The 122315-nt window shown below is 37.4% G+C and overlaps 3 protein-coding genes across 6 annotated transcripts; all 3 read right to left on the bottom strand.

Annotated features, from left to right (window-relative positions):
* Positions 1-26250: 26250 nt before the first annotated feature.
* Positions 26251-30116, bottom strand: LOC306885001 (DNA-directed RNA polymerase III subunit RPC7-like). The gene is made up of 8 exons (XM_079441307.1): positions 29659-30116; positions 29463-29587; positions 28525-28654; positions 28227-28295; positions 28057-28113; positions 27877-27947; positions 27486-27611; positions 26251-27154 (listed from the first exon to the last, which is right to left on the bottom strand). The coding sequence occupies exons 2-8, from the start codon at positions 29577-29579 to the stop codon at positions 27068-27070; spliced, it is 657 nt and encodes a 218-aa protein (XP_079297433.1). The 5' UTR covers positions 29580-29587; positions 29659-30116; the 3' UTR covers positions 26251-27067.
* Positions 30117-61604: 31488 nt separating this feature from the next.
* LOC306885321 (uncharacterized protein) lies at positions 61605-62361 on the bottom strand (the record flags this gene model as incomplete). The annotated part of the gene is made up of 3 exons (XM_079441773.1): positions 61605-61760; positions 61859-61975; positions 62266-62361. 3 exons carry the CDS (start codon positions 62359-62361, stop codon positions 61605-61607), a joined length of 369 nt encoding a protein of 122 aa, XP_079297899.1.
* Positions 62362-69449: 7088 nt separating this feature from the next.
* LOC306885401 (semaphorin-4A-like) lies at positions 69450-119503 on the bottom strand. 4 transcript variants are annotated; one of them, XM_079441879.1, is made up of 15 exons: positions 119090-119503; positions 102913-103144; positions 89779-89939; positions 89181-89240; positions 88960-89058; positions 80357-80462; positions 78492-78614; positions 78258-78385; positions 77940-78121; positions 77666-77810; positions 76387-76576; positions 74741-74856; positions 73067-73227; positions 72796-72884; positions 69450-71854 (listed from the first exon to the last, which is right to left on the bottom strand). In XM_079441879.1, the coding sequence occupies exons 2-15, from the start codon at positions 103004-103006 to the stop codon at positions 71001-71003; spliced, it is 2508 nt and encodes an 835-aa protein (XP_079298005.1). In that variant the 5' UTR covers positions 103007-103144; positions 119090-119503; the 3' UTR covers positions 69450-71000. The 4 variants fall into 4 exon arrangements, with proteins under 4 accessions (XP_079298005.1, XP_079298004.1, XP_079298003.1 ...); XM_079441878.1 differs by lacking the exon at positions 119090-119503 and adding an exon at positions 117383-117559; XM_079441877.1 differs by having other exon boundaries at positions 69456-71869.
* Between the last annotated feature and the right edge of the window lie 2812 nt (positions 119504-122315).

The following is a 122315-nucleotide window of genomic DNA, read 5'->3' as shown; positions in this document are numbered from 1 at the left end:
TAACTCGACCATCCAAATATCCTCTTGGCATTGGAATTAACATCATGTTTTGCACATGCAAGCATCCTCATATTTTCTTTAGAAAATGCAAAAATCCATTTTATACAGTAAGAACAGATTACAAAGTCCCTTTAAAGTTCTCTTTCTCCAATACTACAAAGTTGTTTGGAAAAATCTGATGGAAAATCCATAGTTTCAGCTATTTCACAAGTTAAGTGTTTATTTTCAGTCGTTGGCTAAAGATAAGATTTAAATGTGGAAACTGGAGACCAAAAGTGAGCTGAGAATCAATGCAATATAAACAGGATGTTCATATTTGCTCAAGGCAAACACAATGATCTGTTCACTGGCATAAAAAAGGCTCTGTCAATAAAAGCAGGGTTGTTGTTAGCGTTCCAGGGTCCTGTTACAGGTAAAGCAGTTTTGAATTATTTTTTGGTCCAAATATGAGAAATTTAGAATTTGATTCCAAATAGACATCCTATTCAAACTTTATCACATGAATCAGACCCACCCTTAATCGCTTTTATCCACTTAAGCAGTTTTCCCAACATAAGTCTTGTGGAGTTGGATGGGTAAAGACATTTATGTCATTTTTGTGCTGCTCACTTTCTCATGCGCATGAAGCATCTGTTGAGACGTGACCTTTTCCTGCAGAGCAATTACTGATAAGGGCAAAACTGTTTATCTTGTCCAAAGCACTTGTTTCATGAGCCCCTCTCTCTTCAGTCTGCCTTGCCCTCTCACTCAAGCTCTTTCTGGTTTCCTGCCTCAGGAGACCCTCCCATATTTAAAGCTCTAGCCCATTCTCTTCCTCTCTTTTATATCTGTATGTAATATGTGATTCCCAAGAGACCAATCCAGCTCACATTGCACATTGTTTATGATTAGACAAGAGAAAACTCTAGACATGGTTAGATTCACAAACCCAATGTTTCTTGTTTTGGTACACTCCAGAATGCACGCAATGGTGTGTTTTCTCCAGACTGTGTAACTGACAAAACTACATGTGCTATTTTCTTCAGAGATGTATAATTGTTATTTTCTTAAATGCATAAAATAATATTGTATATTGTAGTGTTATGTGAGTGAATGTTCCCAGTAGTCTTTTCACAGAAGTGGTTGTCTTGTTGGTTAATCTATAGTTAATGTGGGGAAACCAGCATAAGAGCATTCAGAACACATCATATAAGCAGATGTCTTTGATATGTATATTTCTGATATCATAACGAATCAGAATCAAGAGCCTAATGGGATTAATAGTAGCCTATACTAATAATTTGCCCAGTTTTTATTCTCTGTTTGAAAAACATTTTAGAATATAGTTATGCAAGTATAGCATATGTCAATTAGCAATCCTGCTGGGCCTTTATGAGCTCAGATATTGTACAGTTAAGCAGTTTCTAAATTATTTTTAGAAAATTGAAGAACACTATGTCGCTTGCACTGCTTCACCACTGATGTGCAGAGGAGAACAAGTTGCTACGTGCTCTCTGAAGTTAACAGTCAAATTCCTTGTGTGGCAGATGTTAAAAGAGCAGTTGTAGTCATAAAACTAGGCCTTGTGTTCAAGCAGTCATATCATCGCAGCTGATGAGTCCTTGAACTGCAACATCAGCAGTCTTAATGATGTGATTGTCTTTATGTTTGCCAGCACAGTCATAGGTCAGGATTTATGGCAGCGGGCTCAGTACAAAGCCCTGCAGTACACCATGATGTCAAAAAAAGTTCAGGGGTAGATTTGACTGTTTTTGCTCAGGAAGTCCAGAAACAAGTCGCAGAGAGGTGGTGGACATCCTTTGTGCAATGGTTATAGTAATCATAATATTGGTTCAAACTACCCTTGTGAAAAATAAATGTGCTTAATTGTATTGAATGTGCACTTGTAGCAAACTTCAAATCTTAACAGTATATTATAAAAAAAACTCAGTTTGCAGATAATATAATATTAACAATATAAAAGGTAACTTACGTGTACAAAGAGAGCACACACAGTGTTAAGTACAATTTTTCAACCTAAGTGGGTCAAAAAGTAGACTAAATTTATTTGTATATTAATTTAAACTCTAATACTTAATTTTCATTTAATTGCATTTAAGTGTTGGAAAACATTATTTTAAGTATTTTAAGAGGGAGGGTGGTGATGGCGCAGTGGATAAGACACATGCCTTTGGTGTGAGAGACCCGGGTTCGAATCCACTGTGAGACACCAATGTGTTCCTGAGCAAGACACTTAACCCCTAGTTGCTCCAGAGGCGTGCGACCTCTGACATATATAGCAATTGTAAGTCGCTTTGGATAAAAGCGTCAGCTAAATGAATAAATGTAAAGTTCTCACATGTTCTCTTTAAGTATATTATTTCCATAATATGTACAGTTAAAGTGTAATTATTTTTCACAAGGGTAGCTGTGATAGTGGTCTTGTTATGTACTATAATCAGCAGCCCATAGCACTTCACAGAAGCGAGTGCCATGTGACGGTAGCACTGTCACTGGAGACTTGATAATTGTTGTTTGAATGATAAGTATGTTCCTTCCGCACATGTACAGGGATGCCATTCAGGCTTCACAAAGATTTATTTTTAGTGGGATTCTCCACACATAAACAGTTAGTGACAACACCTGATCTGGAAGCAGATCAGATTTTGTAGCTTGTGTGGTATTGCATTTCTCCAAATGTGCGTAAACACACAGGTAGGTAGGAGTCATTGACCATTGCCCAGGCAGCGTGACCAGGTGACCATCAGGCAGATCAGACAAGGCACGTCTTGTGGTCAATTATATGCTAGATGCTTTTCACCTGCCTAGTGAGAAATGCATTATTTCCTTAAATTACAACTTTGAAACCGCTTCAGGAGCACAGAGGTGCATGTGCTATGTACAGCCTACATTAAACACACTCAAAGAAATGCCTTTCTGACATTGAAGATTCATTGTTTCTACATATAGACTTGCATGTAACTATCATGGAGTCTTGTTAGTGGCTTTATCTTCTTTTTCAGATGTCAAGGCAACTGCAACATTTAATTGTGATTAACAATTCAAAACTTTGCAGTTACACTTTGATCATGTTATGTAACTTATGCTTTATCCCCGATGGCCCTTGTCAAAAAGAAGTACATTTAAAAAAATATTTTTAGGGACATAATATACTTTAAAATAGAATTTTAAATAGATAAAATAGATACTAAAGTGGGTTGTTTTTGGGCACTCAACTGCATCTTATTTGCAATTAAGTTATAATGTATTATTGTTTAAATTTAAATTAAATGGAATTAGCTGAATTTTAGAGTGTTTTTTTTTTGTCTCAATTAAGTAGGGCATATGTATGTATTTAATTATTGGTATGATGAAGTTGAAATGTCTTGAAACGTGATATTGAATAACATACTATAGTTACAATGATAATCAAGTACATTTCATGTGCTTTAGTATGTTAGTCAACATCAAAATAAGTGTACTTTTTTTAAAAAGCATGACGGTAGATTATTAAAGCATAACAATATAAATTGTACTTTAAATTAAAACTGAAGTTCAATAAAAAGTGCACAGTTTTAGTTTATCACCTGCAAGTACACTTAACAGGTACACAAACAAGTACACAAACACTCTCACAAGTACACAAGACTGACACTCAGTCAGACACTCTTGACCTTTGACTTCAAACAAATATTTTCTTGACCACTGAGAGGAAACAAGCCCTTTCTTGCCATTTAAGGCTCTTTTAAAGCTCCATTTAAAGCTATTTTCAGAATGGTTTAAATAGCATTTGTTTTGGTTTTTACACTAACATTATCTTGTACAGTATGGATGAGTGAATTTCACTTCTAAACTGAGTTTAATGAAATTGTTGTGCCGTGAGACAATTTCAGAACAGGTTTACAGGTGTGTTTATTATGTGGAATAATATATTACACACTGCCTGAAGCAACTGCACTGCCTCAACCAGACATGTTAAACCCATACCACAACACTGGTATTCAGCCTAAGGTTATAAATATTATCAGTGGGGCACACAGGCTGTCAGAGATTAGACTCCCCGAGAAATGTAAATCACAACTCACTTTGGCCTCAAGCTGTAGCAATAATACACTAGATCATTTTTATGCTATTTATTGCACTATGGACTGATATAAAAACTACCATTAACAAAGTTTAATAAATGCTATGAAAAATATATTGCTCATTATTAGTTCATAGTAGTTAATGCATTAATTAATTTCAACAAATGAGACCTTACTGTAAAGTGTGAAATGTGAGTAGTGCTGTCCCTTTACTAGCGTGTTGTATGTGGTCATCGGTGCAACATTCCTCATGTAATAATTGTAAATCCTTTGGCTTAGAAAAATAATAGCACACCTCTCCTCAGTAAGCCCTATGATTTGAAGTTTCATTCATGTATTTAACATAGTTGAAATATGTTTGTTCAAATCCCTAATCCTGTGAGCAATAGTGATTCTTGCCTTAGCAAACACCATTAATCAATAAATTATATAAGACTAAATAAATAGATCATTTTTATTCTGTATATATAAAAGTTATTCATTTGAATGTATTCCATGAATGTAAATGAATTTATATTCATACATTAAATAAAATAATTATTATCATTAAAATTATTTTGAAATTATTGTATGCATAAACTGTATCAATACATCTGAGAGAAATTTGAACATTGTCATTTGGGCAGCTAGTTTACTTATTTCTCTCGATTAGCACCGCTTGGGTAAATGTTGTTTAGTCAGGAGGAGTAAACATCAAAGATATCCACATGGACATACCTTCTCTTCATTGTCAATTCTTGGAAATGCAGCACTGAGTGGCAGGCAATTGGTGACGATTTGTTACCACCAAAGTTTTTTCTAACTTTATGACTGTGAAATGAGCTGGAGATTCAAGGGACTATCTTTGTTATGTGATATTTTGAATGTTTTGGGAACACACATTCTCCCTTCATTCGTTTTCTTTTTACCAACAGCACTCTTGCTCCATCCATTTCCCAGCATGGAAATGCTATTCATGGAATTATTAAACCAAACTGGGTGTGGAAACTTAGATCTGCCCTTCCTGGAACCTCCAGGGCCAGCCCACACACACACACACACACACACACACACACACACACACACACACATGTTTGTTTTTGTGAATTGTGGGGACATTCCATAGGAGTAATGGTTTTTATACTGTACAAGTATAATCGCCCTACACCAACCCTACACCTAAACCTACCCCTTATAGGAAACTTTGTACATTTTTACTTTCTCAAAAAAACTCATTCTGTATGATTTATAAGCCTTTTGAAATATGGGGACATGGAGTAATGTTCTCATAATTCACCGTCTGCTTGTAATACCTATGTCAAACCCATGTCATTATACAAATTTGTGTCCTCGTATGTCACAAAAACGCACGTGCGCACACACAAAAGAGAGTCTAATCTGTACTAGTTTGAGCTGCAGAAATAATTAATAAATCATGCAAATTGTTGAGGAGAGGTTTACATGATTGGACTCATGATTTCCACATGAAAAACAGGGAATGGGCTCAAATGATTGATTAATAACTACAGATAATACACTAGCAATGCACTCATCCTAGCAACTGCATGGCTTGGCAACCACCCTTAAGATCATGTCACTCTAGAGTTGCACAGGCAGATATCACTCTATTAAAATCATCATAAACCTCAAATTACTCCAGTCTGTCCATCATGAGAAACCCAAGCTTGCTGTGTATATAGCTGCCAGCTGCTTCGTGTGTGACAACCTCAAAAGCTCTCTTCCTGTGAACTTTCCCCTCAGTCTTACAGCCTCTTAGCCAGTCCTCTGCCTCTGCCGTTTACAGATGAGTGGAAAAATCAAGATGAGGCCAAGTCATTCTCTTCACAGTCCTGTAACAGCATCACACTTGACTTCATGTCTTTATGAGAGTTTTCAGAGTTTGCACCTGTTTGAAGTTCAAAAACAAATTGTGCAATAAACAACTTATGAGATTTGTCAGGTATTGTTCAGGACGTCTTGCTGATACACCATGGGTACAGTGTTTGTTTCGTTTGTTTCCGTCATTATTCTCTGAGTCATCCCAGTCAATCTAGAAACAGTACAAGTGCTATATATATACTGCATGTTCTCTCTATATTGATCATTTTTCTAATTATGACAGCACCTCTTTTCACCCACTGCCTTAAACGCTCTGTTTTAGATCCTGTCTTTACGAAAACCCCAGCGTGCTCTGATCGGACAACCATTTAGAGCATGTGTTGAAAAATGTAACACCCCTTACCATAATCGATTTCAGCTCCTGAGGTTTTATGAGCTGCTATAAACTCTACTATATGGTAACTGGTACCATTTTTTTAGGATGGTGTCTAATGGCAGGAGTATAAAATTAAAGCATTAAAGTGTTTTTCTGTTGGAGACTTTGGTGTGAGATTTTGTGCTTTGTTATGTTGCAGATCATTTACATAAAGTTGTATTATCCACTAAAGGATTGGGGAAAATAGGCATAATAGGTGCCCTTTAACATTAGTGTTTTTTTTCCCATCAGAATATCAGGCAATTCGTCCCTTTTCATCACAATTAAATGATTTTTAAATTTGTTAATTTCAAAATGTTTTTTTTTATATATCTGGTCAAACAATAGTGTAGAGGTTAGCTGATGTGATTACGTTCAACATTGAAAGGCCTGTGAGGTGTCTATTAAAAAATAACAACAAAAAAAAATGCTCCATAAAAATAAAGTATCAAAGTATTAGATGTAGAGGCAGATGCTCAGCGGTAGCGACAGTCCTGGGTCGGCATCTCTGTCTTGATGTCACATTATGCAAGGTTGGCATCAAGCCATGTGGTGGTGCAAAGGTGACTCTCCATTGTCCCACTGTAATGGAAACTCATCTCATATTTCAGTTCAGTAATGCTGCATCAGCTGTTGTTTTTCCCTTTGCTTGTTTGTCCGGCTCCTCACGATAGCATATATTTTGTTTTGGAACTTCTGTATGCAAGCATGTGATACACATCATCTGAGGAGCAAATAACGCTGACCTTGCTGTGTGAATACTGCCACCATTTCCATGCAAGGTAGACCATCACAAATACTGTCCAGGTCACATAAAGACAGTACAACAAAAACTACCAATAAAATACCAATTTCTCACACAATGGCTTCAGATTAGTACTTATATGTTGCATTTGTGACTGTTCTAAAGCTTTAAAAATTAAGCCGCAGTTCAATTGCCTGAAACTACGGCTGATTTTTCCAAAAAAATCAATTAGTCAAAAAAAGAAAAAACTTTATTAGGTACAACTGTTCAACTGCTTGTTAAGACAAATATTATATAACTCAATGCATTTAGGTATGTAGACATGCTGAAGATGATCTGCTGATGTTCAAAGTGAGTGTTCAATTGCCTTTGAACATGGCACAGGCTAGTCTGATTATTTCATAAACTGCCGATCTACTAGGATTTCCATACTATAAAAAAATGGTTTCAAAAAGTTGTTTCAATTTAAAATTATTTGTTACCCCACTGACTTAAAATTTTTAGTTTAAGATCAGAGGAGAATGGCCAGATTGGTTCGAGATGATAGAAAGGCAACAGTAATTACAACCAAGGTATGCAGAAGAGCATTTCTGAATGCACATCACACCTTGAAGCAGATGGGCTACAGCAGCTGAAGACCACACCAGGTGCCACTCCTGTCAGCTAAGAACTGGAAACTGAGGCTATAATATGCTCACCAAAATTGAATAGAAGACTGTAAAAGGCTGTCTGGTCTGATGAGTCTCAATTTCTGCTGTGACATTCTGATGGAAGGGTCAGAATTTGGCATAAACAAAATGAAAGCATAGTTCCATCTTTCCTTGTATCAATGGCTCAGGCTGGTGATGGTGGTGCAGTGATGTAGGAGATATTTTGGGACACTTTGGACCCCTTTGTACCAATTGAGCATTGTTTAAACTCCACAGCTGAGTATCATTGCTGAGTCCATACCATACCATCCCTTTATGACCACAGAGTAGCAGTCATAAAATTTACACTCTTCACTTTTTGTCACTAGGTCTATGTTGTTACATTTTCTTTTATACTTTCCGTGTTACGGGGAAAAATACTATAGTTCGCCCAAAAAATAGATTTCTGTTATGTAAAATACTTGTAATGTATTCTTGACTGGAGGCAACTTACATGACTAGTTTTACTGCTGTTGGTTCTTTTTGGATCACTGAAGGTGAAACATCAAGTTCAGTGAGTGTTCAACCTGTTTCTGCAGCTCGACTGGTAGAGCATGACACTATAAACTAAAGTTCATGGATTCAGAAACACAAAAACACACACGTACACATAATCTGTTTAGATGTATGCCTTAAAATGCACTGTAAAATGTTTTGGATAAATGAATTTGGCAAGAACATAACACAGCAAGTCAGAAACTACCTAACATGTTAGAAACACATTTACATGCTTTTGTGATTGTGCAAGTTTATGCAATCTATGCAAGCTTAGGAAGTTTCTATCTGATACTGCCCACATACAAGCTAACACTTTAGTATAGGGACCAATTCAAATGCTTATTAGCATGCCTATTAATAACATATTGTCTGTTTATTAGCATTTATAAAGCACATATTCTACATCCCTAATCCTACAATACCTAAACTTAAACTACCTTACTATTAATAAGCAGCAAAAGGAGTTTGCTGAAGCAAAAGTCGTAGTTAAAGGTTTGTTAATAGCGAGAATTGGACCGTAAAATAAAGTGTGACCATAATAAATGGTAACTCTAGCTATATTTATTAACGTCTTTCTAAATACTGCTCACAAGTGCTGTGGTTTTTAACTAGCATTGGTATTATTTGCTTAGCCAATAAAGGGATGGCTCGTACACTACAGTTTTGCCATGTTTTAAAATTTTCAGAGATGATTTCTGTTTGATAAAGTTTAGCTTCTAAAAATGACTAATATTGACATTTTAGTAATACAGTTCTGATGAAAGCCTCTCAGACTAATTAATTTGTCTAATAATTAGGTGAAGAGATGTTAGAGTCTTCAGTTCCAATCAGTAAATTATATGTAAAGCTATACCTTTATACCTGCTTCTTATAGCTTTGCGTCATAATGTAACGTCACACTCCTGAGAGAGTGTCCTCTTGCCTGAGCTTCTGACTAAACCGAACCACGTGTTAATAATTCATTACCGGTAAGTGTGAACTGGAACTAAATATGCAAGTAGAGAGCGACCAGCCATGTGCAAACTGACTGATGAGTATATGCATGCTTGAGCTCTCCAGCCAATCAGGAAGAAATTAGTCAGCCCACTATGTGAGAACCACTCAGTTCATAACTAAACGAAATGGGTAGTTGAGTAGTCATGAATTCCTCCGACACAATAAAAACGTTATTACATTAGTCATTCTTAAATTGAGAACAATAACAGAGCAGGTATTCACTGAGCTGATAGTTTAACACATTACACATTAGTTTTATATTAAGACAGACCCTAGTATACACTAAAATGTTTTTGAAAAGTTTTATATGGTTTAATCTAGAAGAGGTAATTGTAATAAAGTTCAATTCACAGGTATTTAGGAAATAAGGCAAGGCAAGGCAAGGCAAGTTTATTTATATAGCACATTTCATACACAGTGGTAATTCAAAGTGCTTTACATAAAAGAAAGTGAAATAGACATTAAAATCAATAAAAACATGGAAATAAGAATAATAAAAACAAGGAATTTTAAAATGATATAGAAAATGATTTAAAATAAATTTAAAGAAAATGATTATACATAAAATTAATTGCAGTCAGTTCGGACATATAGCACAGTGCTCATTCAACAAATGCACAGTTAAACAGATGAGTTTTGAGTCTTGATTTAAATGTGGCTAATGTTTTAGCACATCTGATCTCTTCTGGAAGCTGGTTCCAGCTGCGGGCCGCATAATAGCTAAACGCAGACTCCCCTTGTTTTGTGTGAACTCTTGGTATTTCTAACTGACTCGATCCTAATGATCTGAGTGGTCTGTTTGGTTTATATTCAGTGAGCATATCAGCAATATATTTAGGTCCAATAGCAATATATAATAAGGGAGAAATTTAGTAGTTATTTTCATAATCTAAGCATTAGGTGCATTATGTAGTCCAAATGGCAAACAGCGAACTGAAAATCTTTCCTAAAACAATCAGTGTTCGTTTTGGCAGCCTAGCCAGGCCAAATATGGCTTTCCCAGCCTCCTGACTCTGGTATGCCTGAACCCTGGCCGTACTTGGCAGTATTACAGGCAGAAAAAATAAAACAAAGTCCACTGTTCAAACACAAGGAAGATTTTGAGGAACAGTTTTAGTGTCAACTCACAGAGTCAGAATCTGAGGTCAATATGTGCTACTAGGGTTAATAGACAGGATAAGCCATTTCAACCACAATTTTATTTTCATCTGCTGGCTCCGGTCTGTCTCAGTGAATGACTGAACTTGAGTGGGAATTCTAAGTAGTCTTCAAAGACAACTCATTTTCACTTTACGTTTGGTCTGACCAAAAAGTCCCACTCTATTTAACGTTGCATGTATTCAGCTTCAAAATTCCCACATAGTAAGCTCCTGACGGCAGCTTTCTTGGCAGGCTGCCTAGCATAACTGTGCCTTCCTTTGATTGGCTAAAGCACATAATCATGCATGTTCTCATTGGTTGAGCCCAGTGTTCAGCGAGCTTTCATTCACCTGATGCATGCTCATGATTTTCCTTCATTTCTCTTCCTTCTTTCTCTTTTAGTTTCTCTCACACCACCTTTTTTCATTTGGTTATCTAACTGTTTGTTCTATCAAATATAGTAGAACAGTTAAGTCCGATTTTAATATGAATCTCATTGTAAAGAAGGAATCCCTTGGAAGGAATGTTTTCAACACCATTTTGTGTGAGAAAATGATAAGGATTTCGGATTTAGTAGGTTTTCTGAGGTTTAGTCATCTGAAATATCAGACTTTATTGGCATTTATAGTTCCATGAAGAACATTAATGGAATCTTTCCATTCCACAAAAGGTTCTTTATATTATTAAAGCATTCTTCAAACTAAGACAAATTGGTTCTTTTAAGAACTGTTTAATAAAAGCTTCTTTGGGGAACCAATAACACTTCTTTTATCATTATTATTATTATATTTACATTTTATAACATATTTTAGTGTATTAAGGTTGACTAAACATATTTTTAATTTCATTGTGCTTCGCCGATTACAACATAGATTTAGCATATATTTAAAATATATTTTGGCAGGAAAAAGTATATATCTTTGCGGTGTGAGTATTGTGATAGTTGTCGTTGTCTATTAATGGATCATAGTTCATTTTTGAGAAACTTGAGGAAAACTGACTTCATACATCCACTAAACATCACTACATGCCTTGCCTGCATGAAATAAAAAATATATAAATGAAAATATATTAAATAAATTAATTTAATACAATATATTAATTGAAAATATTATATTAAATATTATAATAATATTACACGTTACTTTTATTTTAATAAAAAAAAATCTAAATTATTAAACATCAGCGATTTTATAGGAAAACATTATTCCTGGCATACCATAATTCCAGAAATGAACAGATCAGGCATAATTTATGAGGCCACACTTCTGACACACTGCACATTTGGACAAACCCACAGATTCCACTAAATGTTCCATTTCCCCGCTCGCATACTTCCTGTGTTCTGCCAAATGGTAGATTTTTCCCCCGCCCACGTCATCCTTCCCTGGCTTGAGGCTGAGAACATTATTTCCCCTGCATTTGTGTACACTCAGTCACAACAGCAGCCCAACTGTCTCTGGCGTCTGATTGGTGGCTGGCTCTGATCACACTCCTGCTGATTGGCCAAATGCTTTGAGCATGCTGTGATCACGCTGTGAGCGTGTGCCAGCATCTCCTGTCTGACTCTCTCCTGTTCTGTGTAAAATGCGGATGTCAACCTTTTAAGGAGCATCACACTATCTTGGCATAATGAAGTTTGGATCAGACATAAACATGGAAAGATTCTTTCATTTTTTTAGAAGATGCTTTAAATTGATGAAAAGTGACATTAAATACTTTTATAATGTTACAAAATTTTCCAATTTCAGTTTAATGCTGTTCTTTCTAATTTGATGAAAGAATCCTGAAAAAAAATGTATTAGGTTTTTCACAAAAATATTAAAAATATTATTTTTTATAGGATCATGTGATACTGAAGACTTGAGTAGTGGCTGCAGAAATATATTTCATCTTAAATTATATTAAAATAGAACATAATATTTCAAATTAATAATAATATTTCCCAATTATTGTTTTTGCTGTATTTTTGATCAAATAAATGCAGCCTTGTTGACTTCTCTTATAAATCTTACCGACTCCAAACTTATGAATGGAAATGTATGCGTGTTTTAACTTTTATATTTGTAGCGTTGTGTTTTATTCTGTATACAATCTTTAAAATGGTTTCAATTCTCTGTTAAAACCAACATGTCAAAATCTATCCTGTACAGCAACCTTAAGTACTTGTTGAATGTTTTAAATGGGGAAGTGAAGGTCACATTACATGTTGTTAAATATAAATAGCTGTTTCAACAAATTCAGGAACAGAGAACTGAAACAACGGCAGAGAAACTGATGAAATATAGGGAAATGGGATTTGTCCAGATCAGCACAGTTAGTGTTGTTTTATTTTGTTTTTTTCAAAACACTGTATTCTGACAGAAGACATTGTATCCTAACGTACTTGTTACATAAAACCTACTAAGGTTCCAAAAAGTCACAAAAAAACGTACAAAATGTTGTAAACAACTAGACAAACTTTGACCGTTGCACAGTCGCTCATTATTGCATCATTACAGGCCTGTGTTATTTAATGCGTGAAATGATCAAAACAGCATGAGCTGCAGAAATGCACACAGACACGTTTTGCGACTGCCTGTGTTGCTGTGCAGGAGCGTCTCTGGGCCACAGACACACTCCTCCCATGAGATCGGAATGTTCTGTTTACAGTCAGTTGAGCAACAACACTTTGAGAAAGAGGAAATGTCATCCTTTCAGCTAACCTTGACCTGTGCTGTACTGCCTATGCACTGAGATACAACCATGCACAGGAGGTAGGCTATAACACTGTTCACAAACTTCAAAGTGAGCCCATCATCCTAGTTTATGTATGTTTATAACTTTTTTGAAAGCATGCACAAACTATTCAAATCAGTTTAGACTGGAACAGTAACAGCTTTTTTTTTTTAAAGTAACTCACAATTGCAAAGACACTCTTCTTTGGAAAATATAGACCAGGGATTCTCAGCCGAAGGTTTGTGAACCCCTAGAGGTTTGTGATGGAACTGCAGGGCGTTTGTGGAATTTTGATAGCAAGCCATTTCCATTTTCAACCTTCCCCTTACAGAAAACCTGATTGCATTGTTACACTTTTAGATAAATATCATTTGCTATTTTTTGCCGGTCCCCACAATGTCAAAAATTTCAGGATTTACTATCCTTGTGGGGACATTTGGTCCCCACAATATAGCATAAACAAGTACACACACACACACACACACACACAAGGCAAGCATTAAAAAGAACACTAGTCTTCACTCTTAGAAAAGTCTGCAAAAAAGTAAATGTCTGCTAACTTAATGGAAAATGACCAGTAGCCTACCTTTTTTTTTTTTTTTTTTACAGTTTTCAAAACTTTTTAGCTGTTCAAAAGTGTTAGTCAAACATGGAAATGCCTAACCTTTATTATCATGATTATTTTGGACATTTCAGTAGAATTATAAAGATCATGACATAACACAAAGGGAAGCATGGGAATTGTGTGATAATACCACAAATATGTTAAACAAAAATAAACTTCCTTATATTTTATCTTTTAAGTCGTTACCCTTTCAGACTATAGTTTGTCTCACTCAGCCAAGTTCAGGTGTATCCTGGGACGCTTTTAAACAGCACCAGAGTTATGAAACGTAAATTATTTTTCAGTGTATCTTTTGAAAGGTCAGGACATTAGGCTGCTTGAGATCCCACGGCCTACATCTGTCACGTGTCACAGGGGTTCAGCAGATGCTGGGGAAATCCTTGGCACAGAGTGTGTGGCTGAAGTGAGCAATGATGAGACAGCAAGAGTGTGATATCACATAACTCAGCAGTTTCTGGGTCACTCTGCCAAAGACTAAAGCACAAACTTTCTATTAGTAGCACATAACCGTATCCAGAAAGGCTGGGTTGCAGGATCTGGAGTGAAACAGTCACATCAAGTACCTGTTTTACCCTGCAATTCACTGACATGACTCCACTCTTAAAGGAACAGTTCACACAAAAATGAAAATTGCTGAAACTGTAATCGCCCTCAGGTCATCAAAGATGTAGATGAGTTTGTACAGATCTGAACAGATTTGGAGAAATTTAGCATAACATCACTTGCTCACCAATGGATCCTCTGCAGTGAATGGGTGCTGTCAGAATGAGAGTCAAAACAGCCGATAAACACATCTCAATAATCCACAAGTAATCCACACCACTCCAGTACATCAATTAACATCTTATTAAGAAAAAAAGTGCATGTTCATAATAAAATTTGTTTGCTTCCGGCTAAAATATGAATCCTCTGTTTATAATATTACTTCCTTTAATGAAAAGTAATTTGGCCTTTGTCAATACACATTGACAGAAATATGCATTAATCAATCACCGTTTACAAGCCAAAAGAGTCCAAAACACTCCTAAACTAATATATTACTGGATTTTTGATGTGAGATGACAACAGGAGATGGACTTTTACAATGAAATAAGCATCATTATGGATTATGGACTCATATTTTGTCCAGAAACAACAGTTTGAAGTTAAGACGACTTCAATGATGAATTTGTTTCTTACAAACATGCAGATTTTCACTTCGCAAGGCATTCATTTATGGACTGGAGTGGTGTGGATTACTGTGATGTTTTTATCAGCTGTTTGGACTCTCATTCTGACGGCACCCATTTACTGCAGAGGATCCACTGGTGAGAAAGTGATGTAATGTTACATTTCTCCAAATCTGTTCTGATGAAAAAACAAACTCATCTACATCTTGAATGGCCTGAGGCTGACAATATTTTCAGCCAGTGCTCATTCCTCAACCCGGTCTCATCCCAAGTCGTCACATATTGACGCTTTGGATTTGGCGTCGCTTTTTGACGCTCAAGGTACCCCTTTAGCGTCATTTTTCGACGTGAAGGGAAGCGTAATTTTTCGGCGTCGATATGCTAACGCGCTATTGGGAATTTTATCTTCATAATAAGGTTGCCATTATTGCATATATGTAGAGGTGTGATTTTTGAATGTAAACAGTCAAAATAATGACTTACCCAACCCTGCCCCTAAACCTACCATCAGTGAAGAAAACGCAAGATATAGGAGGCAGATGCAAGTACTGGCATATTTTTTAAAAAAATTATTAATATACGCTAAGTGTTTCCTATTTAAAAAAATTACCTTCCCTTCACGTCGAAAAGTGACGCGAAAGGGGTACCTTGAGCGTCAAAAAGCGACGCAAAAACCAAGCGTCAATATGTGACGAGTTGGGATGAGACTATGTTACATTCCTTTAGACATTGTATCAAACCAGACCTGAGACCCATATTTGGGCAACAATGCACCAGTTTAGAAACCGTGTCATTGGATAACTGCATTCATTTCCATGCATTCATTTCCTGCATTAATTTCCACGTCAGATCACAGGTCACACAGTCACCTCAGCTGCTGAATAAGCCATGACTCAGTCCTTCAAGCCAATATTAGAAACAGTGGCAAAAAATGCCAACACTTGTGGCTTCATTTAGGGATTATGCCACAGACTGATGAGCTGCTGACAAGCCCATGGTGTGAGGACAGGGTCATGATATATCACAACGCTACTGTCAGCAGGAACTAAGCTGACAGTGACACAACCAGGAAGTGAAAGCATTGAACATGTCTCCGTTTTTTGGGGTTTTACTGAATACATTGGTTTGGTACTATATTTGGCACTGTGATTATGGGCAGTGTGTCATTTTCTCCTGAAGTCAGCCTCTACATATGTCAGCATTTCAGCAGTACAGCTTTAATTAGGATTCTGGAAGGTCAAAGACATGAGTGAGAAAGCTTGAGATAATGTGCCGCATAATGCCCTTGATTACGTCTGTCTCCTGCTATGTGTTTAGTCTAAAGTCTGCTGATTCCACTCCAGTGCCCTAATCAGAGAGCTCCACGCAAACAATCACCACATCTCCATGCTTTCACGTGCTTTCCCCTAACTAGTATTATTGTTGTGCTTTTCGAACACGAGAATTTTGAGATATGAGGATCGTGCTGCATAACTGTGATGTTATGAGTCTGATAATGCACTCAGTGATCATTACCGAAGTCCCTTCATCCAGGGTTCATAACAGTATGGGTCAAAGCAACTAAACAGTGCTACACTGAAAACCTGCAATTATCTTAGCGAGCATACATTTCAGTAATGTTAAATAACATTTTTGATTGTAATAAAATCAATTTAATCAAGTGTTACAAAATGAAGCACATCTTTAATAAAAAGTCACACTTTCATGACTGTTTCTAAACACACGTAAGTACACTTTAACGTTCACTTTGAAATTATACCTTTAAAATTAAAGGTACTTAAAGGTTTACTTTAAATATTTAAATCATTGTCTTAATAATCACTTGTTTTGATGTTTTGACGAAGAAGGTTAATATATTTTAAATGCACTGAATTGCAACTTCATCATTACAAATGCGTAATTTCAGAAATATTTCAATAAATGACATTCAAGGTTTAGTAGAAATGACATTAAAGCTTATTTTAGTTCATTATAAATGCTTGCCAGTACATTAAGCGGCAACATTGTATATTTCAAAAATAATAGAAGTAATTATGAAATTACATATAAAGATGTTCTTAAGTCCTACTTAAGTGGGTCAAAAACCGCTCTTAAATTCAGCTAACTGCGTTTGATATTTAAACTATAATATTTAATTATTGCATATTTATTTAGTGCACTCAAAAAAATTATTCATTCTATGAACTCAATTTAATTGAGGGCAGGATTTCCATCCAATAAATATGTGTAGCCCCAACTCATAAAAAACTAATTAATGCGATGGGCCAACTCAATTTTATCAAATATAGTGTAAATGAAATTGATACATTGAAGTGATTTTTTTTTATTTTATTTTTTTTATTCTTGTTGAACTAAAACGTTTAACTGGAAAATAAATTATCAGGCAGACATCCTTCTACACTCAAAAAAAAAAAGAAAGATTTGTTGGATTTACTTAACTTTAGGCATTAGCATAAGCTGGTATTGTTTCATCCATGGCATGCCCATAGTTGTTTTTATTATTATTAAAACAACTTTGCTTCATGTTAGGAGGTCCTCCACTCAAGCACATGCTCTACACTTTACTACAATGGTAACCCCTCAAAACAATAACATACCAGAAACTCTTTTAAATACAAACATAAAAGAGCATTAAACATTAACAAGTCTCCCAATTTTATCATCTGAATAAAAAAATGCCTAAAATAACATTTTATTTCAAGATTTACTCTGCTTATCCAGCCCTGTGCAAAGCATGATGGGGAGGGGAAATCCACTTCCTAGTTACACAAGTAAAATCATTTGTTATTTCAAAATGAAAATATTGAGTTGAGCCAAAACGTAACTGTTTCAAGTCAGTTTAACACAATGCAATTGTATAAATGGGAAACTTAACATATTGGTGTTAAATGAAAATTATTTTTTAAAATAAACTGAACAGTGTTGGATAATCATTTTTTTGAGTGTGCTTGCAATTAAATCTCCAGAAACATTACATTTAATTTACACTTATATTCTTTATTTTAAAGTATAATGTTTCCATAAGTACTTTTTTTAATAAGGGATGCTCTATGTGGAAATTGAATCTTATTGCAACTGTAAGCAGATTTTGAGTTATCATTTGTGTTCATAGTACAAATGGTGCAGGACAACTCGTGCACTGAAGTTCAATACTTGGGAAGGGGAGTTGATTCAAATCACTATCCTCAAGTATGAGCAATAGCAATTATAATACTTGTCCAAACATATATTACTTCTCCTTATTAGTGGTGCTTTCAGAGTTTCTGTTACTAATTGATATGTCATGACTAAATTACCTGTTAACACTGCCAACAAGTAATGAAAGAAACAGTGCTGGCAAAGCTTTCCTCACACTGTGACTGTTTATTGCTTTACTTCAGTTTCATTAACTGGACTGTTTATTGCAGTAACAAGAACATTATGTCACTGAATAGAATCAATATCAGATCCCTAGTGAGGAGGAAGTGAGAGCTGTTAACTATGCAAACAGGAAGCACACTGCAGTACTTCACCTTTCCTCTGAGCACAATAGAAGGGCTGATCCTGCATCTTAGGAAGCAGGAAAAGGGTGGCACTGACTCAGCGCTCCCATGGGAGTCAGGAGTTACAGCCGCTTTCTGAGAATCAGCAAATAAATGTAGATAAGCGATTGCTGTACAAAAACATACAACTTGTGTGGTTTGGTGGAGTCCTTGGAATGTAGGTTTGCTTGTTTCTGGTTAAGGTACTTGTTTCTGCTAAAGCAAATTCAGATGATTATGGTAATGAAATGATGCAGCACATGACTAACATGTGATCAGAGTCAGAGTTAGAAGAAGGGAGGATTTGATAGCTGTGAGAGCTTTGCAAAACCTGTGACACACAACATTGTCCATAAATACCCTTGTGAAAAAGAAGTGCACTTAACTGTATTGAATGTGCACTTGCAGTGCCACTTATGTGTACTTAAAGAGATACTTAAGTATAGGTTTTTTAACACTCATAAGTACATTTTACAAAACTGATTTATTTATTGTCGTGCTTTAAAGCAGTGCTTTTATTTTGATGTAATGACTAACGGAAAGTACTTGATTAGAATTTAAACTGTAGTGTGTTTTTCAATATTACATTTAAAATAAATATATTTTAAATGTTCTAACTTGCAGCTTCATTACAAATGTGTAATTACAAATAAATTTAAATACTTGACATACAAGTTGCAATAGGAATTACATTTAGTACATTAATTATATTTTATCATAAATGATTGTCAGTGCATTCAGCAGTACATATTAACCAACAGAAATAATTATGAAATTACATATAAAGATGTAGGCTACTTAAGTCTACTTATGAGTCAAAAACACTCAATTGCATTTAATATAAATTTATACTATAATTAATTTTCTTTTAATTGTAAATAACATGCAATTAAATGTCTGAAAACATTATATGTATTGTTTTAAAGTATATTTTTTACGTAACAAATGCTGTTTTTTTAAACGTATGCTAAGTTTACTTAAACTTACATAATTATTATATAAATTAAATTATAAAATGAAATAATGTAGAGTAGATTTAATTTAACTAAAATTGTATATTAGTTAGATATTCCATTTATACACTGTAAAAAAAAAAAAGAAAAGTTGAGCCAACTTAAAAGTTTAAGGCAACCAGCTTCAGCAGATTTGTGAGTTTTCTCAACTTATTTTTTAGGAAATTTCTCAACTTTTTGTTGCATAAACTTAAAACAAGAAGTTGAGAAAACTCAAAATCTGCTGAAGCTGGTTGTCTTAAAGTTTGGGCTGGTTTGCCCAACTTTCTTTTTTTTTTTTTTTTACAGTGTATACTTATTTCTTACATACTTGTGTTGTGTATCAGATTCCAAATTCCTAATGCAACACAAGTATGCTTTGCATTTTTATCGTTACCCATACAGCGCTCATTAACATAAACTGTGTTCTTCTACAGTCAAAATTATACTGTTTTGTCTATTAGAAACTACCTGAACAAAATCTGCAAGCACGCTTCTCTCTTTGGTCTTTACAGGGTCAAATTCAGACCAGACGTAGCAACAGACGAGGAGATCTGATCTTGTCCCTTGCCTTAAAGTACATTTAAAGTATATTAAAGTGCATTAAAGTTTAATCTGAGCATAAGCTTGTGCAGGCGTTCACACTACTGTGTTGGCCATACCACACATGAGAGGCCTGTTTCCCAGGCTTTTCACTTTCTCACCGCAGAAGAATCCTCTCTCTTAGTTTAGCTAATGGGATTGATGCAGCACAGCATGATGGTCTAAATCCGCTCGTCCTGACCTCATTTTGGCATTCTGCCATGAAGCTCACTTGTGTGTGTAATAGAAGTTCACCAAAAGTGGCCTCGGGGCGAGAACGTCAGGTGATGACAAGAGTGACAAAGCAAACATCCAAACGACTAATTTTTCTCTTCACTTACCTTTTCAACAAGATTAACTGCGAGAGCAAACATGACTGCTGTACTGTAGTGTACATCAGACAAAATAATGCGAGAAAAGAAAATCTGACTATCAAACAGACTACAGTGCATTTTATGCTGTGAAATATTAGCCATTGTGAGCATGAGATTCGAAACCATGCCATTCCTTGGGAAGTAGTACACTTAAGCATACTTTTAAAAAGAGTAAAAGAAAAACAAAATCTTATACTTAACTGTTTTCAGCCACTTTATTGCATGCTAATTTCAATTCATTTAAATGCATTATAGTTTAAATTCATATTTAAACTTAAACTTATATTTATTTTTGACCCACTTAAGTAGGACTTAAGAACATCTTTATATGCTATTTCATAATTACTTCTATTGTCTTTGAAATATGACTGAATGTACTGACAAGCATGTATGATCAACTTAAATATACTTAATGTCATTTCTATTGAAACTTGTGTCATTTATTCAAATATATTTGTAATTACACATTTGTAATGATGATGTTGCAATTTAGAACATTTAAAATATGCTAAATTAATTAAATATCTTAATAAAAACGCTAAATGTAATATCAAGTAACACACTGCAGTTTAATTTATAATCAAGTGATTTACATGTGTTTAGGATGTTAGTCAACACATCAAACAAGCGTACTTTAAATCACTACAAAAGATTATTAATGCATGATGATTTACAATGTACAGTAAAGTAAATCTATTAATTTGAGATTATTATAAAATGCATTTTGTGTATTTAACCCCCGGTTTCACAGACAAGGCTTAAGCCTAGTCCTAGACTAAAATGTAAATCTGAGCTGTTTCAACTGAAAGAAACTTGCACTGACTGATCTTAAAACATGTCAGTGGTTTTGTTTTGTCTTAAGATGCACACCTAATGCCGTTTTTTAAGGCATGTTATAAAAATGACTTATATGTCCTAATTAAACTATGGCCTAATCCTGGTTTAGGCTAAACCCTGTCTGTGAAACCGGGTCTAAGAAACAGTCATGAAAGTGAACTCTCTTTATGTGCACTTAAGTGGTCTTTTATTTCAAGTGCACATTGAATACAATTAAGTGCACTTCTTTTTTCACAAGGTGTTATTCATCTAGCATATTATATTTTGTGCCTTCATTGATGCATAAATTACAATGATTGATTTTAATTTTCACGTCTAACAATTTTGGTAGTGTCGCCATAATTTACATTCATGCAAATTAGCAGCAATGTGATGTGCTGACAACCAATGGGAGAGCAGACAGTGTCTGGCCATAACAAATCATTCAATTATACACCTATAATAACAAAAGAAAGTTACATAATGCTGTTACAGTACCGCCCTGGGAACTTGATCCAAGTTTTGGCAGTGACGCTGACACTGCATGGCTGTTAAGTGAACTGGGAGGTTAAGCAGGGCAGATCACATATATGAGGGGTTTGTTATCTTTAGCATTAGCATCTAGCTTGATACTGATCTACAGAACATGTTGTGTGAGTTTCCTTTTATTTGTATCCTGCTTGTCATTTCTGACATTCAAAGCACTTGGTTTTATGTACCAAACAAATAGCAGTCAACATCTGGTCAGCTGACCTCAGATAGGTGAGATGAACACAGCAAAAATGACGTGTTCAAATGTGAAACACTTACGTTTTGTGGGAGTACACCGTGTTCTCTCTGTCTCACCACAAAAGCACACTGAGTACGCAGCAAGGCTTCTGAGGAGGAGGAAGTCACACAAACACACGTACACGTTCACACATGTTGTCAACAGGCAGTTTCACCTATTTACGTAACCAGATAGCCAAGAAACATCATTTAGTACCATGAGAAATGGAGAAACTCTACAATTCTTCCTTGTCAAAGCCGCCTGCAGTACATGTGCTTAAGAAATGCCATGCATGGCATACCGAGACATATTTTTGGGATCCTCCACGTTAAGCTTGCTGACAGGGTGAATGGTTTTGAAATATATGGGGGCCTTTGGAAGCGATAAATTCCCAGATCCCTGCCTCACTCCAATACAGTTTGGTCCTGCTCTCATTTGTAGACTTTATCAGCTATCATTTGGGCCTAAAAATGAGTCAGCCAAACAACTTTCATTGATAAAAAGATGAAGGGTATATTTAATGCATAACCTTGTGATTGTCAGTCCTCTGTCGTGTGTGTCATGTGTTTGTGTCCATGTTTGGTTTGTTTCCTGTCCTTGTTAAATGTAATCATTAGTTAATTCTTGTCCAGCCGTGTTTGTCTCATTATCTATGATTATCCTGTGTATTTATAGTCCTGTCTGTTCAGTTTGATTTCGTCTGGTCTACTCGTTACCCCCAGTGTTTCCTGTCTGTAAGCCTTGCCTTGTCCTGTCCTGATGTCTCCATTAAAGACTATTATTTGAGTTTATGTCCTCATCTACGTGTTCCTGTGTCCTCCTCGTGTGTGCACCGTGACAGTGGTTTAATATTTTATGACAAAGACATTATGTAGGAGTTTTAACATGGAAAACAACCAATCAGATGCAAAGCTTAACCATATAAAGCCTACTGTGCCATATTTAATATGCAAAAAACTCGGAATTATTAATAGGATCAAAACATTCCTGAAAAACTTGTTAATATCTACTGCCTTCTTTTGTCTGACTGATAATTTATACTTAATGAACAAGTAAAAGGCGGCTAGAGTTCTTACCAGGTCAAGAAAATATGATCATATTACCCCAATTTTACAGTCTCTGTACTGGCTACCTATTCAGTTCCGTATCATTTACAAAATATTATTACTTGCCTATAAGGCCCTAAATGGTTTAGCACCTGCGTACCTAACTTGTCTTCTACCACGCTATAATCCAACCCGCTCCCTAAGGTCGCAAAACTCTGGACTTTTGGCAGTACCTAGGATAGCAAAGTCCACTAAAGGAGGTAGAGCTTTTTCACATTTGGCTCCCAAACTCTGGAATGGCCTTCCTGATAACGTTCAGGGTTCAGACACACTCTCTCTGTTTAAATCTAGATTAAAGACACATCTCTTTAGCCAAGCATTCACATAATGCATCTTATAATCTTGTACTGCCGTTATATCTGATCAAATGTACATTATTATTATTCTTTAGCTTGGGTTGAACAAATCATTTTTGCTTAGATGGAACAGCAGCTACGCTAATTATGCCTCTATTTGTTTCTCTGTTTCTGATTAACAGTCGGTGGTAACTAGGAATGACAGAAGCTTCAGTCTGGATCCAACCCTTAAATGATCTGAGATGACCGAACACCTGAGAAAAGATAATGCCAACCCCTCAGAGGACCTCAGAGGATGCCAAAGCTCAGACAACATACAGAATTACCAAATTTTGCCATAAGTTAACTATATTAAGGTTCTGCAATCTATAAATATATTGTGGAAACTTAATTTCCTGTAGAGCTGCTTTGCAACGATTTGTATCGTAAAAAGCGCTATACAAATAAATTTGAACTTAAAAGGCCTTTTAGTATAATTGTCGTGATTCATGTGTTTTTTTCTGTGAAATCTACACAGATTTTAGAATGTAAATGTAAGAATATCTTTTAGATATTTATTAATATTTCAAGATGAACATTTACTGGACTGAAGGAACTTAATTATCCATATTGTGCAACTAAAGAGCTTTGATCATAAAACTAAGCATATAAATATCTTAAGACATATAACTGGGACAATTAGAGTGACAACTTACATTGATTTACAGTACAAGCTATGAGAAAGTCATCTTACTTTTTGGCCATATTAATATTAGCATCTGCACCAAATTGCATATTTTGCTCTGTTTGGGCCGTTGAATAAAACTGACTTGTTTTTTCCTCCTCGAATATAAGCTCTATATTGTCATTATCATACGTATCACACATATGCAGAATCTTTCTTAGATTTTTAAAAAGATTTTGTCCAAAAGTTAAAAAAACTGTTCCAATTAAAAATACAGTATTTGTACAATAATACAGTTTATGTTAAATGTGCATTTATCACCTTCAGGGCTGCAGGCATTTATCTTTGCTATAAGCAGTGCTCCATATCTGTTTATTCAACACAGTCACATGCTGGTACGAAGGCATTCAACTAGTAAACTAGATTGCCGTTTGTTTATGTCTCAGTTGTGCTATAGATCAGGGCACCGGGGGAGGGGGTGCACAGGTGACACATCTGAGTTTGCTTCCGTTTGTTGACTTACATTTCCCACCCCTGTCCTTCACAGTGTGTGGTATACATTGAATAACATGTTTTTGGAAGGCCCTGACGGAAAATGCTGCATGCATATTTTGCACGCTGTAGGTGTGTGTATATACAACTGTGTGCAGGGGTCAATGTACATGATGCAATGCATGCACAGCCTATAAGAGCTAAAGAGGTCAGTTCATTGAGAAATGGATCAGTTTGAGTCAGAGGTTTCTAACAAATGCATGTGCATCAGTTTCTATGATTATAGCCCCAGTTGTTTTTCTTTTACTTTTCACTGATTTCAGTCCACCACATTGGAGCACATCTGATTTAACACTTTATAAAACCTCAGACCTCAAAGACCATCACTGTACATACATTCCAGTTTTTTTTCTTCATTTTGTCTTGACAAGTGTCTGCTATATAGATTTATATAAGTGCATATACATAAACCTTATTTTTATTATTATTCCATTACTAGTTTGCAGCTTTTGTCATTTCCTTTTTTCTTGCCATTACTTACATAATATACTTGTATAATGCTTTGGCAGAATAGAATGTGAATACAGTCGTGCCAATAAAGTACATCAAAATGATTTGAAATTAATTAAGTTTAATATTAAAGGGGAGCGGATATTTTTTAGCTGAACTTTTAGCTCCGCAGAATGTTGCTGCACAAACAGCATAAATCTGTCACTGAGGAATGATGCAGTAAAATAAGATGAATATCATTGCACTAAACACACCCCATAGCATGCATTTCAACTGAATAATGAAAAAAAGTCTGCCTTACAGACAAATATTTTATAAAATCAAATAGCATACAAAGACGTAACAAGTTGACGTTTTGTAAAGTCCAGCATGTGCAGTTCTGAAATGAAAGCACTAAAGCTTATGTTATTTTGATATTGCTTTGTAAAATCTTGCCTGCACTGTAAAACACTGGTTAGTTAAAGCTCTAATCAGCTCATACAGTACATACACTGAAGAATACACTATATTGCCAAAAGTATTGGGTCACCCCCTTCTAATGAACATGTTTGACTACTTTAGTAATTTCTATGAATACAATGTTTAATGTTAAAGCATATAATGATATTCTAGGGAATTGTGTGCTTCTAATTTTATAGCAACAGTTTGGACAGAACCCTTTTCTATTCTAACATGACAGTGTCTCTGTGTATAAGACACGGTTCAAAAAGACATGATTGATTGAGTCAGTGTGGAAGAACTTGACTGGTCTGCAGAAAGCCAAGTCCTGATCCCAGCTGAACACCTCTGGTGTGACTTTAAATGCAGACCTTGAGCCGAAAACTCATCACCAAACACCAATGACTTGTATAGACACTATATGGGCAAAAGTATTGTGACACCCCCTTCTTTAGAGCAGAAAAAGGCACTAACAAAACTGTGGCAACAAAGATGGAAACATAATTCATTTATTTAAAAATTGTATTTCAATCTCTGTTGCAACAGTTTTGAAAGTGTCTAAAATGACAGTACCCTTATGTACAAGTCATTGGTGTTTGGTGAGGAGTTTTTGGCTCAAGGTCTGCATATAAAGTCACACCAGAGGTGTTCAGCTGGGATCAGGACTTGGCTTTCTGCAGACCAGTCAAGTTCTTCCACACTGACCGAATCAATCATGTCTTTTTGAACCGTGTCTTATACAGAGACACTGTCATGTTAGAATAGAAAAGGGTCCTGTCCAAACTGTTGCTATAAAATTAGAAGCACGCAATCCCATAGAATATCTTTATATGCTTAAACATTAAACATTGTACTCATGGAAATGACTAAAGTAGTCAAACCTGTTCATTAGAAGGGGGTGACCCAATACTTTTGGCAATATAGTGTAGCTACAGGTCATACACTGAAGAGAAATATCGCCACCTGCCGACTGCCTGATGATACATAAGAAGAACTCTTAAAGAAATAGCTCACATGAAAATGTCCGCATTTACTCACATTCATTACAAACACATGACTTTCACAAAAAACTCATTTTATAAGAACGTCCACTCTAAACTGTTATTTTTCATATAATAGAAGTGAATAACACACACACACACACACACAAAAAGCTTAAAACAGATGAAGTCACTCTTTTACAGGTGTAATTCACAATTCCAGCCATTACCAGGTGTACACATGAGATGCATTAAATATACAGGTCTGTAGTGGCCTCCCTGTCTGACAAAAAGGAATGATGGCTTCTGTGCACTGCCTTTTTAAACAGAGCTTTCCAATTCCAGTAATAAAACAGAAATTAAAAGCAGGCTGTCTCTGAGCAACATCCCCTAGCACTGTTGAAATAGCAGTAGTATCTGTATCGATCATGATCTGTTTATGTGAAGCAGCTTAGAAATCCCAGAACAGCTTCTTTAGTAGCAGCACTGCCTCTCTGGATCTTAACAATATTGGTCAGTCACAATCAGATTTAGTATGTCAAGATAGCACATGAATTAAAAACACTTCTTGTTGAAATATATATACCTTCAGCGTCACTCATAGAAATATTCAGTGAGAAGAACTTTAAATAAAATGCCTCTTAAATACATTAGTAGACAGCTTCATCCATATTGTCATCACTATCTGCTCCGAAATCCTCTCCGTTGTCAAAGTAAGATATGATGTAGTCTGTCTCCTGAAACACAGCACACATATTCTGCTTTTATTTTAGTTGCTAGGATATTTAAAGAAGGACAATTATCAAATTATGCCACCCTACACCCTCATTTCAAACTATTTTACTTTATTTGCTCTGAGGAGCACACAAAAAAAGATATATTTTGCAATAAGGCTAAGACACTTTTTCCATGCAGTGAAAAGTAATAGTGATTTATACTGCCAAAGAACTAAAGCAGCATACAACAAAAATCGGTTTTAGTGTATGAAAAAAGGAGAAGGAAATAAAGAAATATATCATTAACACATGACAACACCACAAAGAATGTGTTTTCTATTTTTTCCCTTACATCTTCAAGCTCCTCTTCGTCATAGTCTTCCTCTGCATCTGGCTCCTCCTCTTCATCATTCTGTTTCTTCTTCTCTTCACCCTCCTCTTCCTCAGAATGCTGCTCTTCTTCTCTTTTCTCAAGTGTCTAAATGTCATTCCACAATATTAGCATTTCTAATGTGCTGCATAGACATTAAACAGCAAGAAAACAGGAAATAAGGAGACGGCAGAAAAAGCAAATGTGCAATTAGCTTCAATTTGTTAATATCAATTCCAGTATTTTTTGTTTTTGTTTCTATTTACGCTTCAGTCTTTCAGATATCTTAGCCTTAATCTGCTTTATTATACTTTTTCCGATTTATTTGAATGTCAAATCATGACAAAACATTATGTTTTCTGTGAACTTATACCTCTAGTTTTTGGAGAACCTCTTCTTTACCAGCAGCTACTTTTGGTTTTCGTGAGAGTTGTGGCTTGGCACCTAAATGGAACAGAACAGAAGTATTGAAAAATGTGGTTTACTCATATTATAACATGTATTAGCATTAGTATCAAGACTGTAATGATAATAATAATAGAGTTTCTTTCACCTGTTTTGTGGGGTTTCTGTACTTTAATACAAAGCTCTTTTGGCATTCGGCTCCAGTCTGGAATGAAATTGAATATTTTTAATATAGAGAACTGACTTTTAAAACCATTTGACTATGAAAATAAGTCAGCTGTAGCACAATAACTAAAGAATGGTACTGATAGCACTCACCTGGACTCCATAAAATGCAGTTGTTCTTCGACTCTCTGTTTTGATATTTATCAGAGTAACGAGCCACATCTAAAAAAGAAAACAATAAAGAGAGCCGTTCAAACCTGATCTTCAACAATCAATGCCTGATGGGTCGTTGGCTTTGAATGTTTCAGTGACTGCCGACAGTTCAAATGCAAATGCAGGAGACTGCAGGACCTCGTTCTCCAATCATGCTGGATCTTCATGCTTTGTGCTCAGAATTGGCTACTCTTTATACACCAATGTATCACCCAGACGTAGCCTCTACCAGTCTTACCTGTCTTTGCTCTGGCTGCTTTTATGTGGAACGGCAGGTTCTTGCTGGAGGCTCTCAGCTCCTGCTTAAGAGCGAGCATATAGTCCACCTCTTCTCCTGTATGCAGAGGTACTGGTTTAAACTGCATAGGCTGAATGAAAAATAATATGATTATTTATAGTAAATCATTATTTTTTAAAGAAAGAAATTAAGTCATAAGGGTAAATGAAAATAAATAAATAAAAACTAATCAAAATTATTCTAAAAATAATAAATAAAAATAGTTCAATAATAAAAAATATATTTTTTTTAAAAAAGAAACAAAGCAGCAAACCCCTTTTGTGTTTAAAAGAAAAAAGAAAGTAAATAAAAGTAAAAGTAAATAAAAAATATTAATTTTAAAATAAAAAGTAATTAGATAACAATTAAAATATATTAAATTATTACTGCCAAACTCAAAAAAGGACCAAAGCAGCATACACCAAATATCTCTTTTTGTGAAAGAAAGAAAGAAAGATAGATAGAAAGAAAGGTAAAATGGCATGAAATGATTGTCCTAATTGTCTGAGATAGTCACCACTGATAAGCTACTAAATATAATGTAGAAACTTTCATTTTCTGTAAAGCAGCTTTGCAACAATTTGCATCATGAAAAGTGCTGTACAAATAAATTTGAATTGAATGGAATTGAATTAAAGAAAAACACATTTTTAAAATGTAAAGAATAACAAGAAATTTAAAATAAAATGATAAAAAATGTTACATACAGCAAACCCCAAGCTGTTTTTTTATTGGACAGTTAAAGCACTTTCAAAAAAGAAAAAAAACTCAAACAAAACCAAAGCTTTTCTCAGAAGAATTAAGTTTTTACAAACCAACAATAAGACATTTATAGCATAATATATGTGTAATAGCAACCAATGGAGTTATATTACAATGTAAAGACACTAAACACTCACAGGAAAAAGAGGAGAAGGTGTATGTGCAGTATTGGGTAAGGAATCACCCCTCCCAAACCCCAGCGCGTCCACATTGAAGGTAAACTGGCTCCTGCCTCGACCTCTGCTGCCTGCCATGACTGCACCTGTACAACCAATCAGTGAGGATATCACTAGCCATTCAAAATAAAACACCCCAGTTCAAAATGTGTCTTACCTCAAACCGTGTCTCGGGTTCAGTGGATCGCATTCATGGACTTGTCCTCTTATGAGCCCAATAAACACGCGCACAGATCCCCCGCTGCCGGCTGAGAGTGAGGCCATGTGTCAGGCACAGGCACTCGAGCACGTGGTAGTGTTTACATCCGGCACATGCACACGTGTCTTCCGCCTCAGTTTACAGTCCAGGCAGAAACACTGCTCGCTACGACGTTCCTAGTGTTACAAATTATTACATTGCTACTACAAGTGTTATTAAGAGGGTATTAACAATTGATCAAAGGATTTAATAATAAAAAGGATTAATCTTATAATGCTGTAAACGTTTTTTTTTGGGGATGCAGCATATAAACTATCCCTTCCTGAGATATATCACTGAAATAAGTCTTGTGAGCAATATCGAGTATATCTGTTACTGTACGAGACTCCTCTCATGTGTTTCAAACCTTGCGTGTCATCGGGGGCGGGGTTTGCACGGGGGGCGTGGTCTAATTTAGTAGGCGAAACTTAGAAAATGGTAAATATTTATTATAACAGTCTTATTAACCGATACATATAGATATACGATGCTGAATATCAAATGTTAACATATATACAGTACAGTTATGCCATTTTAAAAGTGTTGTCACACAGTACATTTTACCCAAGTGCTCAACACTGTATAAGACCATTATAAAATTTAAAAGATTCACTTAATCATTTTTATAGAGATTGTGTGGATTTTTATAAATGAGTCAAGTACTAATCCTGAAACAATTGGGTCATAATATATTTAAACGATTTGAAGGCGTCTTTCTGAGTATCAAGCGCCCCCTGGAGGAGAAGAGCTATATATGTTTATAGGATGAATTCAGGTTGGCTAAAGTAGGACACTTAAAGGGATAGTTCACCCAAAAATGAAAATTCTGTCATCATTTACTCCCCCTCGTGTAGTTCCAAACCTGTATGAATGTCTTTGTTCTGCTGAACACAAAGGAAGATATTCTGAAGAATGTGGGAAACAGAGCAGTTCTGGGGCACCATTGACTTCCAGAGTATTTTTTTTTACTACTATGGAAGTCAATGGTGCCCCAAAACAGCCTGGTTACAAACTTTCTTCAGAATATCTTCCTTTGTGTTCAGCAGAACAAAGACATTCATACAGGTTTGGAACTACACGAGGGGGAGTAAATGATGACAGAATTTAAATTTTTGGGTGAACTATCCCTTTAAACGTAATTTAGATACCTATTCTTTTCTTTATTCTTTATTATTATTATTATTATTAACAATTATTCAGCAACATATTTAACAAACCCAAAAACATATACGAGTAAAGTTCATAAGTTCACTCGATTAATGTGTTAAATGTCATAGCAACTCAGAATATTTACTAAAATAAACTCTACAACATATTAAAAATCTTATAAATAAAAATAAAACTGAAGAGGAACAATTAATATGTAACCTAACATTTTTTTCCTATCTACATTGTCTCTAAACACTTAAAATGAACTTTAATAGCAAGTAACAATATTTAAAAGCTGTTTACTCTACATCTACATTTTCTGAAAACTTAAAAAATAAAAATAATAAAATAATGCCTTCAATTTCATGCTTCTCCTTCAATCCTTTTTGCTCTTTCTTTCTAACCTTCCATCTCTACCTTGAATTTCTGACTTGAAATAATACAAGTACTGTTACAATAATATTTGTTTACATTTAGTTAACAACCAAGAAAATCTTAATGTGAAAGTGTGTACTATAATAAGTAAGTCCTCCTTTGTAGCCATAATTACCAGTGTCATATTGCACTGGCCAAACTGTTTTATTGTGTAAAGAAATAGTGTCCCTTTAATTAAAGACCATTATTATGCTCTGAAAGGGAAAACAAAGAAGCTTTAAAGACCCACTTTATCTGAATTCACCCTAATGTTTTTCAAGCAGGTGGCACAATGGTGGCATGTACTGTACTCATATATTTGCCATCAGTGAAACTGTGGAGGGATCTGGCGTGACCGGCATATGCCCTTTTTCTCTGCAAACCCTTTGTTATAGCTGTGTGGGAGAAATGTATTTTGCCTATTGCTTAAGTCAAATATTAGGGTGGAAACCCGAGTCACGGAATGTAAATTCAGTCTGACATGGGAGTAATATTTAATGAACCGTTGAATAAAGAAAGACAATTAAATAACCATTAAACATCCTTCATCAAGCCATGTACAGTATACAGCTGTGGATTCAATTCAATAAAACTACACTAACAAGACAAGACTCATAAATGTCACACTTTTTTATTAATAGTTTTTTTTTTTTTTCTCTGTTAACTTTAGTTAAGGTTGTAGTACTTCTGTTTTTTGTGTTTTTTTTTTTTTTTTTTACCATTTCTTCATATATATATATATATATATATATGTATACACACACACACACACACACACACACACACACACACATACATATATATATATATATATATATATATATAATTTTTATATAATATATAATTTTAGTTATGTAAGTACATCAAGTTAAACTAAATGAAAACTCAAGGTTGCACTTTATTTTAGGTGTCCTTGTTACAGTGTAATAATACATTTAATTACTGAGTAAATAAAGTGTTACCAAATTGGCGTCCAGCTGAAACAAAGAAAGGTTAAGGTTTTTATGTCAATTAAAAAAAAAAAATTGTGCAGTTTTTAATGTTTACTTTATTTGCAATGGCTTATTAATTTATTTCAAATTAGTTTATTTCATTTTAGTTAACTACAGTAACCCTCATACACAAATTTTCAGTAAAAACTCATATGTCTCCCCACCAGATTTTTATTATGCCAGAAATGTGATTTGTATCATAAGGAGGTCATAAAAAGCCCCTAAAAGCAATTTCTCATTGTTGGCTGTATGTTTCCATGGCAACACATCCTGTGCAGTGAGGTAACCTGTGTCCCTCTGGTGAGGGTGCAGCAGACCATTGTCAGTCACATTAACCCCTGGTTAAACACAGCCAACTTACAGCGTTTTGACGCAAACACATTTCACAGCAGCGCAGTGCGTGCAGCTCAAACAGAACAGTCCACGGGTCTCACTGAAGAACAATGAAAAAGAGCATAGAGTAAAACAAAGGGGTTAGTATGATTCATCATCCGCTACTAACTTTAGGTCCATAAAGCCACACCTCCATCCATGACTGATTGACAGCTGACACTCTGTCTCTGGATAAAAGCTGTGCAAATACATGATCACGCTTCATTTACCATCAGCACCTCTCTAGAGACTATTACAGAAGCTCTTCAGCCAGAGGAATATCATTCAGTCAATTTAATTCCCAGATTTAATTTCACTTTCTTCAGGATGAGGCACATTAGATTAGATTATACCGGGGCTGCATTCTTCTGCTTGCTGTTCTCTGCAACAGGTAAGTTATATGACTTTTGCATTTAATCAAGCACCCTGAGGATTTCACTATAGAAATAACAAACTGAGTTCTTATAACTCATGCTCTCTTTTTTGCCATTTCATCCAGTAACTCTCATAATCATGTAGTTTGTAGAAATGCATTTTAGTTTAATACTTGAAACCTTCACATCTGTTCTTTTTGTAAATGATAATATAGGCTATATGCTTTAATACTTATACTATGACATAAAAAAGTGTTTGTAACAAACACAGATCGTACTCGGACAAATAAATTAATCAAGAACTCAAATCAAGAAAAAAGTGAGAAAAATGTGCTAAAATGGCAATACTTTACAATAAGGGGCCATTGGTTAACATTAGTTAACTACAGTAACATAAACGAACAATAAAAATAATTCTAAAGCATTTATTAATCTTACTTAATGTTGATTCCAACATTTATGATCTATTATCAAAAGTTGCATGAATGTTAGTTAACAATGAACAGTTGCATTTTTATTAAGTAACGTTAACAAAGATATAATAAATACTGTAACAAATGTATTTTGTATCAGATTCACTGTAACAAATACATGTTTAGTTAATGTTAATGCATTAAATAATGGAACCTTATTGTAAAGTGTTTTGTGTGCCAGCAAAGAATAATGTGAGTATTATAAAATAACATAAGAGTAAAACAGCTTTGAGTTTTTGTAAAAAAAAAAAAAACATTATAACATTATATGCTATGTGTATTTACAAAATATCTGATATCAATACATTTTAGATACATTTATAAATAAATAAAATTCATCATTATACTGTAGGTACTCATTTTGTATCAAATTTGAAACTAGTGTCAGTAGTCTTGAATAGTTAAAAAAAAAAACTTATTTTGATTAAAAACATTTTTGAATTTAGATGTCAAAGGTCATGATCTGACACCAACATGAGCTGAATTATGGGGAAAATGTCCACAAAATGTCAAAATTTACTGGTATTACTATCCTTGTGGGGACATTGGTCCCCGTAATGTAGGTAATGCCAGGACACACACACACACACGCCAATGAACAATCATTTTACGTTTCTAGGTGCTGAGCCCTACAGTCTTTTAAAAATTCTGGAGGGCCTCCAGGCAGAGCCACAGATCTACCCTTCACCCTTGTACTCATTCTCCCTCTGCATGGAGGTCAACAACCGCGTCTTCAGCGACGCTCTCCTCAACACAACCTCACAGCAGTACAAGCGCATGTCTGCTGAGGTTGCTGGAGTTGTAAGTGCTTCCCGTGATTTATGAATGAATAAATGTCAGTGCCAGTTTTATTGACTAGAGTAGCCTTTTTATACATAATACCAGCAACAACATATTCAGTACATGTAAGTTGTTGACCCTAAGGGAGATCCTGTGAACATGATCTCGTTTAATTTTCGCAGCTGGACATCGCCTTCAACTGCTCTGACTGTGACACAAGAGAAACCTATAGAGGAGTGACAAATATACAGTTCAGGTAAATCTCATCTCAAGGTGTATTAGTCCTAAATGACTGTGGAAAATAAATGAATAATAATAAATTGTGATAAAGAAGTGTACTTAGTACTTAAAAGGTCAGTTAAGTATCCTTAGAGTTCACTTTTATGACTGTTTCTAAACACACTTAAGTAGACTTTTTGTTTTTAAAAAGTACACTTTGAAATACAAATTAAAATTTTACTTTAATTAAAGAGCATTTAAAATCATTGTTTTAATATTTTTTCTTGGTGTGCTTTAATGAAGTACACTTATTTTGAGATGTTGACTAACATACTATAGCACATTTAAAGTACTTGATTATAATTTTAACTGTAGTGTGTTGTTTTATATTAAATTTAATATCATTCATCTTTACAAATTTGCAATTACAAATATATTTATACATGATCTACAGGTTTTTAATAGAAATTATATTAAAGTATTACCATAGTTTAGTTTATCATGTCAGTATTCAGCAATACACTTTAATCTTTATCTCAAAGGCAACAGAAGTCATTTCAATTATATGTAAAGATATACTTAAGCCCTACTTAAGTTAGTCAAAAAAGATTGTTTTTGATATAAATATAAATTATAACACATTTTCATTTACTTGCAAGTGTCAGAAAACATTAAATTCACTTCAAAAATATATTCTTTTAAACTAAATTATTTTTGTAATAAGTACTTTTTTAAAGCATGCTTAAATGTACTTAAGTGTTACTGCATTAAATATTGAAATCAACCAAAATTTTGCTTCTCATTTGATTACAGTAACGGGTCTGTGATCGCAAATTGTACCATCCAGTTCCAGACCATTTTTATCAACAATGTTGTGATCAAGCATTTGTTCCTGAGGGCCATAGATAATAACACTCAAGTGAACGGTCTTGCAGTCAACAGACAGTACACAGCTGGTGAGTATTCATCCTCAGACTCGTGCAGAATGTATGAATTTGCTCCCATCAGATTCATCGATGTAAATTTGAATTATATTGGCCACACCAACATTCAACAAACACAGGTACATGGGGAATTTTATTAGTCCGACACATTTAGGTTTGTGTCTTATAAGTTTACTTCAAACCTAATTTAAAATGTCTATATTTTTCCATGCAGAAACAGTCACACCGGCCTGGCTTTTTCCAAAGTCAACAACTCCAGTGGTTACAGCAATGCCTTTTGCAGAATCTAGTCTCGAGGGTCTTCCTGGTTGGGCCATCGCATTGCTAGTGCTAGCATGCATCATTATACTGCTTCTCTTCATCATCTTACTACTGGTAAATACTTTACATTTACATTTTATAAACTCACAGGTTTCCCAAAGTGACAGAAAAAATATTCAACACATACAGTGCTGTGTAATCTCATTTCGATCTCTCCAGATATGCTTTTGGTGCTGTAGGAGAAAAGAAAAAAAGGAAGAAACACAAACCGTAGCACCGTATGAGAGAACGTCCTTCAAAGAACATCTTGCCAATCCTACATATATGTCACACACACCTGAGAGGAGCCCCAACTACCGGAGCTTGGTAAGAACAACTTCATTTCTGACTGTGATCACTGAAAAAAATGATTCATTGAATTTACAGTAAGTGGTTGCATTCAATTTATTGTAGCTACATTTAAATAAACAAATGTAGTTGACTAACTTTCAACATATGTTTAAAAAATTAAATGTAGCTAAAATAATTTTTTTGCAACCACTTACTTTAAAAAAAAAAAAAAAATCATAATTAAAGATCTTTTGAGAAATGCCACTAGCCCAAAAAAAAAAATTATTTCTTGTCAGCATAAGACATCGTGATTTTGATTATTATACATAAATTAATGGACCCTGTTCACAGACATTAACGATGCATTTCCAAAGTTATTAACATTGTAAATCTTGCAATGCTTTTTATGTGTTCATTTTTATATTTTTTTGTAATGTACATTTATAACTTTATACTTTTTGTTATGTTACCTTGGCATTATGTTTCAGAAAACTACTTAAAGGAATAGTTCACCAAAAAATTAAAATGAGCTGAAAACATAATCCCCCTCAGGCCATCCCAGATATAGATGAGTTTGTTTCTTCATGGGAACAGATTTGGAGAAATGTAGCATTACATCACTTGTTCATCAGTGGATCCTCTGCAGTGAATGGGTGCCGTCAGAATGAGAATCCAAACAGCTGATAAATACATCACAATAATCCACACCACTCCAATCTATCAATTAAAATCTTTTTTTATAAAGACACAAACCCATTATTAAGATGTTTTTATCTTCAAACTGTTGCTAAAACACGAGTCATCTATCCATAATACTGCTTTTTCAAGTCTCATCTAAATCAGGGGAGAAATATTCACAGATCAAACACAGTTTACCATTGAAAACAGTTCAAAACAAACATGTTGGTGGATATTGATGTGAGAGGACAACAGAGGATGGATTTTTCACTACAAGAATCTGTATGGATTTTGGCCAGAAGTGACGGTTTAAAGTTAAAAACACCTTAAAGATGGATTTGTTTCTTAAACACATGTAGCTTTTCACTTACAAGGACTGGAGTAATTGTTGGACTGGAGTGGTTTAGATTAGTTGGGGATTATTGTGATGTTTTTATCAGCTGTTTGGATTCTCGTTCTGACGGCACCCATTCACTGCAGAGGATCCATCCATTGGTTAGCAAGTGATGTAATGCTACATTTCTAACTTCATCTCCATCTTGGATGGCATGAGGGTAAGTATATTTTAAGCAAAATTTTAATTTTGGTGTAAACTATTCCTTTAAGGCTGCTGTGTGAGTGTTTCTAATACAATGGCTGAGGGAGTGATGCCAGTTCTCTTTTCTGACCATCTTAATTATTATGTCTTTTTTATTGTTTGTTTTGCTATTGGAGCAAATTCCAGAAATGTGAAGAGGGTCCATTTTTGTCTTCAACTTGTGCAATTTAAAATCTTGAAACTGTAGCAAATGTTTTGAGCAGATTATCAGAACATTATCAGTGCTTATTACTCTTGTGAAGTGTATCTTTTATGCTTATATTGGTACAATATACAATAACTCGTGTTTAGACCTTATTCATCCATTATTCATATATTCATAATTACATAAGATGTTTGTCTAATGATTGTATTATTACAGCTGACAGATACGACCTCTAATAAATCGCTTCTTCTACAGGGAGAACCGGAAGCACAACATGGCAACCGATCCGGGATGTACATGATGAATCCTCAGAGATGAAAACCACAACACCACTATAAGAGAGGTAGAAATAAATCAATAAAAACGTCTACAGACAACCATTGTAGTTATAGGTTTATAGGCATCTATATACATAATTGCTGCATTTATCAACAAAACAAGAATTGTTATTGTTATTATTATTATTATTTAAAATGACAATGTAATTAAATTAATATTTTCTCAAGAAACCAAAGGATAGGTCTGGATTAACAGGTTTGCCTATGATGGAGGTTTACAGGTAAAAGAGTAGTTGCTGGCGGAGCAGATCTATTCAACATGAACAAAGCATGAACACAATGCAGATTAAATACATAAACTGGGTTAGTTAACATGAGGCGAAGCCCTTCATTCAATGAACTGTTTAACATGGTGACCGCAATGCTTGCTCAATTTGGCAACACAAAGATGGGATTTAATGCTAGTAAATACATTTCATAAAGCTCCCATTGAATTAGGATCAAACACAATACGTTCAGTTCTTTTACACACGACTGATATGTTACTGCGCTGTTAAATAATGATGATTTATCGCTGGGAAAGGCTTCATGCTGGCTTCATTACAGATTGCTTTAAACTGTATAACTACTTTAAGTGATGAGTGGAAGTAATTCAAGAGTTTTTTTTATTGTTTGAGATTACTTAGCTTTAATTAAAAATAGCCATACTGATTATGAAACAGTTTTAACATTATGTGTCAACTATTTAAACAAAAAATCCATCCATGTATTCTCCAGATTAGTGACCAGTAAATGGTCTGAATGAGTCAGAGTTATGTGCATTAAAAGTTCAGTTAGAGGTTATTAAAGCTCACCCTTCACATGTCATATAGCTATATTTCACACATAGTTTACAATACAAAACTTACTGCATGCGTAGTGCTTCTCTGACATTATTAATCATCTTGTTAACATTAAACACTGCAAACTGACGTCACTGGCAAATTTGCAAAAGTGACATTGCATTCATCAATATCTGTCTGGTATAATGTATAGTAATGTAAATAATATGGTCTTTTTTTCAGAGGCATGGAGTTAACTGACGCTGTGAAGGTCAGGATGGTTTCTCTCATAGAAGATGCTGGTTTCTTCAGCAAGTTTCTAAAAACGTGGACTTGTCATCATTACCATGTGTAACCTAAGTATTATACTCAACTGGACAGACCATTATTTATTTCTGTACTATTTATGAAGCACAGATATGGGGATTTGGGTCTGTGAACTTTTTCATCTCTGATTCTATTTCAGTGTAACGTAAGTAAGACCGGGGCTAGTTGTCACACTTAATACTCCACTGAATATTTACCAGGTTAGGTTTATTCTTAAGAAAGCCTTTGAATATTTTTGTGGCAAGTCTGTGATATTCCGAAAAGTAAAACAATTATAAAACAGAAACAAAGATCAAAGAATCAATATATATCAAACATTAAAACAATGTTTTGACCAACAAGATTTGCATATGTTACAATGCGTCCCTGTGTGACATCTTGCCCCGGTCTCTTTTACAGAATATCTTTTAGGCTACAGAAGATTTTATTTTTGATACTGTATGTGGGGGTTTGGTATCTCCAGATTACAAGTTTATCAATTCATATATGTCTTTTCATTTGTAATTTCGTGTTTATGGTCATTTACACTTATTTACACACTTTCTGTGGGTAGAGCTGTTGTATTCGATGCACAATACTTCAGCAAAACAATATATTACCAGGTACATTATAATAAATAAACTGCATGCAATGTTTTATGTATTTGTATATTTGTTTATTTTTGTTATTTTAATTTTAATTTTGTGTCTCTGGAAAATTGTGATTTGTGATGTCAATCAATCAATAATTCATGGACACATTGATGTTTTTAGATTTATGGAGCAAAAATGAAGATAAAATAAAGTACTTCAAAGAATAATAAGCATACACTAATAAAGTACTTACACTTAATTAATAAACAAGTAGTTTATAGTTTATAGATTTTATTATTAATGTAATTACAGAAATTAATTACAGATGTAATTACATGCAGACATCTATTTTAAATATAAGTACAAGATAAAAACATGTATGTACGCAATAAGTGCATTGTGTCAAATGATTAATTTAAATGTAAGTACATAGTAGTTAAGGCCACCTAATATAAAGTGGGATTTAAGTTAGTAAGGTGGTTGTTAAGTTTAGGTATGGGGTAGGATTATGGTATATGGTCATGCAGAATAAGGCATTAGTATGTGCTTTATAAGCACTATCAAACTACCAATCAGGGGCGGATCTAGAAAATACTTTTTTAGGGTGGCAAAGGGGTGGCATGGGGTCTATGAAGGGTGGCAACACCAAAGCAAGCCCCCATGCATAGTTTTGGGGGAGTTATTGTCTGACATGCACAGTTGTGTTCTAAAATATCGCATTACCATTAAGTAAAATTAAATGAAATTTTTAAACATTTCAATATCCATCATGGCATCAAGTCATATAAAAAACTTCAACAGGTTATAAATGTATCATTAGCCTGTATCATTAAAGAAAACATGCAATTCTATTAATATTACATAGGCTACTTAGATGGTATAAATCACGTTTTAGTGCAAGTTTAAGAGTAACACTTGAATGTCCTAACATTAGAAAGAAATACAATAATATCAGAGCATTGAAACTGGATCAGTTTTGAAAACAATGTTTGATTTTCTGTTATTACCAGAGGCGGGAATGTCTGTATCACCCAGAACACACTATCAATAGTCTAGCAACACCCCAGCAACTGCATAGCAAGAGCCTAGCAACCACCCAGAATATTGAATATATAGCAACACATTAGCAAACATCTAGAACAGGCTCTAATCAAACACACCTGAACCAGTAAGCTACAGGCAGGTGAGTTTGATCAAGGTTGGAGTAAAACTCTGCAGGACAGTGGCCCTCCAGTACCAGAGTTGAGAACCCCTGATCTAGAACATCTAACTGGCCAATCTATTTATGTTTCTTAAACAAGACTTTAAGACAAGCCAGCATAAATTTGTCTTTCAAGCTTTTCAATCTAGTTATTACAGGTATTCTTAAGTGCTTACACTCAATTCAAATACACAGATGACTTTCCTGCCCAGTGAACACTCATGAGATCAATAACACTTAACAAAAAACTATTATTAGGATTCAGGAATTATTTTTGCAGCTCAATGTCTATAACATAAATTACATTTCAGATAATAATAATAATAATTCAGCAATGAACTTTTGGGAACAGATCATTTTCATTTTACTACTGTAAATAATCTTGACTTGGCAGTATATGAAAAACACTAGAAAAGTCCAAATACCAAAGAATTGTATATGAACTTGGTATGCACCACAATACAGTACAGTAAAAAAAAAAAAAAGTAAATTCAGCATCCTCTGTACATTTGGTCAAATTTCTTTACAGTATACAGTACTATAGCAGTTCCCTGCTCTCCTGACACAAGACAAGCTATCTAGGCAGTCATTTCTCAGTTCTGCAAACATGCAGTAGCTACAAATAAAAAATGGTTCCAAATAAACTTTGACAGTCACACGTTGATGTTTGAAGGTGTACTGTACTGTAATTATACTGAATGTGTAAGTATAAAACCCATGTATTCGTTCAGCTCTCTCCATTGTTAGGATGCAGAGATTCTGATTGGTGTGTCAACAGTTTTGCTACCTAATGTTAAACTTTTTTGAGAATCGTGTCTTTGTTTTGAGAACTGAATTAATAGTTTGGGAAAATGGGCCAACTAAAATTAGTTATGTTAACAATCGAGAAAACTGCAGTACAAGATTCTTACCTAACTCTGCTATTAGTTTTCGTGATCGGTGTCTTCTTACTGATTTCATGTTATTGTTTCGTCCGATATGAACAACCGGTTAATAAGAGTCATTTGTTAATGAAGCCAACTACACTGGGCGTGCTGCGTGCGCGTGCAACCATCGTGCACAGTTTAGATAAAGACTTGTTTTTTTGTTGGTTTTTTTTCCCATTATTTTCCGTTACGCTGTCATTGCCGCGGCTGAAGAGTAGCACATGAAACACTGCTTACATTTATATTTTATTCTGTGATAATTCTAGGGTGGCACAGCTTTTTCTTAGGGTAGCAGTAGTCTCAGCCTCAGATGTCACGCCCACTGACCGTTGGCTAAACGTCTGATGCATATGGCACACTTTTCTGGAAACACTTCAGGAATGCCAAAGTCGTAACCTGACTGGTTGAATTAAACCGGATTTCCGGGAGACGTTAGTGTCGCGTTTATTTTCGGTCTCCCGGGAAACAAAGATGCCGTGGAACCAAACCCTCTCACAAAAGAAGAAAGCTGTCGTGTTTACAACTGTGACGATGAACGCTTAGCAGGGTGAACTAAAGTTTGCGGCATAGAATCTTTAAAATACATCCAAGAGTTTCACACACCGGTTTGTTATTGTGGCGCCATTTCCATGCCCCGAAACGTGACGCTAAATGAAACGAACTATGATTGGTTGTTTGACATGTCTGTCAAGCGGCCTCATGGGCGGGCCTTGGCCAATGAACGCGGCCATCTATTCCAGACCTTCAGATGTCAGTCTGAAGCAGTTGCCACCCCGGTAGATCCGTAGATATAATATGCTTGATAAAAAGCAACTATACTTAATAGTAAGAATTGGTCCCTAAACTACAGTGTTACCAAAGTAAATGCATGTTGGTCTTAATCTTCCTCCGTCTTACCCTTTATAGTTTTATTGTGTTGTTGTTGTTGCTTAAGAAACTAGGTTTTAGACACGAAAGTTCATGAAATGTGTAGGTCTACTTGAGAATTAGAAAATCACAGAATTCATATTCAATTAAGTCCCGCTTAACTACATATTTCACCTCAGGTTACTCCAAAGCAGGGGTGCCAAACTCAGTTCCTGGAGGGCCACAGCCCGGCAGAGTTTAGTTCCAACCCTGCTCCAACACACAAACCATGTAGTTTCCAAATAAGCCTAAATGACATGATTAGCTGGATCAGGTGTGTTTAATTAGGGTTGCATCTAAACTCTGCTGGGCTCCAGCCCTCCAGGAACTGAGTTTGACACCCCTGCTCCAAAGGCACTATGTCTTTATGTTGTGTAATTTTATTTCAGATGAAGAGTCTGGTGATTTGCTTAAAGTGCTATAAAGGGTTACTCCACCCCAAAATGAAAATTTTGTCATTAATTACTCACCCTCATGTCGTTCCAAACCTGTAAGACCTTCGATCATCTTCGAAACACAAATTAAGATATTTCAGATGTATTCCGAGAGCTCTCTGACCCTCCCATAGACAGCAATGGAATTAACACAATCAGCGTCCAGAACTGTAGCAAGGAGATTGGTCAAATAATCCATGTGACATCAGGGGTTCAACCGTAATTTTACAAAGCTACAAGAATACTTTTTGTGCACAAATAAAACAAAAATAACGACTTAATTCAATAATTCCTCTCCTCTGCATCACCGTAGCGCCATTTTGGAGAGTATCACATACTAAAAACATCGTATGCTGCTCTCTGTCAGCTGCACAACAGATACGTTTTCTAAGTTTATTTACGCTTTTGATTTGAATGAAAACAGTGTATCCGCGTGGTGCTGCTGACACAGAACAGCATACATTGTTTATGTATGATATTCTACAAAATGGCGCTATAGGATGACACGGAGGAGACGAATTGTTGAATAAAGTCATTATTTTTGTTTTCTTTGCGCACAAAAAGTATTCTTGTAACTTCTAAAATTACGGTTGAACCCCTGATGTCACATGGATTATTTTAATGATGTCCTTACTACGTTTCTGGACATTGATCGTGTAAGGATCCTTGCTGGGTCAGAAAGCTCTCGGAATTCATCAAAAATATCTTAATTTGTGTTCCGAAGATGAACGAAGATCTTATGGGTTTGGAACGACATGAGGGTGAGTAATTAATGACAGAATGTTCATTTTGGGGTGGAGTAACACTTTACGTGATAAAATACTTCTTTATTGTACAACATCAAACTTAGCTTAAATGCTAGAATTAGTAATCATTTCAAATTACATAGATGATTAAAAATAACACCTCTCCCAACTCTTCCTCATTTTCCTCTACAATGTTACCATTCCTTCACAAGTTTAAGGTAATATAATTAAGAAATGATAGCCTAATGAAATTAGTGAAGGATCAGTAAAGAGCTTCATGTAAGTTGCGCTCAGATACATTTTAAATGTAATGGTAGAGTTTGTTTCTAGCACAGGCATTTAGATATGCTAAGCATACTTTTAGGGCTATGGTATCATATATCAAATAATATTTACACATTTTAAGTGGTTCACCAGCAAATAAAGAATGAATTTGACATAGAGATTGTGTAAAATCTAATTTAAACCTGGTTATCGGTGTAATCATGTGGAAGCAGAAATAAAACGACATCTCTGACAAAGCCCTTGATATACACTGCTTTCGATGGAATGTCAGTTGTTTTATATACAGTGTATTTTATAACTTGTCAACTATTGTTTGTGTTTGATTTCCTGGCTGAATGTCAGAGGTGCTGCACCTATTCTATCTTTAGTAACAGTTTTGCGTCACAAGGTGATCAGAAAGAGTAAAGTCATTATTTGTGGATTATTAATCAGAGAGGATTTTAAACAGTCATATTTATTAAGTCTATTTATAAAACACTTATGAGAGCATGGAATTTTTATACATTTCCAATTCACACCCTTGTGAAAAAGAAGTGTCCTTAATTTTATTAAATATACACTCATTTATTTTTTTTAACTGTACATGCATATAACATAATAAAATGAAGGGCCACTAAAGTGTACTTAAAGCAAGCTCACTTTCATGACTGTTTCTTAACACTTTGTAATAATGTCAAATTAAAGGTTTTACTTTTTTCAGTACATTTTAAATCCTTATGTTTTAATAATCTTTTGTCGTGCTTGAAAGTATTTAATTATAATTTGATGAAACATTCAATAAAAGTTACTGTATTTGTTTTATTTTTATTTGCAACTTCATTGCAAATGTGTACTTACATATATTTTTAAATACATGACACATTTCAGATGAAATGACATTAAAGTATATTTTAGTTTATCATAAATGTCAGTACATTCAGCAGTAAACTACACAAGGCAGTACTTTAGTACAGAACAGTTGCATATAAACTATAATATAATATCATTTAATTGTAATTAACTCAAAAGTATGGAAAAGTGTATTTCTATTTTTCACAAGGGCAATATATATGACAATAGACAAATCACCTGCATGTGGCATGTTTGTTTGCACATTTCTTCTGTGGCTTTATAGGCAATATTTTTGTTGGCAAAACTGAGCAAAAACAGACAATATTGTATTTAAAATATAACACAATATTAACTTAAGTGTTGTATAAAATCACATTTGCACTCACTGCTCGTGTGATATTGCTTATCATATGATATAAATATGAGACAAAACCTCATGCAGGAGCATTTTTACCCCAATATCTTGAATTTTATGGCATAACTGCATTTATGGAGTTGTTGCCCTGCATACTATTTGTCGACAGTCAACTGTATGAAATGTAAGATGACGTACAGTGGGGCCAGTGCGTTAAAATATTTTAATTGCGTTATTTTTCATAATTAATTAACGTGTTAAACTGACAGTCCTAGTTATTAGTATTATGTAATAATTAGTATTATACATATAATTATCATGATAATGTTAACTTGCTAAAAGCATCCTGTAGGACAAAAGTGTAAAATTAGCAATAGAATAGAATAGAATTGTGTATGTGCTTTACACCAGCATGAAAAACACAAATTAGTTTTTACACTAAAAATATGAAAATGTGAAATAAGAAATGATAATATCACATTTTTGGTGCAAAAATGTGCTTTAATACATCCATTCAGCACCTAAAATACACAGCACTTCAAACACTATGAGAATGTGCTACAATGTCACGCCGATTCCTTTGATCCCTGTCTAGTGGAAACTCACAGCAGCATGCTCAAAATCACAATTAAAGAGAGGCGACGTGTGAACAGGGCAGAAAATATATAGATGTTGTGTAAAAGAGATACAGAAGTAAATAAGCAGTAGTGATACAGAAGAGAAAATAAATGCTTTGGTTTGTTAGATCTGTAATAAAAACAGTAGTTCCTTGGATTATGACTATGTAACAAATTCAGATACAAAAATGACATTCCGTGAGTGAGTAACTATTAGCGGAACTATTAAGCTTTGCGAAACAACAATGGCAAGCAAACAAATGACAAAAGATGACTCATAAAAGCTCTATTCTAGCTCTCCCCATTTAAACCTGGTTGTCCTCCCTCTCTCACTCATCTATTGGTAATTGAAGGATACAGAATGATTATATGAAAGATGAAAACATGGTTTCTCACACACAAAACCTCATCCTGCACTCAAATGTATTTTCTAGATGTACTAGTGTACTAGCAACAATGACATTAATCAGGAATATACATCATATCTACAGGGAACTCATGCCACTGTTGGATATTAACAGTGGAGAACTTTATTTTCTTTAATAGAGTCTTAGAGATCAAGCCCAACTTGTATACATATTATTCTGTTAAGATATTATGTTTTTCATTCTCTTGTGAGCATATACTGTAAGTATAGACATTGTGTCATCAGATTTTCCACACGTTACTAACACTCAAGAGGCCAAATGAAGTGCGGGGAGTATTTTACAATATGTAACATACATTAACATATCATACAGAGCATTTTTTGTTTGTTAGTAGATTAGCTCAATGGAAGTATTCATTGTTGCAGATCAGTGGTGGGTTTGATGATATGAACACGATATTACCCGCAATATAGTTTCTTGTAGTTGTAGATGACAGTTGACAATGATTTAAAGCTGGTGTGATATACAATACATCTAAAATTAGCTTCCTGCTAAACAAATACCTGATCACAATGTCTTGCATTAAGTGGATCCAATTGTACATGCATGCATTGTTTACATACATTTTTCCCTGCAAGATATGCAACATTTAGTTTCTCTGAGCTATGACTACATTTACACCAATCATGCTGTGATCTCTCTGCATTGGTAATGTTATTTTTTCACCATCTAGTACTTTATTCTGATAGACACTGCAAAAACGTCAGCGTTTGCAAGGCAGCCAAAAAACTGTCACGCTTCCCACATTCTTTGATCAATACATTTCAATGATTCCAGTTGTATTACATACAGAATAAAAAATATAGAGAGATTGCACCTAGAATTATTCCAGCTAAATAAATATTCTAAATCTATGCATATTTAGAACAAAAAAAATCTATATTCACTAATTTCTACGACTTTGCCAGACCTGGAAATCACAATGTTCAATTTCCCTGAATTTCCAGGTTTTCCATGTCTGTGGGAACTCCAAATAGTTAAATTTTTTAGTCAAATTTAATTCACACAGAACCAAATCCTAAAACCTAAACCTAGGATTGATTCAGAGTAAATGAAATGCTACAATAGAGCTGCTTTGCTTTTGCAAGAATCAATCTACACGGCACAGTGTAAATGCTCTGAGTGATTAAATAATGCAAGCATGCACCAATCACACTTCATTATGAAAACAGATGCAAGAAAGAAGACCAATCACCATTCAGTACACAAATACCACGATGATGCCATTTAACGTTTGAGTGATTTTATCATGGCATCAAAGGAAAATTATGTTATTTGGTAACACTTTATTTTAAGGTGTCCTTGTTGCATGTACTTACTGTTATAATAACAATAAATTATGCATAATTACATGCAAGTAACCCTAAGCCAAACTCAAATCTTAACCCTAACCATATAGTAAGTACATGTAGTTAATTAATATTACTCAGTGCTTAAATGTATAATTACACTGTAACAAGGACACCTTAATAAAGTGCAACCTCTTAATGATGAACGTTAACAATAATAGATAAAACAAGCAAGGTGAAATTAGTGGTTTAGGCTAAATGAATTGCAGAAATGTAATATTTAGGGTTAAGGTTTGACCCTGAATATTTGAAGAACATCAGTCTGCGCTGCTTTGCAAACACTATAAGTCATCAGCTGACAACTCTGCTGTCATTTATAGCAGGTAATACAATGTTAAAGCAATAGTTCACCTCAAAATGAAAATTCACCCTCATGTCTTTCGAAACCCACAACATTTAAAAATGTTTTTCTTATGCTCTTTTCGTAACATGAGCAGTGATCGCAGTAGTCAAGCAATATTTTTAAAGGACAACATAAATGTATGACTTCAAAAGACTTGGAGTATAGTGCACAAGTTATACAAACCTCTTGTTTTTGCTTTTATGGTGATTTTTTTGTTCTTTTTGGAGCTTGACAAGCTCTGGTCCCCACCCATTTTCATTGAACCAAAGAAAGTCATGGGTTTTAATCAACATGAGGGAGCAAATTAATTTACACTTTTGGTTGAACCATCCCTTTAAGTATGATGATAATGGCCTATATTACAAAGCCCTATCATGTTGATTTCATACATCACTAAAATACAAAAACCCTTGCTGCTAAAACCTCACTCATCTCTACAATATACATACAGATCAGATGAGCATGAAGCATCAAACGTCTGTTAAAGAGTCAATGGGCGCCACTTGAGGTTCAGTGGGAGGGCTTGGGATTTCTTCTATCGGCTCAGATTTGGGTTCAGGTTCACGCTCAGGCATTGGCTCCACCTCTGACACCAACACCTCCACCTGCAGGGTTGGAATGAGTGGGAAGAAACAGACTTTTGATTGGTTGGCAGGTTCAAGAACTAGCAAAGAGTTAAAGATGAGAAAGCAATGCATTGACTATAGTTCTAGCTTCACATTAGATGTTTTCCAAAAACCAAACAAGGTTGAATCCCAACTGGTTAAAAGTGCAGGTGCTCTTCGTGTACCTGAGGTTGGCTAGGGGTGACAGCCTCAGGCTGAGATGGGGCAGCACGCTGTCTAAAACTAGGAAGCTGCGGAAAAACATAGGGATCACTCAAAGAAAATTTAGAAGAGGAGATCGTAAAATACAAATAAAAAATATTACTGAACACCACTCTACATGCTGAGTTATTTTAGGAAAAAGAATCACATTTATACTAGAAGTTTACCAATCTGTTACACTAATTATCATGTATTAAATACCAAGCAGGGTTGGAAATTAACGGGGCCTTGGGGTAAAAATGCCACCAAAATAAACAAAAATGCCCCATATATTTAACAAAAAGTGTCTCTGCAGAATTAAACCAAACCTTATGATTGCTGTGATTAAAGTCAAATGTGAAATGACATGGAAAGTGTTGATTTCAGCATTACATTTAGATCTTGCATCAAAGATTTCTTTTTACGTGTTGTTTTTCTGCAGCATTATGGCCAGTCATTGATGTTTCTGTTGAGTGAAAAAATGGCCAAATAAAAACATTATAATTAGTTAACGGCGGAATCTGAGTTTTGTTGAGTGTGCACACTCACCAACTGAGTTCTGCACTCTTGTGAATTCTCTCATCATAAACAACAAAGTGCAGATACTATGCAAAAAGAGATTCATTTTGAACTGTGACAGCTTCATTTATTATAACAAGAGTTTTAGCGCAAATACATAAGTCATGCTACACTCTTAAAATAAAGGTTTCAAAATGGGGTCATTGCAGTGATACCACTGAAGAACCATTTTAGGTTCCCCAAAGAAAATCGTGAAGTCGTGGCCTAATGGTTAGAGAGTCGGACTCGTAATCGAAAGGTTGCGGGTTCGAGTCTCGGGCCGGCAGGGATTGTAGGGGGGGGGGAGTGAATGTACAGCGCTCTCTCCACCCTCAATACCACGACTGAGGTGCCCTTGAGCAAGGCACCGAACCCCCAATTGCTCCCTGGGCGCCGCAGCATGGCTGCCCACTGCTCCGGGTGTGTGTTCACGGTTTGTGTGTGTGTGTGTGTGTGTGTGCATTTGTTCACTACTCACTGCTGTGTGTGTGCACTTGGATGGGTTAAACGCAGAGCACCAATTTCGAGTATGGGTCACCATACTTGACAATACGTCACGACTTTAATTTTACTTTTACTTTTACTTTTAAAATGAAAGGTTCTTAAAATCTAAAGAACCTCAACTGTCAAGAACCTTTTGTGTAATATAATGTTACTGAAACATAAAGAAGAATGTAGACTGTCATGATCCACTTCAGCTACGAGTAAAGGTAAAAATGTCACTGTATATTGCCCCTTGGAAAAGTTCATTTCTGACCCTGCCAAACAATCGCCAAAATCAACATACTTTCTCAGTCCTACTACAACCCAAATGTTGGGACGTTTTTTTAAATTTTAATAAAATGAAAACTGAAAAGACTTTCAAATCACATGAGCCAATATTTTATTCATAATAGAACATAGAGAACATAACAAATGTTTAAACTGAGAAATGCTTACAATTTTATGCACAAAATGAGCTCATTTCAAATTTGATGCCTGCTACAGGTCTCAAAATAGTTGGGACGGAGGCGTGTTTACCATGGTGTAGTTGGCTTCTGCAGATGGCACGGCGGATTGTGTTTACCGACAGTGGTTTCTGGAAGTATTCCTGGGCCCATTTAGTAATGTCAATGACAGAATCATGACGATGAATGATGCAGTGTTGTCTGAGGGCCCAAAGACCACGGGCATCCAACAAAGGTTTTCAGCCTTGTCCCGTACTCACAGAGATTTCTCCAGTTTCTCTGAATCTTTTGATGATGTTATACACTGTAGATGATGAGATTTGCAAAGCCTTTGCAATTTGACGTTGAGGAACGTTGTTTTTAAAGTATTCCACAATCTTTTTACGCACTCTTTCACAGAATGGAGAGCCTCTGCCCATCTTTACTTCTGAGAGACTCTCCCTCTTTAAGACACCCATTTTATGTTACAGGCCTGATGCCAATTAACTTAAGTAGTTGCTAGATGTTCTCCCGGCTGAATCTTTTCAACATTTCTTGCTTTTTCGGCCCTTTGTTGCCCCCGTGCCAACTTTTTTGAGACCTGTAGCAGGCATCAAATTTGAAATGAGCTCATTTAATGGTAAAAGTGTAAAATTTCTGTTTAAACATTTGTTGTATTATCTATGTTCTAATGTGAAAAAAATGGCTCATGCGAATTTGAAAGTCTTTTAGTTTTAATTTTATTCAAATTTTAAAAAACATCCCTACATTCAGGTTGTATTTCATTGTGCATGTGTTTAACTGACCTGCACACCACCTTTAGCCAGAGCATTTAGTCCAAACAAGATGGTTATAATGCAGATCGCCAACTCCACCACCAGAAAAAGAACCAGTGTGGCCAAGAAGCCATTGATCAAGAGCTGAGAGCAGGCGAAAGAGACAGAAAAACAACAATCTAAGGCACATGCTCGTCCACATGTTTGTAAGTTGACAGAGATTTCCTCTTTCAGTTAGTTACAAACATGGACAAGCACATCAGTAGGTTAAAGCAGATATTGTTGAAATATTAAGAAAGATTAGCAAGAGTGACCAACAGTTTTCATAACACATCTGCAAATAATTAAAGGTATCTTTCATTCTGAAGCATTTTCAGACAACTGGCCCAAAGTGCAAAACTGACAACACAATCTTCAAAATAACCCACACCCTGCTACCACATGCATTCACTCTCCTTCAAATATACACAAAGCTACTGGTCATTTTTTTGAGAAAGATAAGAAAAATAAGCAGATCCTGAACTGTAGAGTGAATTCAGGCAAATTGGACCACTTTCTGAGATGGTGTCACACTGGTGATGACCCAGTTTACCTGAATTAACTTACTATGTTTTATACTTGAATTGCCTTAAAAACAACAAAAATGTTACTTTCAATTTACCTGTTTTTTTTCTCATATTATCATAGCATATAATTAAGCACATTCCTGTAAACAAAGGCAAACATAAAGGTAAGAATTACTTACTTTACAATTTCTCTCGACAGTATAAGTGCACTTCCTGAAACAATATTGTTGCTTTGGAAAAGCAGACACAAAAGACAAAATTATGTTGAATTTTATAAATGCAGCTATAAAGCTATTATTTATATACAAATGTAGCTGCAAGCACACCCAATTAGCCAATTTAGAAAAAAAAAACTGTTACAGTTTTTTGGCTTCCTTGACAAACGACAGTGCCCTCAGAAAGGTTTTGGACTTCTGAGATTGGGACAAGCCCCATAGGACATAGACATAAGACAGATAATATTAAAGATGTTTCTTACTGAAAGAAATTATTTACTTTTTTCCAGATACCTTTTGAGTTTAGTTGGTGTCAGACCAAGGACCAGATTTACTAAACAGTGCAAATTAGTACGAGAGTGCAATCCAATAAAAGTGCTAATGGGAGTGGGAAGTTAATATATGCTGTTTTTGGACGTTAAATAATGGTGGAAATACTAGTAGACTGACTAGCGCATACATTAGTAAATCACCTTCCATGATTCATTTAAATTCACTGCGTTTTTAATGTTCCCTTTCAGTCGCTCACGTTCGACGTAACGTCGACGTGACGACGTAATTGGGATCACTTCAGAGAGCCCTATCAACTTCGAGTATCTACAGAACAAGCCAATGAACGTTGGCGTGCGTGAACAAGTCACGCGCCCCCGCCCCGCCGCGCGGGTATAAACAGGAAGCGGGCGCACGCACACATTGTCTTTCGCTTCGGAGCCGAGCTTTCACTTCCGAACTCTACAGTAAGACTGCCTTGAGAACAAGAAGAGGACTCTCCTTGTGTTGGTGTGACGGCGCGATCAGCGGTGGCCGCGAGCATTGCAGCTCACAACTGCTGTTTTCACAGCACTATTGTGCTGTGTGTGTGTGTCGGTCCGGTGGGCGTTTCCCCGTGTGTTCATTCACACTGCGGCTACCCCTGGGTGCCTCAGCACTAGAGAGTTATTTTCTATTTTTTGTTTTCACTAAAAGAGCAACACAAGCGTGACCCTGCGTCTTTTTCAAGATGTCATTCCGCTTGTGCGTTTCTGGATGCCATCGTTCCCTGGCGCCAGCAGATGGCCACAGTAGTTGCCTCTCCTGTTTGGGCCTTCAACACGCTGAGGCAGCTTTTGTGGATAGTTCGTGTTCCCATTGCGGGAATATGACTATCTCAGCGCTTAGATCGAGACTCGCTTACCTCAAGGGAGGTGCAGTCCCCTCGCCTATGCCCCAATCTAGTGTTTATTCTGCCCCGCAGTATAGACCTACTTCGGTGCATGACCAGGGTGATCTGAGGATTACCGTGAGGGCTTCCCCGTTGAGTCAACCTCCGCGGGCCCCTCATGCCTCACAAGCGCTGCTGCCATTGGAGTCCCTTGGCGAACGTCTTGGTCCTTCTCCGGAATGACCAGCCGTTTCCTTTGGGGCTCCTCCTGACGACCAGATGTCGATCGCAGCATCGGAGGGGGAGCTTCAGTCCTCTGGAGATGATGACTCGGCTGCGTTACCCCCCTCGGGGCGTGTGGCGTCCGAGCCGGATCCAGAATGGGCGGCTATGCTTTTCCGGGCCGCCGAGAAGGTTGGGCTTGTGTGGAACCCTCCACCACGTCCCGAACCTTCTCGGTTGGACGATTGGTTTCTCGGGGCGGGCCGTGCTGGTTCTCAGTGCGCCGCCCCGGTACCTTTCTTTCCGGAGGTGCATAAGGAGCTTTCTAGGACGTGGAAGGCACCGTATAGTGCCCGAAGCCGTTCTAGTGGCTCCTCCCCCCTCGCCACCCTCGACGGCCAGTGGAGCGGGCCGTCGCGATGCAACTGTGTCCGGCGTCCGCTTCCTCTTGGCGGGGTAATCCGCGCCTCCCGTCCAGGGCCTGTAGGTTCTTGTCCGGTCTAACGGCAAGGGCTTACAAGGCCTGTGGACAGGCTGCTTCCGCCCTCCATGCCATGGCGCTCTTGCAGGTCCACCAGGCCCAGGCGCTCATGGACATGAACGAGGGTGGTTCTGACCCAGAGCTCCTTCGGGAGCTCCGTGTGGCAACCGACCTCGCCCTCCGGGCGACGAAGGAAACTGCACGTTCAGTCGGTCAGGCGATGTCCACCTTGGTGGTCCAGGAGCGCCACCTTTGGCTCAACCTGGCGGATATGAGGGACGCCAATAAATATCGGTTCCTGGATGCCCCTCTTTCCCAGGTTGGGTTGTTCGGCGACGCGGTCGAGAGCTTTGCCCAGCAGTTCTCGGCCGCACAGAAGCAGACGGAGGCCATCCGGCATCCTGCCCTGGCGGACCGCTGCTGCTTCCTCCCGTCCGCCGGCCGCAGATCCTCCGTCTACTCGTTGCCGAGGTCGGCCTTCTGCGGTGTCCTCCGCTCCCGCTAAGCCCAAGCAGGAGCAACCATCCAGGCCTCAGCGCGGAGCAAGCCGTAGGAAGCCGACCCCGCCCGTCCAGGCCGCTGCCAAACCAGGGGGCAAGCGACGGTGCAAACGACCCTGAGACGGGCGGCCCAGAGGAGGATCAAGTTGCTCTTCAGGAGATGGCGAAGGCGCCACTCCTTCCCCCGGTGGAGGGCCGGGTGGAGAATCTTTTGTTTCCTTTTCCTTTTGTTCCGCCACTGACCCACGGGGCAGTCGACGACGCCACCATGCCTTGTCACTCCCGAGCCCCTCTTTCAACGCCAGCGGGCAGCAGTGGCCATGTCCTGGACGCACTGACGCCTCCGCACACTCTCTCTGCCCTTCGACGGAAGCAGGTATGTGCTGCACCACACACTCAGACCCCACTTCGGGCCGCTGTGCCGTCCGAGTCGGGTCCCTGCATTCCGCCGTGCTGCCCCACCCCGGGTACGTCTGTGGTGCCCTTGGTCCCGCTTGCTCGGTCCCTGGGAGCGTGGGTAGCGCTTCCCAGCCCGTCTCGCTGGCTCATCCGTACCATCAGACTCGGCTATGCAATTCAGTTCGCCCGGCGCCCCCCTGCTTTCAGGGGCATTCTGTTCACCCGTGTTCTGGCAGACAGTTCCCCTGTGCTCAGGGCAGAGATCGCAGTCCTACTGGCGAAGGACGTGGTCGAGCCGGTCCCTCCAGCCGATATGAAGACCGGCTTCTAGAGCCCGTACTTCATTGTACCCAAGAAAGGTGGTGGGTTATGGCCAATCTTGGACCTGCGCGTCCTGAACCGGTCCCTTCACAGGCTACCATTCAAGATGCTTACGCAGAAACGCATTTTCAAATGCATCCGTCCCCAGGATTGGTTTGCAGCGATCGACCTGAAGGATGCGTACTTTCATGTCTCGATTCTCCCTCGACACAGACCGTTTCTTCGTTTTGCGTTCGAGGGGCGGGCATATCAGTACAAGGTCTTACCCTTCGGGCTGGCCCTGTCGCCCCGCGTCTTCACGAAAGTCGCGGAGGCGGCCATTGCTCCCATGTGCGAGCGGGGTGTTCGCATTCTCAACTACCTCGACGACTGGCTTATTCTAGCCCAGTCGAGAGAGCAGTTGTGCGAACACAGGGACATGGTGCTCAGCCACCTCAGCCACCTAGGGCTTCGGGTCAACTGGGAAAAGAGCAAACTCACCCCCGGGCAGAGGATCTCTTTTCTCGGTATGGAGTTGGACTCGGTCAACATGACAGCGCACCTCACCGAGGCCCGTGTCCAGTCAGTGTTGAGCTGCGTGAGCACGCTCAGACGCAGAACAGCGGCACCACTGAAACTCTTTCAGAGGCTCCTGGGGCATATGGCATCTGTAGCCACGGTTACGCCGCTCGGATTGCTTCATATGAGGCCGCTCCAACACTGGCTCCACGATCGAGTCCCGAGATGGGCGTGGCAGAGCGGCTCGTGCCGGGTTCAAGTGACTCCGCACTGTCGCCAAACTCTCAGCTTGTGGTCGGACCCTTCGTTCCTGCGGGTAGGTGTTCCCCTGGAACAAGTGTCCAGGCACTCTGTGGTCTCCACGGATGCCTCTGCCACCGGCTGGGGGGCCACGTTCGAAGGGCATGCAGCTTCAGGTCTGTGGACGGGACCTCAACTGCATTGGCACATCAACTGCCTCGAGTTGTTAGCAGTACGTCTTGCGCTGAGCCGCTTCAAACCGCTGCTACTAGGCAAGCACGTACTAGTCCGTTCGGACAGCACTGCGACCGTTGCGTACATCAACCGCCAAGGTGGTCTACGCTCCCGCCGCATGTCACAACTCGCCCGCCATCTCCTCCTCTGGAGTCAGAAGCATCTGAGGTCGCTTCGTGCCATTTTTATTCCGGGCCTGCTCAACCGTGCAGCCGACGAGCTCTCACGGCAGCAGGTGCTACCGGGGGAATGGCGACTCCATCCCCAGGTGGTCCAGCTGATGTTCAGGCGCTTCGGGACCGCACAGGTACATCTGTTTGCCACCCCGGAAACGTCTCATTGCCAGTTGTTCTATTCTCTGACCGAGGGGACCCTCGGCACGGATGCTCTGGCACACAGCTGGCCCCGGGGCCTACGCAAGTATGCGTTCCCCCCAGTGAGCCTTCTTGCACAGGCCTTGTGCAAAGTCAGGGAGGACGAGGAGCAGGTCTTGCTAGTTGCGCCGTATTGGCCCAACCGGACCTGGTTCCCGGAACTAGTGCTCCGCGCGACAGCCCCTCCCTGGCCCATTCCTCTGAGAGAAGACCTGCTCTCTCAGAGACGGGGCACCCTGTGGCACCCGCGCCCAGACCTCTGGAAACTCCATGTCTGGTCCCTGGACGGGACGTGGAGGTTCTATGTAACCTACCCCCTGCGGTAGTTGACACCATCACTTCCACTAGAGCCCCCTCTATGAGGCGCCTCTATGCGTTGAAGTGGAACCTGTACGTTGACTGGTGCTCCTCTCACGAGGAGAACCCCCGATCTTGCTCCATCAGAGCCGTGCTTTCCTTCCTGCAAGATGGGCTGGAGCGAAGGCTGTCTCCCTCCACCCTTAAAGTGTATGTTGCCGCCATTGCTGCACATCACGATGCGGTTGATGGTAAGTCTCTTGGGAAGCATGACCTGATCGTCAGGTTCCTGAGGGGAGCGAGGAGACTGAATCCTCCTCGCCCACTCTCTATACCCTCTTGGGATTTGTCTCTGGTCATTTCGGCACTTCAGAGACCACCCTTTGAGCCTCTGCAGTCAGCTGAGTTAAAAATTCTGTCCTGTAAGACAGTACTCCTGGTTGCATTGGCCTCTATCAAGAGGGTAGGGGACCTGCATGCATTTCCGGTCGACGAATCGTGCCTAGAATTCGGCCCGGGTAACTCTCACGTCATCCTGAGACCCCGGCCCGGATACGTGCCCAAGGTTCCTACCACTCCCTTCCGGGACCAGGTAGTGAACCTGCAAGCGCTGCCTTCGGAGGAGGCAGACCCAGCCCTGGCTTTTCTCTGTCCCGTTCGCGCTCTGCGTCTGTACGTGGACAGAACGCAAAGCCTCAGGACCTCAGATCAGCTCTTCATCTGTTACGGAGGCCAGCAGAAAGGGAAGGCTGTCTCCAAGCAGAGGATGGCCCACTGGATAGTGGATGCCATCGCCTTGGCTTACGAAGTCCAAGGCGTGCCCTACCCGCCTGGGTTGAAAGCCCACTCCACTAGGGGTGTCGCTTCTTCCTGGGCGCTGGCACACGGCGCCTCGCTGACAGACATCTGTAGAGCTGCGGGCTGGGCGACACCTAACACGTTCGCTAGGTTTTATAGCTTACGTGTTGAGCCGGTTTCTTCCTGTGTACTCGCTTCTTCTAGCCGGTAACATCGAAGCTCCCGCCTTAGTGTCGGCTTGCTGCGCCACTCCCTTGCTAGGAACGGATACGTGCGCTTTTTACTCCAGTCGAGTTCCCTACTTGGCGAACCCTGTGAGTTCCTCCGCACCCCTTCGGCAGTCGGACGTTGTGGAGCGTCCGACGCCAGGCCTAGTGCTCGTATGCTTGTGTAACTTGTGCTAGGCTGGGTTCCATATGTGCGTTCCCTGCGGCGATCCCATATGTGTATTCTTCCACGACCAGCTCCCTGCAGTGAGCCCGTGTCTTCCCTTGGCAGAGTCTACTCTGCCGTTACTGTCCAGTGTGTCTCCCCCTTCGGGTGGAGCCACCCCAGTGACATTCCATATGTTGCACTGCCCCCTCGGCCAGTCCATATGTGTATTCTCCACATGTTACCTCCCTTCGGGCAGGATGTGGCTCCGCAGCGTCCTTTCCCCTGGGAAGGTACGCTTTCCCAGTGTTATTAAGAGTTCACTGTGTGGGGTGTAATGGAACAGCAGTTGAACTCCCTCTACGCAGGTCTTCCGCCCCAGCAGTTGGGGGGCTGAAAGTCTTGCGTAGGGCGCTGGAAGTGGCAGCAACCATGGCGTTTTCCATGGGATCCCAATTACGTCGTCACGTCGACGTTACGTCGAACGTGAGCGACTGAAAGGGAACGTCTCAGTTACTAATGTAACCCTCGTTCCCTGAAGGAGGGAACGGGAGACGTAACGTCCCGTCGCCACTGTTGCTGACCATCGCTGCATGGCCGTCACAAATCTCGGCTCCTCAGTGAAAAACAATGTGTGCGTGCGCCCGCTTCCTGTTTATACCCGCGCGGCGGGGCGGGGGCGCGTGACGCGTTCACGCACGCCAACGTTCATTGGCTTGTTCTGTAGATACTCGAAGTTGATAGGGCTCTCTGAAGTGATCCCAATTACGTCGTCACGTCGACGTTACGTCTCCCGTTCCCTCCTTCAGGGAACGAGGGTTACATTAGTAACCGAGACGTTTTTCATGCCAAAAGAGGGTTAGTGCTGGTGAAAGCTGTTAGTAAATCTTGCCCAAAAATGTAAATGTGGCTGGCTATCACTGGGATAAAAACATAAAAAAAGCAATTAGAAACATGAGCATCAGTCAAAAATGTACAGCACCAAAAAATTTAAAACAATTAAACACGACCAAAGAAATAACTTCAAACCAAGAGAACAGTAATATTCCATCTTAATATCCCATTTTAAAATTTTATATTTTAGCTTTCGAGACTATTACAGAAATTCTTTGCATTTTCCATTTTAGATATAAAATAATTTGTGTTTAAAAACATTTAATTTTACTGTCCAAATACCTTGAAAGGGCACTGATTTTATTCATTTTCTCCTTCATTGGAAAAAAGTCTGTACCAAGTGCAAAGGGTCTGTATCCTTATGGTTATTAATCTACTCTCTTATAAATATATAATAAGACAAAATATACATATACAAATTAATAGGAGAGATGCGAAACTATCATTGTGATTATGCCAACAACTCATCTATATACAGTATCTCAACAATTAAAAATTATGATAAACCAATTCCAATTATACATTTCAATCAAATTGCTTAAATTGATTTCCAATTTAAAGCAATTTAATAAAGTAGAAGTTCCATATACACAATCCCACATCAAATCAGAAGTCAGTACCCCAAGTAACAACATTACCTGTCTTTTTTCTTTGTATATTTCACTCAAAAAACTTTAAAATCATTCCAACGTAATCCTTCAATTCATTAAGCTCCTACACAGGCTAAAAATTAAACAGAAGGTCTAATCAAATGGTACATATTATTTTAAGGTAAGGTTTAAGCAAACCAAAATTATACTATAAAACAGCTTCCAGTTTTGAAAGCACTAATTTGACTTTATATTAAAAAGCAGACAAACAGGTCTTTACTAAAGATTGACAAAAATTCTTCAACCATGTGAAGTACACAAACCTGACTTTTCACAGACACACATTATTATTGAAACTTTTGAAGATGCTATGTTTTGCACTTCGGTACAGTCCTTTGAAAAGGCATCAAGGAAATTGCTTAAAGAAAAAACTGTAACAAGAAGGTTGATGTGGCCAGTTCATCACATCATCACCCACTTACAGTGTTGTATCCTTCCCACTGCACCCAAAACTCACCCACATGCACTCACCATCAATATACTGTATGCAAACATCTACAGGACTATGTTTATATGTGCAAACCTATCTTCCCGTAATGCAAGGCGCTCAGCAGTGCAGTGAGACAGTAGCAGATGTGTGAGCTCACCACAGCATAGATCTCCAGTCTCCTGCAGTGCTCACAGTGGTATGTGTCCTGACGGTAAGGCAGGTGACGGGACAGCAGCCCAAGAACAGCAGTGGAAAACGCTGCACTGACCAGGTGAGCAACCAGTGTGGCTTTCACCTTCACATGGTGGGACAGAAGTTACTGTGCAGCTCATATAAATCATTTACTGTAATTTGATAAAACACTGAAAAATTAAAGACAATGCATTACTGGAAAAAATAAAAAACTGAAATAATGCCAGTCAACAGTTTGGACACATTCTTTTTTATGATGATTATTTTCCACAGTCAACAAACTATGAAAATGGAAGCCAAATTGAAGCATTGGTATCATGTATGGACCACATCGAAACTCTCTTGTAAACTCTCTCTTCTTCTTCGTATAGATGAAAACTTGACAGGTTTCAGGTAGTTCACATGAGTGACTGATATATAATTATGTGATTGTTGGCTCCAAACCAAACATCTCTCCTGCCAACCTGCTACCAGCGTCCACCAACTGCTGAGACCATCACATATTTCAAAAAGCAGATGAAGACACACCTCTTCTGCAAGCACTTAACTACCACACTCTTAAAGAAATGCACTTAAAAAAACTGTTGTCTAGCTTGCTTCCTAATCTAGGCCTAGTTGTCTTTTTTGAATCCTTAATGCATAAGCATTAGGTATTCACTATCTGCTCCAAAACCAAAACAAACAAACAAACAAACAAAAACAAAACAAGAAAACAAAACAAACACCAAACAACTTTTAAGAAAATCACCACTTAAATTTTTCTACAAAATTAATTTTAAACATTTATGCATAAACATTAAGCATTCACATTCTGCTACAAATGCAAACAAAACAAAGCAACTTTTAAGAAAATCATAGTTACTATTTCTATTTTTCATAAACATTAAACATTCACTATCTGTTCCAAAACAAAGCAACTTTTAAGAAAATCATAGTTACTATTTCTATTTTTCATAAACATTAAACATTCACTATCTGTTCCAAAACAAAACAACTTTTAAGAAAATCATAAACAGGTACTATTTCTGTTTTTCATAAACATTAAACATCCACTATCTGTTCCAAAACAAAATAAAACAAAACAAAAACAAAACGACTTTTAAGAAAATCGTAAACATGACAATTCATATTTTTCCAAAGAACTAATTCCCATCAATTATGCAAAATAATTACGCATTCATTATCGTCTTCAAAACAAAACAAAACAACTTTTAAGAAAACCATAAACAGGCATGATTCATATTTTTCTACAGTCTGCTCCATAACAAAACAAACAACAACAAAAAAACACAACTTTTAAGAAAATCATAAACAGGCATGATTCATATTTTTCTATAAAACTAATTTCAATAATTTATGCATAGCATTAAACATTCACTATCTGCTCCAAAACCAAAATAAACAAAAAACAACTTTTAAGAAACGTAAACGAAAAAGGAATAATTTGTATTTTTCACGTGTCCAAAATGTTGACTCTCAACTCTCAACTCAACTCAACTTTTATTTATAAAGCACTTTCAAAGGCATTAGAATGGACCAAAGTGCTGTCCATAAGTAGATTAATCAATAACAAAATACTCTAAAATACATACAGACATTAAGTTACATTAAAACAAGACACAAAAGAATCAAACAACAAATCACTCACAGTTCTCAGACCTAATCAAATGCCAAAGGCTTGATTAAATAAATAAGTCTTCAAATCCTTTTTAAAAATATCCATACTTGATGAGGTTTTTAAGGATAATGGCAACACATTCCAAAGTAAAGGAGCCGCAACAGAAAAAGCGCGATCTCCACTACGCCTCAAACGAGACCGTGGGACAGTTAGGAGCATGTTCTGGGAGGAGCGAAGATGACGTTGACTATTAGTGAGGGTTCAGGGTGGGTAGGTGAGTAGGTTAGTATAGTTGAACTTGTACTCACCCAGAACAGAGATGGGAAGCGTCCAGCATGGATTAAAATGGATCCAGACACAAGCAACTGATAACAAGAGAGTTTTTGCAACATCCTTAGTAACAATTGGATTCATAATTGATTAAACACTCTGCTTTTAAGGTCCATTAGAACATTCAGCTTACCTGAACAACAATCACTACCACAACAATGACATCAGGAGAGAAGTGAACCTCTTCATAGAGCTGAAGAATGGTGACGCTCAGACACAAGCACAAGACTCCAATGATGATCTGAATGGACTGAAACAACAAAACAACAAGCTCAATGAACTTAAACTGCCAAAAATGCCATTTCAATGTTTTATAACAGAAAACCATTATACTTTTATTTGATGTCAAATATTTAGTTTTTAGGAATAGCTTCAAACCTTTGCATAGTGAAATTATTACAAAGCTATTTATGCTATCACATTGTATGAGATGTGCAACACTGTGGTTTACAGTATGAGAAATAACTGGACATCTGGAGTATGGAAGATATTCCAGTATGCACTTGGTATGGGAATTGTGGCAGTGAATGTAATACTCACCCCCAGCACTTTCGGCTCCACATTCTGAAATGTCTTGACTTGCTTTGGCGTCAGGTTTCCTGCAGGGCGCGTGGGGCCCTGACTCTCAATGCCCATGCTGATGTCAGTCAGTTTGAGGCCTGGCTATGCTAAAATCAGTTGGAGATAAGAAGTGTAAGAATAGCTGGTTATGAAGAAGAAACAGAACTGAAGAGGGAAAAAGAGAGAAATAAGAATGAAGACAGATAAGGACAGTGCAGGACAGAATGAAAAGGACAAAAATATGGATGACTGAGCATTAAATCACATTAACACTCAAAAGGTTATGCTCATGGTGTCATTTGTGCCTGAAAGTCCATTAAAAGGTTACTGATTTCAAGAAATCATATTTTCCCAAAGGGTCACCATAGAGGGATGCAGTGAACAGATTAGCCTAATATGGGTATAATATAATATAAACTCACAACCCACAATCTCAAATATGTGGTTACTGACTTGTAAAGTTATTTATCGTTACTAACCCTAAACTGACAAAGTGAACACAACCGCTATAACAAACATCATCACATTACATTTAAATATTTAGTTAATACTCATGTGCTTAAAAAGGGTGCTTAATAGGGAATTCACTTTTAGAGATATTATCAATTTGACTGCACTGACAGGGCTGGATGAGAACTGAACTGAAATGGTTAATCAGTTGTCTTCAGTAGAGCTGCCAGTGCAGTCATTTGGTTAATAATGTATTTATGTAGCCTCCTCTATTTCTGTTTTATCACGCGATAGAAAGTCTAAGGCCTTCTCAAGCCGTACGGCTGACCCATCTAACCTGCGGCCTATAATGCATCAATCTAAGATTGCTGTAGAGACCAAATGTAATTCCATCAAGCTAGCATTTTTAAACATTCGCTCACTTAAAAATAAATCATTTCTGATCAACGATTTAATAACCACAAACAACCTGGATTTTATGTTTCTAAATGAAACATGGTTAGAAGACAGCTGCAGTTCAACAGTCCTCACTGAAACAGCCCCTCCTAACTTTAATTTTATAAGTGTCTGCAGGACTGTTAGGAGAGGTGGAGGTGTAGCTGCTCTGTTTAAAGAGGTTTATCAGTGCAAGCAAATGTCATTTGGTCAGTATTCATCTTTTGAATACCTAGGTATTGTGCTGAAAGGTGCTCCACGCACCCTGTTTATCATTATTTACAGGCCTCCAAAATATTCTCCAGCCTTTGTTGATGATTTCACTGAACTGTTATCAATGATTTCCTCAGAGTTTGACTGTTTTGCTATTGCAGGGGATTTTAATATTCACATAGATAATGCAGAAATCAAAACTACAAAAGAAATTATAACTGTTTTAAACACTTTTGACCTGAGTCAGCATGTGCACGGACCCACACACAATCGTGGACACACTCTAGATTTACTCATCAGTAGAGGTCTAAACATCTCATCCATTGTAATCAAGGATGTAGCACTATCTGATCACTTCTGTATTTTCTTTGATATATTGAGCTCGGTCACCACTGAATCTAGATCTGTCTCTATCAGAAAGAGATGCATTAACGAGAACACTAGTGCGCTATTTATGAAGGCAATATCATTAACACCAAGCATTTCTGCAGACTCTGTTGATCTTCTCCTTGAGTCATTTAACTCAAAAGTTAAGAATGTTATTGATGATATTGCCCCGATAAAGGTCAGCAAGAAGACGGGGAAACAGAAATCAATTTGGAGAAAATCAACAGCAGTTCAGAGCATGAAAAGACAATGCAGAAAAGCTGAGCGGATGTGGCGGAAGACGAAACTCGAAATCCACTATAGCATCTATAAAGACAGCCTTCATGCTTTCAATGTGGAACTAGCCACAGCTAGACAGACTTTCTTTTCAAACCTTATAAACAGTAACTTAAACAACACTCACACTCTTTTTGCGACTGTTGAGAGACTGACAAACCCCCCAAGTCAGATTCCCAGTGAAATGCTCTCCGACAGCAAATGCAATGAGTTTGCTTCCTTCTTTTCTGAGAAGATCAATAATATCAGAAAGGAGATTGGCACATCCTCAAGTTATGCAGAGGTCACACAGATTCGACCGCAATTTATAAAAGAAGTGACTATGTGTGTTTTTAAAGAAACTGACAACAAAATTTTGGAAGAAATAGTACAGCACCTTAAATCTTCAACCTGCTATCTTGACACACTTCCCACATCCTTTTTCAAAAATGTGCTTAACTGTTTAGAAGCTGATCTCTTAGAAGTGGTGAACGCCTCACTTCTTTCTGGGACTTTTCCAAACTCCCTTAAAACTGCAGTTGTTAAGCCCCTTCTGAAAAAGCGCAATCTTGATAACACCATGTTGAGCAACTATAGACCCATATCAAATCTTCCTTTCATAGGTAAGATTATTGAAAAGGTAGTTTCTAATCAGCTGAACAACTACTTAAAGTCAAATGGGTACCTGGACAATTTTCAATCTGGTTTCCGAGCACATCACAGCACAGAGACAGCACTCATTAAGATAATAAATGATATTCGCCTCAATTCTGATTCTGGCAAAATATCAGTGCTGGTACTACTAGATCTTAGTGCTGCGTTTGACACTGTCGATCATAACATACTTCTAGAGAGACTGGAAAACTGGGTCAGGCTTTCTGGGATGGCACTCAAATGGTTCAGGTCATACTTAGAAGGGAGAGGTTATTATGTGAGTATAGGAGAGCATAAATCTAAGTGGACGGCCATGACATGTGGAGTCCCACAAGGCTCAATTCTTGCACCGCTCTTGTTTAACCTGTATATGCTCCCACTAAGTCAGATAATGAGGAAGAACCAAATTGCCTATCACAGCTATGCTGATGATACCCAGATTTACCTAGCCTTATCTCCAAATGACTACAGCCCCATTGACTCCCTCTGCCAATGCATTGATGAAATTAACAGTTGGATGTGCCAGAACTTTCTTCAGTTAAACAAGGAGAAAACTGAAATCATTGCATTTGGAAAGAAAGATGAAGTTCTCAAGGTGAATGCATACCTTGACTCTAGGGGTCAAACAACTAAAAATCAAGTCAGAAATCTTGGGGTGATTCTGGAGACAGACCTTAGTTTCAGTAGTCATGTCAAAGCAGTAACTCAATCAGCATACTATCATCTCAAAAATATTGCAAGAATTAGATGTTTTGTTTCCAATCAAGACTTGGAGAAACTTGTTCATGCCTTTATCACCAGCAGGGTGGATTACTGTAATGGTCTCCTCACCGGCCTTCCCAAGAAGACCATTAGACAGCTTCAGCTTTTCCAGAACACTGCTGCCAGGATTCTGACTAGAACCAGAAAATCTGAGCATATCACACCAGTCCTCAGGTCCTTACACTGGCTTCCAGTTACATTTAGGATTGATTTTAAAGTACTTTTACTCGCTTATAAGTCACTCAATGGCCTAGGACCTAAATATATTGCTGATATGCTCACTGAATATAAACCGAACAGACCACTCAGATCATTAGGATCGAGTCAGTTAGAAATACCAAGGGTTCACACAAAACAAGGGGAGTCTGCTTTTAGCTATTATGCCGCCCACAGTTGGAACCAACTTCCAGAAGAGATCAGATGTGCTAAAACATTAGCCACATTTAAATCAAGACTCAAAACTCATCTGTTTAACTGTGCATTTGTTGAATGAGCACTGTGCTATATGTCCGAACTGACTGCAATACATTTTAGGTTTAATAATTTTCTTTAAATTTATTTTAAATCATTTTCTATATCATTTTAAAATTCCTTGTTTTTATTATTTTTATTTCCATGTTTTTATTGATTTTAATGTCTATTTCACTTTCTTTTATGTAAAAGCACTTTGAATTACCACTGTGTATGAAATGTGCTATATAAATAAACTTGCCTTGCCTTAATAAGGGAAATACAGAACAGAACTGAATCAAGGTTGAAGTCAATTAATCTGAATAATGACACTATTGTTTTCCTTAGAGCTGTTTTATAGCTGGATAGAATTTGTTTCAAAATTGAATCAACTCTGTAACATTGACACTGTCATTGAACTGAATCGAATCACTTGACCTAAATAATGGTAATTATCTTCTGTAGAGCTGTTTTACATTTTATAGTTATTGAAACCTTACAATGCTACTAATTTACTCTTGTGGAGCTGTTTGAAACATTCTGTATTGTATAAAGCACTATATAAATAAACGTGATGACTGACTTCACTTAATGTGAAAAACTAATCTCTTTTTTTATTCCATTTTCTATAATCCATTAAAATAGAACAGTGATCAGTGGAGACATGCAAATTGCTCATATTCTGAATTCTTACATTTCTGTCACAACATAACATCAGTGTCATATCACTGATCACTGTAGAAATAACTAGGCTTAAGTGTATATATATTACTTCACTTTGTTGAAAGTGTGCTTTGCTAGTATTCCATTATGAAACTCTTTGACTTGAACTTGAATGGGGAAAAAATACGCTTTAAACTATAAAAGATATAGCTCACCCAAAAATGAAAATTTTGTCATCATTTAATCACCTTCATATTGTTATAAACCTGAGGAGATATTTTGAAATTATAGAAATTATAGTAACCGAGCAGTTTTGGTTCCCAATAAATTCCATCATATTTTTGTCCATATAATGGAAGTCAATGAGTACTAAACTGTTTGGTTACCAACATTACACAAAATATTTTGCATTCTGCAGACAAAAAAGATAATTTTGGTGATGAAAAGTCATACAGGTTTTGAATAACATGAGGGTACGTAAATGATGATAGAATGTTAATTTATGAATGGACTATCTCTTTAAAATTTTGTAGAGATGTATCACATGATAAGAGGATTTTTTGACCAAAAAAAAAAGTTCAAACTAATACTTTTTACCCATCCTAAACCTAAACCGAGTGTCTAGACACCTTTTCAAATAGGATAGCCTCTCTGAGGAATAAGATCAGCCCGAAAACTGGTTAGTCCATTAACCCAATCATAAAGGAGAGGTTATTAGGCACTTGATATACTTCATTTAGTGTAAAATATGATATAAGCAACTAAGATCTCTATAAAGCTCTCCAAAGGCATTCGCCAATGTGTCAGTCTGAGGAACCCCAAATATTGCCTCCAGTATCTTTACAATAGGCTACTGCATACAGTATTACATCAGCAGGCCATGTCAAATCTATATAAGGATCATAACATTTGAAATGTATTTAGGAGCGCATTGCTGCATTTTCATCATTTTCAGCTATTTCACGTTCAACGGATGAGATATTAAATGCTTTCTTAGCCTCGAAGGCGAGAGGAGCAGCCAAAAATAGACGAAGGGCAAAGCGTGCAGCTTCATCAGTCTCCTCGCATCCGCAGTGTCCCGCAATATGACAGCATGCAACTTTATTTCTGAGCATAACCGCGCCATGAATAACGCTAAACAGAGCGACTCACCACAGTGCTGCTGTATTGTCTACTGCTTCCCAAATCCTAAAGGCGTGTAACCTTCAGCGCTGTCATATATATATATATATATATATATATATATATATATATATATAGGTGGGGCCGCGCGCGCGTTTCTGTCCCAAATCGAGATTCATTCAAACACGCGTGTGATGCCACTTACCTCGGCAGCTCAAGAAAAACGCGTTGATTCTGCTTTTCTTTTTTAAAGGCGAAAGCGCAGCATTCAGTTATTCCATGCGCGTTGCGGCTGAAGGGGAACAGCTAGTTAACTGTGAGGCACGCGGCTCGCGCGCAGTACCGCAGTGAGGAGGCAGACTCAAAGTGATGCGGCGCTATGGCAACTTCCATCCTCGCTAGAATCAAGCAAGCGCGACATATATGGAAACGTTTGTCAGGTCACTTCTCTATCATTTTTTTTATTATTATTATCTTCCATTTTAATATCAGCAGCACGACTGCGAGAGTGATATTGCTGTTATCACAGCAGACGCAGTTCATAAACAATATCCAATCATTTACGTTTCAGACAAAAATAAGTTCGTTTGGAGTTTTTAATTTTAGATTTGATTATTTAAAATTTTTGAAGGACGTCTTTTATATTATCAGGCAGTAGTTATCTGACTAAAATACAGTAAAACATTAATATTGTGAAATATTACAATTTAAAATAGCTGATTTCTATTAGAATATAGGCCTATTCAAAATGTAATTTATTTCTGTGATCAAAGCTGGATTTTCAGTATCATTAATCCAGTCTTCAGTTTTCACATGATCCTTCAGAAATCATACTAATATGTGATCCTGGACCACAAAACCAGCCTTAAGTGTCCATTTTTCCAAACAGATTTATACAATATCTGAAAGCTGAATAAATATTATTTCCATTGATGTGTGGTTTGTTAGGTTAGGACAATATTTGGCTGAGATACAACTATTTGAGGGTGCAAAAAAATCTAAATATTGAGAAAATCACCTTTAAAGTTGTCCAAATGAAGTTCTTAGCAATGCATAGTACTAATTAAAAATGAAGTTTTGATATATTTACATTAGGAAATTTACAAAATATCTTCATGGAACATGATCTTTACTTAATATCCTAATGATTTTTGGCATAAAATAAAAATCGATAATTTTGACCCATACAATGTATTGTTGGCTATTGCTACAAATATACCCCAGAGACTTAAGACTGGTTTTGTGCTCCAGGGTCACAATATGCTGATTTGCTGATCAAGAAACATTATTATTATCAATGTTGAAAACAGTTGTGCTGCTTTATATTTTTGTGGAAAAGTTCAGGATACTTTGATGAATCGAAAGTTCACCGAACAGCATTTTATTGAAATCTTTTGCAACATTATACATTTCTTTACTGTCACTTTTAAGTTTGCCGATTACAATATTTATTTTTTCTTCTTCTTTTTTAATGTTGCACTACTATTCATAAGTTTGGAGTGAGGTTACACAATGTACTTGTGTTCAGGAAGGACAACATTATAATATTGCAAAAGATTTCTATTCCAGTAAAATGCTGTTCAGTGAACTTTCGATTCATGAACCTTTCCACAAAAATATGAAGCAGCAAAAACTGTTCAACACAGATCATTATTAATATCATTACAGAAACATTGTTAATAATTAAACATTAATACAATTCAAGCAGTTAATAAACATTAGAATGATTTCTGAAGGTTCATGTGACACTGAAGACACTGTTTTTGTTGTTTGCTGCCACCTAGTGGAATTTTTTATTTTTTTTTAAAGAAAACTTTCCAACACTTTAAATCAGCATCTTTTATTTTCAAAACAGCCTGCTTCATAGGTTATAAAAAAATAAACAGAATCTTTCAAAAACAGTGGCGTGCAGGAGAATGCATCTAGTCCTGTGCCAGGCTTCACATACTGGGCTTCGATTGGACTCAGACAAATAGATACATGGAACAGTTTTTTGAACCACTGGACAGAACAAGTTCTCAGTCATTTGATTATAAAACACACATTTGGCAATATCACAATTTACAAGTGATTTCCCCAGAATGAAGACTTCAAATCACAGGTTGGGACAACAGGTGCAGGTCACTCCCAATATAGTGGATGTAGCTACAAGTAGGTCCAATATATTGCTGTGCAAACGCAAAACACAACTACCTATTTTTTCATCATATTTAAGAGCAAAAACAAGTCTCTTTGACTATGATTTTTCCTGTAACAGATTGGCTCAATAGATTTGAGTATTATTTTTATATTGAGATGTTATTACGCCCGTACCTGCACATTGCTGATCAGCACAACTTTATGCATTACAAAATACTTATTTAAATTAAACCACTTGAAAAGCATCTTTGAAAGCAAAATTTTTGCATTGGTGCAACATTCAAGAGATAATTCACTTAAAAATGAAAATCCTGATATTTACTCACCCTCATGTTATTCTAAACCTGTATGAGTTTCTCCAGTGGAACACAAAAGATGATATTTTGATAAACATAGTTAACCGAACTGTTTCTATTCCCATTGTCTTACATAATTTTTTTTTTTTTTTTAACAACATACAACAAAAGTAACTGGGTGGGAACCGAAACTGTTTGGTTACCAACAATCTGAGGGTGAATAAATGACAAAATTATTATTTTTTTGGATGAACTATCCCTTTTAAGACTATGAAAGGAAACAAAAATACCTCGTCTTAACATTCAAAAATTGGAAATAGATAAGAATAAGGTACAAAGGCAAAGACTAAAAAAAGATGTGCGATATAGCGACTCTGAACAATGCAGACAGAGTACAGGATACTGAACATTTGATCAGAATGCAAAATATGAAATTTCAAGCAAGTCTTTGAAGTTGAAATTAGCAGATGATGAGTATAGTTAGTGAAGCTGCCTCTCTCTTAGGAAACTTTTGAGGTCCATCAAAATTATTTAAACTGAGCAGACTGAACAGCTTCTAATGTCAATTAAAAAGGTTCAAGAGATCAATGAAAATCTTAAACTGACCATCTACGTATATATTTCACATGATTTTAGAGAGGCATAAAATCTTATACACTTTAGACTGAAACAAACAGTCGTCACATAAATTACAGCATAAATATGAACAACCTGAAAAATGTACACTACTGTAGTACCTTACAGTCTTACAGCTCAAAAAAAGGTCCGATGTGCCGTTTTTACCCTCTCGGAAAGCAAAGTGGTTCAGCGACAGGGCTTGATACAGCAGAAGCCCAATCTGGCTCAGAAAAGAGGTTTCCAGTGAACCCAGAAAACTAGAGGAGTGCATCAGATGGGTGTGTTGGGCAGGTGGCCGTTTGAGCTGTTCAGCATGCTGTTGCTCAGCGTGATGGGAGATTTGCAGTTATGTGCCTGACCATTGTGGGACTGTCCGTTAGGAGCTTGTCCGTTCTGCTTTTCCAAACGAGGCGAATGTCCTCTGAGAGACTCTCTCTCCTGGGGCGTCGCACTTCCGCCCTTCTCTGTGTCCCTCTGAGAGGAAGGTGTGTGCGGGACCGTCCTGCTATGACAAACATGTCTGAATCTGTTAAAAGTGATGGTTAGCAAGACGCTGATGCACAGAGCTAACAAAACGGACACCACTACAAGCTCATGTAAGTAACTGTGCTTGTCTGCTTGCTGGAGGTTTTCACCAGGCTTGATCATTGGGGAGTTTTCCTTTTCCATGCCAAGCAAACGAGTAAAGTTCCTGCTCTTGTGAATGGTGGCCACCGGCGAATCTTTGAGTGTGACTGTAGGATCAACATGGTCTGGTTTGGGCCTCGGCTCTGTTTGTTTAGGTGTGTTTAATCTGGTGGTGGAGATGGGGGTTTTAATTCCCGCTTCGGTGGACGGGGTGCTGTGTGGGCGGTTCGCGGTGGCTGGTAGGATGGTGGGGCTGCTCTTCTGTTTGACGTGGTAGACGACCAGTGTTTGGCTGTAGCCGTTCTCCACAGCCTGGCACAGGTAGTGTCCCAGGGTGGATGGGGTCGCCACAAAGCTGAGGCCACCGTCGTCCGACTGAATGTAGATTTTGGGCGAGAGCTGGCTGTTGAGACGCTCCCAGTGGCGTTTGGCGAGGTGTGACGCTTCCGGACACTGCAGGTGCACTACTTCGTTTAGAGACACAGACACCACTTCACCTGGAGGACACACAGCTGAGGAGGTCAGGGGTCAAGGGTCAGCATACACACCACACCACGACAGCAACACAGACATGCAGTTAAACCACAACTCTGATCAGCACATGAATATGTATTAAAAAGGGCTTGAAAACAGCCAAAAAAAGAGAAAAAAGGATGTGTATCATTTAGAAAACTTCACATGTCCACAGGTCAAATATATTAATATATATACACTAGTATTTTCACCAGCTAAAAAATGGTTTTAAGTCAGTTATTTCTATCTTTTGCTGTAGTGTGTCAGTAGTAAATATCAGTTTACATTTCCAAACATTCATTTTGCCATTAATTGTAATAATCCAGGGAGATTTTTGTCTGACAATAGCCAGTGCTCCACACAGAGATGTGCAAAATGAATGTTTAGAAATATAAACTAATAATGTAAACCTTAAAGGTCATTGCACACTGAGTCCGAAATTTTCGGCCCAAATTTTTTCGGTTCGATTTTTTTCGTTTTTCGCATAAATTTAACAGGGAAATATTTTATTTACTTAAATAACAGGTACACTACAATTTGTCAAAAAATTTTTAAAAGGAATAAAATGTTATGTTGCTTTAGTATTTGTTTTCTAAAATGAATTAAATCTTTCAACTGATTGTCTAAATTATGACACTGTTGTATGATTTTAAGATCAAGTCCACTAAGGCAGGTCCAAGTTTCACAGAAAGTGCCATAAACAACACTAAACCAGTTAAATGGGACTGACAGTAATATTTCAGGGACTTCTACTTAGCCGAGTTAGTCAAGTACAAGATTTGCAGCTGCAATAAATGAATTTTTATAAGATTATTTTTATTATACATGATTAAAAAGGATAGAAATGGAGGCTACTGGGTTAGAAATCACCATTTATACACTGATGCCTAAACATCATAAACATGTATAGATTAACTGTACTCACTCGAGGGAGTTAGGGACTGTTCAGAACGTGACCTGGGGGCCACATATTTACATTGCTCTGATACTTTTCCCTCATCTACATCCTGGGCACTGTGAAGAGCAGGGAAAGAAGACATTAATAATGAAGGAAAGGTTTATCCCCATTTGAATGCACACAGTTTTCTGATCTTAATCGCGTGATTGCTGAAATCTGGAATACAAGCACACTAAACTAAACCCATATTTGACAGTATTTTTTAGGTGTGAATACATTTGGGTGTGATGATACTTACAGATGGTCATGAGTGTGTATGTCTGTGCAGAGCTTCATCACAGGGTCCCAGCCGCAGAAGGGGTCTCTGGCTAAAACACACTCAGCACAGCTCCAGTAGTACGAACAGTTGGACATGGGCACTGAAACGACCCCTTCTGAAGAGCCTATCAGCACTGCTCCCTGGGACAGAGACAAACATTTATTCTCAACTCTTCACACTCTTTCTTGCACAGTACAATAACGTTGCAGTAGCATGAGTAAATTAAATTACTATGCAAGGATGCAGCTTTAACTAGGGGCACTTTTTATTATGTTACAGACGCTAATTTAAAAATAAACAGTCAGTGCAAAGGTATACAGCATATAGCTCTCAGAAATGCAGTGTTTTAACTGTTGATGGCCTTCTATAGCTATGCCAAATCTAAGATTCTTAGCATGAGGCACTCCGGGGTAATTCCTTAGGCTTCTAAACAAAGATCTAAGCAAGTAAACACCATACTAGAAAACCTCTTGCAGCTCTAATTCAATTTCTCAAGAAAAGTGATTGCTGAGGTCAGTAAACGCAGGCCTGCAGACTACAGCTTGTGGGTCATTAACACACAATCCATTTGAATACTTTGCTCAGTTTCTGTTTCTTTATCAAACAATTCACAGAATTAAATACTGAATAAAGACACAGGAAATGAAGTCTCCAACCGTCTGTCATGAGGAGCTGGGCTGTAATTGGGTGAGCGAGTAGGCCTGTGAATCGGCACTGGTTTCACGATCCAATTCGATTACGATTATCGTGTCAACGATTCAATATAACAATGCATCACGATTATATCAAATTTATTTTGTGCATTTTTATTACTTCTAGCAGGCTACTTTTGCAAAAAATTATTTTAATTAATATATTAATTAATTATTGTTATGAATTAAAAGTAAATATAGCTTCAAAACATACAAGCAAATATAAAGTAATAAAGGGGGAAAAGACGATTACAAGTGATGAACAAAAAACACTTTCAGTATTTGGGAGTGCTTTAAGTATCGCAAGCTTACAGATTGCTTTAACCACAGCTGCGATTGACAAACAAACACAAAGAGCACGTGGACGTCTGTCAGTACGTGAGTTTAGTGCATCTATTACATACTGCATTCCAAACGGCAGAAATGAAAGCATATCTAAAATAAAAGACTAAAATAACAGTGAGTTATTAGCTCAAGCAATGCGCACGTGTCTCATAACACATTTTCTGTGCAATGAAGCCTGCCGCGATTGTCTCTAGTGCACACACATGCCATTTGCGGGAAAAAACAAGCTCAGATTTGAAAATAAAGTGTGCATTTTTTAATACTCTTGTGATAAGCACGTATGCGAATGACGCTTGCTATAATCGATTATGGTCCATTACTGCATCGATGCAGAATTGTTCACGTCCGCATCGCGATGCATCGATGCAACAATTAATTTTGACACCCCTGCTGAGCAGTGTGATGGGAGTGATCTAACACACCATCTGTGTCTCACCAGTCACTTGATATTTAAACCAAAAGTTAACATTAGCACCAAAGGGGTCATAAACAAGGAACCTTGTTTAATGTCTCAAAGAGTAGATATTGCGTATGCAGTGACTTTGATTGTGTCAGAGTATGAAACAGATTAACTACAGACACACACACAGATGGTTGTTCTGTGAATTGATGGTACCTTGGAGTCTGATAACAGGAGGTTTTTGACTGGCTGAGGTTGATGAAACACTTGGATCTCCTCAATGATGTGCACTCCGTTCTCCAAGAGCACAGCTTTGTGCAGGTAGCCCGACTCTACAGGAAACACAGTTAAGGAGATACAATGGGAAAATATCCATGATAGGATAAGAAAAAAATCTTTTTGGAAAATGTGGTGTTTTCTTTGTCTAATTTGCCAAACAACCAATGCACTTCATTTTAGGAGTATAGCTATTACTCCTATTGCAATTGTCATTAGTTCTCTTTAATTCCATTAAATTTAGCACATTTTACTCTTATCATTAGCTCTTATGGTGTTTAGGAACAATTTCCTTTTTTTAGGTTTGATATGAAATAATATATCGGTAACACTTTAGTATAGGGACCGATTCTCACTATTAACTAGTTGCTATTATTATCATATTGGCTACCCAAACTTAACAACTACCTTAAATATCTCCATAATGTCTTTTATTTAAAGATTTTTTAGTTTCTATTTTAATTTAAAATGCAATAATTTGTTTTTATTACCTTTTTAATATTTCTATTTAGCTTTAAATAATGTAGCAACTTCGTTTCTAAGGCAACAATTCTAATTTTTATTTAAAGGGGTTATCGGATGCCCATTTTCCCCAAGTTGATATGAATTTTTATGGTTTTAATGAAAAGTCTATAACGTACTTTGTTTAAAATGTGTCAATGGTAGTGTAAAAATCACCCTTTTACCCTGTCAAAATCAACTCTTTTCACAGCAACCCGTTTTGTTGCATTTCCCTTTAAATGCTAATGAGCTCTGCTCACCCCGCCCTTCTCTTCTTGTTCCCTTCTCTCGATTTGCAGAGATTCACAAAATAGCCTTATACTCACTACTTCTGTAGGTGAGGCTGGATCACGAGTGATTCGCGTGAACAAACGCATTTAGGTAGATCGGGGGGCGCAATCCCTTCAAAAACTAAAGTAATCCTCTGCGTCTTCAGCGGCTCAGAGGTCAGGAGTAAATGACGACTGCTATGTTCATTATTACTCCAACAACAGAACACCTCAATCGCTTAGGAGACATTCTTGTCTACATCAGCTCCAGCGTCGAAACAATGGCGGACTGATGACAACTCACTCAGGGTGGGTCTAAGGCAAAACACCAGTGTCAATCAACAATCATGGGAGGGGCCTGGGTCTGTGTGACGTCACACTGCCAAGCATCTCAGAACGTTGGGAATGTTATTTATAGAGATTAAAAAAATACCACTGGGTGGATTTATCTCATTATAGGGTGGTTGTGCACACACACCGCCAACACACATTTATGTTCAAACAACATGTAATAGTGAATTTTGCATCCAATGACCCCTTTAAGTTTTTCAAATACATATATTTTATTTGAATTGCTTTATTTCAATTACTGAAAAAAAAAAAAAAAAAATCAGCAAGTAGTAGTCAACAAAATTGTGTGCAGGTAATATAGTGTGGAAGAGAAATGATTAGAAGTCCCTTCAGCTTTCATTTAGCTTTGTCCTGGAATAGCAAGCACCGTGATACTATTATTTAAGTAATACAACTACTTGCAAAGAAAAACTCTATTAGTATAACTGTTAATTGTGATGCTGACTGTGAGGCGCCAGTATTTACCCGTGAGCAGGTAAAGCACAGTGTAATCTCTTCCGCGTGCTCCACGGACTCTCTGAACTGCAATATTGCTGTAGCTCTTATCAGGTGACACCAGTATCAGGCCCTTATTGATCGGTGGAACACTTTTATCAGCCAGGAAGTTGTCCTTAACAAAACGCAGTGTGTTGTCCGATGCGTTATGGAGGCCACACTGCAGAGATAAACAGCAGAAATTTGAATAGTTACATTTAAGGGCTTAAGAAAAAAGAACCAGAGACTCAAATAATATTGTATCAATAATACAATATAAGCAGTAATAATCTTAAAATTGTGATAATCTTTATAAAGGTAATCTTTATTGATAATCTTAATATGTAAATGTAAAAAGATTTAAATAACTGTTTTTTTTTTTATTTTAATGTAATTTAAAATGTAATTTATTCCCGTGATGCAAAAACTGATTTTTCAGCATCAGTACTTCAGTCTAACATGATCCTTCAGAAATCATTCTAATATGCTGATTTGCTTATATATATATATATATATATATATATATATATATTGTGGCGGGAAGAGCAAACGACAGACACAGTGATCAGGCCTCGGAGAGGCTTTTATTAAACAAAATAATAAAATAAAGTGTCCAAAGGGGGTTAAAGTGTCCAAAAATAAACAGGGGGTCTGGTGTCCTCGTCGTGCTGCAGGGTTTGTGAAGGAGGGCAGTGTTCTGAAAGGAAGGGTCCAGGTGAGGGGCAGAGTCCGGCGGTTGTACGCGCTCTGCTTCATTTAGCGGCTTCGTCCTTCTTTGGCCCGCGGCGCTTTTGGGGGTTATACGGCCCGGCATCCTGGCCCGTCAGTCGTCTTGCAGGTGCGGAACTTGATCCCGTCTCGACGCTCCCTTCCTGGACCCACGAGGACACCAGCGTGCATGCACCGGGAAGAGACCGGTCTCTCGAGGAGAGGCACGCTCGGCATTTAAACAGCGGCGGTGATGAGGCTCTATTCTGATCAGGTGCGCCTCATCACACGCCGCCAGCTCTGGCTGTTTCAGCGCCCCTCCTCTCTCACACACCCACTCCCATCAGGAGCCTGGTGAAGGGCGGCGAATAAGGGACGGGGTGGTGCTGATAATAAGGGGTGGCAGCCAACTCGTCACATTATATATAAAATACATAGGAAATGCAGTATACATATCTTTAGTGTCACTTTTGATCAATTTACAGCATCCTTGCTGAATAAATGTATTAATTTCTGACTTTTGAACAGTATATAATACAATGGATCCTCTCATGACACTAACCTCTCCAGGGTTTGCCATTTGCTCCTGTACCCTTGTGCTCCATTTTAAAGTGTCCCGATTCAGAACCTTGTAATGTCCTGTAAAGACCTTTTTAATGTCTTTGAGGCTGAATGCACACACAGCTGAGCGACCCAAGTTAACTTGCCTAAAAAAAACAACAACAACAACCCGTTTTTAAAAAGCAAAGCAGCTCATTATAAAACAAATCCTCACCAGTTTTAAATATGGAAAAAAAACAACATTCAGAGTAATTATTTGAAGCATGTTTCCTCACCACTGAGAAGTGAAAATCCCATAGAATAGAGTTTCATCCTCAGATGCACCCTCTTCTGGCGTAAGGCTGACAATGTCCTGCAGGATGTTATATGGCAGCTCTTGTTCAGCTTGACATAGTAGCTGAGCCTTGGCAAAGGTGGTCCAGCGTTTTTGCAGAGTACGCTGGCCTCCCACATCACTCTAAAAAAAAAGATTGATACCTGCTTTATAATGGCATTTTAATAAAACCATCTCAAATTAAACAAATTTTTAATTTGAATTTGATGACTGCAAACATGTTCACATACACAAGAAATGCATCAAAAACAATACTTACGGTGCAAACTTGGGCAACACGAGACACTGTAAACTTGTCAATGAAGTCATATTCTTTTCCAATCTCACTAAAGAAGAAATAAACCTTCTCCTGACTGGGAACGTATGTGGAGCTGATGAATGTAGGATCTGGAATAGCGTAGTGAATAGAAAACAGTGTATGCTATGAGTAGACAGTAAAGCAAAATCAACTCTCTTTGCTTTTGTGGCAGCATAAACAAAAAAGTTATCTTACCTTCTAACCAGCCAAGTGTATCATCCAGTTTCAGATCAACATGGCTGCCTTCGCTCAAGTGGCGTGAAATGACAGACCTAGTTCCCCTGTAGTCTGCCACAGTTCCTGTGTACAGTTCTCCATCTGAAACATGCAAAGAAACATTATGTTGTGCTAAATCACATACAAATAAATACAAAAATCCTTCATTCATAATCTCAGTCATTAGGATCTAGCTAAATGTATTAACCTAAAATACATTACTACAAAATCTCATTTGTGGTTGTGAAATATATTATATATATATATATATATATATATATATATATATATATATATATATATATATATATATATATATATATATATATATTTTGTAGTAATGTATTTTAGGTTAATACATTTAGCTAGATCCTAATGACTGAGATTATGAATGAAGGATGTTTGCATGTAAAAAAATAAAATAAAATAATAATAATAATAAATATATATATATATATATATATATATATATATATATATATATATATATATATATATATATATATATATAATTTTTTTAAACACTTTTCTTCCACTTTCCTTATGGAAAACAACCGCTCGGATATTCCTAACTTTTCATCTTTTGTTTCAGTACAGGTCTATGGCAAAGTAAAATGGTGAAATTGTAATTTCTGTGTTCATTTAAACACTGTTGTGGCACTTTCAGCCTCACACTTTTGCCTCACAAAGCCAGAGACAGACATCACACAAAAAAAATATATATTAATTCCATAAAGCTAGGGGTTGTGGACAATATTAGCCCAAATAATCATGCATGGGTGGACATTTTGAAAATCAAATCAATTGGGGTTCTTGCATGGCTGTAGGCCTGTCTGACGGTGAGGTAAATGTGAAGTGAACATTCTCAGGCCTCATGTCTGAAGTCACATGTCGGCCACCCAAAGATAAGTAGATCAACACTAAGATTTAAGAGCAAGAGGATTAATGGTGTCTGTTCACTGGGGGAAATCTGCCTGTCTATCTCTCTCGTTCACTCTACTCTTCTTTGTGGCAAGGTCCTATTCACACAACACAAACTAACCTGTGTGAGCAGCATCAGCAAGTTGTGTTGCACTGTAACAGTGACACTCCCTGACACTGACATTTCTCCTGATGGCGAGTAGTTTCACTCTTCATTTCTCTCCTAAATTTCTTTTATATTTTAACGTTTAATTTATTTTTTAAGCGGAGTTTGGTGTGATTACACTGCATGCATTCACTTTTCTACATTTTTAAGATGCCAGTTTGTGTTGATGAAATGTTAGATCAAAAACATATCAAATGTGGAGTTCCACAGGGCTCAGTATTTGGTCCTTTACTTTTCTCTTTGTATATGTTTCCCTTGGGCTGAGATTATCAGGAAACATGGTAATAGTTTCCACTGTTACGTATGTAACACTCTGCTTTATATTTTCAAACCTGAGCCAAGTTAACAGTGTATTTGTGATTTCAAAGACTTTATGACTAGTAATTTCCTTCTTCCCAATTATGACAAAAGATATTTGTCACTGGACCAAAAACCTCTGAACATAAGACAAAATAATATAAACAAAGCTCCATTAATTTATAATGCAATTATATTGCATAAGTCTGTTGTATAGTTCAGTCATAAAATTCTAGATGTCATTTAAAAGATCCTAAACATGCAATCTGCAAGCAATAGCACAATTCACTACACATAACAAGCTGATTGGCCTCCGTTTATTAGGCTATATAGCAGAGTAACTATACTGTAACTTGTTACAGATATTGAAGTAAACACACACTATGTGTGTATGCTGAGTGAAACAGGTCATATAACCTATGCCAGTTTGTTACGTTTATGGTAGAGGAAGGATTCTTACCCACAGTTATGGCGGTATTCTTCTGGTATGGATCATAAGGACAGCGGCCTCTGCCTTCCTCTGGCTTACCGCTGGGGCCTGTTGCCATGGAAAATGTGTTTGAATTCTGTAGAGGTGAGCACATAAATCATATGAACATTAATACACTGATCAAAACTTTAAGCAATTAGACTAGGAGAAAGTTTACACCATATTTTCAGCCCTGCTGATTGTTGTTGTGGTGGATTCATTCAGAAGGCTTGTTTTGTTATGAGTAAGAAAACTTAAATAAGCATTAAGTTTAAAGTTTCATTAACATGTTTTACGTTTAGTCAGCATTCCAGAGTTCTAGGTGTTCCAGGAATATGCATTTCATATGTGTTTGTATTTAGGTCATGGTCACTTTAAGATCGCGCTGTGCTAAATGTCCTTTTACGCGATCCGTAGTTGGGAAGTATTACTCACGCACTTCATGCGCGTTTCAGCGGTTTGCTCAAGTTTATTTTCATGGCGCTTCAATCGCATCGGTCTACTTCTCATTTCTGACGTAGCATCGTCGGTATGTATACTTTGTTTTGTGAGATTATTCTGGAAGTATTATTCGTTATTTTTGACAATAATTGTAAGTTTGTAGAGTGTAATCTGCCGATGGTTTGAACTCACTTCAGCAACGCATATGCTAGCTCTCACGTGTTCATTTGTTATGAGCTGCACGGTAAAGATGGTATAATGACCAGAATGTAATTCACATGTATTTCTTTATTAGTGTTAAATGAGTACAAACAAATATGTAACAGTAATTGTGCAAAGTAGCCTTTATTCATGTGTAATTTGTCATTGCTCTTTTGTGTGTTGCAGTTTCACTATTTTCCTTAACTCCAATAAACCTGTGGAACTAAGAATTAATCTTCAGAGTCTTGGTGTGGGGAAAAAGTTTAGCTGGCTGTCAGGATATTAAGTTAACATATCGAGGACGGCACAGTGAAACGACGCTATCAAGCAAGTGAGATAAAGCAGAGCAAGTTGGAAGCTGGCTGACATGTCGTCGTCACACGCATCCAGTGGACGAGCAACAGACCATACTCTACAGTCAAGTGCTACTGGAGCAGCGCGCGCCACCGAGCTACAGGCTACAGAGGAGAGTTTGCATGGAAATACAGCAGCACAGGAGGACCCATACAGTGCATCGTTAAGGACACGCTCGCAAGTATGTTGTTCAGTGAGATCCAGTTCATCGTCAGCGGGGTCTGCAGCAGTCAGAGCAAGAGCGAGAGCCGAAGCAGCGAAGGCACGCCTATGCTATGCTGAAGAGGAAGCTAATCTGAGGCTACAACAAGCTAAGTTGGAAGTGTCTATAGAAATGCTAAAACATAAAAAAGAGGCTGCAGCAGCCATTGCAGAAGCAGAGGCACTTGAAGCTGCTGCTGATGTAAAGAGCGAGAAACATAGTTGTGACCTGAATAAAGACTCTGTTCCTTTAGAAGCCTCACAACGCACAAGGCAGTATGTGCTTGATCAACTAAAAGAAAGGGATTCAGAACTTAAGTCATGTGAAAACGGTGACATAAAAGCAAAGACAGCGCCAGTCCTTAACCACAACGTGTCACCTCCACCACTAAAGCCTGAAGCCAGTCCCTTCTATCCGCATCAGAACAGTACTGCTACACATCGTCTCATCTCACAACAGCCTTACATCAGCACATACGAAGACAGCCACAAGCCATTCAACAGGACGCCTGGAGATGTTTGTCTACCTCACATCAAGTCCAGCGGTGAGCATGCTTCTCTAGTACACCACTTCAGAACACAAAATCACCACACCCAGCCTCCTCCCGCACACCATGCAATACCGCCAGACTACAATGATGGCAGCTCATACATAAATGACTTTGTCAGGTATCTAGCCCGCCGTGAGCTTGTGGCTACAGGCTTGCTTCAATTCAATGACAAACCCCAAAACTACAGAGCATGGAAGCGTTCCTTTTTGACTGCCATCAGAGGCCTTATCCTGGAACCGAGTGAGGAGATGGATCTTCTGCTAAAGTGGCTCGGGAAGGAGTCAGCAGAGCATATTGAGCAGATAAGAGCAATACACATCAATCGGCCAGAAGCAGGACTGGCCATGGCATGGGAAAGGCTCGAGCAAACATATGGCTCAGCTGAAGCAATAGAAAATGCTCTGTTCAAACGCATTGACAGCTTTCCAAAAATAGTAAACCGAGATGGATCTAAGCTGACAAAGCTGGGTGATCTGCTAATGGAACTGCAGGCCGCTAAGGCTGAAGGAGACTTACCAGGCCTGGCTTTCCTGGACACGTCGAGAGGCGTCAACCCAATTGTACAGAAACTCCCGCCTCGTCTCCAGGACAAGTGGGTGATAGCTGGTGCAGCCTACAAGCGTCAAAACCATGTGATCTATCCTCCCTTTGGCTTCTTTGTTGATTTTGTCAGCGAGCAGGCTCGCATCGCAAATGACCCAAGCTTCAGTCACATCGGCAACACAGACATGGCCCCTAGAACAGAGAAGACAGGGTGGAAGCCCACCAGACAGCGGGAAGTCTCCGTCCACAAGACAGAGGTGTCACCCAGAGCCACATCTGACACGGGTGAGCCTCCAACAAAATCCAACGAGGGCGACAAACTGTGTCTGTTGCATAAAAAGCCACACCCTCTCCATAAGTGCCGGGCATTCAGAGAGAAGCCCATTGACGAGCGCAAAACACTCCTTAAAGAGAACAATGTGTGCTTTAAATGTCTTTCTTCCTCGTCTCACATAGCAAAGAACTGCAAACTCAATGTCCAGTGTTTTGAATGTAAGAGCGACAGGCACAACACAGCGCTTCACCCTGGACCTGCACCCTGGCATCAGAGGGCTGGCCCTACTGCTGAGCACGCCGGGGAGGAGGATGAAGCTTCACCGCAGTCTCAGGTCACCAACAAATGCACGGAAATCTGCGGAGGGGAACTCACAGACCGCTCCTGCTCGAAAATATGCCTCGTCAAAGTGTTCCCAGTCGGCCACAGAGAAAAAGCCGTGAAACTGTATGCGATCATGGACGAGCAGAGCAACAGGTCACTGGTTCGCTCACAGTTCTTCGACATGTTCAACGACCAAAGTCCAAGCTCTCCTTACACACTGAGAACATGTGCCGGAGTGAAGCCATCAGCAGGCAGAAGGGCCAGTGGCTATGAAGTGGAGTCTCTGGATGGAGCTGTTCGCATCCCGTTGCCAAGCCTCATAGAATGTAACGACATACCGAACAACAGAGAGGAGATTCCAACCCCCGAAGTAGCTCTTCATCATGCTCATCTAAAGTCAGTGGCACACCTCATCCCAGACACCGATCCGCAAGCCCCCATTATGCTTCTCTTAGGACGAGACATTATCAGAGTGCATAAAGTCCGCAAACAGGTGAATGGCCCTCACAACCTGCCTTACGCACAGAAGTTAGACCTGGGGTGGGTCATTGTTGGAAATGTGTGCCTAGGTAATGTTCACAGGCCACTTACAATTAGCACGTTCCATACGAACACCACAGAGCTGCAACGGCCCACTCTCTTTGACGCGTGCCCCAACGTGTTCCATGTGAAGGAGAGGTTCAGCGACACCCAGGCCACCAGTGAGCCTCCAGCGTATCCTGAGGACCAGCCTATCTGTGAAACCGACCACCTTGGATGCACAGTGTTCAGGCGGACCAGGGATGACAACCAGGTGGCTCCCTCCATTCAAGATACAACGTTCATGGAGATAATGGATGAAGGACTACAAAAAGACCCAAATAACAGTTGGGTGGCACCATTACCCTTCAAGAGTCCACGCCCACGGCTCCCAGACAATAGGCCACAGGCGCTGAGGCGTCTCATGTCTCTCAAACGTAACTTTGAGAAAAAGCCTGAGATGAGAGACCACTTTCTCGCTTTCATGGGCAACATGTTTCGGAACGGTCATGCAGAGTTAGCCCCCCCTCTCAGTTCGGATGAAGAAAGGTGGTACTTACCAACGTTCGGGGTGTATCATCCGAAAAAACCTAAGAAAATCCGTGTGGTATTCGATTCCAGTGCCCAATACAACGGCGTGTCACTCAACAACGTGCTGTTAACCGGTCCTGACCTGAATAACACACTACTGGGAGTGCTGATTCGGTTCAGAAGAGAGGCCATCGCCGTCACAGCCGACATAGAACAGATGTTCTATTGCTTCCGGGTAAGAGAGAAAGACCGTAACTTCTTACGCTTTCTATGGTTCCAGGACAATGACCTCTCCAAAGCCACCGTGGATTACCGGATGAACGTCCACGTCTTCGGCAATAGCCCTTCACCTGCAGTGGCTATTCATGGTCTACACAAGTCTGTTCAAACCAACGAGTTCCACGTCGACCCAGATGTGCAACACTTCGTGTTGCATGACTTCTATGTCGATGACGGGTTGAAATCCCTGCCCACAGTTCAAGCTGCTATCAGCCTGTTAAAAAGGACTCAGGATGTGCTCTCCAAGTCAAATCTGAGACTTCACAAGATTACAGCGAACAACAAAGAAGTCATGGACGCCTTTCCATCCAGTGACCACGCGAGTGACCTCAAAGACCTTGACACAGACGCGCTGCCGTTGCAGCGCAGCCTCGGGCTTGACTGGAATCTCAAGACAGACTGTTTCCTTTTTAATGTCTCTAGTTAGACCAAGCCCTACACCCGGCGGGGTGTCTTATCCACAATCAATAGACTCTACGACCCACTTGGATTTGTTGCGCCCGTTACAATCCAAGGCAAGGCTATCCTGCGTGAGCTCACGGTGGAGAATGGTGACTGGGATGCGCCCTTACCTCCAGCCATGGAAGATGCCTGGACGTCATGGAGAGCCTCTCTGTCCGAGCTCGCTGAGCTTTCCATCCCAAGGCGCTACACAGAAACCTCACCGTCAGCAGCAGTAAGAAGAGAACTGTGTGTGTTCTGTGATGCGTCAGTGAAAGCTATCGGTGCTGTGTGCTACCTGAAGGTGACAGACAGTAATGGCAACAACCAGAGTGGATTTGTAATGGGCAAAGCCAAGCTGGCCCCCTGCCCTGAACACACAGTGCCAAGACTTGAACTCTGCGCAGCAGTGCTTGCTGTTGAGTTAGCAGACCTGGTCTCAGCAGAACTAGACCTACAGCTTGATGCCGTAACCTACTATTCAGACAGTAAAGTAGTCTTGGGCTATATTTGTAATGAGACCAGGCGCTTTTATGTCTATGTCAGCAACCGGGTGTTACGCATCCGAAGATCCTGCTGACCAGACCAGTGGCGCTACGTGCCAACAGACCTGAACCCTGCAGATCACGCAACGCGTTCCGTCCCTGCTGGCCAACTGAAACACACCAACTGGCTGAGTGGGCCCAAATTTCTCTCCAAGCCGGAGCCCAGCATTTCTGCAAGCACTTATGACCTTGTTGACCCGAGCACAGACCCAGACATCCGCCCTCTGGTGTCTGCCTTAAGCACTACAGCCTCAAACAAGCAACTGGATTCACAACGCTTTGCTAAGTTCTCTACCTGGAAGTCATTAACTCGTGCAGTCACTCGCCTCGTTCACATAGCCTGTCATTTCAAGACAGCTCACAGAGAGAACAGAGCATGCAAGGGCTGGCATTACTGCAAAGCTGAATTCACAGTTGAGGAATCCGAGAAAGCATCAACTGTAATCATCCAAGCAGTTCAACAGGAAGTCTACAGCCAAGAGATAAAGTGCATTCTAAAACAGGAAAGGATGCCAAAAACAAGCCCTCTCAGAAATCTGGACTCGTTCATTGACGCACACGGCCTTCTCAGAGTTGGAGGCCGTCTTCATCATTCAAGTCTCAATCAGAGTGAAAAGACTCCCCTGATTATTCCTGGCCGGCATCACATCGCCACTTTGCTCATCAGACACCACCACGAGCAAATTCATCATCAAGGCCGTCACTTTACTGAGGGGGCGGTCCGTTCAGCTGGCTTTTGGATAGTCGGAGGGAAGAAAAGAGTAAGCAGCATCATCCACCAATGCATAACATGCAGAAGGCTCAGAGCTCCACTCAGCATCCAGAAAATGGCTAACCTGCCAGCCGTTCGTCTCTCAACAGATCCTCCGTTCTCCAGCGTGGGTCTTGATGTGTTCGGCCCATGGAACGTCTCCTCACGCAAGACCAGAGGCGGCTTCGCTCAAAGTAAAAGGTGGGCAGTGATCTTTACGTGCATGAGCATAAGAGCTGTGCACATTGAAGTCATAGAATCCCTCGACACTTCTAGCTTCATCAATGCGCTACGGCGCTTCCTTTCAATACGTGGGCCGGTCAAATACATTCGTTCCGACCGTGGCACAAACTTCATTGGCGCCTGTAAGGAACTGAAGATAGCCTCAAACATTGACAGCACTGCTGTAAAGACTTACCTCTCGGACAAGGGTTGCATCTGGTCCTTTAATCCCCCACATGCATCCCATTGGGGTGGATCATGGGAGAGAATGATAGGATTGGCTAGGAGGATTCTGGACGCAATGTTCCTCCAGCTGAAAGACAAGCTCACCCACGAAGTGCTGGTGACTTTCATGGCAGAAGTTGCAGCGATCATCAACGCCAGGCCACTTGTTCCAGTGACTATGGACCCTGATGACTCGTTCATACTTACACCAGCTGCTCTTCTCACACAAAAGACGAACATTGTTCCTGCTCCTGCTGGTGAGTTTGGAGTTGCAGACCTCTACAAGTCCCAGTGTTGGACAGGTTCAGCACCTGTCCAACACCTTCTGGGACCGCTGGAGGAAACAATTCCTCCCAACACTGCAGGCCCGCAAAAAATGGCAGTCCACTCAGCCAAACATTCAGTCTGGAAGCGTTGTTCTCCTTAAGAACAGCCAAGCACCTAGGAATGAATGGCCTCTTGGACTGATTACACAGGCCTTCCCTAGCAAAGATGGGAAAGTGCGCCAGGTTGAGGTGAAGATCATCAAACCAGGCGGGACTAGCCTCTTTCTCAGGCCAGTCAATGAAATAGTTCTCCTTCTACCTCCAGAGGCACAGTAAATGGACTGTTTAGTAAATGGACTGTTTAAAAAAAAAAAAAAAAAATGGACTGTGCATGGACTGTGGGGTGACGTGTGTCCACGTCAGGCGGGGAGTGTTTTGTTATGAGTAAGAAAACTTAAATAAGCATTAAGTTTAAAGTTTCATTAAGATGCTTTACGTTTAGTCAGCATTCCAGAGTTCTAGGTGTTCCAGGAATATGCATTTCATATGTGTTTGTATTTAGGTCATGGTCACTTTAAGATCGCGCTGTGCTAAATGTCCTTTTACGCGATCCGTAGTTGGGAAGTATTACTCACGCACTTCATGCGCGTTTCAGCGGTTTGCTCAAGTTTATTTTCATGGCGCTTCAATCGCATCTGTCTACTTCTCATTTCTGACGTAGCATCGTCGGTATGTATACTTTGTTTTGTGAGATTATTCTGGAAGTATTATTCGTTATTTTTGACAATAATTGTAAGTTTGTAGAGTGTAATCTGCCGATGGTTTGAACTCACTTCAGCAACGCATATGCTAGCTCTCACGTGTTCATTTGTTATGAGCTGCACGGTAAAGATGGTATAATGACCAGAATGTAATTCACATGTATTTCTTTATTAGTGTTAAATGAGTACAAACAAATATGTAACAGTAATTGTGCAAAGTAGCCTTTATTCATGTGTAATTTGTCATTGCTCTTTTGTGTGTTGCAGTTTCACTATTTTCCTTAACTCCAATAAACCTGTGGAACTAAGAATTAATCTTCAGAGTCTTGGTGTGGGGAAAAAGTTTAGCTGGCTGTCAGGATATTAAGTTAACATATCGAGGACGGCACAAGGCTTTCTATTTTGCATTCACATCTCCCACGAGACACGCACACGCACAGATCTTCTTCCTCTCACACTCATGATTTATGAAAGCACAGAGTGAGGAAGAGGTACTGAGACAGAGTGTTCGCATGACAGGATCGCAGAATGCTCAATGGTGTGTGAAGGACAGTCACGCAAGTTTCCATCTTTTAAGTGCATAATACCATAAAAGCACTGATCTAATCAAATATTACTATGAAAAGTTATGTGAGGGGACACTACATGAACTTGGGCCCTTAGACAGTAAAGCAGCCTTCCACCATCTCAAATATTTTGTTGCCATTTGCCCCCTAGTGTTATCCACACTACTTTTAAACTGGTTGTGAAGCAGCTGTTACCCTCCACTTATTTACCATTGTAAAATATGAATAATGAATGCATCAAAACAATGCACACAAAACAACTGCCCCCTAATATGTCTAAAAGATAAACGTAGGTAATTTTCACTCTGCACTCAACAGTTTTAATTGGAGCACATCATGTCCGGTCTGGTGGTTGCATACAGTCTAGCCGCAAATTTTAATATTTTAACACAATGGAAACTCTAATTTAAATATGAAAAGCTCTAATGAAAATATGAAAATTCTGCATATGATCAGAACTCCTTGCAGCTTCTGTGCTACTGTAAATGGAAATGCATGACTTTCGGTCGATCATTTGTTGCAAACTGAGAAAAGGCAGCTTAATAGGAGTAAACCCAGGGCAAAAATAACTGTGAAAAGATGGATGCTGTCTGTCTTACGATGTAGATGCAGCGCGGGCTGAAGGCAAATGTTCCACAGGCGTACATATGGGTGGAGTTCAGCACTTGCAAAACCCTCACGAAGTTATGACAATCCATCTGAAGGTGGAAAGGGGAGTTAGGTTAAACATCAGCTTAAGAAGACCAAAATTTTGCTAAGTTTAACATAAGGGTTAAAAAGATCAGACCATTTAGCACTGAAAGTGGTTGGTTTCCCATACCTTCATTTTGCCTTTCATAGCACAGTCAACAAGATCTTTTTCTGACGGAGACCAGTCCAGCTGAAATTTGAGTATGAAAAATGGGTCAGATTCATCACATGCATATATCAAAGCTGATATTTATCTTAAATCTTATTAAAATGCGGCAAGAAAACAAACATTAACAACACAATATATACATGCGTGCAAACTAAATTTGTTAAAGTTAACAAATAAAACTTAAGTAATTTAATTATTTCAGTGAGAAAAAAGCTAATATTTATTGACAAAATTATTTTTTAGCTTAATCTATTCGAGCAATAATGTATGAAAGATCTTGCTGAATTTTGATTACAGTCATGACTATGACTATTTTTAAGTCGCAAGTACAAATGTGCTTTATTGCTTACATAAAATATTATATAAAATAGTATGAAATAGTAATAAATATGAGACAGCTTGAATGCTGCATTGACCAAACAGCATCCAGGGACCATCCATTAATAATTTACAGTATATGTTTTTGCTTAATTATGTTTGTTTCTATTACTCTGATTTGTTGTGCTAACGCAGTGGATTTCTAGGTTATAACCTAGTATTAAATCAAAACCCCACTGACCTTCTCCTTCATGGTCATTGCATCAGTCTGACTGACATCGATTGAAAGAACGGCATCACGTGCTCCGATGAATAAAGTGCCCTCGTCATTACTAAGCAACAGCGTGGTGGTGTTGTAAACATCAGGGTTTGTGAAGATACTGAGGGAACGACCTGGACTACCTGTGACACACGAAAAAAGAAAATAAACTATTAAAGAGCAGAAACATAATTGGAAAAATAATGGCAAATTACAGTCTTATTGCATAGTTACCACTAATTAGTCCAATTAATGAGTGCAAGAGTAGTATTTCCCAGAATTGCAAAAGTTTTTTAGCAATTGACAAAGAAAATTAAGTCAATATTTGGGATCATTAAAGTGATAGTTCACCCAAAAATATAAAACTAAGGTTGTCACATGAATGTCACATGGACTATTTTAACAATGTGGTTACTAACTTTCTGGACCTTGAATGTAGTAGCTGCGTTGCTGTCTATGCAGGTTCAGAAAGCTCTCGGATTTCATCCAAAATACCTTAATTTGTGTTCCGAAGATGAGCGAAGGTCTTACAAGTTTGGAACGACACGAGGGTGAGTAATTAATGACCGAATTTTCATTTTTGGGTGAACTATCCCTTTAAGATGTGGCATTTTTTTCACATTCCATTAATGAGAGTTAAGGTATGGAGTGCACATGATGTGAATAATTTAACAATAAAAAAACATATTCATCTATTTAACGGTCCATTACAATGCTTGATTTTCCAGATGCAATCATTATTTTATATTATTTCATGATGTGAAAAGATCACAAGCGCAATGAGTTGAATAGGTGGAATTTAATCTAAATTATTGCAGCTATGACTACATGAGTCCATAACAGCAGTAGTACTATTACAGTACTGCAAGCAAAACAGCTACATTTGGTATACAATGACTTTACTCCTGGACATTTTCCCAAGCATCTTAATATGCCAGCTGATGTAAACTATGACAAGCGTCACATGAAATTTGTCAAAATTGCTGGTTTCTTAAGAAGCAGCTATCAGATTAGTCTATGTATTATAAACAAACACTGAGCTGCAGCAATAATGAGAGAAACTGGGGTAAAATCATTGACACCAAAGGGCAGCCAAGCCTCAGATTATTAATTGTGGCAAAAGACAAAAACGCAGTTCTCACGAACATGACAGTGTTTTGGTGAGAATTTGAGTCTGCGGGTTTTTTGATGAAGAGATTAGTTTATCAAGCACAAATTACACAACTTGTATGAAATAGGGTTGAGATGCAATAAGCTGATGTAGAGATATATAAGCTGATGTTTAAATCTTAGGGTTTGTGCTATGAGAAACAATATCAGTGGCTGACTACTTATGAAATGTGAAAGACTAAAGAAATCTTGATTATGGTTTTGTTCCAGCCTAACTACCTGAGCAATTACACAAAAAAACTACAAAAAAAACTTGCTTTAAACCTCAAGTTAAATTCACCACCATGATAAGGAAGTCTATCTCCCCAGATGAAAGACACTGTAATTTCCAACAAGTCTATTCGTGAAGCGTGCAAAGACAACTACGACTTCCTGTTCATTCTTTATAGGCAACATAGAGTGTGTCATAAACGCCTGTCGTGCTTTTGCTCGACTTTTATTAGATTTACACTGCTGCAGTGGTTTTTTTCACCAGGTGGCTGGTTCACCTCAAGTTTGATGTTTGTAAATTTAAATTTGGTTTGTACCATTTTCTCAGAGCCTCAAAACATGCTATAGCAGCCAATAACTGGTTTCTGTAACGTGACCTTCCCCTAAAAACCACATCTCAGATACATCACAGCTCAATCAGGTTCAGTCTAGACTAAGATAAGATGGCTAAAACTGAAATGTCTCAGCAGACGGGCGACCGTAACCACTCTTCAAAGTCAGTGATCGCTTCACGCACACAAACAATGTATAATAAAAATAACAGACAACAATAGACCACAATGCATGCCTGTGACAGCAGAACAATGAGAATGAGAACAAAATATGAAGGTGGCTGCATGAATTATTGACTGTGTTTTAATTTGACTTAATATGGCAGAACAAATACACACCATAATGCGTGCGATATCTGTCATGATCAACATGCAAAAACAAGCATGCATGCAGGCAGTAATGCTGTGCATGGGTTAAGCAGTTTGGTTGTGGAATCTGTAAGAGTTTTAATATTTTTGATAGAGGTCTCTTATAATAACCAAGGCTGCGTTTATTTGATCAAAATACAGTGAAAACAGTAATATTGTGAAATATTATTACCATTTAAAACAGCGGTTTTCTGTTTGAATATATTTTAAAATGCAATTTATTCCTGTGACGTAAAGATGAATTTTCAGCATCATTACTCCAATCTTCAGTGTCACATGATCCTTCAGAAATCATTCTAATATGCTCAAAAAACTTTTCTTATCAATGTTGAAAACAGTTATGCTACTTTATATTTTTGTGGAAACCCCAATACATTTTTTTTCTAGATTCTTTGATGAACAAAGTTCTAAAGCTTCTAACAGCTTTCATATGAAATTTATTCAAATGTTTTCATGCAAAACAGTGACGCCAACTCTAAATTTAGTTTCATTTTAACTGTTCACATGGAACTTTGTTCATATTTAAATCAAGATAATCGTATGTTGATAAGTAAATAAATAAATACACAATGGTTTTGTGAGACAATGTACAGACCTCAGAATCAACAGCTCAAGAACTGAAACTGCAAGTGGTTTAGTTAACAATGACAACCTAAATACCATATCTATAAATGAAGTCTTAAAAGATAAGTGGGTAAAGTCTACATCTACAAAACGAGTGACTGCTTCTCTGTTAGTATCGGTAACTATGTCAGCTCTTGAACAGGAAACTTGATTGGGTCAAATATGAGCACAGATCAACACCTAAACTGAATACAAAAAAAACACAGAGTTGGAGAGGGGACATAACTAACAGCTTTAGAAAATGTTGCTTTTCCAAACCAATAATACTGATGCATCCTATTAATGAATAAATGACAAATGTTTAATTTTATTTCATCTTTTGTATGAAATGGCTAAAGAATGTTATTATAAAATCCACATTTATGTCATATCATCCAAATTATTGTACGGTATATACAGTCATGGCCAAAAATATTGGCACCCTTGGTAAATATGATCAAAGGCGGCTGTGAAAATTAATCTGCATTGTTAATCCTTTTGATTTTTTTTATTTAAAAAATTCACAAAATTTTAACCTTTCATTGGATAATAAGAATTTAAAATGGGGGTAAATATCATTATGAAATAAATGTTTTTCTCAAATACACGTTGGACACAATTATTGGCACCCCTAGAAATTCTTATGAGTAAAATATCTCTGAAGTATACTCCCATTCATATTCACAATTTTGAGCACTCCAGGGTGATTATGAAAATGAAATTATCCAGCCATGGCTTCCTGTTTCACAGAAATATAAATAGGAGGGAAAACAAAGCCCAAATTCCCTTAATCATCCATCACAATGAGAAAAAACAAAGAATATAGTTCTGATGTGCAGCAAAAGATAATTGAGCTTCACAAATTAGTGGCGTGGCTTTAAGAAAAGAGCTAGAGCAGTGACAATTCCCATTTCCTCCATCAGGGCAATAATTAAGAATTTCCAATCAACAGAAAACATTACGAAACTGCCTGGAAGAGGACGTGTGTCTATATGGTCATAATGCACGGTGAGGAGTTTGAGTGGCTAAAGACTCTTCAAGGACCACAGCTGGAGAATTGCAGAAAATAGTTGAGTCTCGGGGTCAGAAAACCTTTAAAAAAAAATCGTCAAACAGCACCTACATCGCCACATGTTGTTCGGGAGGGTTTCAAGAAACATTCTCCTCGCTCATCCAAAAACAAACTCCAGCATATTCAGTTATTAGACACGACTGGAACTTCAAATGGGACTGGCTTCTATGGTCAGATGAAACTGAGAATGAGCTGAATGAAACACTCAAGATGGGTTTGGTGAACACAGGGATGAAAAGTACCCCATGTGTACAATGAAATATACTGCTGTATTTGTGATGTTGTGGGCCTATATTTCTGCTGGAGGTCCTGGACATCTTGTTTAGACACATGGCATCATGGATTCTATCAAATACCAACAGATAAAAAAATCAATAAGTGACTGACTCTGTTAGAAATCTTATAATGGGCCATGTTTGGATCTTCCAACTGTACAATAATCCAAACACAAACCTCAAAAACAACACAAAAATGGGTCACTGAGCACAAAACCAAGCTTCTGCTGGCCATTCCAGTCCTCTGACCTGAACCCTGTAGAAAATGAGTGAGGTGAACTGAAGAGAAGAAGCACCAGCATGGAGCTGGGAATCTGAAGGATCTGGAGAGATTCTGGATGAAGGAATGGTCTCTGATCTCTTATCAGGTGTTCTCTAACCTCATCAGGCATTATAGGAGAAGATTTAGAGCTGTTAAACTGACAAATGGAGGTTTCAAAAAGTATCGAATAAAAGGGTGCCATTAATTATGGCCAATGTGTATTAGAGAAAAACATTTATTTCATTATGATATTTCCCCCCATTTTAAATTGTTATTATCCAATGAAAGGTTCGATTTTTGTGATTTTTTTAAATAAACGATTAACAATGCAGATTCATTTTCACAGCCTTCTTTGATCATATTTACCAAGGGTGCCGATAATTTTGGCCATGACTGTATATTTTTAATAATATTTATTCCGTAATGATAACTTCCACTTTCTGAATTTAACGTTTTATTTTGCTAGTGCTAAATTTATTTTCCAAAATATAACATCTTAAATGTATTAACTTTCATATGAAAAAACTGTACATATTAATCTAATCGGCCATTTCAATACATTTTAAAACAATTAATTCTGACATGATCAAAGGTCTGCTCTCTTTAACAGCAAAAACAATTAAATAAATAGATATCAGAACTCTGTGGATCCAATAAACTCCTTTCATCCACAGTTTTCCATACAGAAAGCTGGGAAAGAAGGGGGGTGAGGTGGTGTTAAGCAACTATGTCAGATCTGAAAATCTCCTGCCAATGCTTGCAGAAACACACTTAGCAGAGCGTTTGGAAAAGAGCCGACAGCAAGGATAGTGAGGGCATAAAGAGGCTCAACGACAAAGCAAGCTTATAAACTTCTAAGTCACATTAAAATCAACACATTCTTGCCCTAACCGCCGTTCTTATTCTGCCGAGAACATGTGAACGCCTTCCCCGCTCGCTGTCATGACCCTGAGATGAAAACATTGGGCTCTGTGGGAAGGCTAATCTAAAGCCGAGCCGCAGCATACCAGCTGTCTTCTCCAAACAGCCCTTGGAGAGAGAAGAAGAACGTCAGCACTGCTTTTCCTCCTCCTTCTCCTCCACCCATTTTCACTATATATCACTCCCACAACACATGACAACTTCTGTGTAAATGTAGCTTCACAGAAATCTCCACAGAATTCACACCTCCTGACCCTGCATGTTAATTGCTTTCGTTCATTTGATAACAATAAACATGTTTCGTAACAGGTTTAAAAACAGATTTTCACCAAAATCAGTTCAGGAAATGACAATCTGCTTAAAAACAAAAGCTGATACATAAACACGGTTATTAAAAAAGACATACTGTCTTCTAAAATGTTCAATGTTCTGATCGCAAAAAGGGGGAAGGAAGAGGAATTTCCAAGAAAATCTTGGCTTATTAGCAGCACGTAATGGCGACTGTGGCCTCTTAAGCGTTTCACTGAGCTAAAGTCCTGTAAATCCTCGTATCAGCTGCTGTCTTGTTTGTGAGGGCTGTAAAGAATGTGGATGTGACAGCCAGCATGCGGCTGTGAAATTATGCAACCCCAGGGTACATTCTCTCAGTGCAGACCAGAGAAATTTAAGCAGCGCTTCAAGTTCATTCATAATGACCCAAAACTTTTAAACCTCCTTGACCCAGTTTGATGCAGAAGTACGTGGAAAAATCAATGTCTTGTAACGAAGTAAATTTTTCTCTAAAAACTGTAAATGTGTCTTAGCAGAGGTGCAGACTGAAGAGGAAGTTTGCTTGACTACCTACGGTGTCTGTACCTCTTAAATCCTTATGCATGATTGAGAAATCAAAACTTCCTTTATCTTTTAACATAAGTTTATTTTACTATAAATTATTTGGTCATGCTTTACTGTAAGGTCTAACTGCACACTAACTACTAACAACTAACTACAACTTTTGCCTCGATAAACTCCTAATTTGTAGCCCATTAATAGTTAGTAAGGTAGTTAAGTTTAGGTATGGGGTCGGGTTAAGGGATCTAAAATATAGTCATGCAGAATAAGACAATAGAATGTGCTTTCTAAGTATTAATAAACTAGTTACTAGTTAATAGAATTGGTCCATAAACTAAATTATTTTAAACTTTTAGTTCAGCACTTTTTGATCACTTTCCCTTAGTAAAAAAAGACCATTTATTGCAACAAAGTAGCCACAATGACTGGTTCCAAATTCCTACCAACAGAATAATACAAAGAGAGCATGAGAAACGGTCAAAAAACAAAATTATTATGTTATCATAACACTAATTTTCATCAATAATGAATCCAATCGTTGGAAAGTTGGCCACCAGGTTTGCACATCTCAGGAGGGCTTTTGTCCCACTCCTCTTTGCAGATCCTCTCCAAGTCATTAAGGCTTCGAGGCTGCTGTTTGGCAACTCGAACCTTCAGCTCCCTCCACAGATTTTCTATGGGATTACGGTCTGGAGACTGGCTAGGCCACTCCAGGACCTTAATGTGCTTCTTCTTGAGCCACTCCATTGTTGCCTTGGCCGTGTGTTTTGGGTCGTTGTCATGCTGGAATACCCATCCACGACCCATTTTCAATGCCCTGTCTGGCTTCAATGCCATGGCCCCGTCCATCGTCCCTTTGATGCGGTACAGTTCTCCTGTCCCCTTAGCAGAAAAACACCCCCAAAGCATAATGTTTCCACCTCCATGTTTGACGGTGGGGATGTTGTTCTTGGGGTCATAGGCAGCATTCCTCCTCCTCCAAACACGGTGAGTTGAGTTGATGCCAAAGAGCTCAATTTTGGTCTCATCTGACCACAACACTTTCACCCAGTTCTCCTCTGAATCACTGGCAAACTTCAGACGGGCCTGTACATCTGTACATGTACATTGAGCAGGGAGACCTTGCGGGCACTTCAGGATTTCAGTCCTTCACAGCGTGGTGTGTTACCAATTGTGTTCTTGGTGACTATGGTCCCAGCTGCCTTGGAATCATTGACAAGATCCTCCCGTGTAGTTCTGGGCTGATTCCTCACCGTTCTCATGATCATTGAAACTCCACGAGGTGAGATCTTGCATGAAGCCCCAGACCGAGGGAGATTGATAGTTATTTTGTGTTTGTTTCATTTGTGAATAATCACACCAACTGTTGTCACCTTCTCACCAAGCTGCTTGGCGATGGTCTTGTAACCCATTCCAGCCTTGTATAGGTCTACAATCTTGTCCTTGAAAACCCTGGACAGCTCTTTGGTCTTGCTAGTGTTGTCAAAAGACCCGGTACTTCGGTACCAAGTCGGTACTAAAAAAAATGAAAAAGTCACGGTACCAGGTTTTTTCAAGTACCGGTGGTACAGAGTACCCGGTCAACCCGTTTCTTGACGCTTATGGCCCTATGATTTCCACGATTGCCGAAAACGCAGACGGAATCTCAGAATCCAGTTATAAAAACGGAATTTACAGTTTAGCACGGAATGTCACGGAATGACATATTAAATCAAATCGTGACATGGACTAGTAATCTGTAAATATTAAGCCGCAAAAGTTGTTCTGCATGTCTCTGTATGAATGAATGGAGCAGATGTGCGTGCCTGACGCTCGCTGTGATCTCAGCATCTGCCATCTCAGTGAGGACATAAATACATAAACAACATCTCCAGAACTGCTCTGAGAGTCACTTCACAAGCATTTTACCGTTTCATTCGAGTAAAACCGGTGTCATATCATATAGCTACACACACAGACATGTAAAGGTATTCAAGGCAACCCGTCAAAATAAAAGTTTATCTTAAAGACATTGTGCCAGAAATATATTACTATTATTTAGTAGAATGTATGTGGTACTATTACTACTGTTGAAAAATATTAATAAATCTTTATTTTTAAAGAAATAAATCACAACATTTCTTCCATATTTTAATTTTAACACAATAACATTTTAAATTTCATAAAAAAATAAAAAAAATTGGGTGAAACTTGTATACTGTTTTTCATACTTTATTACTTGCAAAAAACTTGAAACACAATTTTAAATAAATATAAAGAATGGCACTGATTTTTGTACATTTTATTTTTGTTTGACTTTATTAATAAAAATAGTATGTTTTTTAATTAGCATGTTTTTGTGTTTTGCTCTGGTGCAGAGAACCGTGGATTTTCACTGGTAACTGTACCGAATACTGAAATTTTGGTACCGTGACAACACTAGTCTTGGCCATAGTAGAGATTTGGAATCTGATTGATTGTTTGCTTCTGTGGATAGGTGTCTTTTAAACAGGTAACAAGCTGACATTAGAAGCAGTCCCTTTAAGAGAGTGCTCCAAATCTCAGCTCCTTGAATGTATAAAAAACACCTGGGAGCCAGAAATCATGCTGATTGATAGGGGATAAAATACTTATTTCACTCATTAAAATGGAAATCAATTTATAACTTTTTTTAAATGTGTTTTTCTGGATTTTTTTGTTGTTATTCTGTCTCTCACTGTTCAAATAAACCTACCATTAAAATTATAGACTGATCATTTCTTTGTCAGTGGGCAAACATACAAAATAAAATTTTTTTCCCCACTGTAAGTGTGAATTTTTCAAAACTGAGATTTGTACATCATCTGAGAGCTAAATAAACAAGCTTTCCATTGATGATAGGACAATATTTGGCTGATATGCAACTATTTGAAAATCTGGAATCTGAGGATGCAAAAAAAATCTAAATATTGAGAAAATCCCCTTTAAAGTTGTCCAAATGAAGTTCTTAGCAATACATATTACTAATTAAAAATTAAGTTTTAATATATTTACGGTAGGAAATTTAGAACATGATCTTTACTTAATATCCTAATGATTTTTGGTATAAGAGAAAAAGCTATAATTTTGACCCATATTATGTATTTTTGGCTATTGCTACAAATATACCCCAGCGACTTAAGACTGGTTTTGTGGTTCAGGGTCACATATGAACCCTAAATGTTGCAATCGAATTCACATTGATTACTGAGTTCAGAAGCAAAGGCACTGTGATAATTCAACCGGAGCTACATCAGCATTATTGTCATTTCTTGATGACATATCTAAAAAGAAAGCTGACATGCGTCAGAAGGGGTGCTTTTTAGCAAATATAGCAAAAAAAAAGAAAATTACTCCACTGAGCAGTTTGTTAGACATATGACAAAACCAACATAAGCATGTTTGTGCACTGCACATGTGCACAAGACATTTTTGAATCTGAATAAAAAGATAGTCAGATTAAAGCATTTGCATGTTTAATTTTTTCCTGTTGATCATATTATCGAAGCCACACCACAACCTTCAATCAAATCAGAATTTTATTCAGCTCGATGGAGGAGAATACATTGAAGACTTTTTTTTTTTTTTTATCCGATTGAGCCATTAATCCGATTATTAACTGATTATTTGGGTGCACGTAAATGTAGCTACTTGTAATAAATACATAATTTCATAAATGCAAAATAATGATATGACCCCTTAAAATGTCCACAACCAAATGAAATGACTGATGTAAATATAATAATTTACACTTCATATTGCTAAAAATAAAAGAACACAAAAGGCATATATTGACGCAGGCTACTGCTGATTTGATCAAGTCTGGTTTTCATGTTTCTGCAGCTACAGCAGCAAATGATAGGTTTGCAGGTGTCATCTTCACATCAGTCTCAATCACCTGCATGAGTGTGATCTGACTCACTCTGGCACGGCTGTAATTGGTACTGCTGGAAAACAGAGACTCAGTCTGAATTAAGCCCTGTAATCTTCACACTCATGCCTGGCCATTTATACGATGAGTAAGCAAACGCTCACAGGTCAAGAGAGTGATCCTGAATCAGCGAAACTGATGTATCTGCATGTCTAAGCAACTGTATATCCATTGTTCAATTGCTCAGATAAACAAGGAGAAACTCCTATTAACAGATTCTTGTGACCTTTGCCAGGTCAGCCTGATTCTGCCCTGCTTTGCCAACTCACAGACTGGCCTCCTCTTGTCAAATAAATGCAGTTCAGAGAACAAGGGCCTCCATTCATTAAAAAGAAACTAAACCACTTTCAACTACATCAGCAAATTTATCTGTTTACTTTCTTGTTTCTCAAAAGTAAGCTGTTTCAGCTTCCTTGTCTGTGACCCAAATGTATTACCCTAAAACCACAAAGCGCATTATTTAACACGTTAGAGGGTCAAATTATTTGACCAAGACATTTATTTGTACCAAAGAAATGAAAATACAATATCAAATCAGTATCGCAATGCTTAGTTTGTTTAATTGTATTTTATTTTTATATTGTATTTAGCAATTATTATTATTAAGACATGTTATATTTTCTACTATTCAGAAGTTTATGGTCAGCAAAATTTTTATTTATTTATTTTTAAGTAATTGATCAGCATCATTTAAAAAAAATCTAATTTCTATTCATCAAACGATCGTTAAAAACAAAAACACGTTTAATTTCCACAAAAATATTACGTAGAACATCTGAAATGTTTCTTGAGCAGCAAATCAGCATATTAGTATGATTTCTGAAGGATCATGTGACACTGAAGACTGGAGTAATGATGCTGAAAATTCAGCTTTGCATTACAGAAATAAATGACATTTTAAAATATATTGCAATAGAAAACCGTTATTTTGAATTGTAATATTATTTCATAATATTACTGATTTTACTGTGTGTTAGATTAAATAAACGCAGCTTTAGTAAGCATTCCAATTCTTTGCATTGATACTGTAGCAACACTGTTTGTTAAGCAATCAAATCAATAAAAACTTTGAAAACGAAATGACTAAACTCCTTCTGCACGTCAAAGCTAACATATAAGAACAGTATTATTCAAATGTGTCAATGACATCAATCACAGCTTTATATGCCAATAAAGTCCGCTACAAGTTCCTAGATTTGAATAACCTGAGAGAAGTACCTTGTTTAAGTTACTGTGAGGCCACAAGAGAAATGAAACCTTAACTAGAAGTTTCAGAAATATATCAAGAGGCCATTTCAGGACGTCTGCATCACAGCTCCCATTGAGGAGAAGGATAGACGCTTCCTCTAAAGAGGGTCCATGCAGGGTCTTTCATTTCTCGTATGTCCAATGCTTTCTGATCAGAGCAATACGTGTGATCTACATGGAACGATATTTGTTGTAATGACCTCTCTTGGCTTTTTGCTTGTTATTTTTTCTTGTTAGTGAAAAACCAAATCATTGTCCAAGAGAAAGCTTTGGACTAACATTTCTAGCCCGGTTGGAATTTAAAGATACACAAATAATAAAAGTGGATAAACATTTTGCGCAAACTGAATCAGACCGACTCAAGGTTGTGGACAATAATCTCTTAAAGTGCTTAGTGTCTGAAAAATCTTCATGAAACAATGCATTCTTAAAAATAAGCATTCATCACAATGATCACTATTTTTATATCACATACTCATAATAATTAACTTGTTGCTCAGATGTAACTTAACAGACAATAATGATTATTATGACATTCCACAAATAACTTGCACATTGCATATATGTGAAACAAAAAAATACTAGCCATGTTCTTCCAGGTCTTGCTGGCATAATCACAGCTTAGCATCTCATCTAATTCAAGTCTTTCAATAAGCACCTGTACCAGTCACTGCGGTGCACGGCTAAACCAAGTGCACTAGGGTCATTTCACAGCCGTGTACGCCATTATTAAATAGTCTTCATTTCATTTTAAACAAGATCTCATTTAAAATTTCTGATATACTTTGTAACACTACTGACAGTGACAAATTTCATTATTAAATTAGAAAGTATATTTATATATATATATATATATATGTAAATATATAAAAAACTAAAGCTAGCATTCAGACACCAAGAAATTAGAATATTGATTCAAATATTTTATTACATCATTTTATTATTATATTTTTTTTATATTATTAGAATTTGATTATGACACTAAGGCCCTTAAGTGAGATTTAAGCATGTTGACCCCACCATTTGGTGGTTAATGTTTTTTGAAAATATTAATATTGAATTAATTTATCATTCAAAGTGTTGATACATTTTACAAAAAAAATTAAAATAATAATAATACTTATTTAGGCTCCAGTAAACAAGCTAAAAGAAACAATTTGAAAGAGGTTAATTAAAACTAAAGCTATTAAAAATAGATTAAACTAAAATATAAATATTAGATAAAAGCAATTTGAGTTAATTGGCAAGGCAATATATACATTTATTTTTCCTTAAGCTGCAGCACTAAAATGACTAAAACTGAAGCAAAACAAAATTAAAGGTGATTTATAAAATTAATAAAATTTTATTAAAAATAAAAATGACAAATGCACATAATAAAAAAACTCAAAACCTAAATTAAAATAAATACATTTATAAAACATAAAAGATAAATAGGTAAAAAAAATAGTAATATAATATTATAATAAAATTAAATAATAAATAATAATATAAAAAATACACAAGTAGCTAATTCAAAAAGTTAATAAATTCTATAAAAGTAAATAATTCTAAAATAACACTGATCTGAAGGCATCACATTCCTGCTATTAAAAGATACTTTCAAATGCAATTATTTAAAATGTTGACATGAGGATGTAAAGCATCCTAAGGGTATGTTTACATATGTTTAGCTCAAGTGGCACAGAGGCCTTTAGGTCTTGTGTAATGCTGTACTCGAGTATTAAATTCACCTTAATTTACATCCTGTTAACCACTACGGGCTGAAGATAAAGAGAACAACAGCAGAAACAACAGAAACTCAGAAGTTTCACATGTTAGTCCAATATCTAACGGCAAAAGTGTTACTCTAAATTGCAGTTCAAAATCTTCACAAGTTTAAAAATGAGCCTTACCCATGAGAAAAGAGAGTCGGGGGAGGACATGAGAATGACAGCTGAGGACAGTCAGAAGAGACAGACAGGCACAGAGTGACGCTGAATGCACCATCCTGATGGACACAACAGATGAGCTGAAGCCAAAGACCGGTCTATCTGTCGCTGTCGGGTTCTGATCCTGTCCTTTCAGCACTGAATAGCCAACAGGGACACCACTTCAAACAGCCAAAGCAGTCTGCCGTCATCTCATCTGAGCAGAAAAATTAAGAGCGGGTTAGAAATAGATAAGCGAGCCCTTTAAGTCATCACTTCCTCTGAAGTCACCTCTTCCTCTTTCAGAACTGCATAAGATTAAGAAACATTCAAGAGATTACATACATCAGCACATGACTGTCTTCATCCATGACTGAGAAAGGAAATTTAAGTTACATTTTAACATTCATACTATTGAAAAAAAGATTGACCACCATTCAGAGAAAGTGAGTGCAATGATCAAATGTAACATGACCATGAGCAGTGCGGAGCAGAAACATAGCAATATGCTATTTTTTTCCATTTAATATAGCCATATCACATAATAAAAACATTAAAATAACTTTGCAGTGGATCGGAAACAGGGTGCATGGGGTTTCTCTCGTCAGTGAGTGAGGAGCAGGAAATGGAAAACTCAGTGGAGGTGAAGGGTTTTCAGGATAAATCATGTTGAGTCATGTCTGATCTAATGACTGTTTGATGGAAATCCCTGTGAGCCAAGAACAGAAACATGGTGACTGGTGTCTTGTGCTTGGGGTAAACCAAGATTTACTAAACACTTGTTGACGTGATATGCACTCTTGACCATCACGCATTCACACAGGGACCAATGATCAATAATTTATTCAAAAATACACTTGGGTAAATCTTACTTCAGGAGAATCTTTTTACTTTTTTTGAGAGTATAATATCTCAGGGTGACAGGTGAACTGTACTAATGATATTATTTGATGGTTAGACTGTGAGACGTTTTTTGGATTGCTCTTGAAAAAGGTATAAAAGTTTTTTAAAACCATATTAAACCAAAAATAATTATGAAGAGTATTTTTCAAATAATTTGGCACATGTGCATTTTCAAAATAATTCCTTTGCTTCATCCTGGACACTTTTATTTGTCATTGACCCACACAATAATAAAAAATAGAGAAACTCAAAAGCTGTTTCAGTTCAATTTTAGTAAAACAATGACTTGCATTAAGCTCACATGTAATGGGATTATATATTTTAAATTTGATTTCTGAAGAAAACATAAGCGGTGTTTACATAAGCAAAATTGACCAAAATGATGCCAGGCATTGCTATGTGTTTGCTAAGGTATTCTTTGTCTTTTATCATGTTGCTATGTGGTTATTGGGGTGTTTTGGTCAAGTCATGTCACCTTTATTTATATAGCCCTTTATACAACAGAGATTGTTTTAAAGCAGCTTTTTAATCATTAATGTATCAGAATCAGTAGCTGCGTTTCCATTACCCTTCAAATTGCACAAATTGAAATTGCAAACTGAAAATATGGCCAATTTCACAAAAACTCCCATATATCACAAAAAAAAACTTTACATTCGCATGAGGTTGTTTTTCAGGCAATTTGAAAAAGGAATATGTTGCAAGATTGCAATGGAAAAAGTTTTTTTTTCGCATTTACAGGTCACCTGTTTATGTAAAAGTCACATGATCATTTTTAAAGGAGACCCATTATGCCCCTTTTTACAATATGTAATACGTCACAGATCATTTATTTTATCATTTTGAAAATGCCTACTTTGAATGCAAGCAGAAACAAGCTCTTTAAATGCAAATGAGCTGCTTCTCCCCGCCCCCTTTTCCAGAATAGGGCTGTGCCTTCACAAAAGCTTATCAAAAAAATTCAATGGGTTGCACTTTTTTATGTTTTCTGGGTGCACCGCATAGCTTTTTTTAAAAATCAACATTTATATGCAGCTACTGATTCATAATCCAGTGGCATCAAATTCAGTGTCTAGTGTCTTTTAAACCCCAACTAAGCAAACCAGCAGCGTCGTGACAGCAGCAAGGAACCCACTATTGGTCTTTATAATATTCTGATTTCTAGATATAGCTCAGGTGCATCCTATGTACATTTAATTTTTTTTTCAAACTGTTTTATCATCTGCCAGATTAAAATGGTATGTTTTTGTAGCCTAACATGTGTGTCACTTATATAATGACACACCCCTCCAAACCAATCTAAGGAATGATTCATGTGTGCAGCACAAATGGCAAGCAACATGAAAAAGATAAATACAAGCAATATTAATAGAGTATATGAGCTAGGGCTGGGCGATTTGGCCAAAAAATTAAATCTAGATTTTTTTTTAGAACATTTGACCAATTCTCAATTTTTTACGATTTTTAACCAGTCAACTTGAAAACGTAACTACAACATTATTCAAGTAACTTTTTCTTTATTAACCCTCTAGAAAATTATATTACAAGTGCACCACGCCACCACTAATGAAGTTGTCAACATGATGTAAATGTTAAACAAATGACTTGTTAAATATATTTGCAGAAAAGATGCATGAACTACACTGTAAGCCAAGGCAAGATTATTTATATAGCAATGGTAATTCAAAGTGCTTTACATAAAAAGTAGTAAAATAATCAAAAAATATAATCAAATCCAGGAGGAAATCATTTAAATTGAATTTAGAATAGTTAAAAATACAAATGATTATACATAAAATACAGTGCAGTCAGTTCGGACATATAGCACAGTGCTCAATCAACAAATGCACAGTTAAACAGATGAGTTTTGAGTCTTGATTTAAATGTGGCTAATGTTTTAGCACATCCGATCTCTTCTGGAAGCTGGTTCCAACTGCGGGCCGCATAATAGCTAAACGCAGACTCCCCTTGTTTTGTGTGAACCCTTGGTATTTCTAACTGACTCGATCCTAATGATCTGAGTGGTCTGTTAGGCTTATATTCAGTGAGCATGTCTGCAATATATTTAGGTCCTAGGCCATTGAGTGATTTATAAACGAGTAAATGTACTTTAAAATCCATCGTAAATGTAACTGGAAGCCAGTGTAAGGACCTGAGGACTGGTGTGATATGCTCAGATTTTCTGGTTCTAGTCAGGATCCTGGCAGCAGTGTTCTGGATGAGCTGCAGTTGTCTAATGGTCTTCTTGGGAAGGCCTGTGAGGAGACCATTACAGTAATCCACCCTGCTGGTGATAAAGGCATGAACACGTTTCTCCAAGTCTTGTACAAACATGTCTTCAGAAAGTCAAGGTAATTCAAAATGACTGAAGGTATAACACAAGTAGAGTATTATTAACTATACATGTTCTGTAAAAACAACAGCAGCTTTCAGCCTGTCACAATTCAAACATGAAATATCAGACATGCAGTATTAGTCACAGGTTTTTCATTTGCTTGCACTGCTTTTCCATTGTTTTTTCTATGTAAACATGGACGTGCTTGACTGTTGCATTCCCGTCTCTTGCATGAAACGGCAGTCTAAATGCGCGGCGCTCAAGTTAAAAAAAGGTTCACTCCCATCTTCTTGCATGTTTTTCCTATTCCACTGCCCACGTCGCATCTTTGTAAACACAAAAGCGCATTCTGTGTGAACGATATGAGCGCCTCATACGTGAGCGGTTAATCACGTGCGTTCTTTTCTCTTTACTCTTATCATTGGCATATTGTCAAAGTGTCTAAATCTAACGTTTGGTATTTCTATTCAAAATTGCGATTTCTCGATTTCTAAAAAATAAAATTGTGGCAAAACATTAGGGGTGTAAGAAAATATCGATACACGTGAATATCGCGATATTATGTTTGCTGATACTGTATCGATTTTCAAAAACAGAATATCGAGATAAAAAAAAAATCATACAAGATTCATGGCAGTTGTTTCGTTTTGAGTTATCCCGACAGCAGTCTTCATCTCTGAACTTAAACAGTGAATGCCTTGTTGATTGATTTTAGTGTTGTTGTTGTTTTTTGTGTGTGATTGACTCTGTACCTTCAAAAAATATATATTTTTCCAATTATTCTTTAAAAAATTTCCTTAAAATAAACAAGAATGTTTAATAAAACGTGAGCTTAATGAGAACAGGGGTGTGCTTAAAGCGTACAAAAATGTACCCATTAAGCACAGCCAGACATTTTGAATTTAACGATGTATCTCTTAATTGAAATGCTTTTGTTATTTAAAATAAAATTAAATATTTGTGTGAGCGAGATTAATATTTTATTTGGACAACTTTTTGTACTGAAACCAATATCTTGTGCACTAAAAATGTCTCAATGTATATTTTGGTGAGCTTAATAGGTACGTTTACAACTTACACAAAATTTAAATAGCCTAGGTAGGCCTATACAAAACTGAAAATCAGCAAACACTGTGGAACCAATTACAGAAATGAATGTTTAAAAAAAAACTGTGTTCTGGTAAAATAAAATTTTTTTTATTTATTGCCAAGGTTTGCATATGGTGGTGTGCTCTTAATGACAGCTTTCCTAAAAATATATCCTATTTCTAAAATAAGAAATGTCCCAATATATCGCCTTGCTTACAGTATCACAATGTATCGCAACATATCGTATCGCAACCCCTGTATCGTGATACGTAGGCCTATCGTATCGCCAGATTCTTTGCAGTAGTGAAGATTGCCTTAGAAAGTGTCCTTCACTAGTCTTAGGGTTTTGCTAAACAGTACACTGTAAAAAATGATCGTGATTTTAACGGTAAAAAACTGTGAAAATGCTACGGTAAAAACCTGTTACATGGTTAACGGAAAGTTCCTGTAAAATTTACAGGGAAAAACCGTAAACTGACGTTCCCAGAATTCCCTGCATTCCAAATTCTGTTTTAATTTAAGTTTTTTTTCTTTGAAATAACTGTTTCTTCTTAGTTTTTTCTTATCGGTTATGTTTATTAGGGTTGTATGTTACATCTAATGTTGTTAAATTAATGTTTATAGCATATTTCAGTTTAATGAGTCTCACCATGATGGTGTTTAGTGCTTGCGTGAATGACACTGTGCACCTTCTGTATATTCTATTGTTTAAAAGTTGCTTGTGATGGGCTTTGACTCATCATGTGACTTTCTCATCATCACCTGCATTTGGTGGTTATCAGTGTATTTCAAAGGAACAAAACAGATTTCAGTACTTTAATAGGTTGGTATATTAAGATTATATCAGATAAAGAAATTACGGTATTTAACTGTAAATTTAAGTTAAAACCGTAAAACCTAAAACGTTGCTACTGTATTTTTTACGGTAGAATTCTGGTAACCACAGCTGCCAGTTTTTTCCGTAAATTTTACGGATTTTTTTTTGCAGTGTACACTGGTTTACAATATACACAGCACAAGCAACAAGACTGTTCTCTAAATAAATGGTTACTTGTTTCACCTGAACAGCATGCAGGTCAACTTTATTTCCTAAACACTAATCATCCAGTCATTACCATAAAAACTCAAATTACTCGTTCATCATTTAGGCAGTGTGTTGAGCACAGATTTCATTTCCTTTTATATCTGGCCAGTGGCATTTAAGTGGAACAGCCATAAGAATTACTCAAACATTAGTTCCCTAAAGCAATTGTGAACAGGAGGTGGTTAGTACCAGCGGTTTCAGTTGGTCAGACTTCCGAAATGATTCATAACACAGCACCAGCTCATAAAAAAAAAGAAAAAATTGTGACAGTCCTACACAGGGCTTTTAAAATATTTTGGTTGCAAAGGACCCAAAAAACGACGATACTCATGCGAGAGATCCCCTTCCTAAAATGTAAAAAGTTACTATTTTGATTTGATTCTGTGGATTCTGTCGACTCAAATCTGCAGACTGGCTCTGATCAACTAGCATCAACTTCTCCAGACTGTAAATCTGTGGAAAACTGGGGCAAAAATCATGTACTGTATTCCAGTCTTAAGAGACTTTAGATAAGTTAACAACCATTTAAAAAGAGGTTTCACAATGAGGCTAGTTTCTATGTTCATCCACCATTAATTAAACGTTTTATTGGTTTGTTTTATTTGTTTTGTGAATGTCACTTAGCTGAAAGTGGACTAGTATAGATGTTGCAATGTGCTTAGATGTAGGGCTGGAGCTAACGATTATTTTTATCGTCGACTGATCTATCGATTATTTTTCCGATTAGTCGACTAATTTATTGATTATTTTTCAATTAATCTATTTATTATTTTCTTATCAGTTGATGAATTATTTAGTTAAACTATCAATAAATAACAGTAAATTCTGCTACACTGTAAAAAAATTAATCATGGGTCTTGCAATTTTCATAAAAAATAATTAAGGTGATAATTAAAAATAGTGAGTATTTCATTAAAGATATTGTGATTCAGTGTTTTATGGAAAATATTGAGGACTTTTTACTAATAAAACCAAGAGATGTTTTTTCCTCATTTTCTTAAAGGAAACTTACGCAGTTTTGAGGCTTGAATTGAGGAACTGATTAAACTAAAAAAAATTAAGGAAAGAAGGCTACCTATTTATTTTAAGAGAATTAGCTCAATTTTGCAGTTTTATTTTAGAGGTGATTGTTAGTTCCCGGCATGCTTTGCATATGGCTGGATATGGAGAGTAAATTTTGAACTTAAATGCTATTTTATGTGTTTTTGGGTGAAGGGAAACATTTATTAATGTTTAATGTTCAGTATGTGCAGTGCATAGTCACCATTGTGCAGAAGAGTAGAGCTTATGGTTATGGATACTACTCCTGTAAGGCATTAAATCTTGTTCAATGAGCAGTAGCTTTGCTTGTTCTAGTGCTAGTGCAGTACTTTCCAGTATTTCTCAAATATTTTCCTATTTGAGCTGTTTGGCTGTATACAGTCTTTTAAATGTACAAAATAACTCCGTCAAATACAAACAGGCCTCACTTAATCAGACTTTTGAGAATCAACTTAAAATAAATGAACACATTTCACTAATTATATTAAATTCCTTGTATCGTAGATTTTACATGATTTATTCAGGTAGATTCCATTAAAAAGCCAAGCCTTAAAAACTACTCAAAAATATTGTGTAATATTGTTACCATATTTTTTAAGTAAATAGCCCGTTCCATTTTTTACAGTGTATTAATCTTTTATTTTATTCAAACGTTTTCTCATGATTAATACTTTACAAAAAAAATAAAAATAACAAGAAAGAAAGAAAGAAAATAACAAATAAAAAATAAGATTAGAGAGAAAAAGAAAAATAAGAATAAATAATTAATAAAAAAAGAAAGCTTTGAATGCGGCTGTGACTCCTGACAGTGTAAAGGCATCAGTTCGGCTATATAAGTGCGGTTCTGACGGTCGTATAAAAATTGAATGCTCTATGAAGTGATGTTGCCATACTAGCCTTTACCTTCTGCTCTAGAGTCTTGTTTGTGTTAAACATGGCAGGAAAACAGTCTTAAGTAGGGATAACTGCATCTTGTTTATTTCCTTAAAATAAATAAGAATTTTTAATAAAACATTATGTGAGCTTAATGAGAACAGGGGTGTGCTTAAAGCGTACAAAAAGGTACCCATTAAGCGCAGCCAAACATTTTGAATTTAACGATGTATATCTTAATTGAAATGCTTTTGTCATTTAAAATAAAATTAAATATTTTTGTGTGAGAGATTCATATTTTATTTTAACAACTTTTTGTACTGAAACTGAAAATATCTTGTGCACTAAAAATGTCTCAATGTATATTTTGGTGAGCTTGATTTATGTTGTCGCTGTATTGGCGGTAAAGCAAATTATTTCAACATTATCTGGAAAATGGTATGTACTTTGAATTGTGTTAACACTAACAGACAATTAGGCTATTTTTCCTTTTAACTCTTACCCCCGGTTTCACAGACAAGGCTTAAGCTAGTCCCAGACTAAAGTTGAGCATTCTCAACTGAAAATATCTTGCTCTGACATATCTTAAATAGGTCAGAGTCATTGTTCTGTGTCAAGATGCACACCTTAATGTTTTCAACTAAGGCATTTTTGTAAAAGTTGCTTAAATATCTTAATTTAACTAAGGCCTAGTCCTGGATTAAACTAAACCCCGTTTGTGAAACCGGGCCATTATGTGTGATGTATAAAATGGAATATACATTTTTTTATGCAATTTGTTTGCACTTTTCACATATTTCATAGCAGTTTTACAGAAAATATCACAATAGTATTAATAATTACAAACATATTTAATTCACTTCTTATGTTAACTTTGGCAGCCCCCCCCAAACACTTAAAACATCCAATGCAATCCAAAGTCTACAGCACACTGAAACCCTGACTAGATTTTCAACATAAGACTTTTCCAGTTTGATGGACATCTGAAACTAAAAGAAACTAAAAGAAGTGCTGGATACTCCAATCTTTATCCACTGTGTTACACTCAGCTGTCAGCAATGGGATTTCAACTGAGTCATATCTTGACTTTCCATCATATGACAGCAGACGCTGAATATTACAAACGAGTCATTCACATCTGATTAAGCATCATGGCAGATCGAGCCAGATTGCAATCCTCTGATGAGTGCATCTAGTGTGAAATTACACAAATGGTAAGAGATCTAGTGTGACAGCATTTATGGAGCTCTATAGGGTGTTTTTTGTTTTGACCAAAGAGGTTTATAATATTTGGTGAGTGCTATCTGGTCGCGTTCATCTCAATGGCAGTTGCTTGGTTGGCACATTCTGAAATTCTGTCATCTTCGTTCATTCGCGGCCAGTTTTTCCCAGGTTTTTGAAACCAATCACCTGAGCCATAAAGTAACATGTAAATTCAAAATCATGAAACATTCATTTTTATCACTTCTTTTCCAGAATTTTTTATACATAAAGCAAAAATGTTAAAATTAAGTGATTAATTTTCACAATCACATCTCTCTCTTTCTATATGGATCATTCTATGGATCAGTGTTTCTGCCATTGCGGACTGTTTCAAATTAAAACCCCCTTCCAATTTGCTTATCATCGAAAATTCAGAATTTCCCACTAGTAAAAAACATTGCATATTTACAACTCCACTTGAAGGGCACCTATAATCCACTTTGATTTTGTTTGTAAATGATAGTTTAAGAAGAAGACCTTTCTCTAAAATACAATTTTAAAAAGCCAGTCCTGAAGACAAGTCTCTATAATTGGTTTACACACAGAGCCAGAAGCAGGATCTAAATGGTAGAAAAATATCTACACCACAGTCGAATTAGGGACTGTTGTGACATACATTTTTTCCCGGTAACAAAACAGAATTGTAAGAATGTCGTTACAACCAGTACATTTTCCAACATCCCACTTAACTGGTGGCCATTATGTGGCCATGACACCTTTAGGTGCAGAAACACACACAAGTTCTCCAGCAAAGCCTTGTACAGGGTCAAAAAGAGTCTAAAGATAAAACAACGGCTCATTTAACTGAGAGGGTTCCTCTTCTTGTTTACCGTAAGATCATTTGACACTTTTCACATCCATATGTGTTTTAAAAAAGGAGATGTAAACTACAGCTTCTCACCCATTACTTGAAGATGTCGTTTCACACAAGGTTTTGAGAACCACTGATAATGAATGGACATCTTTGAAGTACAAAAAAAACATGCTTCATTACTATTACAGCTGACAAATCATATGGCCTTAAGATATTATATTGCAGGAACTGTTGCACTATTTTACATTAAGAATTGACATGTCTAACATCCAATCAGGGACGTTTTCCATTGGAAATTTTTCCAAGGAAATACCTGAGGGAAAACGAGCGATAATCAAAGCAGATCTGACTGCTCATAGAGAATCTGACTTTTGAAGAAGAGCAAACAGTGGAGGCTAAAATCAAGTGTCAAAAACAAGATGAAGCACAGACTTCTGAAGACTGGGGTCCCAAGGGGCAAAATGTTTCCCTTTACAACAGTTTTTCCCTCAGATCTCAGTCGCACACAGATAGATGAAAGAAAGGGTGACAGAGAAAAGGAGAACTGAAGGGAGGGAGGGTTTTAACTAGTGGGGAAAAGAAAAAATAATCTCACTGGCAAATCTCTCTCCATTCCACACCATTGTATGAAGCGACATACATAACTCACGGTTTCCCCTCTCCGAACCTCTCCGACCTAAAATATTTACTTGAAGTTAAATAACTGAATGACTCTTTTGCATGCTTTTGTTTGAATTTTAGTTTGGTTTTGGTTTAACTTTTTTTTACTTGTATATATATATATTAGTGTTGTCACGATACTGGAATTTCTAACTTCGATACGATACCTTGAAAAGTATCGATATTCGATACCACGGAGAAAAACTGCCACAATATTAAGGGGGTAATTTTTCTAATTTAAAGATAAATGTAACAAGTCGAGAACATGCGGTATATTTTACATGAACAAAAAAATGTCTTGAGGTACTGCATTTGTTGATTTATTTATTAATCTTTTATTAATCTTAGTTAAATGTTAATTGAAACTAACGTTTACTAATACATGTACTAATTAAAATCCAAAAAATTCTCATTTGCTTCATAACCAAAATATTTCCAGATATAGGGCCCTATGAAATCTGTGTTATTTTTCCCCAAATTCCGTTTTATTTTTTTCTACATTCAATTTTTAATTTTTCTGGATTCCGTTTTTTTTTTTAATGGTCAAATTAAATGCTATTAATCTAAAAGCATGTCTAATTCATTAAAATCATGAAAATTATACAATTTAACATTTAATTTATTAAAAGTGTAACAAAAATGACACGTTTAGGGCCGTATGAAATGTTTTATTTTTTTCTCACCTTATGTTTTATTGTTACCAAATTCTGTGTTTTAGCATGTCTATTATTTGAATGCATACAAACTATTTTTATTTATTCTTACAGTAGCCTTATGAAATGTGTTTTCTCCCTCAGAAATTCTGTGTTGTTTATTTAAATTTTACTGGATATCAGATGAAGGCATATAACAATTTTAATTAATTTATATTTGAATTAATGAAAATTAAACATTTACATTTTTGGCAAATGAAGGGGATTTACTATTAAAATAAAAATATTTTGTGATTATTTCTTTTAAAAAAATTAACAGTAGTCGTAAGTAGTAGTATTATGTACATTCTACTAAATAATAGTAATATAGCCTATTTCTGGCACACGGTCTTTAATAGGCTAAGTTAAACCGAACTTTTATTTTGACGGGTTGCCGTGAATACTTCTAAAGTTCTGTGTGTGTATGATATGACGCTAGTTTTACTCAAATTAAATGGTAAAATGCTCGTAAAGTGCCTTTCAGATCAGTTCTGGAGATATTGTTGATGTATTTATGTCCTCATTGAGACGGCAGAGGCTGAAATCACCGCGAGCGCCACATTAGTAAACACAACCGCACGTGCAGCACATTCACACGGAGACGCGCAGAACATGCAGGATTCATATTTAAATCCACTTTTGCAGCTTAATATTTACAGATACTAGTCCATATCGCGATTTGATTTAAGTGTAATGACCTACTTTTGATTAATTCATCCAAACTTTGACAAATTCCGTGACATTCCGCGTTAAACTGTAAATTCCGTGTTTATGACTGGATTCCGTGCGTTTTTATGACTGGATCATAGATCCCTACAGATAGCGCTCCTGCTGTGTTCTTTAACACCCAGAGCAGTCATCTTTCTATTCACTTCACTTTTGCTATTTAACCAGAGCGAAGGAGACGAGTGCAGTCACGTGTGGTGCTTGTCCATGCGCCTTTGGAGAGAAGCTCGGCTAGTATCGGTGTATCGATACTTCGGGAAATTAATATTGGTACCGTTCAGATATTTCAGTATCGATATTTATCGAAATATCGATATTTTTGACAACACTAATATATATATATATATATATATATATATATATATATATATACACACACACACACACACTAGGGCTGTCAACGTTAACATGTGATTCATCTAAAAATTTTAACGCGTTAATATTTTTTTAACGCAAATTAATCGTTTGATCCCAACTTTTTGCCGTCATCACAACGCGGAAGGAAATCATTGCCTGCGTCCCAATGTGCATGCTATCCATCCTAAATTCTGTGTGATATTAGTAATTTTCAATACTATTTAGGGCAGATAGGGTGGATATATGCACATTGGGACGCAGGGATTGTGTGATTATGAGGCGCCGGGCTCGACAAAAGTGAAGCGAATGCGGCGAGAGAGTTTGTGTCGGAGAGAGAGCGATAGAGAGATATGTATACTCATATGTGATAAAGGTAACAGTGAACCAGTGTTACCAGGTCGTGGTTTTCCTGCACAATTGGGCTATTTTGAAAATACAGTCGTGGGAAAAATTACAGAGCCTGGGTTGCGGTTTTTTGGGCTACTTTTCTAATGTACCACGGCCACCCTAAGTGTAGGCTATATATACACATGTGATCGCAAAAGGAAGTTATTACAAACACTCGATGGTGGTTTAAAGTGAGTTCTGAGTAAAAGTGTACTATTAATCTCATAAATTGTCTTCTGTAGCATGATGCTAATGTTAGCTCTAATGCACCTGCAGAACAGGTCCAATTCTTCTTCATAATGCATTTTATCATAATACTAATGTAAGGTCGCAAGAAAATGTTTTGTTGTATTTATTTAGAAATACTCTTGATAATAGTTGGGTAAATGTGTACTGGGATTGGACTGTGGTCCAGGACTGTGATTAACACGATTAAATTTGTTAATCGATTGACAGCACTAATAAACACATACATACATATATAATTATTAGCTTTCCATCAACTCTTTTGGGAAACCCTGGATATAACCCAATTAATAAATAAGTACGTACATAAGTAAATAAGCAAGCAAGCAAGTCCAGGTCCCATTTCATGCCAAAATCAACAGGAAAAAAAAAAAGAACAATTAAGCACATTTTATCCCCAATTAATTATTCTCATAATTTTAATGCATCCTCAAGTTTACTTGTACTTTTCCCATTACTGTCACTGTTTATTCTCATAAATGTAACAAGAGTAATTTTACTGAACAAAAAAAACTTATATAATGTTGAAATAGTATAGCATAACAACAAATAATACCATGAGGTATCAATATATTTAAATACGGTTTGAATATGAAAAATGATAAACAAAGAATATGACTTTTTCTTTGCATCACAATAATGAGAACTGAAGAGAAAATAAGCTTAACTGACATTGAGAATTAATGCAAAAACTATTAATGAGTCTCAAAAAAAAAACAGCTTGATGGGGAAAAAACAGCCATTGGCATCAACATAAGCCTTACGTGAAGATGAAGCGGAAAAATCTGCCTCCAGAAGAGCATTCAGTGATACCCTGAGGAAAAACCGGTGGTGGCATTTGCGTGCAAGCAAGGAACACGTAGCTAGTCCGTGGAGGAAACGTCAGTAAAGGAGAAGAAAATTGCTCTCCCAGTGAAAGCTTTCATTCCCATGTGCAGTTGCCATGACTACAGCTGATGTGATTACCAGGCAGCAGTGATGTTATGAGGTGTGCTGCTGATGCACTATAGTATAACGCTAAAAGAGTCATGTTAGGAAGCCCTGTGAGAATGCCACATAATTTTACACGTTTAATGAATAAAATCCAGCAAACAAAAATAGCCTGTGAAACAGCTCTGATGTGTTTCGAGGCAGGAATGAAAACATGAGCGAAGAAAGTGATTAACACCAACACAATCGGCACAGCACAGGTGATTTGTGCCTCTGGATAATATTCAGAGGACAGATAGATTTAATCACTTTCAAATTGGTTTCACTGGAAGACAAAATATGCAGCTGGAGATTCTTCCGAAATGACTTACACAACACTTTTCTGAATCATGTTGCAATGACTTTTAACCTACTGATCTCAAGGGCGTAGATGCATGAAGTCAGTGCTCCTCAAGTTCACACAGGTGTTCCAGCATGACCACAGGTGTAGTTCATCACATAATAATAATCACACTTATGATCTTGATTATACTGTTTTTCACTGACTGGTAATTCAGCACTGACAGGACTGCACTACTGAACTGATCAACAAGTGCATTACTGCAGATCCAAGTAACAATATGCATGAAAATATCAGCCTGATATTCAGAACTAGCACCTGACACATGGCTTTATAAAGGAAATGTGAATTTATACAGAAGCTAGGCATATGCATTTCAAAACCAACTGCATATACTCTTGTGCCTACATGATGCCTACTGTGTACAAGACCTGAATAATTGTTAGTTGAAGGCACAAAACAAGGTTCTACACTGTTAACTGAACACATTCATTAACCCACCGCAGTCAATGTTTGTTTCACACAAGAGTTATACATTGCACAACTCAACTCCGTGTGAAATGATTTGGATACGCTCTCCACAAACATACTTCACTATCAATTATAGCCCCACTACAGTGCTTTTTGGATTTGCCTAATCTAATTGTAAAATGCACAGAACGAACCATTTATTTCACTTCATTAGGCTGTGCAACGATTTAACAATCGTACTCACATCAAAAATGTGCTTGTCCGGGGTGCTCCGTCTGTTTCTGAATTACGAACAACCCACAAACTGATGTTACTACTCGAAGAAACCGATAATCTGAAGCACAGCACCTGTGTTTGGTGACAGAGCTCGCTCTCATGTAAACGCGCGTCTCTCTCTATCTATTGTGTCCACGCTGTTGATAAGTAAACGCCGATTTGCTCACGAGACAGATACAGAAACAGCTCCTGCACCGCTACACTGTACAACAGCGCCATCTAGTCGTAACACACGGAATAACCTAAACTCTAATGAAAAAATTCACCCCAAAATAAAAATGTGCTGAACATTTACTGAAAATCAGGTGATCCAAGATGAGTTTGGAGATTTAGAGAATTTCTGCATTACATCACTTGCTCACCAATGGATCCTCTGCAGTGAATGGGTGCCGTCAGAATGAGAGTCAAAACAGCTAATAAAAATATCACAATAATCCACACTTGAATCTATCAGTTATTATCTTGTGAAGAAAAAAAATACGTTACAAATGTAAGAAACAAACCTGGAATTAACATCTCATCTGAATCAGGAGAGAAATATGCACAGATCAATCCCCATTTACAAGGAGCATTTCACTTCACAGTTCACTGGACGAAGCATTATTATGAATTATGGATTTATATTTTGTTTCTTACAAACATGCAACTTTTGCCTCACAAGACATAAATTTTTGGACTGGAGTCATGTGTATTGCGATGTGTTTATCAGCAGTTCATTCTGACGGCACCCATTCACTGCAGAGGATCCATTGGTGAGCAAGTGATGTAAAGCTACATCAATCTGTTCTGAAGAAGAAACAAACTCAACTGGGATGGCCTTAGGGTGAGCACATTTTCAGCAAATTTTCATTTTGAGGTGAACTATTCCTAAAAATAAAGATTCCAACGTACGCATAAATACGGAATTTGCATGAATTCTATAGATGAACAGATATGGGTTCCACATAGAATCTTTCAATTCATTTTTATTTTTCTTATCGTTTCCACTATAAAGAAACTTTTGTGCAGTAGGAAGGTTCCACTGACATTTAAGGTTCTTCATAGAACCATCGATGCAAATAAAGCACCCTTATTTTTAAGTGAGAAGGCCTCACCTGAAGGAGCATTCACTGTTTCATTGCCAGATTATTCATTCGGATAATAAAGAATTATATAAAGCTTACTTTGCAAAGCCTTTAATAATTATTTTACAACCATCCATCTCTTTTGGCTAACGATTTGCAATCAAAACAATATTTTTAATCTGCTAGACCTACTAGAATGATGATAGAGAAATGATATTTTATCATGGCAAGTGTGCATGGTGTGAGCATGAGGGAGGGGTTTGCAGTCACTTGTGAGGACTCAACTGTTTTTCTTTCTTCTTGTTGATTCAAACAAGGTGTCACCTTATGACCATATCTGATCATCCTGAACAGGAATATGTCATGTATTAGACAAACCAGTAAGGCCTACATGACAAGCTCGTTTAAAAAAAAAAGGCTTTGTTTATACAAATGCTGTGAATAATTTCCCAAGGCGTTGTGCACATACTAAACATGCTTCTAAATGCAGTATGAACTACTCAAAAGAAAGAAGGCTACACTGTATTCCATGCAGGTAATAATTAGTTTACTAATAAACAACATTCTTTTTTTTTTTTTACACGTTTATGAATATAAAACCATAAACTTACCGGATTTTTCTTAAAGTGAATCCAAAGGGTTGTTGAAACCTCAATTCATCTAAACTCAAGCACAGGACTATAAGAGCTCAAAGCCACATTTGTTATCTCGGAGCAACACTAACCCTCACCAAACCAGTGATAACGAATTCTTAATATCAAATTTGCCCACCACAATGCAGCACTATTCGCCCCTCAAGAGGAACAGAAAGAGAGCTGTACGCGCTCTCATCGCACCTGTGCCGTCTGCGCATTGCGCGTGGAGTTAAGCGGCCTAAATCTAGATCTCATTATTCGCTTGAAAACCAGGTTTTGCAGCTCTCCACTTTGGCAGCTTTCTAAAATCTTGTACTTGCATCCTTGTTAAACAAAATTTGCTGAGCCATTTATTCAAGCAGCAGGCTATGTTGAATAATCACCAAGACTGTCGTCTCAGGCTTTAATAGGTAGGTCAGGAGCGAACATGACAAAGGAGCGGGTAGTAAGATTAGTAATATGAGCAAAGAAGATTTGAGGCTTAGCGCCGACCTCAAACTGGCTTTTGCGCGCAAATGGTTTCTTGTGCGCTTCTCTTATATCGCTATTCGCCAACGCGCAAGTGTTAGAAATGTGACGATTTGAGCTATTTTGATGTGTAGCTAATAATTAATACATGGCTGACATTAAACGTGTTGTTGCCATTATCTGCTTTAAATACGGGTTAATGTAAAACACATGCATACTTTGAAAATGAACGTTCATAAATCAGAATGCGCATGCATGAACATCAGCCGGAGTGATGCAGCCTGCAGGCGGGGGCTTTCATTTATGGTTGTGTGCTGAATTTTCTTATTTGATGTGACTCTTTGTTGCAACTCGGTTGATTTAGTCATATAACATACAGCAAATGATTTGATTATTATTTTAATAAAACCGTTTTAGACTGTTGGCTATAATTTGCGTAATTCCTCTTTATTTTTGGTGATGGGAGTAGTTCGCCTTTAGGTTGTTCTGGATGATCGTTCAGAGCGCTCTGGTTGTCAAGTGTGATGAAATTCATTCTTCCTAAATTATTTGGAGTTCATAACGGTAATTGTGGCATTCATTATCAGAGGTAGGAATGGTCCTTTCATTCGCACACTTTATAGTCCAGGCTCAAATTCAGCGTGCGCATCTTGGCGGGGAGTCAGAAATCGGCACAGGCTCTGGAGATGCTGTGACCCTGATTGCCTTTGGTTATTTTTATTTAATTATTTTTCTAGAATAATGTTGTCGATTTTTTTTCTCTCTCTTTGGAGGAAATCTCACATCACAGCTGTTATGTTTATGGAATATTTAGTTTGGACACAACAATATTCCAAAATATTGTTCATAAATGCAGCATGAGTTTGCTATTACTGCAGGTTTAATGAGTGAACAGAAGTTTAGTTGTCATTCTTCAATTTCTATTTTCTTGGTCAAAATGTATGTATTTAGCCTATCATTCATTCATTCATTCATTGACAATACAATTTATTATAGACTAGAATTATCCATAAATTGATTTATATGGATATGGATTGGTGTATGTGTGTATTTATTTACATTTCACTAATTATTACACTCAACAAGCTGTAGGCTACGTGTCATTTTGACTTCTGCAACACGGAATGAAACGATCAGAACGGCCAGAATTAGATGATTGACAACAAATAGCCTAAACTTTCTGTAGTCCAAGGTTTGTAGCATGCATTTTGCACTTTTAAAGAAGAGTGAGAGCAAAAATAAGTGATTTAAGCTATTTGTTTGTTGTCTTTGAATGTTGACCAGAAAGTGAATCAAAATTAATCAGAATAATGCCAAAATCAAATGCGTGTGAAGCAGAGAGTCAAGGAGTACATGAACTTCAAAAATATGAAAGAATTCAGGCTCTATAACAAAATTTACAATAATACCTGAACATATATTTCATAGTGTTTCTTTCTAAGTTAAAAAAAGTTTTAAAAATAGCTGTTAAACACATTTATTCGAAAGCTTGGTAAAATATGAGAATTTGTAAATATGTAGGCTATACTTTTGTGATGGGTTGAAAAACCACAGTGCATGCCTACGAGACAATGAATTCAGCATCTTGCTGAAGCCCCTCTGCTGTCATCTGAACCCCGTGTGGTTAGACCAAAGTCAAGAAATGCATTCACAGCAGGATGTTGGAGACGAGGGTCTCATGAAACAGATTCAGCAGTGACACAATGACATATAACCAACACTGACCTAAAACTAACATTTGAACAATATCTACACAAATAAAGTGGAGCATACATAAAGATTTTTGTATACTGTGGCTGTGCATTGACATACATATTGTTCCCATCCCTACAGATCCCAAATAGCCAAATTGCTGCCATTATGAATTGTTGAAGACACATCTAAATACAGGCACACATAATAGACAGAATTAATGATATTCCTACTGGTTTGATGGATTGCATTTAGTCTCATTTTGTTTATTAGTTTATGTAATGAGCTAAATAACTTTTAAGAAAATCATCCCTGATACAAAAAGTAGTTTTCATATCACAAAACTCTTGGTACTAAGGGCACAGGACATATATTTCAGTGATTTTCTTTTCCCTTTTTAAAGCAATAGATTTTATGTACTGTATTTATAGAATGACATTTTAACATGACATTGCACATGTGGGTATTTGAAGTGCATGGTGGAGAAATGTGTCAGTCTCAGTAAGCGAGCGAAGGTGTGGGCGTTGAGCACTGGCCGTTCTTTTCTCACCATGCTGCTCTTTTCATCTCACACCCATGTGGTTAGATCAAAAACACACGACTGCATTCAGAATTACAGCAGATTGTCAGATGCAGTAGAGTCAACCGGCAAGAAGAACACCTGCTCAGTCTGCATTGACCTTTTAGAATAAAAATCTGTAGATCTGTGCAACACAGAGAAGCCACGACAATATAGCGCAACAGTGACTTTGTGAATGATATATGAAATATATAAACCTGAAACATCAAGCCTCTTTCACAAGCAGCACAATGTCCTTTTTGGCCTCTGAGTTCATGAAGCGGGGTTATGTCTTGACAAACAAGTCATGTACGGAATGATAAATATTAACAGGCCTCAGCAGACTGACACATTGTACTTCCAAAGTAAGGAAACTATAATAAAACAACAGAGAAGAGTATTAAGCAGTCATTCTGGGAGGTATGAGATGCATGTAATATGGCCCCATGACCCCATTTCCTGAAACTCCAAATTAAGCATATT

This window comes from Barbus barbus, assembly GCF_936440315.1.
Source record: "Barbus barbus genome assembly, chromosome: 19".
Taxonomy (NCBI): Eukaryota; Metazoa; Chordata; class Actinopteri; order Cypriniformes; family Cyprinidae; genus Barbus; species Barbus barbus.
This window is presented reverse-complemented; position numbering and strand designations above follow the sequence as displayed.

Excerpts from the sequence above, each read along its gene's own strand:
- LOC306885001 (XM_079441307.1), bottom strand. The coding sequence starts at position 29,579 with ATGGCAGGCAGCAGAGGTCGAGGCAGGAGCCAGTTTACCTTCAATGTG. Across the intron at positions 28,655-29,462 it reads CACCTTCTCCTCTTTTTCCT|CCTATGCAGTTTAAACCAGT; the intron begins GTGAGTGTTTAG and ends TTTTTCATTCAG. Across the intron at positions 27,612-27,876 it reads AGGTTCTCCAAAAACTAGAG|ACACTTGAGAAAAGAGAAGA; the intron begins GTATAAGTTCAC and ends AATGACATTTAG.
- LOC306885401 (XM_079441877.1), bottom strand. The coding sequence starts at position 103,006 with ATGGTGCATTCAGCGTCACTCTGTGCCTGTCTGTCTCTTCTGACTGTC. Across the intron at positions 77,811-77,939 it reads GGGATTTTCACTTCTCAGTG|GCAAGTTAACTTGGGTCGCT; the intron begins GTGAGGAAACAT and ends TGTTTTTTTTAG. Across the intron at positions 74,857-76,386 it reads TGTGCTTTACCTGCTCACGG|AGTCGGGCTACCTGCACAAA; the intron begins GTAAATACTGGC and ends TGTTTCCTGTAG.